Source organism: Elaeis guineensis, chromosome 2, assembly GCF_000442705.2.
Source record: "Elaeis guineensis isolate ETL-2024a chromosome 2, EG11, whole genome shotgun sequence".
Lineage (NCBI taxonomy): Eukaryota > Viridiplantae > Streptophyta > Magnoliopsida > Arecales > Arecaceae > Elaeis > Elaeis guineensis.
In genome coordinates this window covers 126,054,002-126,185,741 of record NC_025994.2, presented here as the reverse complement: position 1 = coordinate 126,185,741, position 131,740 = coordinate 126,054,002, and the positions used below count along the sequence as shown (strand labels likewise).

General features: G+C 35.9%; 7 protein-coding genes across 36 annotated transcripts; 2 read left to right on the top strand and 5 right to left on the bottom strand.

The window, feature by feature from the left end:
- Positions 1–5,104: 5,104 nt before the first annotated feature.
- Positions 5,105–15,861, bottom strand: LOC105059482 (fe-S cluster assembly factor HCF101, chloroplastic). 5 transcript variants are annotated; one of them, XR_012138290.1, is made up of 16 exons: positions 15,668–15,861; positions 15,439–15,585; positions 14,259–14,401; positions 14,110–14,160; positions 12,704–12,859; positions 11,691–11,834; positions 11,467–11,609; positions 10,498–10,567; positions 10,265–10,360; positions 9,800–9,889; positions 9,660–9,713; positions 8,813–8,936; positions 7,998–8,122; positions 7,158–7,280; positions 6,103–6,261; positions 5,105–5,509 (listed from the first exon to the last, which is right to left on the bottom strand). XR_012138290.1 is itself a non-coding variant. In XM_029262901.2 (15 exons), the coding sequence occupies exons 1-15, from the start codon at positions 15,729–15,731 to the stop codon at positions 6,178–6,180; spliced, it is 1,614 nt and encodes a 537-aa protein (XP_029118734.1). In that variant the 5' UTR covers positions 15,732–15,861; the 3' UTR covers positions 5,971–6,177. The 5 variants fall into 5 exon arrangements, 3 of the variants coding, with proteins under 3 accessions (XP_029118734.1, XP_029118745.1, XP_029118741.1); XR_003799989.2 differs by lacking the exon at positions 5,105–5,509 and adding an exon at positions 5,936–6,033; XM_029262901.2 differs by lacking the exon at positions 5,105–5,509 and having other exon boundaries at positions 5,971–6,261.
- A 2,060-nt stretch (positions 15,862–17,921) lies between these two features.
- LOC105058680 (uncharacterized) lies at positions 17,922–22,438 on the bottom strand. The gene is made up of 2 exons (XM_010942039.4): positions 21,909–22,438; positions 17,922–18,122 (listed from the first exon to the last, which is right to left on the bottom strand). Exon 1 carries the CDS (start codon positions 22,384–22,386, stop codon positions 21,910–21,912), a length of 477 nt encoding a protein of 158 aa, XP_010940341.1. The 5' UTR covers positions 22,387–22,438; the 3' UTR covers positions 17,922–18,122; position 21,909.
- A 4,216-nt stretch (positions 22,439–26,654) lies between these two features.
- LOC105057867 (heavy metal-associated isoprenylated plant protein 45) lies at positions 26,655–30,116 on the bottom strand. Of its 2 annotated transcripts, XR_002165350.3 has the most exons (4): positions 29,734–30,116; positions 29,468–29,543; positions 27,505–27,995; positions 26,669–26,994 (listed from the first exon to the last, which is right to left on the bottom strand). XR_002165350.3 is itself a non-coding variant. In XM_010940947.4 (3 exons), the coding sequence occupies exons 1-3, from the start codon at positions 29,932–29,934 to the stop codon at positions 27,811–27,813; spliced, it is 462 nt and encodes a 153-aa protein (XP_010939249.1). In that variant the 5' UTR covers positions 29,935–30,116; the 3' UTR covers positions 26,655–27,810. The 2 variants fall into 2 exon arrangements, 1 of the variants encoding a protein (XP_010939249.1); XM_010940947.4 differs by having other exon boundaries at positions 26,655–27,995.
- Positions 30,117–35,871: 5,755 nt separating this feature from the next.
- On the bottom strand, positions 35,872–46,192 carry LOC105055445 (protein MLN51 homolog). 6 transcript variants are annotated; one of them, XM_019854302.3, is made up of 12 exons: positions 45,231–46,192; positions 43,093–43,195; positions 42,751–42,965; positions 41,795–42,654; positions 41,382–41,496; positions 40,724–40,846; positions 37,854–37,906; positions 37,678–37,723; positions 37,414–37,487; positions 37,146–37,322; positions 36,313–36,445; positions 35,872–36,227 (listed from the first exon to the last, which is right to left on the bottom strand). In XM_019854302.3, the coding sequence occupies exons 1-9, from the start codon at positions 45,767–45,769 to the stop codon at positions 37,457–37,459; spliced, it is 2,085 nt and encodes a 694-aa protein (XP_019709861.1). In that variant the 5' UTR covers positions 45,770–46,192; the 3' UTR covers positions 35,872–36,227; positions 36,313–36,445; positions 37,146–37,322; positions 37,414–37,456. The 6 variants fall into 6 exon arrangements, with proteins under 6 accessions (XP_019709861.1, XP_010936660.1, XP_029118751.1 ...); XM_010938358.3 differs by having other exon boundaries at positions 36,313–36,395; XM_029262918.2 differs by having other exon boundaries at positions 37,244–37,322.
- Positions 46,193–53,267: 7,075 nt separating this feature from the next.
- On the top strand, positions 53,268–63,885 carry LOC105052384 (uncharacterized). Of its 7 annotated transcripts, none has more exons than XM_019854391.3 (14): positions 53,268–53,523; positions 53,793–53,909; positions 56,817–56,878; positions 57,227–57,314; positions 57,409–57,470; positions 57,546–57,639; positions 57,792–58,217; positions 59,995–60,450; positions 60,529–60,696; positions 60,772–60,876; positions 60,978–61,061; positions 61,681–61,828; positions 61,932–62,001; positions 62,509–63,162. In XM_019854391.3, exons 2-14 carry the CDS (start codon positions 53,811–53,813, stop codon positions 62,645–62,647), a joined length of 2,001 nt encoding a protein of 666 aa, XP_019709950.1. In that variant the 5' UTR covers positions 53,268–53,523; positions 53,793–53,810; the 3' UTR covers positions 62,648–63,162. The 7 variants fall into 7 exon arrangements, with proteins under 7 accessions (XP_019709950.1, XP_029118770.1, XP_010931848.1 ...); XM_029262937.2 differs by lacking the exon at positions 62,509–63,162 and adding an exon at positions 63,173–63,885 and having other exon boundaries at positions 53,301–53,523; positions 53,714–53,909; XM_010933546.4 differs by having other exon boundaries at positions 53,303–53,523; positions 53,786–53,909.
- A 611-nt stretch (positions 63,886–64,496) lies between these two features.
- Positions 64,497–75,426, top strand: LOC105051825 (pentatricopeptide repeat-containing protein At4g18520, chloroplastic). Of its 6 annotated transcripts, none has more exons than XM_073251018.1 (4): positions 64,497–65,162; positions 65,260–68,393; positions 68,493–68,560; positions 68,702–69,129. In XM_073251018.1, the coding sequence occupies exons 1-2, from the start codon at positions 65,021–65,023 to the stop codon at positions 67,674–67,676; spliced, it is 2,559 nt and encodes an 852-aa protein (XP_073107119.1). In that variant the 5' UTR covers positions 64,497–65,020; the 3' UTR covers positions 67,677–68,393; positions 68,493–68,560; positions 68,702–69,129. The 6 variants fall into 6 exon arrangements, with proteins under 6 accessions (XP_073107119.1, XP_019705907.1, XP_073107117.1 ...); XM_019850348.3 differs by adding an exon at positions 74,967–75,426 and having other exon boundaries at positions 64,498–68,393; positions 68,702–68,908; XM_073251016.1 differs by adding an exon at positions 70,901–71,121 and having other exon boundaries at positions 64,498–68,393; positions 68,702–68,908.
- Positions 75,427–99,506: 24,080 nt separating this feature from the next.
- LOC105044587 (coatomer subunit beta'-1) lies at positions 99,507–120,081 on the bottom strand. Of its 9 annotated transcripts, none has more exons than XR_012138287.1 (26): positions 119,817–120,081; positions 119,515–119,535; positions 119,314–119,375; positions 119,091–119,145; positions 117,805–117,841; positions 117,395–117,720; positions 117,148–117,279; positions 116,917–117,065; positions 112,555–112,623; positions 112,152–112,302; positions 112,011–112,076; positions 109,423–109,611; positions 108,223–108,363; positions 108,062–108,136; positions 107,793–107,969; positions 107,592–107,683; positions 107,391–107,507; positions 106,822–106,936; positions 106,640–106,711; positions 105,213–105,409; positions 104,991–105,084; positions 104,698–104,804; positions 103,416–103,548; positions 101,109–101,517; positions 100,483–100,534; positions 99,943–100,359 (listed from the first exon to the last, which is right to left on the bottom strand). XR_012138287.1 is itself a non-coding variant. In XM_073251011.1 (25 exons), the coding sequence occupies exons 1-24, from the start codon at positions 119,817–119,819 to the stop codon at positions 101,359–101,361; spliced, it is 2,739 nt and encodes a 912-aa protein (XP_073107112.1). In that variant the 5' UTR covers positions 119,820–120,081; the 3' UTR covers positions 99,507–99,928; positions 101,316–101,358. The 9 variants fall into 9 exon arrangements, 4 of the variants coding, with proteins under 4 accessions (XP_073107112.1, XP_073107113.1, XP_073107111.1 ...); XR_012138288.1 differs by having other exon boundaries at positions 99,943–100,355; XR_012138285.1 differs by having other exon boundaries at positions 101,316–101,517; positions 119,817–120,080.
- Positions 120,082–131,740: the final 11,659 nt, after the last annotated feature.

The following is a 131,740-nucleotide window of genomic DNA, read 5'->3' as shown; positions in this document are numbered from 1 at the left end:
TTTTATTTTTCCCTCCCCCTTGCAAATACTCCCTTCTAAAACCCCTTGGCATCTAATACCAAACTAGATTCTTCTATGCTGAAGGTAAGATGGTATGGTAAACCATCTCCCAAGTAATTTCAGGAATAAGCCGAGAATCTTTCGACTCTTCTTACCTCCGATATCTCTTTTGGAGGGGAATTATTGCTCTCTTTTTTTTCTTTTTTGTGGTAGAAAATTCCACATCCTTCTAGTATAAATATATCCAATAAAACTAGAGAACAAAATATCATGAAGCTTAATAGGAGTAGAAGAATAATCAGCCAACAGAACTCCTCCGAGTGCTCCATCACATAGGAGGCCACTTAGTCCATAGCTTTTATTTATCTTCTGATGAACACATCTAGCTCCTAAACACACTTTCAAAATATCCAAATATCATGCAGCAGTGGATGAGCAGAATACCCAGCAGGGAGTTACCATCTTCAACATATCATCTATATACTTTTCACACCATAAATTAGGTACCTTTATGATTTAAATGCTTGCCAACTCTCGTGAAGCAGTCATCCAGCACACCATCAAAGTGCACCAACTTTTAAAATATTAAATTAATAATAAATATTAATATTAAATTAATTTAAAATAAATATAAAATCAATATTAAATCAATTTAAAGCTTACAAATCGGAGGCGTGCAATGCACTATCCTAATACGATTGCTGATCCTCGTGCAGGAGTAGATTCGAAAAATCCACTCCAAGATACAACCGGAGACCTCTCTTACGGGCACGACTGCAGAGAAGATGACAGAGCTTTGACTAGCAGATAAACGATCAAAGGATCAAGAAAAGATTTTAAAGAAAAAAACACTAACAAAGAAGATGAAATGAGATCAAAAGAGAGGAAGAAGCAAGTATTTTCTACCCCTAATACCCTCCACCATTGGGCCATTTTATAGGCCCACGGACTAGCTAGTCCAACGATAATCTCGTAACCATCTAGTCTAAATGGACAGAAACAACTTAATAAATCTCAACGGACAAAACACAATGTTCGAATAGCAGGAAAAAAATTGGAGAAACAAAATATAGGCCCCACCCCACCGTAGATGCGGATGCAGCGCATTGCTTGCAGGCCAGGCCGTGCACGCAGGCATGTTCATAGGCCCAAGACAAGTCTTCAAAATAAACCCCTCTTCTTTTTTTCTTTTTCCAATGTGAGACTAAACTTGACGAAAGCTAGAGGTTTGGTTGGAAATAGATGAAAAAAATTTTGAGTTTTCAATTTTTCTCCAAAACCAACAATCCTCCTCAAAACTCAAAATTTTCAATATAATTAAAATTAATAGTTTTAAATAATTTTCTACTGGATATAAATATTGCGTAATAGGTGAAATATCTTTCAAGACTTAACTTCACTTAGTGTTAATAGTATCAATATGAAGGAAGCAGAGTGAACCAGATCTTGAACTATATTTTTTTGACTCATATTTCTACTATTACACACAATACAGAAGCTCATATCGTAGGTTGGCACATTAATGACCGTGTGCAGATATCTTAATTATTTCGTTAGAGTTTCTAGAGATTGCCTATGTCTCTAGCCGCGGTCAAATACGAATACTCTCACATAAGTGAACCTCTCCAGAGATATGTGTAGTGTCACATCTCGAAGAATATCTCTTGGATCTTAATTATTCGGAAATAAACTCTTCCTAAGCATTATATAGGAGCACTAATCACTATAAAGATGGGTTAGAGTCTATGACTCCTATATCAAATAAGTTATATGTGCTCTCTGACCAATCAATCAGCTTGTTATTACCATATTGAATCTCCTTCAAGATATTTTCTATCACAAAGGTTGGATTTCCACTACTGAAAAGTCTTTTATGGGCTAAGCCCCATCCTCCTTGATGTCTCTAAAATCTTAGTCCTATTTAAGTCTTTTGTAAGCCAATCTACTAAATTAAAATTAGTTGCAATATAATTTAAAAAAATTATTTAAAGTTTCTCTTTTTTATATATATTTTTATCTTAATTTAATATATCTATTTATTTTAGTATTCATAAGTTTCTTTTACAAAGATCTATTGCAGCTCTTGAATTACAATAAGCTGATATTAAAGGAATAGGAGAAGATACTAATTAAAAAAATCTCAGATAGAAATTCTTTTAGTCATTCAACTTCAGAACAGGTGGAATCAAAGGCAACAAATTTAGCTTCCATAATACTTCTAGCTAAAATTATTTGTTTGAAAAATTGTCAAGAAACAAAACTTCCTCTTAGAACAAACACATAGCCAGAAGTTGATTTAACATCTAATATATCAGAAATCTAATTTGAATCACTATAACCTTCAAGTACATTTAGATAATCTACAAAATATAAGACATAATCTGTAATATATTTAAATATCATAATACTCTCTCTAAAGTAGTCCAATGAATTAGACTAGGATTACTGATATATATGTTGAGTCTAAAAATAGCATAAGCAATATCAGGTTTAGTCTTATTAGATGGATACATTAATGAACCAATAATTTGAGCATATTTTTTTTGATTCACAAATTTTTCTATATTCTTCAAAAGATGGATGGATGGATCACAAAGAATAGATATAGAAATAGAATCAGAATATCCAAATTTATTAATAATCATTTGAGTATAGTGAGATTGAGATAAATAGATTGAATCAGAAATATGAATGATCTTCATACCAAAAATTATATCAGCTTCACCTAAATCTTTCATGTCAAAATGATGTGATAGAAAGTTCTTGATGCTATTGATTAAGTCAATACCAGGAGCAAAAATCAAAATATCATTAACATAGAGATAAAGAAGAATAAATCGATCATCAAATTATTTATAATAAAGATAATTATCTGATTCATTGATTTAAAATCTATAAGAAAAGATTATTTGATCAAACTTTTCATATTATTGCTTAGAAGCTTACTTTAATCCATAGAGAGATTGAACAAGTCTACAAACTTTATACTCCTGGCCTTATATAAAAAAAATCTTCAGACTACTGCATGTAAATCTCTTCTTCAAAATCTCCATGCAGAAAGATAGTCTTAATATCCATTTGACGAATAACAAGTTTATGGATAGAAGTTAAGGCAAGTAGGACTCGAATAGTAGTAATATGAGCTACAGACGAATACGTATCGAAAAAATCAATACCGACTTTTTATCCAAAACCTTTAGTAATAAGTCTTGTCTTATATTTTTCAATTATACCATCAATCCTCAATTTCTTTTTGAAGATCTACTTGCATCCTAAAGGTTTATTTTCAGAAGATAAATCAGTGAGAATCTAAGTATTGTTTTCAATAATAGATTCGATTTTACTATTTATTACCTCCTTCCAGAATGGAGTATTAGAAGAGTTCTTGACTTCTTGAAAAGAGATAAGGGTATCTTCTATCAAAAAAGCAAAGAAGCCATCATCAAAATATTTTTCAACCCTAGTTTTGCTTCTCCTAAGCTCAAGTTTGAAAATTAACTCTACTGGAGTAGAAGCATATGATGATAACGGTGGTAAATCTGAAGAGAATGGTTGATTAGTAATTGATCTAAAAATTCAAATTTTAAAAGGAAAGATATTTTCAAAAAATAATTACATCTTTAGATTCAATAATGATATTATCAGATATTGAAGATATTTCATAATTGATAACAAGAAACTTATATGTATTACTATCTAAAGAGTAGCCAATAAAAATAACATCAATAGTTTTAGGTCCTATCTTAACTCTTTTTGGTTCAGAAATTCCAACTTTAACCAAACATCCCTAAACTCAAAAGTAACTAAGCTTAGGAGGATATCTTTTTCAAAGTTCAAAGGGTGTCTTTTCTCTATCTTTAGGAGGAACTCTATTTATGATATAGTAGGATGATAGAAGAGCCTCTCCCCACAAGTTTTCAGGTACACCAGAATTTATAATCATGGTATTAACCATATTTAGTAGGATTCGATTCTTTCGCTCGACCATGTCATTCGATTGAGGAGAATAAGAAGTAGTGGCATTAACCATGTTTAGTAGGATTCGATTCTTTCGCTCAACCATGTCATTCGATTGAGGAGAATTAGTGACTTCATGAATTATCTTATTTCCTTCATAGAATAGAATCAATTCATTTGAAGTATATTCATCTCCTCGATCAGACCTTACGATTTTAATTTTTTTTTCAAATTAATTTTCAACTTCTGCTTTATAAACCTTAAACTTGTTTAAAACTTTATCTTTGATTTTTAAAAGATATATATAGCAAAATTTGAAAAAATCATCAATAAAAGTCACAAAATAATGACTATCTCTATTAATTAGATCTTTATTAAAATCACAGATATCACTATGAATAAATTTGAGAATTGGAGTATCTCTAAAAGCTAAAGACTTGAAAAATTTTCTAGACTGTTTGGCCTGAAGACAAACTTCATATTTTAAATTTTGATCAATATTAAATTTAGAAATCAAATTAAAATAAAATATTCTTTTGATTGATCTAAGATTGACATGACCTAATCTTTCATGTCACATTCCAGAAGATTCAAAATTTAGCACAAGCGATGAAGAAGAACTAACTGAACTTTCATTAATTTTAAAAGGAGAAAATATATTTAACTTGAACAACCCTTCAGATACACAATCCTTTCCAACATATACTTCTTTCTTAGAAATTATAATTTTATTGAACTCTAAAATAATCTTAAAAGCTAATTGAACAAATAGAGAACTGCTTAACAAATTTTTTCTTATGGTGGGTACAAGCTGCACATTTCAATGAGTTAATATTTTTTCTGAAGTAAATTTTGGATTCACTATTCCACTTTCAAGTAAATTTTGGATTAATATATATAATCACCTTGTATAGGAAGAAAAAAGAAATGCGTAAGAATATGAAATAAGAATGAGATGAACCGTACATACGAGATAATTTGACACACAGAAACATATGTCAGAGCATCGCAATTCAAAAAGAGGCATGGACTATATACATCACGATTCATGGAAGATGTACTTGTGCAGCTGGCGTAGCCTACACAGAATCCTTCAATCATCAACACCAACAATAACAGGCAAGCAAGCAAGCAAACAAACAAGCAATGACGAAATTCAGAAGTGTGTTGCAACAGGAAAGAATTCAAAGAGATTTTCCATGGCATCAGCTTAATTGGTGTCATCTGACAGCTATCAGATGGTACCTGATAACATCATTGAACCATGAAAGAGCTCGAGTCAGAATTCAGCAAGGCACATCAAGCGTTTAAATTGCATCATATTAACCTTCACACAATGGAAGCCAGCTGAAATTAAGCCCCCCTAGCTCCTAGGTTTCAGTCTTCTTTTCAACACCAATAATTAGCTTCAGGCTTCAGTCTGCCAACCTTTCAATATCGTGAGCTCTCACGCCGATCAAAAATCATTCTCCAAAGATGATAAGGCTTCAGAGTCTCGTCGTAGTCCACATATAGAGAAGCACGGAGGCAAGAGACGCGGGGTTTCTCTTGGCTGTACATATTTATTAGCAAAGACCGCCGAAGGAGGCATCACAGAGACTGTCAGTAATGATTGGCCAAGATTTCGAATGGCAAAGTTGAAAATTTAACCTGTCCTAGGAATAGACTTGGACAGCGAGATATTGGAAGAGAAGGCTCCAGACAAAGGGAGCCAAAGGGGGTTTGCAACCGAAGTTTGATGTGTCAGCAGTTAAAGCAAATGAATAACGATGCATTTGCAACCCTACTTTGACAAAAAGTAAAATTGGCGGCAAATGCATGTTCACAGCATTTTGGTTGTATAATGCCACTTGTATCCGACTACAGGCAATCCTTCTCATATTATATAAGGGAAAAGACATGCGATCCTTAAGGAAAGCTGAAGGTATGGTCTCGTAACATCACCATAAAATGGCATTCTAAATATTAAGATATTGCCTTAGAAAAACAACCTGTTTCTTCTTACGAAAAAAATTTGTCAATTACACATTAGAACAGTGACCTTTCATTTCGCTTCAATAGTCATTAATCTGCAATCTTTTACCATAAATTCCATTCAGAGCCAAACAATTTGACAATTATAATGGAGCGAGCATTTATGTTTACCTGAACCATTCTTTAGGATGTTCATCTTCTTCGTTCACATGTTTACACACCTCTACGATGATTTGATACAGTAAATCAAGAAGCATTTACTTTGGCAACTGTTGGTTCTGGAACATCAACTAGCCGCTCCAAAGTTTCCAACTGATCATAAGGTGCTATCTGTACAGAAACAGAAATTTTAGTAATTTATCCTCCAAACATGATTTGGGGAGCTCAAAAGTTCTTGGAGAGAGAAACTTCATGACTGAACTCTATCATGTTGGTGTTTGGACTTTAGATAAATAAATTCCAGAAAGGCAACATGAAATGAAGAGGTCTCAGAAACACCTTTAGCTCATATCTTAGGTTCTGCAGGTGTGGTGTTCTGTAACTTGCCAGCAAAGAATTTTATATGAAATGTTTAAGGCCTAGGCCCTGGCATGGCTAATGGTTACATGCATCCACTATGAGGAATGTTTCAGAGGAGAGAGCTCAAGGGTCAATTGCATTTAATAGTGGTGGCACATACGCATCCCTTATTCGTTCAACCATTAGAGGGCTTGACAGAGAGAAAATTTTCCATTGCAACAGAGCTTCCATATAGCAGAGCCATTTCAAAAATATTCCATTTTGTTAAGATATCCTCACTACATAAATAAGCCATCTTTGCCTATTGATTCACCAATAATCCATAAGTTTATTTTGGTAAGAACTATAAACAAGGAACACAAAGATAAATTATAGAAATCCAAGAATATAAATGAAAATTCTGCAAATTATCCAGATACATGGCATCTGTCCACTAAGACATTACCTAGATATACAGACAAATTTAGTCTAATTCCTTATAAGGAAGACAATAAAGTAAATATATTGTGTTAAAACATTATAAAAAAAGTTTAAATATATGCACGTACCATGAAACTATCTTATCTAAAAGCCAATGCCAATAAATCAAATAACATACTCTACCAGTGCGCATAGTGTGCATGCTAACATGAGTCTATAACTTTTGTATCAGCATCAGGAATTTGATGCACATTGCATGAAAGAAATAATATAAAGAACCAAACCACCTGGTTAAACCCATCAGGCCATGTTATTGAGACTGCATAATTTCCCATTGGCCGAATATCTTCAGGTTCAATATCTTCTGGGACATCACCATATTGTATCTTTTGCTCTCCAGTCCATTCATCCTGCATTAGTATATTAAAGATGGTGTTCCTTGAAGTTTGAGTTTGCAAAATATACTCACAAAAGTTGGAAGCACATCTAGCGCATGAAAATATCCAACTTCACAACTTAAGATGTAAAAATGCTCGAGGCTTTGGATAAAGCACTAGATGGCATAATTTTTGGATTCCTCAGAATTAGGGGGTCCTAGGTTCCCCATAATTGATGTTCTCAATCCTTTTGGTGCAGCTTCATGGGCTCTTGTTCCCTTGGATCAAAGTAAAATGGACAGAAAAGAAAGCCACATGCCAGATAGCCTATTAGATAACATATTGGTCATTCAATAAGTGTTATCCATAGCATTTATTGACAGCATTTTGTCATGAATGGGCATCTTCTAAACTGCACATAGTTACAACTTACAAGGATAATTTATTAATGATCTGTCTCAAGCATTGGCATATAGGTAAGCCAACAAGGTCAGATGTTTCTTTGATATTCTTACCTCCAGGTCTCAAGGGATTGAATTTTGAATTCTTCTTTTTTACAACTCTTACATGACCAATTCATGTGCTTATGAGCACTATTGAACTTCAAGTCATTTGCTAGGTCGTCCATTAGGGTCCAAGTTATTAAGTCCCTAGTGAAAGAAACAACCTCCAACAATGACAATATAAAAGAAAACCCATGCATAAATCGTGGGTAAAAGGGGAACACATATAGAGATATGCTTTACATACCACACTTTGGGCAGAGCGGTCATTCCGTCTAACTGTTGCAGGATGCAGTAAAAATTCATCATCTGAATCTGGCACTTTCACTCTGATAGCTTTGATAGATTTATCATAAGATACTGCTGTTGAAACTGGCAGAAGAAAAAAATTCTTATCACAACAAAGCCTAGTGGAATCAGATTTAGGAAGCCATATATAATCAATAAGCTTATTCTGATTGTGGATTTGGCTCTGTAGATCCTACTATGCTATGTATTTCTCTCACTTTTGTCAGAAATAATAGTTGTTTGTGATGCAAACAAATTGGGAATCAAGCATATAGTGAGAATTATGTTTTGCTTAAATGTAAAAAATTTGAAACCAGTCATCTAATTACCATTAAAAATTAATCTTATCCATCATTCTCATTTCTCAACAAAAGATTGCAAAGCCTTCATGGTATTGCTACCTCTACGTCCTTAGCCATAACATCTATTTGAGGTCCGAATAGAGGACCCACCTAGTGGATAAGCATTCAATCTTAATTTCAACAGCATGACTCCAATTATCAATCTTATGGAGATTTAGTTGAGTATAATCAGATCAGAAAACTACAGGGTTAAGAAGATGCTGAAAACATGTTATACTCCTGTCCTTCAACTTAATTCCAAGGTATGTATATGAAAGCTGGAAAAAAAAAACTCAATGCACGAATTTTCTACTTCTATATAGTCATGTCAGTAGCAATTCGGCCTCACAAAGCATCACAGAAGCTTGATGTATAGATGTAAGAAAAGCCTACTGATGAGGATATATGAAGGTGTCACTAGCAGACAGATTACCTTGTTGGCGAATTTTGGCACATTGCTGCACAACACAAACTCCAAGATCTTGGAATATCTTGGCTACATCACCTTGTGGGTCAGCCACCACTTCAGGCGTTCCACTATCTCCAGAAGCTGATAGCTGCCAGTTATTAAACACATGTTTTTTTTTTTAAGTAATAGAAAACCCTGTAACTATTTTACCTAGCAAAAAAATTTGATGTTCCCCATTGAGATTATAGATGCTAATTTGATGCGTGATATCAACTAGATGCTCAGAGACAATATAGAGAAATGTTTTATGAAATAAACCTCCTACATATTTTGAAGCAAGCAATGAAGATCGTATACTTCTTAAATTAAAAGTGAATAAATCTCTATAAGAGTCGAATTATTGCAAAAATAATCAGATAAGGAATGTACCACCATGAACTGATGATCTGATTGATGTGTGTATCTTAACATGATCAAGATGATATATGCTAGGAAGAACTTAGAGTCTATTTTGGTTCGTGATGTAGCAGAACACATAATGAAAACAAACCATGGTTCATCAACAATTCATCTGGGTGTACTTAGAGGTGTCTAATTTAGAACCACACATATCTATGATTCTATGCCAAGCTTGAAAATGTCTAACCAATGAATTTCACATCTTAAGATGATATGATCAATGGATTTCTTGAGTCTATTCTAAAAACTATTAAATCAAAACCTATGATGTGAATAATAGATGGGATAAGGATTATTGGTTAAAAAATAATATTATATAGTTTGTGTCTCAATTGTCTTTGATACACTTTTTAATGCTATAAAAACTTTAAAACATGTAAGTGCATCTCTAGGAAGTTAATGTCTCACATACAGTTGATCTGATGGGAAGATCAAAGAGATGTGGTATTCCAAATTGCTGGACAACCTGCAGAGAGTAGGTCAAATTTACATTGTGAAACTACAAAATCCTATCCAAAAAACACAACATTAAGCATTAGTTTAGGCACATGCCTGAGTACCAGAACCTTTACCAAAGGGGTAGTAGCGTTTTCCATCAGCATCAAAGTAGCACATGTTCTCAACTACCGCAACACATGGGACCTTCAAAGCAGACAGAGCAATAGTTCCCAAAAATTAAATATACATATAAAATATGCCTGCAGAAAATCAACTGGAGTACCGGACAGTTAAATACATCATCACAATATTTTCTTTTTCTTTTTTCAGAAAAATCTATGTAGTCTGATTCTATCTTCCTTTGAGAACTAATATGAAAATGATCATGAGAAAGCATGCTTAATTTCCTAACACACAATCAATATTCATCAAATTGATCAGCCTTATCCATTCAGAGTTGTTATTAGTGACCAACGGGCAAGTTATTATGTTATAGTCGCTTACCACCTCAGCGACAATAAATATTCAAGATGGAATAGTTAAGCCTGAATTTTATTTTTATAATATCAAAAAGCATACCTTAAGCTTTGAAAACATACGAACTCCTTTTGCAACATCAATGAATGCTAGTTTCTGAGGCGTAGTAACTATAACAGCTGCAGTTAGTGGAGCAACCTGGAAAATTTATCACATCTTAGTTCTAGAGAGAAGTGCCAAATAGCTTGGTGAATCAATAAGTTTACATGTGCATGCACGCATGCACACACATGATGCACATATGGTCTCCAGAAATATGACATCAGAGGCTACACCTGGCATAGTGTGAGCTGAATATCACCAGTTCCAGGAGGCATATCAATAATAAGGTAGTCTAGCTCTCCCCTGTATGATACAAGAGTCAGGACAACAGAATCTGTGTAATATCGAAAACAGCAAAGCAATATTCAACTCTAAAAACACAAGTACACTATATTTTTATGTAGACTAGATATTTAATGTAGAACAAAAAAATCAATATCACTTTCCCCCGTCAAACACAAGGTGAATCATCAAGAAAAGGTTCATCCAAAAAGAATACAGATAACATATCCTAATACAAGTACACATGAACATAAGTACAGCTAAATATACTGGAGGTAAAAAGGCTCTTCAAAATGCAGATATGGTTGGCAAGCAAGTCTAGTGATAATTGCTTAGGTCTGATATACATTGTTGACCCCTTCTCTAACAGCTTGAGCTTTTGGGTGGTAAGTTAACATCGTATAAGAACCCAAGGTCATGGCTTCAAATCACCATCCAGGCCAATTTTGCCCATTTTATTTCTATGGGTTCATATATTTTGAGTCTTCCTTGACGTGTTTATGTGTTCATGTGTATGGTCCAAGCTTCATGTAGGCGGTTGTTAAGGCCTTTGGGTTCTAGTGGTAAATTAACAAGAAGTCAATAATAGATCTCAATGGTCTACATCCCAATACATACACATGTACAGGCACATGTATGAACAAGATTGCAATATGAAAACTTACATATACAGAAATTAAATGTGCGGATAAGTGATGCCATAAAAGTCAGGAAAACATCTCATGAACACATGCATACTGGAATAGATCCAAGATAAGATGAAGTCACTGCATAAGCTAAATGATAAAAAGAGAAAATTTCTGCACCAGTAAATAGTTATATATGCTAATGTTTAAATCACTATAATTGCAGTTCATAAAGCATCATCAGATCTAGAAAGATTTTTTCCCTCTTTAGTTTAACTTCCAAAAATGGCATACCACTCAGCCGTAGTGAGTAGCTGATTGATGACTCCTGAAACCATTGGACCCCGCATTATCGCACGGCCTTGTCCAGTGAATCCAAAAGATACCAACTTGACACCCAGATACTCAGCTGGAAGTATGGTTCTTGTTTCTGGGTTCTAAGAAAAGCAGCTGTTTCATGATCATTAGTATAAACTTTTAGTCACATGCAAGTGATATCATTCAGCAGATGCAAGTACCATTTCTAACAAGCGATTTTCAGGGGAAACCATTGTTGGCAAACTTGGGCCATAAACATCAGCATCGAAAATGCCAACCCTAGCTCCCATACCAGCTAGCGTATAAGCAAGGTTTACAGCTATGGTAGACTTCCCTACACCTCCCTGCATGGTTTAGACATGTTGAATATTTGTGTATTAGAAAGAATTAAATTATAATTGAATGTGAGTGCTGACTCCCTGGTGCATGAATAGAAACTCGTAATGCAAAATCCTAAATTGTAATTCAATAAAAAAATCAGGGGGAGATAGATACTGTAAAGACAGTTTCAGCACCATGTCTAATAAAGGAATAGTAAACAAATGTATCTTCATCTTCTACTCCAGGGTTCTGGATTTTATTTGTTCAGGCTTCTGATGTTACGCCTTCTTATGATTGTGATTCTCATATTGGTACTCGGATAATGCCCTGGCATATTTCATTGTTGAGTACCCAGCTTACATTATGTCAACCAAAATCAATCTTGGTTTGGAAGTGTAGATCTAAATGGATTTGAATGGACTGATATATACTGTAAAGATATTTTTGCCACCATGTCTAGTAAAGGAACAGTAAACAAAAATAGCTTCATCTTCTATTTCAGAGTTCAGGTTTTTATTTTTTCAGGCTTCTGGTGATACAGCTTCTTACGATTGTGATTCTCATATTGGTACCTTTCAGTTAATGCCCTGACATATTTCATTGTTGAGTACCCAGCCTGTGATATGCAGACCAAAATCAATCTTTGTTTGATAGTGCAAATCTAAATGGAATTGAATACACCCTGTAAGCTCATACCTACATCCAAAAGTTAAATCCCGAAAAGATCAAAATATTGAATCCACACAATACTTTGGCCCACTGAAAAGTTTGCAGTTTTAGATGATTGAATTTCTAATTTCATTGATGAAGCATTTCCCTAAAATAATGATGTACAATTAATTGCATTTTATGTGCTCTAATGAAAATGAAATGAAAATTAGAGAAATTTTGCCTTGCAGCTTGAAACAGCTATAATATTTGAAATACTCTGTAATCCCTTGGGAAGTTCCCCTGCAAAAACTGGTTTTGCTGGTTGTGCTGACATTTTCACATTGACTTTTTTAACCCAAGGTAGTGCTGCAACAACCTCATTGGCCTTCTGTTCAAACTGGAGAAAAAAAAATCTGCTTAGAATATTACAAGGAATTATTGAAAAGAAAAAAAAAAAAGAGCCCTGCATGCATCTTAGCAACAAATATTTATAATTATATTCAAAATTCTTAGCAGATTGCCTAGTGACAGAAGAACAAGCTGCAGAACTGTGCCCTCTCTCTCTCTCTCTCTCTCTCTCTATCTATCTATCTATCTTAAACAGCAAAAGAGCAAAATTTCAACTAAAACAATTAATGCAACAGTGCCAATAGATGACAAATACCATAATAACTTAATACGACAACCAGGAAAAAAAATCAAAGAAAAAAGAACTTTTAGAGGCGCACTAGCAAAGTGTGAAAGTTATAATCTATGAAATATTTCAATATTTTACCTTTTAGGCAAGTAAGGAAAGCAAATTTTAGTAACATCGCCATGCATATGTATTTACACAATCTTAATTCTCCTTTGGTGATTCTCACTTCATTATTAAGATTGTAGGACCATCATGAAAAGTTAACACCATATATGTTACAAAAGAAAAATCATTTACATTTGAGCCTGGCTTGGTTCTTAAAAATTTCTACTATGAATAGAAGAAACAAGCAGTAAGCACATCATGATTTCTTCTTGACACTACACTCATATTTTCAGCATTATGCACACAGAAAATAAGTTTAGCAATGTAATATGGACTTGTCACAAGTTCCATGAAAGCACATAAAGATGATCCAGCTAGCTTATTCCAAAGCAGATACGAGCAATTAGGTGGGCAAGGGTGGGCAAGGATGCAAGGTATAAAGAGATGATGTTTGTTAAAGACTTCATAAAGACCGTGAAGTATCACATGCCACAACCATGCTAGTCAAGGTCTGACCAGTATTCTACCATCTCGTTACATGATGCGCCAGTCACATGCCAACTCTCATTTCTAAAAACATGGGTGGGTGCCAATCTATGCCAACCAGCATAGGGTGATGTTGATCAATAATTTGCACATGTAGCATGATAGCATAGAACCCTGGTATCATGGCTGCAACTAGACAATGCAATACATGTAACACATCAACAACTAATTCCTTCAGGAGACAAGGTGCTCAAGCATCAAAGTCACTTCTAAAATATTGATAGATAGATGAGATGTAGCTGTTCACATATTTTAATAGTTATGGCATGGCATACAATATGCGAGCAACTTCTTCAAGACAGACTAGAGTTCTTCAAGAGTGAACACAACTTAATTCAGAGCAGTCAGATTTTACTTACCATGTCCTTGATTGGGCATGCAGGTGTTGTGAGCTCCAACCTGAATGAAACCTGAAATACATGACAGCTTCTTTCTTATTGGAAAATTGAGGTCTAGGGTTAATAAGAAAAGGTATATTACATTAATCTGTATAATTTTACTAAATCACCTCTTTCAGTGTTTCATCAAAAGTCAAATCCTTTACAAAACCACATGAAACAATGTCCGTCCCAAAATCAGGATCAATGATTTGGGACAAGGCTTTCAGTACATCTTTCTTAGCCATGTCTGCAGATACTACTGAGGCACCAGCTGCGAGGAAAACGGTACAGGGTAATGGAAACACAAGGAAGTGAAATAAGACAGAAGGAGTGAAGGAGAACCGCGGGAGGAGGAGGGGGGACAGAAAGAGAGATGACAATGCCTTAATCAAAATAATAAATGGATTTATTTCATATGTTTTAGATACTGCAAAATGCTTCAATCATACAAGCATCTATAAATATATGTATTAGGCAGGGTTTTCCCTCCATACATGTTCTTAAAAAAGGGGGAAAATCCATTCTTATCTAGACACTTTGGTGTTGAGTATGACCGGAGTGCCAACACTAGTGAATTCTTCGAGATGGCATGATTTAACGGAACATTATTGGACACCCCAAGAATGGACAAGTTTCTAGTCTCCCATCTAAAGATACTACATTGTAAGTTTTAAAACCTTAAACTCTTGACCAATTCAAGTTCTAAAAAATATTAGCCTAACAGTTAGGCACTTCTATGATACTTTCTAGAATTTTAAGTCTAGAGCACTTCAAGAAACTTTGATGCTTGGACGTATGAAAGTCATTGAGATCTAAAAACAAACCTGACAAGTTAGAAGTTGATAAGTTTATAGTCCTTGGAGATACTCGTTTCATAACGATGCACTAAAAGTAGCAACCCCAGCTTCCACTTGCTTTAACAGGATATAGGGTTAGGAAGGCAGGCACGAGCTACTTTGATTTGCTGATTAGTGTTAGATCCACTGAATGAGTTTAATAGAGAATTCTGCCTCCAAAAATTGAATCCAAGCGAGGTATGAGGACGGAGATGATCAAAAAGAAAGAGAAAAAGAAAAAGAAAATCTTAATTGAAAACATTGTAGATTAGATTTTCCTCGATGCTCCAAACAAAAGATTAACTTGTTGGGGCCTGACACCCTATTCTGTTCCTTTTATGTATACGGTAAGCAAAGAATTATCCTTCTTTGAAGGAAAATCAAATGCAGACCCTTGTCAGAAAACAAGCTCACAACACTTCTTGATGAGAAGAATATGAAAAGAAGTCTCTGGGTAAAAAGGAACGATTACCTCTGGCTGGGGTAGCTCTTGTAATGATGGACCTAAGACCCTGGCGTGGCTGTGCGTTAGACAACCGAGCAAACCACTCATGACCTCGGGTTGTAGCTAACTGTGTGCTCGTGGGAAAAAGAAACGGGGCTTTTGGAGCAAGAAATCCTGCAACAATGCGAGACAACGTAGAAGACACCACTACGGTCAAAAAGAAATTGGAGAAAAGCGAAATGGACGGAGAAAGTACCTTCAATTGTCGGGATTCTTGATACGGGAAGAGGGAAATTGGGCGGAATCTGGAGGAGATGCATTCTTCTCCAAGGAAGGAGGAGGAACAAGCTGAGGAGTCGCAGAGATGAGTGGGGGAGGTGCGAGAGGTTCTCTGAACCTCAGGTTTCCATATCCACTTCCGGCTTGTTGTCGTTTTGTTACCGCTGAGTCCATGAAGCCCCCAAAGGAGTAGGCTGGATTGGGTAGAGACCATCTTTGTCCGGGCTGATCCCTTGGACTACCGGGTCCGGTTAAGTGGAAACTACTCCGGCCTGAGGCTCTCAGAATTCCGGTCAAGAAATTCTTTATGCACCGCGGTGCAGAAAATCTGCACCGTTACAAATTATTAGGCTATATAGTATTATTTTTAATATATATTTAATATTTATAATTTTATTTTTTTATTTAAAATTTTGAATAATAAAAATATATTTTTTTTAAATTATAACACTTCTTCACAAATATTATGATATCTTTTCTTTCCAAAAAAGTTAAGATATTCTGTACTAATATTATAGCATCCCATGTTGAAATTATGATTTTCTGCGTAGGATGTCATAATTTATTTACAAGATGTCATAATTTTTGTAAAAGAATATCATAATTTTTATAAAAAGATATTATAATTCTATGAAAAATATCATAATTTTTTCAAAAAAGAAAGAATGTCATGATTTTTTTAAGAAAAGATGTCATAATTTAAAAAAAAAATATTTTTATTATTTAAAATTTTAAATAAAAAAAAATTGAAACAATGTGCTCCATATCAGATTTTCTACATTGCGGGTGGTGCACAAAAAATTTCTCTAAACCTATATATGCTGAACCAAATTTAGAGGATTTTAAAAACCCTCCTTCCTTCCGAAATGGATTTTTCAGCTGATGAAAGCTACAGCCCACAGCAGTGCAGCAACAGTATAGTTTCACGCAAGAAACTATACATTCGTTCCCCTCCTCCGATGTGCTGCAAATGCATACAAGTCAGAGAAATTGAAATGGGAATGCATGAAAGCAAATGCACGCGCTACATGGGAGGCAGCGATATAATACCGCTTCCTCATTACGATAATTGTAAAAAAGGGTTGCAAAGCAGAGTGAGACAAGTTAGGGTGCATTTGGTTATATTTTTTAATTTTTAATTTTTAATTTTTAAAAAATATATTTTATATATTTTATATTTATTATTAAATAAAAATAAAAAAATAAAAAATATGTTTGATATCTATGTTATTATAAAGTAAAAAATAATATTTAAAAATGATAGGTGAAAAGCTCGACGAAGAAAAAAAATTCGAAAAGAAAGGAAGATGGAGGTGTCGAGGTGAAGAGCTCGACGAGGAAGAAGAATTCGAGCTCTTTATTTTTTGATTCAACGTTTTAGACGTAGGAAAGCAAAAAAAAAAAAAATAGAATAGCAAATTTTGAAAAGTAAAAAATTTTTGTTTTGCATATAAAATAATTATTTTATTTTTTTTAAAATTTTTATTTTTTACTTTTTCTTGATATTATCAAATATTATTTTTTAATTTTTATTTTTTAAAAAATAAAAAAAATATATTTTTTTAATCACTAACCAAACGCATCCTTGATTGCAAGATCAAAGTTACTTGTTTAGCTGCTAGAAAGTTCAGTTTCCACAACATGTCGTGGCATTGCAACCTTCAGCATAGGAATTTCTTTCCCACTCTCTAATTCCTGAGTGGAGCCTGGGGAACTTTGTTGCCGTACTGCTCTTTGGACAACGCTATTTTACTCGAATGACCGCTTGAAACCATGATTGTTTTAGCACAAGAAGCACACATCACGTCAGGAGGACATTCTTTTTTTGAAGAAATAATTCACGAGGCTATTCATTTTTCATCCCCTGCCTCAGCTTCTTTAGCATCAAGGTTAAAAGTGTTATAAAACATTTTGTCTGAGCATCTATAATCAATGACCAACTCAAGGAAACAGTGCTTCGTATAACCGCACTCCTGATCCTACCATCCAATGCAACAGCTGAAGCAAATATTACAGCTGCAACTCACGAGCAGCTCCATTTAGAGTCCCTACAGCATCACTCTCATCCATAAACTCTCTGCCGATAGCATGTAAATGCATCGCATGTCTTGGGTTGGAAATAATCTGGTCTGTTTAAATGCTAGTTTGGATAGTTGATGTGCTGGCCTGTACGTGAAGCATTCACAAAAGAAGCTCACTGAGGAGAAAGTGTTTACAAACTAACAGAAAGATTAGTAAACAGAGCCTGCTGTTATCGAGCCCAGCTAGTTTGGATTTGATGTCAAAGACATAAGATGGAATGAATATGTTTTTCAAGCACATGATGGAAACATCGACATTGCCCATCAAGGGCTTACAATGCATAAGAATGTATCAACCACATGAAGTTATCATCATAAAATACACATTTGAGGTGTAAAGCATTGGAGCTCCTGCAAAGCAACAAGAATGACATCAATTCACTCGAATCCAATACAAAAGATATAATCACGAAATTCTAATAATTGACATGATCTATCAGTCAAGTAACATCAAAAACCAAACGATTACTGCAGTCAAAAATAGCTAGTGAGGTTAAAAATCTTAAAGCTACGACAAGAGTGAGGAGGAACTCTGAATCAACTATCTTGAGGTATGGAGCCTCATTGCAGTTGATCACTGCACTTAGGTGGCTGCAACCGAGTAAATTTATTAAGCATGACAGCATACAAACTATGTTAAATGCATCTTACTGCTGATAGCAGATATCTGATACATGTTTACTCCAACTTGAGTCATCCAGAAAGGGTTTGATGCTTACCTGATGGCTTGACTTCAAATTAAGATGAATTCAGAGGGTTTCCGATACATTATTAAAAAATTTCTCTTTTCTTCATGGTATGAACCATGAAGAAAAGTATACCTTAAAGACACTTTAGAGTAATTCCTCACACAACACAGCTACATAATATGATGCAGAAACATTTCTAGTTTTTAAAGCTCCCAGTTCAGTGTCGGTACAGAAGATCACTATTCCAGAATCAGCAAAAACCTTGACATGCAAATTTCAAGCTTACCTATGCATCTGGGTCCGCCTTTGGGATCCAAGAAAACTAAAATCCAAGAGTAGATTGATCTGGTGAAAATATTTGAGTTTAGAGGAAAAAGGGGGGAAGAAAAGGTTTGTTGGATAGAGAAGGCAAAATTGCAATACTAAAGGTCTTTCGCCAAGGACCTAAAGAAAGCAAGTTCTGGTTTTCAGGTTTTGATTGATAGTGTTTGCTGAAGGACGCAAGCATATGAAATTATGTAAATGAGTTGAATGGCTAAGTACAAAATGCTTAAAAGTGGATTACGTGCATAACCTGACCTGACTTGACTGAATCTATTTCATCCACCTTTATTCAGAAAAAATCATGGCAGAAGCATGTCTTTTTTATGTTCTCATTATATTACTGCTCAAATTTTGCTACCATAAGCAGAGCTGATACAGATAATTGAAAGTATCAATATTCGATATTTGTAGACATTTTCATAAACTACTGTACAAAAATTAGAAAGGCAAATTAGATCCCTGTTTATAAGTCATGGACGAGGCCTGTTCTGTTCATTATCTTTTTATTTATCACTTTCCGTTCATCTGTTGGAAGTTGTCTTCTTATCTTTGGTCTTTTTATGAAATAATTGTTTCATAGGAAAAGGTCATTTCACATAAAAATGACTAAGATGTATGTATGGTAAACCCATAGAGGATTGAAAGTATCAATAGTCAATATTTGTAGAGATTTTCATAAACTAGCGTACAAAAATTAGAAAGGCAAATTAGAGCACTGTTTATAAGTCATGGACAAGGGCTGTTCTATTCGTTCTCTTTTTATTTATCACTTCCCGTTCATATGATGGAAGTTGTCTTCTTCTCTTTTGTCTTTTTATGATTGTTTCATAGGAAAAGGTCATTTCACATAAGAATTACTAAGATGTATGTATGGTAAACCCGCAGAGGATGGAAAGTATCAATAGTCGATATTTGTAGAGAATTTTATAAACTACTGTACAAAAATTAGAAAGGCAAAGTAGAGCCCTGTTTATAAGTCATGGACAAGGGCTGTTCTGTTCATTCTCTTTTTATTTATCACTTTCCGTTCATGTGTTGGAAGTTGTCTTCTTCTCTTTTGTCTTTTTATGAAATAGTTGTTTCATAGGAAAAGGCCATTTCACATAAGAATTACTAAGATGTGTGTATGGCAAACCCATCAAAACCATTTCCTGTGGTTATTTGGGCATTTATTTTGAGGCTGTCAAAGAAGATTGTGAAGGCCATTTACTTGTAGAATGCTAGTGCTGCAATGAACTTCTTTTGTCAGCCCAATATCCCTTAATTATTAAGCTTCCCCTGAAAAATAAGTGCACCAGTGATTAATTATAGAGGTTATTCGAGCCTCCATCATGACACCTGGTTTTCTACAGAAACCTGAATGAGGAAAAGTCACTTACACAATTACAGCACCCTCAATTAAACCAGAACTAGTTCCTTCAACGATGGAAGGAAAAATGATGGAACCAACAAAATTTTAAGTAAACACTCTATAAAATGTTTCAACAACAGATAAGCAGAAGAAGAAAATATAGAAACTTTGGTCAAGTATTATCCAAAAGAGGATATACTCAAAACTAGAGAAAAGAAAATGAGAGAAATTACGGGATTTAGTCTGCATTATCTAAAAGAGGACCAGGTAAAAAAGAAGAACAAACTTAAACTAAATGCACCATTTCGTTACAAATAATAGCATAAGTATAATAAAACTGAACCAAAATACTAGAAAAAACTTACATAACATGAGCCAAGGTGGAGACCATATCCCATCAAAAAGGATGAACTAAAAATTATTAAATCAACTAAAGTTTATCATGACCTTATAAAAATTCTTAAGAAGTATGCAAATTCCTCAAGTGCAAACCTCTGAACATATCCCACAAAATAAAACTATATCATCCACTAATAAATTCTTATATTCCTTATCCTACTCACATACTATATTCTCTTTATACACTGACAACACATAAAACATATATGATATATGTAATTCTTGAATTTATTGTACAGAGAATTATTAGTTGCAACTTAAAATATAAGTTGCACTATAGGACCTTGGTACAATATTCCACCAGCTTATTTATATGCAACTCATTATCTTAAAACTCAACAAGAACTTCACAGCTATTTCTTTAAGAAAATGGCACAACTTGAGCTTGCAGCATGCTTAGTGCAACTTAAAATGTAACTTTCTTATTTCATTGTTCAGTCTTACAAAAAGTCAATTTCTCCACTTCAAGTTCCACAAATTTCTTATTATCATTCATCTCAAGTAACTCTTATGGTCTCAGAACTTTGATTCTTGGACCAGAACATATGTAGTTTTGCAGAGAAGTACTATGGGGATGCCACCACGCAGGTTCAAACCTAAGACCTCTCCAATGTGGAGAAGGCGCCAGCTGGTTGAGCCATGCCCAGTTGGCTACCATCCATGCCGTTTCATTTGACTTTGTTCTAGCAAAATTTTACCGATTTTGCACGCAAATTCTCTTAGCGTTGTCCAAGAAAACAATGTAGACTATCGTACGCTCCTCGTGCATCCTATGTTCCTGACCCATTTTTCTCCTCAAAAACTCTTTCTTTCTTTTTTAAGTTTCATAATAAATACCTAAAATATGGAAAAAGTTTTCCGTATCTACTGGAAAATTCAAATTCTTTTCTAATTTGATGTAAGCTCATAAAATTAGCTTGTAGCATGATGAGATTTTCATTGGCAGCGATTAAGTAATTCAAATGCAAGCCATAATCTAACTAACTTAAATTCTTATTAACTCATCACTACGATGGGAAGAAATCATCAAAAAGCCTACTCGTTTATCACAAAAATAAATTTAAATTCTTCTTAACTCGTCACAACCGTGGCAGCTTTTGGGATAAAGTATTTCAAATCAAACGTACATTTCACCCAAGAACGGATGAAACGGTCACAATTGAACACCAAAAAGATGACCAAATAATTAAAGTTAGACATCCACGACATATGAAAACCCTAGCGTTCAGATCAGAGTCATCCAATTGCAACCAAAGGCTCAAGAAATGCAAGCCTTTCCAAAATTAAACATCAGGAAGAAACAGAGACAAAAGAAAAACTGTGAAAGAACAAGATGCATATTATCAAAATCCTAACCAAGAATAGCTAACCTACCTCAAGATGACGCCTTTCTTGGTCTCCTGCCCTCGCAGTCGGGGCTCTCGCCAAAATTCCGGGAAGGATACTTGGCGGAGGTGACGCCGACCTCGAACACGACATCGTCGCCGGAGGACCGGATGCCGGTGATGGACCACCACCGGAAGAAGGCTCGGACCCGGATCCCGTCGAGCTCGGAGATCCGGCGCTCGTTGAGCTTGCCGGTGATCCTGGGAGAGTAGGCAGCGAGGTAGTTGTCCGGGGGGAGCGTGATCCGACAGCGGTCGTCGAGGTCGACGGCGAAGACGCCAGAGCTGCGGTTGAGGGAGTAGCCGCGGACGTTGGTGGGGAGAAGCCCGATGGGAAAGCCTCGGTTCTTAAGCTCGTCATAGGCGGAGTTAGGATTTGTGTTAGGGTTAGGGTTTAGGGGACGGGAGAAGTGGGGGAAGGAGAGGAAGACGAAGGAGAGGAGGAAGAAAAGGGATCCGGGGGCCATCTTCCGTCAGCGGACGAAGGATCTTCGATCGATCTCTTCTATTATATCATAACATGAATGGAAAAGTGGTTAGTTATCCAAGGAAGGGAGGGGTTGATATATACACGCTCCTTTTCCCAAACATAATACCCTTAATTTGGACTTTGAGAAATTTTGTACATAAACCCACGTTAAAGTTTAAAATAAGAAACAAACCTCTCGTTTCCTTTATAATTCCTTTCATTCTAACTTTGTGTCCGTTCAGGCATTCACCAATAACCAAAAAAGATAAAGAAAAAAAAAGATGCGCTAAAATCTGTGTTTGGAATGATAAGTCTGAATGCGGGTTCAGATGGAAAAAAGTTTAATTTGGAGAAATTTAGTATAAAGAGAGTGCAGATATCAACTTCAATTTCCTATCTATGTATTTTTTTTTTTTTTGGCACCTCCAGCAAGCCCCAGCTCTCCACCCAACTCCCGGATGGCTGCCCGCCATGTCGCCAGTGCAAGGATCGATGAATCATTCAGTTTATGTTCAGGGTCAAGTTTTCTGGGTTCTTTGAGGGATCCAAATAGTACCAAGGATGATTAATAATTAATTGAGAAAACCGTTGGAGCTCATAATAGTTCAACACGTGGTATCATTAAACGAACAGGTGTCGCGCGCTGTTGCCTTTTAAAGCTTTGTGCGGATCGAATTCACGAGGTGCTGTTGACGGCCTTTTCTGCGTATCTGAGGCGACTCTCGCTTGAGATGACGTCCATTTTTTTTATAACATTGTGCTATCTTCCAATTTTAAGACGGTTATTAAAAAATATTATCTATATCCGTCCGCAATAGCTAACACATGACGTTAGCACTGAGGTCAGTATGATTCGGATCGATTTCATATTCAAACCTAAATCAAATCAGTTTTAAACAATTTAATATTTATAAAAATCAAAATAAATTAATAAAAAATTAAAATCAAATCAACATGATCTAAATAATTTGATTTGATTCGATTTATCGATTTATATTATTATTATTATTATTATTATTATTATTATTATTATTTTGTGATTTATGAAAATTTATTTTTTTTTCAGAGTACCATAAAAAAAAATTATTAAATAAAATGATTTAAATTGACATAAGATATTGTCACTCAATAAAATGAAATTCTTAAACAAACATCATTATTAAGGATTAAGATAAAATTTTTTAATATATTATAAAAAAAATAAACAATCCAGTAAGTAAGTCACTTATGATTTAAGACTAATTAACATAAAATCAAATTGATAAATAATATCATAAATTTAAAATTATTTTTTAATATATTAATACTTCAACATAAATAACACCCTAATCAAAATAACGTTGTTTTATTAAAACCGATCCGATTTAGTTTGAGAATGATTTTATTTACTGATAAATCTGAATCAATTCACATCTATTTTTTATATGTCAAAAATCAACCAAATTAAACCAAATAAAATTTTAAACCAAAGTCGATTTGGTTCAGTTTCATCGATTTGATTGGTTCAGATTCAATTTTTGCTCACCCCTAATTATCGCTCTCTTACTTTCTCAAGATGAGAAAGATTTTTTTTTAATGAAACAAAATTTATTATCAAAAATCTTAATGGCGCTCCATTAGTCCCGGATAGAATCAGAATTTTTGATGTTACATTTCCATTGCATTAAAAATCTTAGTGATGCTTTATCATCCTTGATAGATGCAAAATTTTTGATAATATAATTTCGATGGTAGAACAGTTTAGTGTATTAAGACGGTTGATTTATGTTATGCAAATATTGAAAATTTTTCATATTTTTTTATAAATTTTTTTTTTTATAGTTACCAAATAACTTTCAGATTCATCATCTGATGATAGGTCTTATTCCTTTCTAAAGGATTGCTGGCAAATAACGTGCATATTACTTTTTTTTTTTTAAGATATCACGAATCTACAAAAAAAACTAATAGTAAAATTGTGATTATGTAGCCAACTACACTAACATTATATTATGGAACTACACAACATATGTTCTTGCTCAATTTTTAGATATTGTGTTTTCTGATTTTCCAAGAACATGTCTATACTTGAATAGTCTAGTTTGTCCAATTTATCTAAAACAAGATAAAATTAAGAATTGATCAGGAATAAACACCAAAACTTTCTAGTAATAATATTAAAAACTAGATTGATGCCCTTTGTTTCTTGGCAGCACCCTCTAAATGATACTTTAGGTTGCTTTTTGTTGTTCCATTCAAGTATGGTTGCATTTTTCTTGTTTTGAGTTTTTTATATATAAGTTCATAAAATCTTTCATATTCATATCTAACTTTTACCTTTTATATTCCAACCTTTGAAAATATAGAACATGCTGTTCATAAATCTCTCTAGTGGAAGATAAAAAATGTTACTTTTATTTTTTAACTTATTAATTTCTTTTCTTTTTTTTTGGATGTTTTTGTTTCCCGTGCTTCGACTTAAGGGTGTTATGAAATCCCCTTTGACTTGGGTATGCAAATCTGTGATCTCTTAGGAAGCTCAACGTTTTCTTGTATCGAAGCAGGAGCTTCTGTGAAAGTTGTGAGAGAGAGAGAAAAAAAAAAAAAGGGAGCTCTGCTTTTATCTTCCTGCTAACATTTTTTCCTTTTTTATAATTAGTAAATATTTTCTGCCTGAATAAAAGCTGGGTGGTCTTCAGCCTCCCATATTCCTCAAAAAAAATTAAAAATAAAAATAAAAAATAAAAAAAATCTACGTGTGAACGTGGCTGCGCTCAAACAGGGCAACCTGCCCACGTTTGGCGACAAATATCTATTTTTTTAATTACTTTTATACATTTTATAAATCTCATGCGGCCATGTTAGCATGTAAAGCCGCATAAAAGATTGCCTATAAGCAACCACTTAATTAAAAACGAAAAATGACATTTTGTTAGCGTCTCTTCGTGGGAGAAGTAAAAATGAGAACTTTTAGGATTAGAGTATTAACTTAGGAAAATAAAGATAGTTTCACCATGTGATCTGTCTGGAAAAGAAATCAAAAAGTTTTGCATGCCGAACAAATGACAGATGAGAATATTTTATTTTCCAAATAAATACATTAGTATTTATTGCAGATAAAGACTTGATCCGTCATATGAGGTATTATCTGTTCTGGTCTATTGACCTCATAATTTTATCCTATTGGTATCCTCTACATTATTAGAACTACAACAAAATCTTCTTCACAAAATCCCTCAGTTAAGAAGAACTCCGATGTGTACAGTCCGAGGACCATTTGTATTGTCCACTCTGGTCTATAGGTTTCACAATTTTATCTTTTAAAATATGTCTCATATGGGAAAAAATTTTTCTTCCTTATAAGCACAAGTCTTTTTTGACTCACAACAGATATGAGACTATTAATACCATCCATATTATTAGAATCGTAACAATACTTATTTGGATAAAAAAAAAATTTTCTGTCCTTATCTTTTTTTTCTCTTTTCTATATCTTTTCTCTTTTAATTTTAGTTCTGTGGAAAGACGTAAATCAAGAGGTGGGACTAAGCTTCACATGCAGGGTTTGGCCATGCTTCTCTATCCTCCACGCTTACCTCTAACCCACACTGCATTGTTGCAGGGCTTGGTATCACTTTTAATTATCAACGGTGTTACTATTACTTTCTCAGATAAATATAATGGAGCCTAGTTTAACAGGACGTTATTTTGGAAGATGCTGGGGAGAAGGTCCCATGAACGCTAGACACAGATGCAATAGACAATCAACCATCATCATGCGTGACTCATATATGGGCGTGCACAAATCCTTATACATGACTTGCAAAGCTTTTTATTCTTATGCTTGGCTGCGATCATACCGACACTTATGCATTAGATCTCATCAGAGGGATTCTTATTTCTTTTTTGTTTGCACAGTACATACTAGGTTTGTATCCCTTTTGAAGGTCTGTTTGGATGCCTTTCATGGAATTGAAAACAGGATATTTTTTCTTCCTATGGGAATAGGCAGGAGAACATCCAATTAATGTAGGCCGACGTGAGCCTGCTATTCTTTAATGCTGGAAGAAATTCTACTCCTGCTATTCTTTTATGCTGGAAATCCTGTTTCCGATCTCATGGATTATCCAAATATGCCCTCAATAAGAAATCACCCCGAGCACTCTTACACAATGCTTACACCCGTGAAAATGAGAAAATTATTTGTATTGATTCAAATGTACAATGAAAGGGCCTAATTTATAGATAGAGCCTTTTGACACAAAAGAAATACAAGGCCTCTAACATAAAAGAAAATATAGAATTTTCTATATATAATTGTACAGAAAATCAATCAACCAAAATTAAGAAATGTAAAATTTTTTGTACATAATTATATAAAAAATCAACCATAAAATCTTTCATAATTTATACAAAATAAATCTAGATCAATATACAAGATATACAAATGAATCTAGACTAATATACAAGACATATACATTAAGAACACCAATTTGATTACAATTAATAAGGGAATCCCAATTATAAACATGAACCATAGCCCCCCATGAGAATAATGTTACACTTTGGAGTTTACTCATCCCCCTCATCAAAGCAATCGAAACTACTGCCAGCATCCATTTATTATCTGCTCAGAAACAAAGGGCAAATAAGCTGATGTATCCACAATTATGGAGGACAAATGCTTGAATATCAGAAAAATCTAACACCAAAATTACGTGGATGATGTGTGATTCCTCTCCTTGACATTGTTTACTCTGACAGTGTCATGATTTTAATTTAGAAGGAAAGGACAGTTATGCAACTGTGAAATTAAGAGATATTATATCTTATATCATGTGCATCATGTCACCTGTATACCACAAAAATAGTCCGAGCTTACGATGTGGTAAGGATGGCGACAATATGAGACAAGCCACATAGGACCCATTAGAATAGAAAATCTAAATGATGTAGTGCATGGATAATGTGATGCATGGAGTGTAGGATATAATTTATCATAAAAATTGATCTAATTTTTACTATTCTATAATCTATTTAATGTGAGAACTTTTATTTTTGGACTAGCTAGGCCTCTATGTGAAAACTTAGATGGTCCTAAGATTACATTTGAGAGGAGAAGTTATTATATCCCTACATGATAGATGGTATCCCCAAGATGCCTTGCAACGGCGATATGATCAGCTCCTATAACGCAACACATCAGACGACATTTACAGCCAAGAGGATGCCAAACAATTGTTTTCTGCTTGGAGTCATAATGTAGCAATATATATTTTTCCATTTCCCCACATGAAATATGGAGGGAAAATATGTGAAAAATTTAACTTCATCACCAGGGAAGGAAAGCCAGATGAAGCGAAACAACTGACGCGGGACAAGATATGTGGGACAACGACCAATTGCAATGTTTTGGAGAGGTGGTTACGGCTATTTGTATCCATCAGCGAGAGCTTGAAGACCGTGCGTTGGTGCCTTCATCAAATAATGCACTTTTTGATGACTCACGGGCGACCCATAGCTCTGCAAACTTGACCTTCGAGACACTCTCCAAGACCTCTAAAGGAGTGATGTCCCCCATCACAACCACCTTCTTGTTCTCCAAGTCCACCTCAAAGGAGGTCACTCCTAGAGAGAGAAAAAAGAGAGTTAGTGAGAGAGTGAGAGATATAATAATTTAGTTTTTCACTACTTTGCCTGATCATACACACGGATCTGTCATTGCCTTCTTTTAAGTTGTTGATAAAATTTAAAAAGTGTTTCCGAAGGAGTCACTCACTAGAAGTCCACAAGTTTATACTATTTGAGACTACAAGAAGTTAATATATATACTTCTCCCTTCCTGATGGTTTTGATTTCTCTCTAGCTTCTGTGAATTATCCCGGTATTCCAATAACTCCACGTGAAGCAATGTATTCTTGTTAAGACCCTTACAAGAATTTTCAATGTAGGAGCTGAAAATGGAATTGGATCCAAGGGATAATTATTTGGAATAAAAGAGGAAAAAAGAAAAGAAAGTGCTAGCATTTTAAATTTCTCATACTATTGGGTTTTTTGGATTCAAAAAATAATTCTAAGCTTGTAGGAAGCTGCAGATCTTGCATGTAAAAAGGGAAAAATAATCTTAACAAAGACAAGAGTGAATTGGTAAAAAGGCATGTTAGAGAATATACACACGTTCTGACTTATTTTGAGTAGATCGCTCTGAAATCATTAATTGGAGGAAAATCTAAATCTTAGCGCACGCGATGTAGGTCATACTTGACATTTACCCCGTGGGGTTCATTAGATAAATCCAGCACAATATGCGATAAATAAAAGCTTTTTATCCTTGCTCAGACAATGATTCTGATGAGTGCTTTCTTCTATCGATCTACCGAAAGATTGCCCAACTTTCCTTGGAAAAGTCAACTGGTAAAGCATTACCAGATCTGCAGACTACAACTAAAACTTGTAGGTATATTTAATTGGTCATCTGATGGCACAAGTTCATGAGAGTCCTGTATGTTTCACATGCTTTATGTTCAATAATTTTCTATATCACATTCTATATGTGGTAGTTGAATTAACTTCAGAACTACATGTACTCAAAAAGAGAATAAATTCATTTCACTAATGCAAGTAACTTTTTATTTACAATAAATTGTATAACAAATAATTCTTAAAAATTTATAATCAAAAGTAAGAAATTCAATCCGATGTGGCATTACTGTTTAACCCATTCTATCTGAGTTTCCACAGGGCTTTGATTCATTTAGATGCGAGCAGATTATGATGAAAGAAAGGAGAGACTTCTTTGAAAACCCTGATTTCCCAAAAACTTACCTAAAATTTTGGAGTGAAAAATATGAAAACCAAACAATAAATGCGTGCTGATCTTCCCATATTTACTTCAAATTTCATCTTTCCCCTCTCTAAGTAATCGTTCATGATAGCATAGCCTTCCTGCTAGTAGGTCAGTAGATGAAACAGTAGATCCATATGTTTGAGTTTATATTGCTCATATTTTAGAGATTGTAGATTATTATAATAGATATGAGCTTTCACTCCTTTCACAGTAAAAATAAAAATAAAAAAAAGCAGAAAAATCTTGCTCCTACCTTCCATCTTTGAGATGTGTTTCTTCACTTTTCTTGCACAGCCATGGCAATGCATGGACACTCTTAAAACTACGGTCTGCATAAATGAAATCAGTGAGAGACGAAAAGGTAGATGGAAAAAAATAAGTTTGCTTCATCTTCTTTGAAATATCTTTCACAAAGAGAACATTTTAAGAAGGAAACAGTATGAATACTGAAACTGATATAAATCTAAACATAATTAAGAATGTTTACCAAAAAGATATATAATTAAGAACAAAGATTACCTTGGGCTCGAGATGAAAAGCCAGTGTCTTGTTTCCATCAACAATATCTCCAATCTTTAACATATGCTCTACATGGCTTTTCATCAGAGCTTTTCTCTCAATATTGTCTTCTTCCTCCATGGGATTCATGCAAAGACAAGAATTTGGATAGTTTGAAGGAGAGAAAAAATCCAAAACCCTGTCAAAACCTAGTCTCCCCATTAGTCCTGGAACTGCCCTAAACTGCACTACAAAGTGCACAGACAGTCAAAAGAACCCAATACACTGACGCAAGAACCTCCCTGTTTTCCCCTGGACAGAACACCTTCAGAAGGGCCAAATCCAAGGAACCCCATGAAATACCAAACTTGCATGACCAAGGAAGTTAAATGAGAAGACACACACACACACACACACACACACACACACATATATATATGTATAGTCCCATCTAGTCAAATTGGCCAAATAAAACAATATCAAAGTGGTCCAACTAGTAAACCTCACTTGTGACTGAGTTTTCTTCATCTGACCAACCTCCAAGAAATAATTGCATGGGAACTTCCAGCAAAAGGATGCAGTGTCAAATTCTGGTTGCCAGCAGAGAAGTGGGTGCAACCCCCATGTGAGTAGGTGCCAAAGGAGCAACAAGAGTCAGATAATCCAGATATTTAATATTCAGGGGAGAATTAAACCTCTCCACTGAATAATAAACAAGCTATTTCATAGATTGATGTGGGAATCTATAGCTTGAGAGCATGTGAATGGTTAGCTAAAGATTGGAAGAAAGATATTTACAGGTGAGTTTGGTTAAGAATTCTTATGATAAAGATGGTGTTATCATATATGTTACGTATTGCATGTGCCATTATGTTTTTCTGAACGTTAGCTATTACGACCCTTGAAGGCTTAAATTATTGCCATAGAAGCACCAAATTATGTGTCACATCCAATTGCAATCAAGATAACTGGAAGTATGAATTGAGCTGCCAACCATTACACAAATTGACAAAGGAAAACACCAATAAATTTAGTCTTGATACGTACACAAATATGGCAGATATATTGCTGGTGAACATAATCTGCAGGTATGCCATACACAAGAATGGGTATATGGTCATCTTCATGGCTCTACATTTAAAATTAATCTCGGATTAATGTTCGACTTACATGAGAGCATAAGTGGTTCACCTACATCACCTGACCTACATTCTTTTCTCACTTGAAATCGTGGATAACGGTGTCCATTTACTTCTTAGGCATGACAGACTCCGGAAAAAGAATAGTCTAGCACCTCCTGGACGGTAAAGTAGTAGAATCATTCTGAACATTATGGGCCATCTCTGTCAGAGTTTTGGTACATTGCAGGCAAGAAAAACCACCAAGAGAGCTGATGGGTGGAGCATTCCTGTAGAAAAGTAAACAGACCATTCAAGGGAAACGTGACTAGAGCCACTTTGAGTACTGTGGCCAGCACACACAGCTTCACCCTTTGATGTGCAAACAGAAACATAGTGGGGTCATCCATTATTGAGAAGGCAATGTGGCATCTGAATTGTTTCAAATTTAAATTGATCGTGATCCCTTTTACTTTTCCTCTCTCTCGTTTAGATTTCTCCCTACCAATTAAGTCCAATTTCACGAAGGTTGGTGTACCAGCCTCTTGCATCTAATTGTTTCATGGAACCTGGCATTTTTTGTTATTTGTGGCAGAGGGGAATTGTTTTTGCGTTTAATTACTTAACAAACTTTGTCTATGTCATTTCCATGCAAATTGGACTTGATGTTGAATGCAGGGGATTAACTAACAAATTCAATTGCCTATTTATTTATCTATAGAGCTTAATGCAAGAACATTCGCTCTCATCTTCTGTCTACGTTTGGTGGATCCTCCTTTCTGACGGTCTCATGGGATGAAGGTTCTTGCGGTGGTCTTGGTGCTCGCGTGAGTCACATGCACCCCGCTCGGTGACACGAGAAGAGACGGGGGCACCCGGGACGTCTCATGCGCCCAAGCAAGGTGGCCGCTAGGCTAGATCTGCGGAGAAATAGAGAAATTATTGATTAAAACCATACTACCGTATGTGCCTTGAATCATTCAATAAAAAATTATAATATTATTTTAAAAAAATATAATTTTTTTCATTCAAAATAATAAAAATTATCAGCTAATTAATCATGGTTAATATTATTTTTTTTTTCATTCAAAATTTTCAACCAAATTTAGATGGTAATAGATCTTTTTCCAACAATGGATGACGTGATAATATTTTATTGAAAGATCCAAAATATATGTGGTAGAACAATGCTAATTAGTAATTTCTTTGAAAAATCTGCTATCCTGGTAAAAGGACATATTAATTAATCCACTCTCTAAGTTAAGCGAGCTGAAATAAATCAGAGATTAATGCCATTTTTCACCATCATTTGTATTCATGGGATCATCTAAAGAAACTCCTTAGAAATAAGCTAAGATAGGAGGAAACTCTTGGGTCCAAACTCTTTTGACTTGCTCTATGTTGGCCAGAAATCTGCTATTTGATTAAAATTAATCAAGGTAGAAATAAGTACTTTGATGTTTCTCATTGTGGGATGTTGTGTGCGCTCCATTCTATATTTTGATTCCGTCTTTTTTATCTGTCATATAAGGAAGCAGGTCCAGACATCATATGGCGAAGTGCTTCAGGTTGCACCATGACACCCACCGGACAACAACGTTACTCAAGCAGGGGCGGCCCTCCAATTTAACCTGACTTGGTTTTGCCTGAGCTTTAGCTTTTTCAGTCTGAGCTAGGTTTGAATCAAAATTGTGACTCAGATCCATATATAGGTTGGATATGGAGCAAATCTTTGACCTGATTCAATTCATGAGGTTAAGGTTTTGCTTGAACGAGGGTGAGACAAATCATGTTGTAATCATGGTACAAAGTTGTCAAGAACACTATCGATTGGGTTCACCTCAAAGCTGATTTGGATTTGTACAGGCTAAATCATGTGGATTTAATGTGCTTAGAATTGTTCAAGAAGTCTTCAACTAACGTCAGTTGAGTCAGTCGTTGACCTGATGCTCGTGAATCATCATCCACGCAGCACCCACACCATGAACCTCCAGACGAGACATTCAAACCGGGTACCCTGTTCATTGGCCCGCTTGTTCAGTGGTAATTCAATGCTTAGACTTACAGATCCGCTGAGAATAGGTTGAATATATAAATATATCAATATAAAATAATATATTTTTCTTATTGATTATGCATTTTATAGTATATTTTATTTTTGAGTTATCAAGATACGTAAATAATATAAATAGCACATTTTTAAGCTGAAGTTGGATGAGAAAATTTGTTGCTCAGAGAATTTAATTGAAGAAACGGTTTCATTGAACTTCTATTTTACACTTTTATTTTTCATATTGTACTACCCTATTGCAAATCGGTACATACCAAATCATATCCTATTCACAGTTTAGCAAATTATGTAACCATGACTCGAAGCTTTTCGGAGCTACATGCTGATCCAAACACCCGTTTAAGTGCGTATCCACCTTCAAATTGTTTGCAAGCTGTGGGCAAGCAGTGACCGGCAATAATGCTGGAAGGTGCCATTTGTCGGTTTTAAGAGTCTCTGGGCATTTCGACTAGGCTCTTGAGCCTTTTGAGTTAGGAGTTATTTGGCTGTTTATAACTCTGACCACTATACTGTTGTTACTTGACACATATCAAATGAAGATGCCCAGACGCCATTAGAACAATTGCTATTAGGATCATGGTCCGGCCATGGATTTCTACACCCATTTCGATCCTTAAAACTCTTTTCATTCTTAATAAACCCGTATACAACAAGAATTAGGTCAATATTGAAAACTAACAACGAGGTGAGAGATGGCATATAGAATGATGAATAAGGATTTATGTTATATGAATAGAGATGTATATATAACACTGATCAAGAGTCCGTTTGCACCGAGAGTTCCAATATATTATTTTTTAACCCGGATCTAGAGTCCACTCGCACCAAGAGTTCGAGCCCGGCGGCATTGGAAGGTAGCCCAGCGGCATTGGAAGGGAGCCACGGTGGCGACGGAGAAGATGCAGCAGTAGGAGAATAACACAGTAACTTGCAATAAAGTGATACCATTCCAAGCAGTCAGAATAATCCAATATAGGATACCCGCTCTAAGCCTCTTAAGTCTCCAGTCCAGCTTGACAGCAACTAATCTATTGTCAAGCTACCTCCGGGCAATCAATATGCACGTAATATGGCGGCTTAACTTCCTTAATCGTATACCGGCTCCACCAAATCCATGCCGTAGAAATGAAATTAATGAATACATCTTAATAATATAACTCCATTGAAGCTTGATGTCACGGGGCTGTATTGGCATGACAAGCAAATAAAATGACACGACAAATTTTTTACAATGGATCGCCATTAAGCAAAGAGCCAACATTCCAGGAGGGGACCAGTTTTTGGTCGTTAAAAAGCTGGGCCATATTATAAGCGAGGAGTTAATACCCGAGTCCATAACTTGTCCACAGCACAGAGGACACGAGGACATGATAGTTTAAGAAAGGAAAATTACACTAACATCCCCTTAACTTTGAATATATCCGATAGACTTCTCTTCAACTTTAAAAGATTTTGAATCGATCCTTCAACTTTCCGTCCCAAAATGATCGTCCAGCTCCCCAATTAGCCAACACCCTTGGCCTGCAATTGTTAGATTACCAAAATACCCTCACCCTCTCCAAAAATATATAAATACCTTTTGATTGTGAGAATGAATATAGTTCATGGTGCTTTGAAACCTATCCAACCAATAATCCTTGACCATAGGCCATATACTAAGAATGCTTTAAGATCCATCTAAGTGAATGATCAGAGTTCAAAGTGCTCCAACATCAATGCAATGGATAATCCTTAACTATAGATTAAACATTAAGAAGATTTTGAGATCTATATAGGAAGACGAACAAATGAGTTCCGAGTGCTTTAAAGCCTATGCAACCTAAGATCCTTAACTATAGGTCACATTGAAGAGTGTTTTGAGATCCATGTAGGTAGATGAATGAAGAAGATTCAAAATACTTTGTGATCCATACAGTAGGTGATCCTTAACTATGAGCCACATACTAAGGATGCTTTGATTTATGTAAGTGGATTAATTTTATTCTAAGTACTTTGAGATCTACATTACGACTTATCCTTAACCATAGGCCATATACTAAAGATACTTTGAGATCCATACAGATGAATGAATAAAGTTCAGGATGCTTTCAAATCCGCACAATGGATGACCCTTAACTATGGCTTATATATTAAGAATGTTTTGAAATCTATATAAATGAATGAATGAAGAGGTTCAAATGCTTTGATGTTTATACTATGGATGATCATTAACTATGAGCTATATACTGAGAGGACTTTGAGACCTATATAAATGAAAAAATAGAAAGGTTTAGAATGCCATAAGATTTATGCTGCACAGATGAATGAATGAAAAAGTTCATAGTGCTTTAAGACCTATACCGTGGATGACCCTTAACCATGCACCATACACCAAAGATGTTTTAAGATATGTACAGATAGATGAATGTAAGTGGTGCTTTGATTTATATGCGGTGGATGATCCTTGGCTATGAACCATCATATACTCTTAAGGATGCTTTAAGATCCATGCTGATGGATAAATGAAGGGATTCGAAGTGCTTTAAAATCTATGTGGTGGGCGATGTTTAACCATGTGGCATGTTGTAAAGGTGCTTTGAGAATGAAAAGATTCAAAGTGCTTTATGATCTACGTGGCAAATAATCTAGGCCATATACTGAGTTTTAAGATCTATGCAAACAAAATGAATGGAGATCAAAGTGCTTTGAAAGCTATGCAGTGTATGATCCTTGACTAAGAATCCTATATAAAGGATTCTTTGAGATTTATGTAGAGAGATGGAAAAAAGGATTGGAGTAAACTTATAATCTACGCAGCAGATAATCCTTGTATGCTTTGAGATCTATTTCACCCAAAAATCTTTTAAGACTTCACCCCATTCAATACATATTACAGATATTTTTACCATACAATCGCCTTATGCTATTATATGTTGATCTCGCCCAGATAAACAAAAAAGCTACTTTTGAACAATTCAAAAACTTGAAAGATCAGTTTGAAACTTTTTGTATTTTCCCTTTTATTTAAAGTGGCAACTCATCCGCCCCTCGAGTACAAGATTGATATTACAACAAACATCGGAACACGATGAGGCATACAGTAGAAGAATATAGATAGAGCACAATGTACCATAAACACCAGTCATATTAACTTAAAAAAAGGTATACAGTAGGTTAACAAGGTGCATTAGCCCATATGACAAGCAATTCTAGCCAACGAGACTTCACAGCAAAACATAGTAGAAATGAAGGTAAAACTAACCACCACTGCAATTTATTTTTCAACTCCACTCCTAACAGAAGCTTGCCACCATTCTCACAAGCTTCTATCAACAACTAAACAATACCTGCAAATTCATGATTCGAGCAATTAATGGCAGTTCAGCTCCATATCTTAAGCTTTCCCAAACAAAATAACTCTGAATACCTTACCAGAGCTCAAACGAGAGAATGCCACCCGCCCTGCTGCATAATGGTCTTCTCGCACAGTTACAGCAAGAACAGGCGTTATATAGCTGCAGAAGCCAACAAAGTAACGCACAGTAAGCACTCAACGCAGCCACACCTGCATGATAATGTACTTGCAAATCTATGATGGTGCCAGGAAACACAAGTTGAAACAGAGGCATTTCATAGAAGCTAATGATGCAGCCAAGGTTTAAAATCTTACAAAGACAAGTGCAGGTATTTAATATCTAGACCTCATCTTTCCAAAGCCCTTTTTTTAAAATTAGAAAAGCGAACACTGGGAAATAAAAGTCTAATGAGAACCGTGTCAAGAAAGTATCAGGCATCGCATGTGTATCTAATATGGACAGCATATACTTTAAAGTACTACATACAATTTTAAGTACCAATCTACCCTACGATCACCCAAGATTAGCATAAAGGCTATCTGCATAGTCATCTGCATTGAACTCACAAATGCTATACAAAATATATTAAAATTCAAAATGAAAGCATTAACACTTTTTGAGACTTATTACAGTATCGATCTTGTATAAAAATTCCCACTAAAATGTACAGAGTAAAAGATTACAAAGAAGAAAAGAACACAAAAAACTAGATACATGATTCTTCTTCCATGGTCATCCATCAATAAAGAGGAATTAAAATAAAGAATTAGTCAAAAAATGCCATGCTAGAACAAATCTAATATCATTAGTAAACAACTCTATAATATATTAAGCGGCAATAAATTAAATAATGATCAGACTGACAAGATATAAAATTGTGCCATTTATAGCATGAGTACATCAAAATACCTTTATTCTGCCTGTTTTTTTTTCCCGCTTTCCAATATCGAATATGAGAGCTTAAATTTGTATGATTATGATAGCCAAATGCCAAAAAGAGCACAAACCTAGCGTTTCAAGAGACACCAGGCAACCCAAAGTGCTCCAGATAAGAAGCTGAAGATCACAGAGGGCTAGGAAATGGGTCTGCAGGAATGAACAAAAACAGAACTGAGAAAACAACAAAAGGTAGATTAAAAAAAAGCATCTTGCAGCTACAGATATCTAGGTTACTAACCTTAAGCTGCTTATTCAAACACACTCAATCTTAAGTATGTATTTCACTGGCCAAAGTTCATCTCTGAATATCTGCTAATACATCAATACAAAACTAAATAAACAAAATATTACATACATATATACACGCATACATACATGCTATATATATATATATATATATTTGACACATTCAAAAAGCAATAGCAAAGCTAATGGGAGAAATTGCGACTATTTCACAAATTCAAAAGTACTCAGATTGAGATCAGACATGTATTTAACTAACCTACGAGGCTTGTTCTGGCGTTGCCCAAATTCATCATTCACTATCTCTGCAAAATAGGTGAGTGAACTCAAGAAACTTACTATAATAAAAGGATTAAAAAATTTTTTGGTGAAGATAAATTTTGTGACCAGTCATTTTACAAGTGCAATAAAAGAAGGCATGTATTAGTACTCTACCAGGTCTCTCTGGAGGTTTCCAGGAATTAGCAGGTTTAGCTGTACCAGTTTCCCTGCAGCATAGGAAATCAGTGATATTCAAGATTTTATACAAAGCTTAAGAAAACAGTGTATTTTCTTTTTTTTTTTTTTTGGGTACTTTTTTTTTGGTTTTTTTTTTGGGGAGGGGGGGGGGGTCGAATTTAAGTAAAAAATTTGCAAATATGTCACTGAAAAGGCACAGCAACACATCAATGCAGGAATTAAAACATCACACTGGAATCAAACTTTGATCACCAAAAGTAATGCTTTATGAGATCAGATTACATGAAATTTCAACTCATACACTCCTATATATCCAAGCATAACAAAGAAGTAATTCCTCCACCCAAGAAGAAAACAGAAGCAGCAGCAGCAATTCACTCTCCTACCATAAACTAGCAATCATGTCACATAATTACCTTTTTTACTGTATATATACAAAAGGGAGGTATATAAACTACATGTACAACTTATTGGCCAAAAGAGAAAGGAGCAAAATAAGACAAAGCAACAAGCAACTATCTGGATGTGAAGTAAATGTCAGGCAGAAAATCCGATAGGAGTCATAATTGATCACAAAACAAGAGTTAATTCTCAGATATTAGTCTAAGAATATCAATAATGTGTCTGTGCCAAATTTAAGGTGAAAAATTAAGATCCACACAACTAGTGCATCTTAATGCCTGGTTTCTTTTCTTCTGATATCTTAGCCATTATGTGCAGTCAGGACAATCACTACTAGATAATGTTAAATTAAAGAAACAAAACTATACATTAAAAAAACTAATTACATACCAAGATTGCCTTGCACTAAAGACAGAGTCCCTCTAACATAAAGAGTATTAACATGTGTTTCTTCTCGCAGAAGCCCAAGCATAAGCGACCAGCACCTTTGTTTATTCATTCTTATTGACAGAAAGGCATCAAAGAAAGTTCTCAGAAATTAAATTTACTGTTTTAGAATAAATTAAGAAATAGAAATTGGAATGTGTTTGATGTAAACTCATTGCAATCTCTTTATTAAAAAAAAGGGCCTTCCAGTAAATGGGCTCCTGCCACTGTGGGTCTGGGGAGGGATGGCTGCACGCAGCTTTACCCCCATGTGCAGCAGACTGATTCCATGTTTTGAACCCATGACACCCAAGTCCATATGGATAAAACTTACTGTTGTGCCATGGCCCAACCTCTGCAATCTAATTATTACACAGAGGTATTTTAAGGGGAAAAAACCCAAAAAGAAAGAAAAACTATCTTTTCTTTCCCATGTAGCTTCATGTTGACAAATTCCTCTGGAATCTAGATAAATGCTCTTAACTGTACTGAGGGAAAAAGCTATAAGAGCTATAGTTAAGCTACTTTAGTCAGTGGTAGACCATTTGCATTGTTTGTTGAGCCCCACCTCATGGGACTGGTTAATTCTTAGGTCTCCCCCAAAGTCAGTATTTGAACATTGAAAAAGTTCGCCGCAGAAATAGGCAATCCATGGGCCAACCTACTGGTCAGGCACAAGTTACATAGACCTGCTAAGATCCCCTTCCATGAATGGTGCAGTTTCAATGTGGATGAAGGATAACCTTTGGGGGAAAAAGAGCATGAGTGATGTCTTAAATGGTGCATCCACCGAGTGACAAATGATGTTCTTGGATGTGTAACCCTCAAGTTATGGAAACCCATAAACCCGCGCCCCCCTCCCCCCAACCCACCTTTTTTATTTTCAATCCAAGGTAAAAAATAAAAATAAAAAACCTTTAAAGCAAAGAAAATTGCTTTTCCTCTTGTCTAGTTTTTACTAGAATTAATCACAGGCTAGGTGCCCCACCCAACCCAAAATTTAGTGGGCTTAGGCACTAAAATATAGCCTGTTGAGGGGCCTCGGGCAAAAACAGTAGGCCTAATCTGAAAATCGGGCCAGGCATGGGAAATATGAATATATATATATATATATAGACACACATATATAGTTAATTATATTAACTAATAATCAATACATTTAAGCCTTACATGTAGTGATTATTGCTATATTGCAATAGGTTGAGGGACTTAAATTATATTGTCTGGCTAAAATGCACTGTTTAGATGCTATTTTTCACTATAAAATTATATTACACTTAGCCTATAATAGTAGGGGGAAAAGGAAATCGGGACTGGTGGGCAAGCTTAGAATTGGCTCTTCAAGATTGGGCTGGGCCTAGGCAATAATGTAAGCCCGATGTTTGAGCTGGACAAAGCCTAGGCATAGGCATCGGGCCTAACTTCTACTGTAGAGCCTGGCCTGCCCAGTGTTTGATTAGCTCTAGTTTTCACTAGATTATCCTATGGATTCTTCATTAATCTAGCAGAAAATTATAACAGTCCCAAATTCCTGTGCTAAAATTATAGCCTACTTCTATTACATTATATTCCTTACCTATAAACTCTGCCTGGCAAAACAAAGGTATCAGGCTTTTAAGTTTAGATCGTATAATCAGACACCTTAGGCCACGATTACTTAAAATATTCTACAGAAGAAGTGCCTCTAGCATTTGGCAGTTGAATCACCAGGTAATCCTGGACACAGTTGATCATATTACTGCCCAGATCAAAGTTCCTAAGAATGCAAATCTAGGTGTCATCCACTTGCATGTACAGATAGCAACAAATATAAATTTAAACAACATATGAACTCCAAAACAGAGAAAAAAACTAAAAAAATGTACAGATAGTAACAAATATAAATTTAAACAACATATGAAGTCCAAAACAGAGAACAAAACTAAAAGGTAGCTGAAAGTAACTAAAAAAACTACAAGAAGAGATGAAAAGCGGAAAGGATATTCCTATAGACTAAAAATTGATTAAAAAAAACTTACCTCGAGGAAACTGATGAAGACATCTGTCCTGAAGGACGGGCATAATAACTACCATCAATTGCTATATAGGGTGAGCAATACGATGCCCCTAAAGCCCCAGCAGCACCAGCTAATACCGGCACCCTAATACTCAAATTAGGAAGAAAAAGGTTGACAATTAATTAATGGAAAATGAGAAGAATTAGCTTATACATCAAAGCAAGTCTGTTGCATGTTTCTTTCCAAGATAAATCTTTTATCAGGTTGGTTTTTGGGGGAAACATATATGCCAATAGCATGCAACTAACTGACCGAAATACCAAAAAAAACATACATCACCAACCTACCAGTCCCAATCTAGACATTTAATATATAAGCAAGTTACCATTAATTTCTGCATCCATTTCTAATACATAGCAGCTAATTATAATTGAAACCACCATAACAAACATGCAAATTGATTGGCGACTAATTTAACACCATAACTAACCAACATCTACTTTAGATCTAGAATGGCCTTGCAGGAAAATACAAGTAAAATGCAAAAAAAAAAAAGAAAGAAAGAAAAAAAAGGTCCAAACATGTCATAGAAGGTATCTACAATTCCCAGTTTGGTAAAAGCACATGATCAATTATTCAGCCTAGTTGAACATGATAAATAATGTGCATATTACTTTACCAAGTCATTTCAGAATTCCCAAAGCCAAGCTGTGGCTGAGCCACGTATCCTGGCAGAGCCATACCAACAGCAGGAACCCCAAGACCACCAGGATGCTGACCCCCAAATTGCATAACTGTGTAAAAGAAAAAGGGGAAAAAGGCATAATGAATGCTACAGAAATTAAGCAAAAAATAAAATTTTCTTTTTGCTAATATTCTAGGAAAAAATTTATGAATGCAGAACACCATATTTAAAATAAAATGAACAGGGCACAACCAATCGGCAGTCAATGCTACTTGATGGGGGTAAAAATTTAGCAGTGGAAAGATCACCACAATGCTTCTTGTGCAGCGTCAAAGCTAATATGATTGTCTAATGTGGTAGAGAAGTCCTCATGCAATTCAAAATGAAGAAAGCAAAATTGAACACACCTGGCAACAGTGCTGGAGTGCCAGGAAAGTTCTGGTCACAATGGGCAAGGCCCATAGACCCAGTCGCTCCAATAACTTGAGCTCCACTGTACAGAAAACCACCCCTTGCAGCTCCTTGATTACTAGTTTTCCCCTTTCCAACCAATGCTGTCCTGGATTTACTTGAGCCTGGAGGTGAATCAGTCTCTCCAACCTCAGATGAATTTGCCGATTGAGGTTGAGGTGGAGATGAGGCTTGATTTCCACTGCCAGGCCGCTGACCCAACTGTTGAGTGGGAATTCGTAATGCAGGTTGATTTGGAGTTTGAACTGGTCTCTGTTGAGCTGTTGGGGGCTGGGTCTGAGCAGGAATTCTGGCAGCTTGATTAAGTGATGCAGCAGATGGACTATTTGCCAGTCCACTAATGCTTAAACCCCTCCCATGAACTCTGGAATTAGAAGATTGACCAGCATTGGTCGACAATAAAGAAAATCCAGATGACTGCAATGGAGAACTAGCCATGGTTTTGCCAGCAACTTGTCGGAGAGAATCATCAACATATAACCGATCTTGAGAAACCGAATCAACAACCATTTTTCCTCTCAATAATGAACTAGATTGTGATGGTGGAAAATTATCCTCCATCTGCACCGAAGATGACAATGTCTTATTGGCACTTCCAGTTTGTGCATTGCCTTTCTGAATCATGGAGATTTCTTGATTGGATGACCCAGAAGGGTAAAATGGAGGAGAAGCAGAACTTAAACTCGAAGCAAAAACGTGCTTCCTAGGAATTACTTGTTCGGGTTGCATGCTTGAAGTTTGAGAAGAGGTTCTCCCTGCATTAACATTGGGTGTTGCTTCTTGAGGTTTGACAGATCTGAAAATGCAAGTGAATACCACCATAAGCAAAAAAGCCCAGAAAAGGGGAAATTACATTTGTTGCAGAACAAAGGGGAAAGGATTCAATACTTACTGCTTGTTCTGAGTTGCAGGAGACCCACTGTTGCTTTTGGGGATAGGTTCATAGCGCCTTGGCCCTCTCCCTCTCACCGATTTTGAAGCACGGTTTTGGTTGCCACCATCATCATAGTAAGCACGAGATCTGCTACCCCTAGCATACCCACGATCACCACCACGGCTTTTGCTGCCACCACGCCCTCTAAATCGACCTTTGGATCTTCTTCTCTCCTAGAATACAAATAGACTATGCACCTCTTAGAAAATTGCATGTCGTTTCAAGACAATATGGAACAAATGAAGTTGAACACATGAAGAAAATGATAAAATGCGAACACATTCAACGACAAGACCTCACCTCATCATAACGTGTATCTTTCAAATTCATCTCTTCAAACCTGTCATGCACCCAGGCATGGTCATCTTTTGGGTCCCACAATTTCCGCCCACCAAACATTCGCCTAGATGCAATGATAAAAGTAAAACCACATCATTTGAGGAATTCAATGCAAAAACACAAGGTAACTAAAGTTACTTATTTAAGCTAGGAAAAAAATAATTAAAAATGCAGTAAACGCATCATCTAATAATTATTCTCTATTACATATCAAGGCAACATGCATCAAAGTTCATATTGTCACAGTAAAACTAACTATCATTTTCAACCTTCTATGGCTATAAGTTGCTGCATCAATTATTATCATGTAGCAAGCAAGGAAAAGAAAATTGAAATAAACCTAAAACATGGTCATCCTTGATACTTTCAGAAAGACTGCAACTTGATTGAGTTAAATAGATAATACACATGGTGGGGCAGGAAAACAGAAAAGGAAAAACAGCTACTGTTTGAAGAGCTATGCAGACAGAGTCAGTTTCATTACCAGAACCAAAAAAAAAAAAAAAAGCCAATATTTTGTATAGAAAACAGAAGAACTTGAACAAGTACCACCACCATAAAACAAGCAGCCAATGCTTACTTAAACCACCACAAACAACCTGACCAGCAGAATGTCAATAAAGCTACATGCTATTACAAAATAGCCCAACCAATAAGGCCAGGAATAGTGCGAAGACTGCAATACAAATATTGCAGAACCAGCAACACACTGCAACTGCTTCAAGATAATACCCATGACACAACTGTAACTCAAGCCCTATTTGGTCCCCAAATAGCCAACTGGGGGTTTTCACCATTGGTAACCACCCATTAATCAAATAACAATGGGTTATTTCGCTGCTTGGTTGACAGATGAGGGTTAGTGGGATAAGTTGTTGAAAAAAGTGAAGGAGAAAGGAGAGAGTTCCAGTGGTTAAATCTATTTCACCTCCATCTGCAAAGCCATTTTCAATGGGCATTGACCCAATAAAGATAACACACAATGTTCTGCAGTTGTTTGCCAGTTAAGAGGATAACAGCCACTTAACTGGCATTCAAATAAGGACTCTCATTTTCTTTGACTGAAATTGACATGATAAGAGTGTGTTTAGTAAAGTGAAGTAGTGGATCAGCAAAATCAAGCGAAATAAAGAACTGACATCACAATAAATTCTAATATACTCAGCATGTGCTAGAACAATGCTGACTGTCATTAAGCAAATCCATGAAGGAGTTATCAAGCAAAGAAAAGAAAAGAAAACACAAACACCACAAGTAAAGATGATTAAAGACTTGCAGAGAAACAAGGCATGAGCTGAATAAACCTACATTTTGAAATCGTAGCATATACAACTAAAATCCTCAGTTCACTTTGGGAAAGAAAATGCTAAACGACAATGCTCTATTCACACCTAGTGGCAGCCAACAGATGCTGGCATGGTGCTCACAGACAACCCCAGGGCCCACCTCACATCACCTACCCTTATGTCCTGCACCAATATCCAACGGCTACATAGGACAAGGACCTATGCAGTGAATGGAGCAGCTCTCTACAGCAGTGCTCTCTATGAAACAAGTCTTTATGATTAAAGCCCCTACCATGGCTTCTAAAATAAGCTTAACGTGATCATACATCATTTGTCTATGTTTAGGAAGTGTCAGCAAGGATTTCTATGGATTTCAATGGAATTTTCTCGAGGAAAACAATAACCTACAAAAACTGAATCTGATAAAATCACAAGTGAAATTCTGGAAGGTACTCTGATGTGTCCTGAGTTTGCCCAATTCGATATTCAGAGTCCAAATTGACAGCAGTATTTGATGATGAAACATAGACCAAGTGCAGAATGAAAAATAATTCATGTATTTAAATCAAAAAGAAAAATAGTTCACTTATTCAAGATGCTACATATTCTACATGACCAACATCAACCAAATCAAACCTAGAAAAAAATATTTATATAAAATTTTAAAAGAGCGAACATTTGTTTCCTCATAACTCCTATAAACATTATGAAAAATATTGACGATACAGTGAAAAACATAAAGTAGAAGAACGGATATGCTTCAAAAATCAGTGACAGGGGGCACTTAGCAAACCAAAGGCCAAAGAACAGCACCTGTGGCGACCTCGGCCATTTTCCTGGAACCGATCATCATGCATGTAGAAAGCCCCAGCGGTCGGCACAGCGTACGGCTCGTTCTCCTTCTTCTCCTCTTCTACTTGACTCTTGCCCCGATATCCCACTGGTTCCCCACCAGATCTCCGGCCATCTCCAGCGAGCTCTGCTGGGGAACCCCCCTCGCCAGGGCTTTCAGCCTTCCCTGCAGAACCATGATGCCCTCCCTCTTCACCAATCAACTCTTCGAGATGCACCCCTTCCTCTTCAAGTTCTTCCTCCACTTCTTCCTCGGCCTCAAATTCCTCCACATATTCCTCCGCCCCGAATTCCTCATCATCTTCGTACACATGGGCTCCGCCCTGACCGTCCAACTCGACATCAGATCCAATCCCCAGCCTTGGATCCCTCCTCGCCGGCTTGCCTCCTCCATCCGAACCATCCTCGTCGTCGCTAGCCTCCCTCCGCCGCATCGAAGGCAGCGGCGCATCCTCGGGATCGCTCTCGTACTCCTCCACCTCCTCCCCACCCGTCGCCATCGATCCTTTCCCAAACCCTAACCCCCCGGCAAACCACAAAAAACCTCAAGAAATCAAATCAAGAAAGCGAAAAACCATAACCCTGGTCGAATCGACGAATTCTCCAACACCCTCCTCCGATTCCGCGGATCGAGAGCGAGCAGAGGCGACGAAGATCGCGAAGAGAGGAATTAGGGCTTTAATAAAGCACGATCGGGGGCTTCGAAAGGAACAAGGAGAGAGATCTCGGAATCAAGGGATGGGGGATATTGCAAGAGAGGAACCTTTTTCTACAGCGTCAAGAGAGGAGATTAGGGAAAAATAGGGAGAAATCGTGCGAATATGGGAATAGAAGAAGGGGAACGGAATCTTTAATCTCCGAAGCGGTTTCCGACTCCCAGTCGGACTTTCCCCTCCTATTCCCCAGAAAATAAGGGGCATTTGAAGTAGAAGGTAAAAAATCTAAATCTCGAAATAACTATAAAATAACCTAAATGGCGACGCTTAGAAGAAACCGTGCACGTGGCTCTTGCGGGGTCCACAACCATTTTGGTTGGGTCACTGGTGCGTGCGTGACTTCGACGGTGTGATTATGTGGAGACGGGTGACAGTTTATGGTGTGATGGATGGAGGATTATAAACATGTACCACCAGAGCGGGCCACGTGAGCGGAAGTCGCAGGACCGGTCTGAGTTAGGACTTCACGGCCTATGATTGGATAAATATGGTGTCCGGTGTTGTGCATTTGTACTTGTTGTGGATCCGGATGGAATCGCAACCGTCACTGGAAGGGATATTGGTCGGACGGGGACGTGATCGGCAGTTTTTTTTTTTTTTGCTCCAAAATGAGATTATTATGTACATAGATTCCACAAAATCAAAAAACAGGAAGAACGCGAAAAACAATAGGTGCCGCCGCCACCTCCGTTCACAGCACGTGATCACAAGACAGGTGCATCTGGATATCACGAAGAGAGAGAGACACGTTAAATCCGTAACCAAGAATCGATTCCATCAACCAGCGATGAGGCGGTTATGGAATGATCATAGGCCATGACGGGCCGTTCGTTTATGCACTGTGTGAAAATGGGCTAACGGAAATCTTAGTAGCCCATCGGGCCATTTTAACGGCCTACAGAACATGCAAAACGATTACCAGTTCTCTGAGGCAGATTTCATGAGAAATTCTTTGTGCACCGTGCGATGCGAACGCATGTACCGCATGCAGTGATTGGTTCATGCACTGGATCAGACAGCATGTGGAAAAAAAAAAAAAAAAAATTCATCGGGCTCGCGCGTGAGCTAATCACCGCGCGGTGCATAAAGAATTTCTCCAGATTCATTTACAGTCACGAGGCCCAAGCGTGGGCAAAGGAACAACCGGATGTGATAGAGCAGATGATAAAACTATCATCTTCAATCCTTGTGCCAGTTTTCTGGATTGGCTACAATAAAAGAACTGGAACTTGACGTTATTGATGCGGGGACGCTGGAGGAGAGCAATCGGTTTGTCGAGATAATGATATACTAGCATTCGACTCCCTGCTTTATGCGTCATTTATTTCGCATTATACTAACACTAGTTCCATCTCAAGATTACCATCTTATACCTTCTCGCGTGCATCACTGCATCAAAAGTGCGGGCTATAATTGGATCTCCCGGTATTTACTAATTACTAATTGTGCCTGGACTATTTGATGAATCGGAAAATAATAATAATAATAATAAAATAAAAAGAAGAGGCAAGGTGCTATTTGTTGGAGGCGAATGCGAGTGAGAGATTAAGTAATGTCAGATTTGTAAATTTAATTAGAATTTGAGTCATCATTTACGGCAATATCAAAATTGCCTAAGTAATAGAGATCGGGATCTAGGCATATATGGTATTCATAAAGAGAATTATGGAGATGTTTTTAGTGCATGACGTGGCCTAGAAAAACATCCTTTTTTTTTGGTGGACTTATTTTATAAAGTTTGGATTCTCTCCATACATTGGCTATACATTCTAGATTAGAAGAACTCCATGCATGGTCCCTGCAAACTTAGATGACTTCCGGGTTCCGAGGCAAAATTCTGTGAAGGTTCGAGCTTGAATGGTTGGGCAGTGAGGTGCCTATCAAACCTGGTTGCTCGTCCAAATAAGCGGGGCAAAGGAGGTGTGGCCCGGCTCTTTTCTTTATAAGGGGGTAGATAAGTGACATGTAGACGGGCATTTGAGAATGGATGTGCATGCTAGACCAAACTTATTTGCTAGATGGCGCTTCACAATGTTTGGTTTGGTTGGATCTGCTCATGATATGGATTGCAACTGATCAGGTACAAGATGGGTAGACCATTATGTATTATCCATCCGTACTTCTCTTAAGATGAAGCAGGTCAAGTAGGCTTGGGATTGAGTGGGGCAGGTAGAGTTAGAATGGATAGTTGGATAAATTGGATCAGGTAAAGCTACAAATTTTTTTTTTTTTTTTGGATACAAATCATTTTTTTTTATCTTGAGGAGAAGATTTCTGAAGAGTTACATGCATTTGGAATGAGTTCATGGCATATTTTACTATTACTTGTGCATGTGTTGGATCCGTAGTAGGTCAAATAAAATCTATCTTATTAGAAATAAGTTACATTAGATATCCAGTGGAATGAAGTAAACTTCAAGCTCAAAGATTAAGTATGAATTATCTATTTGACTCTTCCTTTCTCCTTATTAATATGACTATTCCTTTAAAGTTTTTTGTTCTTTGATGTTTTGACAATGTTTTCTTCTTCTTCTTCTTCTTTTCTTTTGGAGTATGATTTGTCAAAACTCTATTACGAAAAAATAGACATATGTGGAGACAAGCATTGAGCAGACAAGCTTTAAGGTGAGCCATAGATTGGACAAATTGAGGTGATGGGCTAGTTACTAGATAACACACAATGGTAACATGCATATTTTGATATTTAGAGCTTGTTTGATTCATGAAAAAATAAATTTTATTAAAATATTTTTTTAAAAAATTGATTTTTAAAAATTTAATACTTGAAAAAATAATTTTGACATATTTGATTGTCTATGAAAAAAATGATATATTTCAATGTACCTTATGTTTGATTAAATATCTATTTTATTGAAAAAATTATGTAAAATAATTATTTTATCTTTAATAAAGAAAAAGATCTTGTCCCATTCTAATCATAACTTTAAAGGTATTTTTGAAGAAAAATGGATCCCAATTTCCTTCCTATAGAAAAATCAAAAACTTATGTCCTATCTAAATTTTTTTTTCATAAAATACGAAAAATTTATTTTCATTGTAATGCCACTTTTCAATTTCTTTTTTTTTGAATTCTCCAAACAAATAAGAAATTTTTGTTTTATTTTCTTATTGGCCATACTTTTGCCCTCTTATTCCCATCAACAAAATGAGTCCCTTGCTAATTATTAAGCTGCAGGTTTTGTAACAGACTATCGTGGCCAGCTTATTTATGCATATGGGAATAAATTGCTGCACGGGTTGGACTTGCAACTATTCTGCTTTATTTTCAGGCTTCTTACATTTATTAATTGGATCGCTGTAGGCTCTTCTAGTAGGTTTGCCTCCAACCCATTTATGCGAGATATTATTGCATGAAAACAATCTCTCACAGTCATGCAAGTCTCACATATATTTCGTGAGGACAATCAACTGTAGATTGGATGGTTGGATATTCCATGTATTTTGATAGTCAGGCTCCAGTTCCGAAGAAGGCGGGCCAAATTTTGATGGCTGATACTATATTTGTATTGTATACTAGACCATAACTTTTACAGAGGCTTTGCAACTTTTTATGTACCTAAAAAAAAAAAAAAAGGAAATATAACTCTTCAAAATTCTCATGTAAACTGAAAGTTTTTAATGCAGGACTATATTTTAAAAAAAAAAATCAAAAAAAAAATCTATCAAAAAATAAAACAAAACCATATGATTGTATGATGCCTGAGTGGTAACTAAATTTAAAAACTATGGTGCATATGTTGAAGCTTTTATAGTTAAGCATTGAGTGGGGAAAAAAAAAAACACACATGGCATACATACATGCATACATATATGAGGATGTATATGTGTGTGTATAAAGGTGGCTAATAGGAGCATGGTATGTAATCGAAATCGGAACTGAAAATGAGGATGGGAATGAGAATCGAAATGGTCAAATATCCTAACATATTAATGGTCGGTGGTCAAAATCAAAATAGAATTTGAATCTCGGAAGAGTAGAGCACGAGTTTTGAGAGATTTTGGTCTTTTCATTTTCTTTTAGATCCGAATGAAATTTTGTCCAATAAAATCATTGGAATAGGAATCACTTATTTCCATTCTCATATCGGAGTATAACTCCGTCCAATCAAATATGTTTTAAATTCTTATCGCTGCTGAGATTGTCAGGATTAGATGTGTATAACATTATCCTCAAATATATTCTAGATTTTTTTGGTGTTTCAAATCTAGTACCCAAATTATAATGGAGTAATCTTATTATCACATAAACACATCCTCTATACAAATACATATATGTAATTTATCTAACATTGGTGCATGTATTTCTTCTCGCATTCAATCTCAGCCATGCGACTTCCCTCGAAAGATCTCAAGCAGGAAAAAACGAATATAGACATGGCCCATGCTACATTCAGGTCCCGCTATCTTCATCCTTCTCTTATTTATCCAGTGTAAAGGAATATCTATCACCCTCCCCTTCTCGCATGGACGAGGATAAATTATTGCCATCATTAATTCAGCAGGAAGTGTAGTTTATATCAAACTACGGACTCGAAGAGACCATTAATCCTGTCCACATTTAGAGGTCCTCCAGAAGCCAGCCTGATGACTTATACAATATTCGCTTTAGTCTTGGAAATCCAGTAGGCAACAGTAAGTGAAACAACTGGTTAAACTTCTTCGAGTTAGATCCAAGAGACGGCTGATACGAGTCATATAGCAGAGTCCTTTCCAATCAGCACAGAGCTCTGCCATGTGACACGCGAGGAATATGAATATATTGGTAGGACAAGTGGATTTTGCGCATTCCAAAATAGGCATCCTTATTAAAGATTTTTGCTTCAAGTATTATTAGCGAAAGATTATCGCTTTGAATACCATAAAAAAGTGATTATTGGTTTAGATGAATTGCAACCTTATAAAAATTTTGAGTTGAGAAATGGAGATCCAACATGATTTGAATTATTAAATATGATTTATTATATTTAATTTATTTATCAAAAATTATATTATTTAGAGATTTATAGAACATGTATCAAAGAGTCAAAATAATTAAGTAATACATAGGTTAAAAATTTTTAAATTATATAATTTATATTTAGAGATGATACATCACATCTAATTACTCGTATTATCGTTGTTAAACCTATATCATCAAATTTAGAAAGAAAAAGTTGACTCAAAAAAAAGTTACTCCTTTTTTTTTTTTGTATTTCATACAATCTTATCTATATGCAAATACCAAAATAAAATCCATATTTTAATTTTAGAAAATCAAGAAGTTACACCTAATAATAACATAACAATAAATAGAAACTAGCTTCCAATAAAATATGAAAAAAGAAAAAAAATCTAAAACAAATAAAAATCATACCAACTATGAACAATAAGAAAAAAATAGTAAAACATTTTCGCTTAGGCAAGATCATACTAAAAAAAATCTATTTTCTAATTTTATCATTGTTTTGTAAAAATAATCAAAGTCGTGTTGGAAATAAAAAGAGAAAATATCAATAATAAAAAATTATGAACGCGCACAAATTAAAAAATATCAGCTACATAGGTGGATAAGGAAATATTCGATTACGATTTTTTTGAAAGTTGATAAAAGTATATAAAGGTACCGCAAAAAATTTGATTTTATGAATCATGTATATTATAACTTAGGTTTTTACATTTTTTTTTTTCCATTGCGCGCGATAAATCTTATCCCGAAGCCAATCCTGTATCAGAAACGCATGATGAGATCCTTCTCAAAAGATTACTCAGTTCGATTCTCCCAGGGAAAAAGAAAGGAAAAAGAACAAGACCGTGAAGGAATCGAGGAAAGAGAATCCCGCCGTGGCCTCCGTTTTCCGGAGAATCTCGGCGGAATATTTCTGATCCGGCGAATTTTGGAGGAGGCGGAGAAATGGAGAAAGGCGAAAGGGTGAGGGGGCGTTAGATCGGAACCGAGGTTGAGAAAAGCTGTCAGTGGGAAGAGCGGAGAACCGTGTGCATCTCGAGAGGAAGGGCTTGGATAGGTGAAACGAAAATAATATTTCTTTTCTCCAAAGATTAGTTTGCCACGTAGCCGTTTCGAGATTAGCTAAACTAATCCAGAGGCGAATTTTACCATAATTTTTCATTCGGGTTGCGGAAATGGGAAGCTGTATCTAGAAGGACGAATTGTAAAAGAAAAAAGACCAAGAAGTCCTGCTCATAATTTCTGACTAGTACGGATCATGTGGAATCTCCAGCACACCCACGCCGACAAAGCACCCATCCTTTCCCGTATTCCCAAGAATGCCCCGTATCGAATCGTTGGAGCTCCGAAATTACCCTATTATAATTTCCTACCTCCCTTTTCTTTATATAAAAAAATAAAATCTCTTGGGCATGAAAATTATTTTATTATTAAAAAGATACATTAATTTTTAGATATTTCTATTATAATCAATGTATTGCAAACAATTAGATAGAGAACTAAAATTCTAAATTTTAAGTGTATTATGCTCATTATATATTTTTTAAGCAATATTCAGAATTTAAATTTGGCAAACTCTTAGGGATAAGATGCAATTAATTATTCTAGTTGATTATTGTAGGCTGATGTTATGCATATAATTTATGAAATATCTTAATTTGAATATATTATGATAGGATGCATATTAATAACATATTATAATTATAATTTATTTTTATAACTCACTACAATGTTGATATATGAGAATTGTTGGAGATTTGGGATATGATCGTTTTTAATATTATTATTTTAAAAATTATTTTTTAAAATAAAATTAATGAAAATGATGTGGATGTTGGGTGAATTTATATGATCTTATCAATTAAGTTTGTTTAAAGTAATTTGATAAATCCTTATTTGCATTGATGTATTTTTTTTATTTTATTAAAAAATAATATATATATATTAATAATTAAAGTAAATTTTTTTGATGATGTACGGAGGACCGCTCAAGAGTTTATATATTTGTATCTATATCTAGTGTACGGGACAAAATTTAGTAGGACTTGATTATAAAAGATTACAAATAAAATTATTAATATATTAATAATATTTTTGATATAATAAATTAATAAAATTATTAGATCAACATTTTAACTATAATAAATTTATTTTCTTATTTATTATATATTTTATATAATAAAATAATAGTTTAGAGATCCAACTACAGGAAGAAAGTAAATTGATACTCTTTCCAAGGGCACTCAAATAATCCAAGAACCCCCTTGGAGGGCATTTCCGTAAACTGGCCGTAGCATACGGGCAAAACACCGTCGTCACCGGCTAAACCGGCTTGACCGGAGAGAGAAGCGAAAAGAAAAGCAAGGTCATCTACTTCTCCTTCCCCCTTCTCTCTCTTTCTCTCTCTACCTCACCTCGTTAGGGAAAGCGGCAGATCCTCCAAACCCTAGAGAGAAGTAGAGAGGAAACCCCCGATCTCTCCAATCCTATGCTGCTTTTAGATCTCAACCTCCTTGGGCCGCCGGAACTTCTCAGCATCAGTTAGGCTCCGCGCGCCCAATTCTCGAAACAGGTCCTTTTCGTTCTTCACTCTTTTCGCCGTCAGATCCTTCGAGGGCTTCTTTTTTCTTTTTTGTTTTAGAGGAATTATGTTTCAGATCTCGACGATTCGTTGTTCTACTTGTCGAGTTGCATCAATCCATGATTCTTTTATGACTTTTCTCTTGTTTTCTCGATGATCTGCTCTGATTTCATGGATGCAGTTTGGTTTCTTGGTTATTATGCTACGCTTTTCTTCTGAGTTGGGATCTTTACGGTGATTGGGATTGTTAAAGGAAACAGGGGGATCCTCAGGAGAAAATGGCAAATCGGATGAAGGAGGATGAAAAGAACGAGAAAATAATACGAGGGCTTCTGAAGCTTCCTGCGAATAAGCGATGCATCAATTGCAACAGTCTGGTAAGCTTTTTCTTTTCAATCTTTTTTTGTGATCTGCGAATTATGGTTGACTGCACTCTTTGATCACACAAGAATATCTGGAATCATGTGGAAGAACCAATATTTAGTTTCGCATGCGCCTATGCTGATAAATTATGATGTTATCTGTTGAAGATGCTTGAATTCTACTTTTGAAATGCATGATTTAATGGGAGGTGGGTTTTCTCGTGAAATATGGCGAGCTAGTGTGAAAAAAATCGTGACCAGGAACCTAAAGTCAAGTTTCTTTTTCTCTTTCCAAATGTTTCACGGTATTCAGAAATCTGTAGACTCTCTCTGGCTTTGGTTGGTCTAATTTTGGCCTGACTACTGCATCGTTCCACTATATTAGCTCATATGTTTTAAAATGGTTCATTTTAGTGGGCATTGGTGTCATCAACGGTATGTAGAACTAGAAGGATTTTTGTGTCGCTGAAAGTGTATCACACTGGATGTATATGGAGACCTCCTTGATGTAGTGTTTCTAAATTATAACAATCTTTTAAGGAAGTAGTATTCTGTATTGATGACTTATACTCCTGTTTTTAATGTATATTTGCTGTGTAGCTCTGTGATGTACTGTTATAAGCATCTCATCTGAAAGTAATGTTGACTGCTGAGATTTCAGGATTTCTCCTTTAAATTTGCTGCCTTAACTTTGTTCTGTTTTTCTGTCTCAGTTAACCATTCATCCATAAATAGAACTGATATTATGTTTCAGTTCTGGAATTCATATTGATGGTGCAGAATGTTGCCTCATTACACGATCTAAATCTTTAGCTGTTTTAGTCATATGATTTCATAAGTGCAATCTTGGTACGTAGGGATAAGGCTTTTGGTAAAATGATCACGACTAATGACTTGTATGTGAGCTAGTGCAAACACATGACTATAATTACAAAAAAAGAAGTATCATCATGCCTATGGACAAATGGGAAGGGAAAAAAAAAGATGTGGAATAATACTAGAAAACTCTTGGTATGTAAAGTATAATTTAGTAATATGACACTTCAAATCATGTTACGTGGTAGTATAGTTGATGCAGGTAAGTGATCCAAGAGGATTACTAGACTTGATGTAGACTGCTTTGGCTACTATGGGCAGGCCTTGTCAAGGTCTGGGAGCCACATTGAAAGCAAAATTTTGCATCTAAAATTTCAAGGGCCATAAACCTGTACAATGTTTTATTGAGCTTTAGTTTTGTTGATTTTGGGTAACATTTTGAGATCTATGATGTTACCTTGACTCCCTAATGGGTTTGATCATTTGTTGCACAAAGCAGCCGGGGGTAAAATCTCCTTGTTTGGACTTTGAAAATGTGTTGGTCAAAGTAAAAGTTCCTTTTTGGAAAACATTCTGATGGGTATAACTCAAATCTGAAAAGAATTAGATGAAGCGGCTAAAGATGTTGAAGTTGAGAGCTAGTTGCAGGAGGTTCTTTTTTAGCTTTTCGTGATTATTTTTGCCAGTTATGTGTATTTTAGAAAAATTATGACTTCTTCTAAGTAAAAGAAAAATCTAACTTGGATTTTGTCCAGACAAACCTCATTGGCATAAACAGAGGCATTGTAAACAAGTTTATCATAGAATTAATGAAAGAAAGGAGGACTTTGAACCCTGCTTCCACCAAGTCTCTTGAGAGGTCTGTGGTTGAGTGGGTTGAAGAAATTTTCTTTTTTCTTTGATCGGATCAGTAAGGATGGAGGACTATCTTTTCTTACATGCATGTAGTAAGAGCGGTGCATAGAATGTAGTATTAACCACAAATAGTAATAAAATAAAGGAATTGCTTAAGTGGAAGTAAGAAAGAGGGTAAAAGGGTTTAAAAGATTTTCCCTCTTGGTGTACAAGAGGTAAATGATACCTTATTGTTTGCTGGAAGCTCGGTCTCAACCTCTAGCTTCACAAACTTTGGTTATTGTGCATTAAAATCTTAGAGGTCAATTAAAGCTGTTAGTGTCTCACCAAGCTCTTCATCTTGAAATTAACCATAGCCTTGCACTGTGAGCCTCTTAGACCGCACAAGAATATAAAGAGAAAATTTCTCAAATTTTATTACCTCAGCTCTGTATGCAAAAGATTATAGGACATGGACATTATTGAAAGCCCGTAAACTCCTAGGTTGCCTAATTCATATATGACTCAGATATAATGAGGAAAAAACCGTTTCTAATCCTAATATGAACTCTTGCTTGGCTTACAACCTTTTTCAGTAGAGAAAGGTAAGAAAAACAGGCCAAAAAGCAGTCTAAATTTGAACTAAAGTCAAACTAGCCATGAATGGCAAAATCATAATTGTTGCAACTTTTCATAAAAAAATAATTTTTGCAACTTTGTTAGTGACTCCCAACTGGGCAACCCTCTTGTAAAATGGACGTAACTTTCTCATTTAACCTAAAGTTGTCTGGGTATTGAATATGATGGAAGTGGCTTGAAATTCAAGTTCCTTGTATTCTAATTATAGTGAGGCTTTCTTTGGGCTACTGTACCTCTCAGGGTTAGCCTTGACTTTAGCATCTTGACTATAACTCAAAGTTCTGAAGTGTCCTCCAAGCATGGTGTCAAGTTACTTTGGGGCCTAGATAACATGATAAAGTGACATGTTACCTCAGCCTATGTTAGTTCTCTTCGTACCAGTTTTTTTGTATAATGATGATGAGAGATCATCTTGACTTTTACCCTGATGAAAGGACGATTATTTTACAAATGAGATCCCAATTTTATAAATTACTGATATTTACTGGCTTGTCCTTTTATGTTGTTTTTTCTGGTAAGCATGCTTGTCATCTAACTTTATTGAAATTCTGTAATTATATACAGAGAAAGCATTCTTGATATGCAGATATGCACCTTACAAAAGATTATTTCCTAATGTGCTTCTTTGAACAGGGACCACAATATGTATGCACAAATTTCTGGACTTTCATCTGCACAAATTGTAGTGGATTACAGTAAGTATTGATTGGCATCCTGTTTTTGCTTTTTCTTTTTTATTTGCCTTTAACATTTATTGTTTCTTGTGTACATGTTTACAGTATGTGATACATGGTACATGGTATATTTTATTGTGATTGACATTCAATTGACTTAGGTTCCTGATTCCCTTAGATGATGGATTTTTGAGTATGATATGATCAGAATGACTGGTAAAATTAAGTCCTCTGATTGTATGCTGACTTCACGATGTTCTTTTTTTTTTTTAATATATATATATATATATATATATATATATATATATATATATATATATATATATATATATATATATATATATGTATATATGTATATAAATTTTGAAGTCGAGAGTTCACCCACCGTGTTAAATCAATATCGATGGCCAAATTTACTCCGCAAGAAGTTCGTGCCCTTCAAGAAGGAGGGAATGAGGTAATGTGCATTTGCACCACCATGTTCAACCTGTGCTTCTATATTATTTAGTGATTTTTCTTACTATCTTTTCCTTTTTTTAATAAAAAAACAGCGTGCTAAGGAAATTTATTTCAAAGAATGGGATCCACAGCGACACTATGTTCCTGACAGCAGGTTTATTGCTGATCCAAGGTTTGCCATCTTGAAATTTGAATAACTGGTAAATCTGATCCTTTCTTTTGGTTTCAGTAATCCTGATAAGCTCAGAGATTTCATTAAGCATGTTTATGTGGATCGGAGATACACCGGGGAAAGGAGCATTGACAGGCCTCCAAAGGTGAAGGTGGTTTTTGAATACTTTGAGTAAGATCTTAAATGTTTACTTCTATATTATCACTGGTAGTTATCAGCAGAAGCCTTCTTAGGGGTCTTCTACAGTTTTTGGTATGATAGGTACCCCCATTGTTGAAACAAGATCGCATATGTATGATGCAGGGTGATAGGGAAGATACTTATGAGAACAGAAGGGAAGATTCCTATCGGGGTGGCTCAAGAAGCCCACCTTATGAGGACACCTATGAACGCCGTTATGGTGAACGACCTGGTTCTGGAAGTCCTGGATACGATCAAGGTGATTACAAGAGAAGTCCTGGCTCCCTCAAGGTGGTAGATTTGAAGCATCGTGATGATAAAACTGGGAATGGAAGCCAAAACCGGAAGTTCGAAGATCGCTGGTCTCCAGATGGAAATCCAAGGCCAGAGGGGAGGTCGCCAAGCCATCAGAAAGATGTTAATGTACCCAGCCCCCCCATGGTACGACCTGTCAGAGATATTCTAGGTGGTGATATTCCATCGATTCAGATTAATGAGCCACCTAAATTAAATGCAATCCAGGCCGCTGTTAGTTCTGCACCAGCACAGGTAAAATTCCCTGGTGATTTATAAAAGATTCATGACTCGTGTATCTGTGATGGTAGAAATAATTTCTGGATGATTTTGCTCATTTCTTGCTTTTTTTCATTAAAAACCTATGCTGAGCTAAAAGCAATTACTGTAATGAATAGCTGCATACTGGTTTTCTAACACTCAAGGATTGCTACTGCACAAGCTCTATACTTGGTTTCAGCATCCATGGTCATATGTATGTACTTTGCATGAAATGTTAGTGTTCCAGATGGATGCTTGATTCATTTAATAAAACGAAAACACGATCTATCTATGGATATGTCAAGGACACTGAAAATGTATTAGGACAGATTTCTTATCAATCTATATTGATTTGGGTAGCTTATGATGCTGGGCTCTGTTCAGGAGCTTTATAGCTAAATACTTGATATTTTAGACACATTGTCCTCTTAGATTCTACTGTCATTTCTGATAATTCTTATTGAAGATGCACATCCTACATCAGAACAACTCCAGTCTGAAAGTAGTTTCAAAATACACTGTGATGGATGTACGGCTTTCAAAAAAATCATTTTAGAAACTGGAATCCTATGAATGTTTGACTGTTTTGATGCATATTACATGGGGCATGTATGATAATGTGTGTGCATGGGGACCTTTCTCAAAAAGAGTGGTTAAAACAATATGAAGCTATTCTAGGTTGGTGTATGTTAATACATAACTTTTCCCATCGCCCCAAAGAAAAAGTGAATGCATTTTGTGATTTTGGTTAACTGTATTATGCTGATGAACCTGTGGATAAGGTTGTATCTTAGATGGATGAACTGCTACATTAATTAATGATTTTCTTTGACTTTATTTTATCACCGAAGGCATGATATGAAAAGGTTGATCTGTTATAATATGTCTTTGTAAGTTTACTTTGTCATTAATCATAATCCTTTGTCAACAAAGTCTATCTCCTGTTATTCTAATACAAATCTGTGTTCTTTTAGGTTTCCTCATCCTCTTTACCTATTAATTGTCACAAATTGAGGTCTTTGCCTAGCTGGGTTCTTGTCTGGTCTTTGTTGTAAGAGATGCACACTATCTCACTCAGTCTTACAATGCACTGTTGCATTCTTCAAAAAACTTTTTCTCAAATTACATGGTATTGGGGCTAAAAATTTCTTTGAGACAAATTATAAAGGGTGTTCATGGGTCCAACAGTAAGGTTCCTCTATTTTGGCCTGGGTGTCTATGGGTTTGAAACATAGAAATAGCCTCTCCATGCATGGGGGTAAGGCTGCATACATTTGACCCTTGTTAGATCCTATTGTGGCAGGAGCCTTGTGCACTGAGATGCCCGTTTATAAATTATCACCATATGACTCACCAAGATACCATGAGAAACTGATTATCCAATGCTAATTGCATCTCTTGTGTTAAACAACGTAGGCACCTGATCCATAATTGTACCTTCATCAGCAGGTCATACCAGGTTGTTGGGAAATCCGTTAACCTGTACACAGGTAACCTCAGAAAATGTTTTGTAGTTGTACCATACTGCAAACTGTGGATTGATTTTCTTCAAGTTTGGGGTGTTAGCTGATTTGAAAATTTGTCTTATTTCATTTTACCCCTTCTTAATTAATGTTCAAAAATCAAGTTCTTCATCTTTGGCTAATTTTTCACTTATTTTCATCAACTGCTGGGAGAAACTGTGCTCTCTGGATGTTGAAGCTTGTGTTGTTTTGGTTACTTCTGGGTAGTCAATATATGAGAGACTTACTCTTTCTAAGGTTTGTCACAGACGACTGCACCTTCAAGCAGCAGGGGATCCAGTGTTGGAAATTCTGTGGAGTTGAAGAGGGTGAACTCTGGTAGTTTGATTGATTTTAGCACAGATCCTGAACCTCCTCCTGCTGGAGCATCGCAACAATCTACGCATCAGGAAACTGCCTCTCCACCTGTTAATGGTGGAGGTTGGGCATCTTTTGATGTTGTTGCCCCTCAAAAGGCACCTCAGGCAGCTTCAAGTGCAAGTCCTCTTGAATCTGTGCTGGCTGAATTGTCAGCTCCTGTACCTGCCCCTGTAGCCAACTTCTCAACTTCGCCTGTTGCAGGAGTTGATTCCTTTCTAAAAACCAATAGTGGAGGGCAGTGGCCAACTGCAAACCAGCAACAACTTTCTGTATTCTCAGCTGCTGATGTTAAGTCTATTAATCCATCGTATAATGCACCTCCCATGGGAGCTCCAAACAATCAGGTTTCTGTCTAAGCTATAAATATTGTAATTATATTGATGCGATAATCTATTTAGTTGCTCTTCTGTGAATGGTCCTAGCAGTTTTGGGGTTCATCACTTCCATCAAACTTGCAAGGTCCAATGGCTGCTCCAACTGGGCAATCTTCCCAAGCTGTAACGATACCACCTCATGAAACCAGTTCTGGAATTTCATTACAACCTCCTTCCTTAGAGACTAAGCCTAGTGGGAGAAAAGAACTTCCAGAGGTAATCATTTTGATCTAAATTCTTGTTCTTGCCCTCATGCTCTTAGCATTTCTTCTGGTATGAAATCATCTGCAGGATCTTTTTACCGCACGTTACCCGCCAGCACCTGCACCAGTTCCAGGTTGGCAGACAGGTCCACATCTTGGCATGGTGTATGTCATGCAGTATCCAAATGCAGCAGTATGCACTTCAGCTCCTTGTCATCTTGGTTGATCAGTAATTTCTGCTTCAAATATGTCTAGTTTCTGATGGTGGCTTGTGTATGGTCTTTTCTGCTGCAGCCATTGCCAGTGTATCCTCATTCATCACAATCTACGAATCCATTTGATCTCATGAATGAGCCAAAACTACCTCATGCTTCCACAGTATGTAAATTTCATTTTTGCGATATATTTGTCATTATAATGCGGCATTATGGAGAAAATGTTCAATGCATCATTAAGTTTTCAGTCACTTTGTGGTATTAGGTTCTATTTGAGCACCTGTTAGTGATGGTCTTATTGTCAGGAACAGGCCTTTGTTTAATATCAGAAGTTTGATTCTACTGGAAATCCTCAGGATGCCTTTCAGTGGAAATGGGCTTGTTTCACCAGACATCTTGATTTTTCTGGAATGAACTGAATTTTTAAATGCAAACTCCTATTCTCATTTTCAGTGGCCAATATTACCAGGATCATACTCTTGTTGTCCTCCTATTCTTGATGCCATTAAATAGATGACTTGTGTTTTTGCAACATTATTTGGTCTTGTGATTATATCATTGGATCTATCGATCTGGAAGTCGTGACCTTCTCTGTTCCTTGGGCATAGTTAACATATTTATGCTATAAATTCAAAATGCATGGTGGCAGACCAAATCTAAATAATGAAGATTCTTTAATATGATTGGTTACTTGGCTATTATTTTCTCACTCGAGGCTTTGAAGCCTGCTTTGGTGAATTTTTCACAATGTTGAATTGCGGGTTGCTCTTTTTCTGGTGTAGTTCCCTTCTTTGACCTCCTTGCAAGGAGCATTACCAAACATGACCATGAATAACACCTCGGCCTTGTTGCGCACGTCCAGCTTGGGGTCCCCCTCCCCACAATGGGTGCCCCCACAACGACCATCTTATCCATCAGCTGTGCCACCAAGTAAGATTATATTGTGGTCTTTCAGTTTTCTTTGTTGATACAGCTTACTTGAGTTGCCTAATACTCTCTTTTGATGCTGCTGATGAGTTGGTTTAACTGACAGGTTCCTACATGATGCAGCAGACTGTGAACAACATGCCCCATCAAGTACCTAATAATGCATTTCCTGTGGTGTAAGTCCTATGATGTGATCTGTTTTTTCATTGTTTTATTTCTCCAGTGATCAATTGGATGTGCCAAAATGTCATCACAGTTACCAAGCTAACCGTTCATTCAGATTGCAATGATATAGTGATAGATCTTGTCTTGATCAAAATCATTACAATGCAAAGTACATTCCACAATATATTTCTTCAAATGATATTCATTTTTCAAATTCTTCTTGTTTTAAAAAATAAAAAATCTGTCACAATTGGTACTGAATTGCATATTTTTGCCTTATATTATAGGGGTCAAACATTCGTCCTATAGCTCCTTGTATAGATAAATGCTGGAAATAGATGTCAGATTGAGGAAACGTTATCTTGACTACATGCTGTGTCTCCAGACTTAAAATAAGCTGGACCTAGGTTGCTAACATGCAGAAAATTCAACTTAAGATTGTGTGAAATATGTCTCCTTTTTTGGTTGGGAGGAAACATGCTTATGTTCACCCTGAATGTGCATGTACATGATTGCAGGCCTCAAAGAATTGGAGGTTTGGGCACTGAGGGTGCTGCATTTGGCTTTTCAGGCATGGATCCACATTCAGCTGCTAGAAGCTACCAACCAGGCACTCCAAATTCTTTTGCTCCTGTTGGAGGAAATCCTTTTGGATAGTTGCAATAATGCGTAGTTGTATTTGTTATTTATAAAAAATGTGCCGTTCCATACAATGCCTGTTAGCATTGGAAGTCTGGGTAGATTTTCTTGGGTTTGAATTTTTCAAAGAAAGCAGCTCAAGTAGCATATCTTCAGTCCGTTGCCCCTGGTGAGACCGAACACAGAGTCATCATGTAAACCTAGCATGAGAGAGGCTAGAACACTGAGGAAGTGTCATGCCATCGCAGGGGTTTCAAGGCATTTTCAATACCTTCTAATGTATTATAAAGTTTTAGTGAACGCCGCGACACTGCTGTGCATGTTGAAGGTTCCAGTATGTCCTGTAGAAGTTCATTGTAATCTTTCCTTTGTTTTATCTCTGGTATCAGTTTTGGGGTGCATAATATTTTTGTTAGGGTTTTGCTGTTTTGTTAATTCATTGACCATTATGTGGTTACCATTTGGGTTTGTGAATGAAACTTCTGTAAAACTATGTCAGTTGACTGAATTCAATGAGAAAATGTGCTTGAATATTTGTACCAGGGGTCATGTCTATTGAGCAGAAGGCAGTTTGTGCGAGGCAGGATGGCGGTGGAGGAATTGGTTCGCCAAGCAATTTGCCAGGCAATCATGTATCTGAAAAAACAATCTAGGAATTCAGTGCTCGGGCTTCAGGTCGGGCTTTAAAGGCTAGCTTGGCAAGTGCTGCAGCCGGACAATGTCGAGTTCGACACTGATGTTTCAACCGCACAACGTCTGTGATTCCCCTTGAAGAGCTCCTGGGGAGATGAAGGCGGAATGTTCAGTTGTTAGCTGGGGCTGTGCGGGAGGCGCGTTACTGTTTTGGAGGATGGGTAGCTTAAGGTTGGTTAAGTTTGGGGATGGGTAGCTGGAGGATGATTAATTCGGGACGGCTCTGCTTGGTCTTAGGCTTGTCCCTCGACTCCAGCATTCTGGCTCAGAATGCAAAAGATGTTGATAAGGGAAGACCCATCCAATCTCTTGCAGGTTTAAGCTGGACGGATCCCGCCAACCGATTTGCATTCTCTTGCTACGCCTAGAAATTCCAGACAATCACCAAAAACTCCTCGATATTGGGAAGCTTAGTCATTCTCGAGGGTCAGCTCAATGGTTTTGAAGTTCCAGTAAATTTTAGATAGTCATTTGATGTCTATATATAGCAATTCACAGATTGTTCGAAACAGATTCAACTTTATGGGCAGATAAAAAGAGAAATCCGGTCTGATTTTGTGTAATTTATTCCTGACTTGATTGAAATTTAAGACAGGGTCTTGGACTCACAATTAGCCTGCAGGTGTAAATTATTGTTTGAAATGAACAAAATCCTCTTTAGGCTGGTGAAGGTCAACCGGTCTACTTGCAGCCTTGCAGGTTGGCACCTGGCTCGGGATATATACTATAGAGGGTCTGGTTTTTTATGCATCCTATTAAAAGCATCTAGGAGGTATTTGGTTGGAGGGAGTGGGGGTCTGAAATCAGAATGGGTGATTTTCATTTTAATCGGTTGGTTGGGAGAAGTTCTATTCTGATTCTGATTTCAGGATGGAATGAGAATGTCTTAATCTATATAGAACTCAATTCTTACTCTTTTTTATGGATTCAAATTTTCATTTCGATTTCGGTCACGAATCAAATGCTTCAGAGAATTTGGTCATTTTAATTTCGATTCCAAGCCATCTCGATTCTCATTCCTATTTCGATTTCGATTATGAATTAAACATCTCCTACTTTCATTAGCATGCTAAATATGGTGCAGCCGTAAAATATCATATTGATCTAATTGCCACCGATGATTCTCAATATAAAATACCTTGTCAAAACTAATTACTTAAGCTTTAATGCCCTACAACTATCTCCACTTTAGAAATCAAAGTCATCCTTTGCTCCTTCGAATCTTCCTCTTTTCCTTCTTTCTATTTTAAGTTAAAATTGGAAGAACAACAGAAGCAACAAAAATAAGCAGGAGAAATTCGTTAAAATTTCAAATTAACGTGAGAGCATGATGGAGAACATAGTTGAGAGTTTATGCTCAAGCTTCTTTGGAGACCATTACAATTTGCAGCCGTACTCCTTATCATTGCTCTTTTTCTTTTTTGATGAATATTCCAATTTATAACAGTAGTTACGTTGATTTATGTTCCTTTACTTTTTGATGGGGTCCGAGAGGTTTGAAAATCGCGCGCCCTAAGAAACGACCCTGGGTTCTCTCCATCTTCCGACCATGCCCCATCACTAATTTCAGCACCACACACCACCACCGCACCCAAATCCCACCTCCAATCTTATGTTAAGGTCCATCTTCCATGCCTCCCTCGCAGGCTTCGTCACCACCCCATCTCTCCACCGCCTGAAGCCCACCCAAATTAACCCATGTGGGACCTTCTCTTCCTCCCATCTCAACAAACTAATCACTCACGATCACAGAGGACCCCTTCGCACCAGCGGAACCATGAGCGATGTCTTAGAGATCTTAGGTCCATTCGACCACATCTTCCCCCCCTCCGACGCCCAGGTATACACTAATTTGCTCAGAAAATGCATCAGATCTAAGAATTTCCTTCTGGGAGATTCAGTTCACGCTCATCTGATCAAATTGGGATTCGAATCAGATCTCCTGGTTTCGAACGTGTTGTTGGATATGTACTCAAAAACTGGGATGCTCGATAGCTGTGCAAAGCTGTTTGATGGAATGCCCGAGAGAGACCATATATCTTGGTGCACTTTGATTTCAGGCTATGTTGCCCACGGTTTCGATCTCGAGGCATATGGGCTGTTCAGGAAAATGTACCAAAGCCGCTTAAAGCCCAATCACTTTTTGATATCATCAGCATTAAAGGGGTGTTCGATGTCTGGGATTCTTGATTTGGGCGTGTTGATTCATGGACTGGTGATTAAAAGTGGATTGGGATTTGATAGATTTGTAGAGATTGGGCTTGTGGATATGTATGCAAAATGTGGGAGTTTGGATGACGCACTGAAGATGTTCTATGAAATTCCTGTGAAGATCCCGGTTGCTTGGAATGCTATGATTTCTGGTTATGTAATGAATGGCCTCTTCATAGAAGCTGTGGAGCTTTGCCGGGAGATGTGTCGAGTAGGGTTTCTTATGGACTTGGTGACTTTGAGAATAATTGCCAGTGCTGCTTCAGTTTTGGAGATGTTTGATTTTTGTAAATGCCTTCATGTCTACTCTATTAAGATCGGATTGGATGCTGACAGCTACGTGGTTGCTGAGTTTGTCAGATTGCTAACCAAGCTCGGAGAAGCGGACTATATGGGCAAGCTCTTTAGTGCAGTTAAGAAGCCTGATGCATTCTTATACTCGCTACTTATTTCAGGATATCAATTTCATGGTCACAGAGTGGAAGCTGTGAAGCTTGCTGAAGAACTTCTTGTTTTGGACAGGAGTCCAAAGCAGGGAGCTTTGGTTACCATTCTAAATTTGTGCCTTTGTCTGGTTGAGGGTAGGCAAATCCACAGTTATATCCTGAAAACTGGACACTTCTCTTTACTTTTAGTTGGCAATGCTTTGATTTCAATGTACATTAGGTTTGGAGAGATGGTGGATGCAAATTCAGTCTTTCATAGGATGCCAGAATGTGATGTAGTTTCATGGACGGCAATTATGGCTGGTCTTGTTCATAATCTTCAGTTCGAGGAAGCATTTGAGACTTTTCATGCTTTCAGGAAAACTGGCATACAATTGGACCAGCATTCTGTAGTCACAGCAGCAACTGCTTGCACTGGTCTTCTTGACATAGATAAAGGCAAGCAGATCCATGCTTTGGCTGTGAAACTTGGGTGCGAATCTTCTGATTTTATGAATGCATCTATGCTTCACATGTATGCGAAGTGCGGCTACATCGGCAGTGCTTCTAGGCTGTTTTCTTACTCAATTCTTTTCCAAAATCTGATCTTCACTAATATCATGCTTGCTGGGTATTGCTGGAATTCTCAACCAGTGAAAGCTCTTGAACTTTTTGCCAAGGAGTATCACTCTGGGTTGATCCCTGATGAATTTAGCTATTCTACTGTCCTTGGTGCTTGTGCTGATATAAAATCAAAGGGGGTGGGTGAGCAGATTCATTGTCATATTGTCAAAAGCGGTTTTGAGTTTTCAGATGTTATAGTCGGAAATGCAGTCATAAGCCTCTATGTCAGATGTGGATGCATATCCACTGCTTGCAAATTCTTTCACAGCATGAAAAGGTGTAATACGGATTCGTATGCAACATTGATGTTGGGCTATATGCAGAATAGAGGAAGCAGCGAAGCTCTTAGACTGTTCTATCAGATGCAACAAAATGGTTTACGTGCTAACCCGGTTATCTTTGCTAGAATACTTAGAGGCTGTGCTGATATAGCTGCAATTGATCTTGGGAAACAAATTCATGCTTCCATCATAAAGATGGGTTTAGTTTCAGATGTCTACATTGACAATGCATTGGTGGGCATGTATATGAAGTCTAGAGATGTGGACAGAGAAAGGGAAACTCTTGATCAGATGTCAATTAGAGAAAATGAGATGTGCAATTCCATGATTGCTGGTTTTTCACAGGTTGGAGATAGAAAGAGGAATGTTAAAACTATTACATTATTCAACTTGGATGGAGTAAAAGAAGATCACCATGGTTATGTGGATATCATGAACTTTTACACAAGTGCTGCTTCGCAGTTGCGTGAAACATCTTTCCATTCTTGCATGGTTCAAAATGGTCTTAGGTTTGATGTGTCACTAAAGAACTCAAGGGCTCTAGACAATTCACAGGACGGACTTAACAAGAAATTAGCAAGAGACATGCTTATGTGGAACTCTATCTATTCTGAGTCTGTCAAAAATGAATGTCAATTTGTTGAGTTGCTGGAGTCAATGAAGGTGGAGGGAATAATTCCGGACCATGTAATTGTAATTATTTTCTTAGGTAACTGCAATTTGCATATATTGGATGAGAGAACCAGCTACTTCAAGTCTTTCAGAAGATCGTGGATTGGTGGCAATGCAAATGCACTATGCTTTCCTGGCTGACAAGCGAGTCAGCTTGGCAGCTGAAAGAAAACCATGAGTGGGTAGCACAGGTGCCTGAGTGGCTGAACTATCTTAGACCTTTGCAAAGCCATGGGGATGCCAAGTTTGTGCAAAATAAGGCATGGAATGTACATGATGAGGAGGGGAAGTTACTTGGCCATTCTTGATTTTTTTTCATAAGTTCATGCTTTGCAAGGAGATGATCTGATATGGAAATCTTCTTGAATAATATGAGAGGTTACAAGAGAAAGGAGTTTCTCTGTAGTTGGGTTTGGAGAAAAGAGGCACTTTGCAGGGAAAATACAATGATCTGGAACCCCTCCAAGTTTTCTTTTTTTCAGATGTTCTCACTTGCATTGTTTTTCATCTAACAAGATTGGGAAAGCATGTTACATCATAACATACAAAAAATTGTTGGAAGTGGCATATATGAGGGCCTGTTTGGTTGCTGGTAATTGAACTCTGCTGGATGGAGTTGTGTGGAGCTGGAAGAACAGCAACTCCACTTACATCCAAGTGTCTCTGAAAAATACCACCATCTGCTTTGAGCTGCCAAAGCTCAGCCTATAATTACTGTACATGCTGATGTTACATCGTACAAAGCAAAAGGAAAACCAAAAACTTGCCAATCAATGTTTCCAACTTGTGGGTCATTCAGTTACATGGAACCAAACACATGCTAATTTATGTCCTGATTATTTTCAAACAGTAAATCAGGTTGGTAATGTTCCAGAGTAGGAGGGCTTAATTTAGTTGTTTTTGGATTGTAATTCTACATAGAAAAAATAACAATTCTTCTGCCTTTCTCGGTTGCAGGTCAAAAACAAGAAAGCATTTACTGTAAGACCAGGCAAAACATGCAGGGCCATCAAAAATTTCTGAAGGTACAATTAGAAGATATCTATTTAATATCCATAGTTCTTTATTTATATCCATTTTGACCTTGCACTAATTTCTTCAATGCTCTGCTAGAGGCTAAATTTATGTTAAAGGTATTTGCTGATATTTGAATAATTGATCAACAGGATGCACATCTGTTGCTTGTATTGACACTCGTGATTAGAAGAATCATATTGATTAGGGGGAACGTAAGATATTATTTTCTTGGATTAATTCCAGCTCATAAAGAAATACAGTAACTTGGTGGCTATCGTTTATTTATCCAAAATAAAGAGATTGTGTTTCAAAAGGCCAAAAATCAACCAAAAAGCAAAACGGCATCAGAATTGAAGGTATGCGATGTTCTGCCATATGATTTGTTTGTATACAAATAGAGGAAAAAGAAAAAGGAATAAAGCACAGTTTAAATTTACAGTTTGTCTTGTGGTGTCTAATATGGACATGGACTTGTGTATAAATTTCATGCCAAGTGATCAAAAGTGGACTTTGATATTTATTCCTCTACTTGTACCACAAAATGGGTATTTATTGCATAATGGAAGGTATTATGGGATGATGGAAGGTAAACAAATAATAATGGTGAGATTCCTTGGGCTCTTTTTTATGTCTATAACTCCACAATAATCATGCCCAGGTGCAATTGTAAACTCTATGGGTTGGATATGGGTGTCTGCTTTGGAAAATATGCAGAGTTCAGGTTGAGTTTAGGTTCAAAATTGCTCGACGTATTTAGCTATTAACATGTCTTATGAGTTCTGAAAGTTATTACTCCTAGGTTCATGCCATATAAAAGTGGGAAAACCAAGGACAAATTCTTCTGGGATGGAAATCTTTCTGTTGCTTGTGCAAGGCTGACTGACTTGTCATTCTAGACCCGAGCCAAAACCCACCTGAGGAATTCCCAATGGGTTAAATCAAGTGAAGTTTGGGGTCTTTGGAAGAAAAATCATGTTTCTCCCTTTCCTCATTCCTGTCCTGACAGTTTGTAAGAATAATCATGTTGGACTGACTCAGCCAACAACCTCATATTTTCAGAAACATCATGCTGTTTGAGCTACCACCCTCTTTTACACTCTCAACCATCTGGCATCCTCTCACCCTCAGTTTTAACCAAAATCAACCACCGGCTGCTGGCATCATCTCCATCCATCTAGCATCCTCTTGTTTCCCCCAGAGTTTATGATTGCTGAATTTGGCGATCTTCTAAAGCAGCAGTTACATATGGACACGGCAAAATGAGCGCCAGAAAAGCACCTGTCAACATTATTAGACTGGTAAATTGTCTAGTTACATGCAACCAACGGCACCTTAAACAAGGTCCCGAATATATTAAATGGTCGATCAGGGTAATTATGTTCTAGAGCGTGATGATTCGGTTGGATTTATTACTGGACTTCCATTTGACACAAAAGAAAATCTCATCTTCTGTTTTGTTAGATGGAGATCAAATGCAACAAGCATTTACTTGGGCATTTAGGCATGGGCATCAGAAATTTCTGAAAGTGCAAGAGTAGTCCTTTATATATTCCATTGTAAGCTTTCAATTATTTGTCTGGAGCTTCTGAGATCTCGAATTGATGTCAAAGGAAGTTTCTGATATTTGCACATGAGATTAGCAGGGTCTGATATACCTTGTCTTGTATAGCCACTCAAGGTTTGAAGAGGTTTGTTAGAGGCACATGAGGTGTTCTTTTTTAAAAATTAATTCCAGCTTCTTGTGTCATGTGGTAGCTCAATGATCGTTATTTGTATACATCGAGATAAAGAGATTCGGTCTCAAATGATCTATAGGCAAAAGCAAATCACATCAGAATTCAAGGTATGTTATGTTCTACTCAGCTTCTTTGCTTTAAATTAAACTGAAATCACAAACTGAGGCATGCATGCACACGTATAAAAGGAAAATGAAGTACGTCATGATTTATATGAACAGAAAATATTGTGATATCAAAATGGAATAGGATTCGTACGTCTACTTTCATCCAATTGCTCAAAAGTGGAATTTTCTTGGTATCTGTTCCCCTTCTTATGCTATGGCAGGAGGTCGATAGGTATGACCAGCATGATGGCTGGTTAATATCTGACAACAGTAACCATCACAGAGTCCTCAGGACCCACTCTAAGACTATAAAGCTACATAATTGTCGTCTTCATAGGCAAATGTAAACTCTAAGGTCACGTATGGAAGTTAAATTTAGGTGCATGGTATCATCAAAGTTTTTGCCATTACTGTCTTGGGAATTTCTTGTTTGAATTTAGGTGCATGGTTTGTTGATAGTTTTGGTTATATCTTCTGAGTTTTGAAACTTACAACTCTTTCTTAGGTTCAAGGTCATCGTACGAGGGAAAAGAGAGGATAGATTTTCCTAAGATGGAAATATGTGTTTGGTATGCGCAAACCAACCCCCACATGAAGTATACCTAGTGGGTTGAACTAAATAATGAGGTTTGTGTGATAACCCAGCCCACTAAGCCCAGTAAAAATCTGGCCCACTAAGCCAGTAAACAAAAAAAAAAAAAAATCTCTCTCCAAGAAATCCTATGAATCCCTTATTAGGCTATCTTCTCCACTCCTAGGGACCTAAGGACCTATGACCTTAGATCGGTTAAGAGCCGAAAGAAGAGATTTAATGGATTGATCATCAAATCGGTCATTTCTTTATATTGTAATTTTATTAAATATATAAAATTTATTGATGATTTAATATTTTAAATAGGGCTGTCCGATTCTTTTAAGGAAGATTAAAAGGTCCCGGACGATCGAGGTAAGTAGATTTTATGCTCCTTATTTATTTTTAAAGGATCATGCTTTTATGTAAAGAATTACTATTGATGAAATCATAATTTTTCATAAAATAAGGATCGGCATATGTGATATGAAAAAGCATGTTTTATTATGAGTATTGATTTCATGAATATGTCATATAAAAATAGCATGATTATGAAGCATGAATTTTATTATTTTTCTATTTATGTATATGTATGTTTTAAGAAAAAGATAAAATGATTTCAAAGGCTCTCAGATAGCTATGAATGAATTCTTTCGGGAAGGTCGACATCCGGAGCTAGCATCCACACGAAACATGGTCCTGCCAGCGGGTATAAAGTTGGCACATGAATTAAGAACTCTGTCGATTAAGAAATATGGTCCTGTCACGGGTATAATAGTGACCTTAGCACGAATGTCTGTGAGCAATGTTTTAAAACATGACATGAATACATGATGAAAATGATTTATGATCCATGATTGTGAAATATGCATGATTTATGCATGCATGATGAGTTTATAACTTATTTTGTTATATGCTCTATGAAATACTTTATTTTGTATTATCTGTTATTTTCTAAATATTATATTATCATGAAAAATTTATGCTTGATCCGATAAGGAAGCGCAAGTTCTACTTACTGGGCTAGTGTAGCTCATATTCTTTTTATTTTCTTTTTGTTTGAACAGAGAAATAAGATTAAAATCGGCAAAAGGAATCCAAGCTTTAAGATCGGTATAGCAAGCTGAAAAATTTGACAACAGAAGTTTAATTTATTTTATAATCATGGATTTGTAGTTATTTATGAATGTTGAGATTCGGATTAGTACTTGCTTTTGGATTTAGATGCTCTGAACCCATATTGGTTCGATTATTTGATGAATAATAGAATTGAATCTTTTTATTTGATGGATTTTAGATGATTATGATGGATTGGCTTCGTGTTATCGCGGACTCCATCCCTCGGTAGCTTGGCCGTGTTATGTCTCGGATTTGGGGCGTGACATTTTATGGTATCAGAGCTTAGGTTATAATCATTGGGGATTATGATATAAATGATATAAATGATTAAGATATAATAGAATAATATCAGAGCTTAGGTTTAAGATCATTGAGATTATAAAGTGATATCAAAACTTTATGTATGATCAATAGGATGTGACCGAGTGGAGTATAATGGATAATATCAGAGCTTAAGATTATGATCATTAAGGACGTGATAGAATGATATAAAGTTTAGGTTATGATCACTAAAAAATATGACTTAAGTGGTATTTGAGCTTAAGGTTATCATTATTCGAGATTGTGATTTTAGTGATATTTGAACTTGAGGCTAAGATCATGAGGAACATGATAGATATAAAAGAAAGGATTCAATAATTTGATTTCGAATCAATAGGTATTATGATGAAATTTATGCATAAGTGGCATATGATGTCTATAATAGAATTGACGAGTTATATCTTAGATTTCAATCAGCAAGGTTGACCTGAGTATGAGAAGTGTTGATCCTAGAATGAAGTGAGAGGTATTGATATATTATGTTAGGTATATTTAATGACATTGGAATACTAAATCTATACGGATAAAGGACATGATAACTTTGCTGATTTTGATGTTAATTTCTTTGCAAAGAAAAGTTGGTTTGGAAGTTGTCTAAATGATTATAAGGTAAATCGAAGGTTAACTCAAATTAATTCTAGACATATGGGATTCTTGAGGGGTGGTGAAGCTTATGTAATAAGTTCAAACATAGAAGATGGATGAAGATTTAATTTTAATGTGCTATGCCTAAGAATAGTAATGACAAGGAAATCTTAAATTTTATCCTAAATTGTATATGAAATCTGAAAGTTGGATCTATCTTTGATTGATTTAACATACAAAGATATTTTTGATAGACTTAGATAATTTGGTAAGTTGAGAACAGAGTGCGCAGTAAAAGCGTGATGGTCTGAATTGATTAAAAATATTAATTCTTTAAATCAAAAGATATTATGAAATACGTTAGTTGTAAATAAGAAAGGATTTTACTGATAATAGATGGATGCTAGAGAGAAAATCTATCTGATCAAGGAAAGACTCAAAGCAACACAGGATAGACAGAAGAGTTGGGCAGATAGAAAAAGAAGAGAATTGAAATTTCACTTCAGTGATCATGTTTCTCTAAAAGTATCACCTACTAAGGGTGTCATGAGGTTTGGGAGACATGGCAAGCTGAGCCCGCGATTTATTAGACCTTTTGAAATTTTGAACCGAGTAGGAGATGTTGCTTACGAACTAGCTTTACCACCAGAATTATCTAAAGTGCACAATGTCTTTCATATTTCACCACTAAGAAAATTTGTACCTGATCCGAATAACGTAATAAAGTATGAGCCATTGCAAGTTCATGAAGATCTAACTTATGAAGAATTTTCACTCTGAATTATTGAATCGAAAAGAGCAAGTTCTAAGACGGCGCATCATTCCGTATGTAAAGATTTATTGGAGTAATCATGAAGAGAGAGAGGCCACATGGGAGCTTGAAGATGATATGAAGACGAGATATCCACACTTATTTGTGAATGAAGGTATGTTAAATTTCGAGGATGAAATTTTTTTTTAAAGGGGAGTAGAATGTGATAACCCAGCCCACTAAGCCCAGTAAAAATCCGGCCCACTAAGCCAGTAAAAAAAAAAAAAATTCTCTCTCCAAGAAATCCTATGAATCCCTTATTAGGCTATCTTCTCCACTCTTAGGGATCTAGGGACCAATGACCTTAGATCGGTTTAGAGCCGAAAGAAGAGATTTAGTGGACTGATCACCAAATCGGTCATTTCTTTATATTATAATTTTATTAAATATATAAAATTTATTGATGATTTAATATTTTATATAGAACTGTCCGATTCTTTTAAGGAAGATTAAAAGGTCCCGGACGATCGAGGTAAGTGGATTTTATGCTCCTTATTTATTTTTAAAGGATCATGCTTTTATGTAAAGAATTACTATTGATGAAATCATAATTTTTCATAAAATAAGGATCGGCATATGTGATATGAAAAAGCATGTTTTATTATGAGCATTGATTTCATGAACATGTTATATAAAAATAGCATGATTATGAAGCATGAATTTTATTGTTTTTCTATTTATGTATATGTATGTTTTAAAAAAAAGATAAAATGATTTCAAAGGCTCTCAGATAGCTATGAATGAATTCTTTCGGGAAGGTCGACATCCGGAGCTAGCATCCACACGAAACATGGCCCTGCCAGCGGGTATAAAGTTGGCACATGAATTAAGAACTCTGTCGATTAAGAAACATGGCCATGTCACGGATATAATAGTGACCTTAGCACGAATGTCTGTGAGCAATGTTTTGAAACATGACATGAATACATGATGAAAATGATTTACAATCCATGATTGTGAAATATACATGATTTATACATGCATAATGAGTTTATAACTTATTTTGTTATATACTCTATGAAATACTTTATTTTGTATTAACTGTTATTTTCTAAATATTGCATTATCATGAAAAACTTATGCTTGATCCGATAAGGAAGCGCAAGTTCTACTTACTGGGCTAGTGTAGCTCATATTCTTTTTGTTTTCTTTTTGTTTGAACAGAGAAATAAGGTTAGGATCGGCAAAAGGAATCAAAACTTGAAGATCGATATAGCAAGCTGAAAAATTTGACAATAGAAGTTTAATTTATTTTATAATCATGGATTTGTAGTTATTTATGAATGTTGAGATTCGGATTAGTACTTGTTTTTGGATTTAGATGCTCTGAACCCATATTGGTTCGATTATTTGATGAATAATAGAATTGAATCTTTTTATTTGACGGATTTTAGATGATTATGATGGATTGGCTTCGTGTTATCGTGGACTCCATCCCTCGGTAGCATGACCGTGTTATGTCTCGGATTTGGGGCGTGACAGTTTGAGTTTGAAAAATTACACACGGCTTAGGTGTGGGTTTAGTGATCGGAAACTATGAGTCCTTAAAAATTATTCCCTTGCTCCGCTGCCAAATTGGCACCTCAGAATACTCATGCTAGACCCATTTGGCCAACAACCTCGTATTTCCGGAGAGCATCATGCAGTTCGAACCACCACCCTCTTTAGGCATCCTTGCTGCAAGTCTGAGGCAGGGATCCGAGAAGAGCAGCTCAATACCAGTTTACACTACAAAAGAGTCCATCAAGGTAAATGCACATATATGTGTGATTAAGATTACTAAATTTATCAAGGGGGTCTAACATTTAGCCTGAGCAGACCCTCTTCAAAGTGTTATAGTTTATGTGAGTTGTCTAGCGCACGCCCAGACACCGAAGTGATTCCTCATATTCCAATCACAGGACATGGACCTGCATCATGAAAGCATTGTTATATCTTAAATCAACTATCTTTTTAAATTCAAATCTAACAACCAACAAATAATCGATGTACTTAAACATTGTTTTAAGCGCAGTACACGGTGATGGTACGAGCACTTATTGTTGAGCTCGTGTATGATTGCATATATATTTGTGCTTGTCCATGTTTCTAAGCATGGTTACTTCATTTAGCATGATTTCCTTTATATAAACAATGCTTTGAGGTCACTCTGCGGCGAGAGAGAGAGAGAGATTTCTCTACGGTTTCTCTACTGAACATGATGTGGCCGAAGCTTTAGCTGATAGTTTCCTTCTCAAGATCGTCTCAGTGGTGCCAATTAATCTGTTCTAGTGCTATATTCAATGAGAAATTACTGATGAAGAAACTAAAGCCCAGAGGTTTGATGAAGATGCACTATTTGTTGAAACATCAGCGGATAATACTCCCCAACTCTATGTTACTTAGCCACTTTATTAGTCCCTTGAAGCTCTTGAAGTCAGAAGGCTCTCAATTTCAAGCTTGGATGTTCTTTGTTCCTATGCTCCCCAATTTCACGCTTATGGTGTGTGGATGTCAGCTTTTATCAAAGTGGAGAGTCTTCAGTATTTCTACAGCATCCTTGACTAGAGACGATCAGTTTTTATTTTGGACTTTGCACCGTTCCTGTAATCGCTATGATATGAGTTTAAGGTATAACTTCTGTGGCTTGAATGCTGTGTATTTAAGACTGTATTATCCTTTCTACTATGTTATAACGAAGCTTTGCTCCTTTTACCCAAAAAAAAAAAAAAAAAATAGAAGAAATTCTAAAGAACATGGGTCCTTTATAATGCGCCAAAGGGTACAGTACATCCTTATCAAAGAAGAAGAAGAAGGAGAAGAAAAAAATACAATGCATGCCCCACCATCCATCATATGATGGATGATAGTATATGGATGTGGGCTGTGCAATGCATGCTGTGTGCAGCCATGTATCGTGTGAAAAATATTTCAAAAATATCTCTAATGAATTATCTGTTGTCTGATACAGATAAATCGATCGATAAAGGGACACCAAATCTGCTGTATTTGTTTGTTAAATTTTTTTATTGTTATTTAAAAAATATTATATTATGATAATGTAATACTATAATATTTTAAAGGATATAAATGTATAAGAATATAAGAATAATTTTAGTTAAAATAAATAGTTGTTTTTAATTTATATCTGAAATAGATAGGTATTTTTACATAAAATTTATTTGAAAAATTATTTTTAAGTTAAAAATATAATTAAAAATTTATTTTTTATTTTTTATATCTCTAATTAATTATCCATTATCTAACGTAGGCAAGCGGGATGGTGAGAAGATATCCGATTGGCTGGTCATGTCTTTGTTAATTGATTTTTTTATTATTATTTTTATATCTCTAATTAATTATCCGTTCTCTCTGATACAGGCAGGTGGATTGATGAAGGGGTACCCAATCGGCTGGTCATATCTTTGTTTATTGATTTCTTTCTTTTATTGTTATTTTTTATATTCTTAATTAATTACCTGCTCTCTAATACAGGCAAGCGGATCAATAAAGGGATGCCCAATCGGCTGATCACGTGTTTGTTCATTGATTTCTTTCTTTTAGTATTATTTTTTAGACAGACGTTACTTTTTTTATTTTTTCATGCAAACCAATACGAGAAGTATTGCGGTCAATCTCCTGTTGAGCCTGTTATCGAAGAAGAGTATTTATAAAATAAAGTCCACACTGATCGAAATTATGTCCGACGAAGATCCTTCGATGCTTAAGTCAATGAGGAATGATGAACAACAGATAGAAAATTGAAAGTGGCAGAGTATCAGTCCAGAATTGTCTTATCAAGTGCTGTTCATTTACTTCCTTTTATAGACGAATAGCTGGTAACCGTTTGTAACGATTAGACATGTGGATCCCACAAGTTCGGCATTATATGATCGTGGGATGGATGGTTATACCCGCCACTGATCATGTTTTGATCCTTATGTGTTTTCTACACTGACAGTTTCAGGTAAGCCGACTAACAATGGTATGTCGATCATATGTCGATAGTCGAGGAGATCCGAATGAGCATCAATCGATAACTCTGATATGCCGATGGTCATCGGTCTGAGATTAATCGAGTTATCGTAGTTGTTTGTCGATGGCTGAGGATGGTCGACTGTAGATCGGCCAACTGATTGTTAGTCGGTATTTTATGTTCATGAGGTCGATTTAGAGTCAAAATTGAGGATCTGTTGAATTGTCCCAACAATTGCCTCCCACTCCCAAGTTCAAAATAGTTCGACATGCGTGTTGTCACGTGGTTTGTCACGTTGAACAAAGAAAGTTTGTCACATATTGTCTCGAGCTCCAATTCGGCTGCAGGCATTAATGATTTTTTGAAATACGAGAGATCTCTAGCTATTTTATCATTTCGATAACTGTGAGATCATCATTGAGATATCGTTTCGGGAAGATAATTCGACGTCCAGAGAATCCGAACAATTTGATTCTGACTAGTAGATTTTGGCCATGTATCTGGATGTCATTGGCTCTGTACTGTTCATGCGAATAATGGTGAGGTGGCATGATCTGGGAGTAGGTGCATTGAACCGTCCGATCAATGGTCAATCTTGATGTAGCCAAGTGTCGACATCTGAGGAGATCCTAATTTGAGTGACTTCATCCGGATCATTGAAGGGTCATATATATATATAAAGTCGTTTTCATTTAGATTTTTTACTTTTGTATTCGTTACTCTCCCCTGCGATAGAAGGTTCTGCCCCAGTGTTAGGAGGGTTCCGAGTTTTCTTCTTCCTTATGTCATCTTTATCTCCAGGTCGAGTTCCCCTTTCCTTCTCTTAGGGTTTTCTTTTTTTTTTTGATTCTCATTTTCAATGGCAAGTAAAAAGGCTTCATCTTCTTGAGATAGTCGGTCAGAAAATCCGACCGACAATTTTCCTTCGGGTTCGGAGATGGAAGTCTCTTCCTTATCTGGGTCCAATGTTGAACGGCTTCGAAAACAGTACTGTATCCTAGAGTAACATCAGCTTTCTGCTTTTGGTACAGATAGTTGGGTGAACTCTCCTCTTCCGGACCAGATTACGTTCTATTTCGAGGACCTTCGGGCCGGTCTTCGATTTCTGATTTTGGAGTTCATTCAGAATCTTCTTGACTATTGCGGTATTTGTCCTGCTCAGCTGGCTTCGAACTCTATCTAGCTGATTATTAGTTTTGCTTTGTTATGTCGTCTTATCCCGACTGATCCTCATCCTTCTTTATTTCGGGCTTTCTTTGTTCTCCATCCTCACCCTAAGGCCAAAGGTTGGTGGTTTTTCAACTCGAAGAAAGGTCTTTCTTTTATATCGGATCTTTCATCATCCATGAATGGATGGAAGAACCAATTTTTCTTTGCTCCTTCTTCATCTCTTTGGGGCTTTCCTTCGTATTGGAGTGATCCGAGAACCAACCCCAACGAGAATAGTCGGGTGGATTCTATTGATCGAGAAGACTTTCTCCGACTGAAAGATATGGAAGTTTCACCATAGCGAGAGCTGATGACCGAACAGGCTCTCTATGATACCAGACTTAGTTCGGTAACTTCTTTTGGTATAACATAGTCTGTCACTTCATTTTTTCTTTTGTTTGTTTCTGGATTCTGTACTGATCTTTCTTTTGATTGCAGCTATTCGGATGAGGGCACGAGTTTCGACTGCCGACATCCGTCTGCATACTGCCAAGAAGAGGACAGCGATCGATACTGGATCTTTTCGACTGTCGAGAAAGAGTCGGGTTGACACCCCATCGATACCGGCAAAAGAATCCGACATTCCATCAGAGATAGCTCTCGAGTTGGTCCTAGCATTGTTAACCTCGACAACGCTTTCTGCAACTGATGCGTTGTCCGCTGGAGTTAGGATGGCGAGAGATGAAGGGACTGCGACAGAACCATCAACGGCTCTATCAATGAGGATTCAGACTGAATCAGCAGTCACGATCGAACCCGAATAATCTACTGCTGCGCAAGCTGTTCCTCCAGTAGAGCGATCTCGGGTGCAGTCAAGCAATGACTTCATGGCGGTCTCAAGCACGTGATCGTCGATTGGAGATCGGGGGAAGGTGCCGACAACCTCTGTCGACGATGGTCGTCCACGGGCCTTCCCACCTTCTTCGACATCCAAATCCCCACTGGTGAGTTAGCTCTGGCTAATCCATTATTGGCTAGACGACTCATCGAAGCTGCTCTTCTCTCGACTGATAGGAAGAACAGGAAGAATCGGATGGTGTCCGAGATATTTTTTTTCTTTTATCCGATGATACTTAGGATAATTTTCTGACAATTCTTCTTCTCTTTTTTTTTATCTGACTTGATTTATTTATTTTTTTCAGTGGGTACACGATATGCACACTTTAGAGAGTGGATATCAAAAAATTACCGACTTTCATCAGTCATGGATGGATAAGGTGGCGACCGTCAACGTCGAAAAGACTGCTGCAGTTGAACAACTTCAGGCGGTAATTAAACGAGAGAAGAAGCTTCAGGAAGAGATCTCCCATATGACAACCGACCTACAGTCCTCTAGAGCCGAGCTTGAGTCAGCTCATCAGAACATCACATCTCTAGAATCTCGAATTAGAAGCAAGAAGCACTCCATCAGTCGGCTTCGGAGAGAGAGAGATGGATGTATTGAGGAGCTGGAAGCAAAGCGCGGAAGGCATCGGGCCACCATGGAGAGGTTGGCACTGGTCAATGCTGAATCGGCCTTCACGAAGGCTGAAGCTGAGTCGGCGAAAGGTACTCTGAGTCTGGCTATTGAGAACTTCAAGGATTCAGAAGAATTAAAGTAGGAGATTCTTAAAGGCATATTTGCCTCTTACTGTGTCGGATATGAGGACGACCGAGATACGGTCGAAAAATTATATCTGCACTTGGGCTTGAGCAGCATCGTTTCTCCTAGTTTGGGAGAAGAGGCTACTGAAGAGGATGTCGCACTGGCTAAAGGAGATGCACCGACTGTACCAGGATCTGATCCAACTATCGAGGTTGTACCAGAGCAAGATGATGAAGAAACTGACAGGTGATCGATGTAATATTTTTCTTTCTCCTTTTTGTAATCAGACAAATTTTATAATCAGACCTTGGGTCTAATTTTGTAATCTTCTCTTCAATGAATGAAAAAAAAATTTATATGTACAAACTCTCTTTTCATATTTGTACTTTCAATATTGCGGAATCATAGTCGGACAACCGATTACCCATTTATGAATCGGACGTTCAATAATAATTGTAGCAGCATTTGTCCATTAGTCAAGTGTCAGTTGATATACCTTATACGCCTTTTAGGCATTTAGATAGACGGTGATAAGCCGAATATCCTTTGACTGACCGTAGTCAAATCGGTATGTTTAGATATTTGATAGACGGTGGTAAGTCGAATATCCTTTGACTGATCGTAGTCAAGTCAGTATATTTAGATATTTGATAGACGGTGGTAAGTCGAATATCCTTCGACTAATCATAGTCAAGTCGGTGTATTTTCGATTCGATCGGAGTTGAATCGGCATCATATTCTGCTTAGTTAAAACTAAGTCGGCATAAATAGTTATTCGACTAGAGTCGGTTTTTACAATGAAAAATTAAAATATAGTCGGCATGTTGATTTTTATAGTAGAAAATCGAGATGTGGTTGGTAAAAATTGATCGATTATTTATCAGCCTAATGTCATTTTGTAGATGTAGTTGATTGAAGCTTTCACGATTCTAAATTCTAATATTTCATTCTGAATATTGTACATGTGAACAATTTTATTGATAATATATCTTCAAATTATCGATATTTCAAGTTCGAAAAATAATTATTCCATCAAGAGTTTCTAGTCGATATGCATCTGGTCGAAGTATCTCGGTTATTCTGTAGAGTTCTTCCTAATTTAGAGATAATTTTTTCTGATCCAAAGGTTTTGAAACTTCTACTTTTCTTAAAATCAGGTCTCCTGGATGGATAGAAGACCTTCGACTTAACTTTTATATTATAATATCGGGCTACTTTTTATCGATATGCTGCTATTCGAACTTGAGCTTGCTGTCGGACTTTTGGAAGTAAGTCTAGATCAACTTTCTGACATTCTAAATTGCTCGGCTCATTATACTATTCTACCCTTACCGATGGCAATCCGATCTCAAGTGGAATCATCGTCTCTATTCCATAGGCCAGGTTGAATGACAATTCTTCCATTGGTATGCGAAGAGTTATCCGATATGTCCATAAGATCGGATATAGTTCTTCTACTCAGAGGCCTTTAGCTTCATTCAGTCTGATCTTGAGATCATATAAAATTGTTCGGTTGGTTACCTCCACCTTACCATTAGATTGTGGATGGCCGACTGATATGAGTTTGTGCGTAATATAAAATTTCGCACGAAACTCTTTCTGATTGTCGAATTATCGACCACTGTCAATGATGATGGTATGTGGTAGACCAAATCTGCATACGATTGACTTCTGAATAAAGTCTTCTATCTTACTTTCGGTGATTTATGCCAAAGATTCAGCTTCTACCCATTTGGTGAAGTAATCAATGGTAATTACTATGAATTTTCTCTGACCAGATGCTGGAGGAAAAGGACCGAGTATGTTAATTCTCCATTGTGCGAAGGGTCATGGTGCAACAATTGACGTCAGCTGACTAGTCGATTAATGTTGTATATTTGCATACTTTTGACATGGTTCACATCTTCGAACGAGTTTAGCTGCATCTTTCTTCATGGTGGGTCAATAATATCCTTGTCGTAAAACTTTATAAGTCAAAGATTTATCCTCCAAGTGATTTTCACAAATCCTTTCGTGAGCTCTTTGGAGTGCATAGTCGGCATCTGCTGGTCTCAAACACTTCAGAAAGAAAAGAGAGAATGATCTTTTACAAAGTTATCTATTCATTAAAATATATTATGAGGCCATCCATCTAGTCATCTGGCTTATGAAGGGTCTGTAGGTAGAGTTCCATCAGTCAAGTACTGGATGATTGGGTCCATCCAGCTTGATTCATCGTTGAGTTGTAGCACTTCTTTGACTTTATCAATACTCAGTTATTTAAGGCATTCGATGAATGTCCGACCCAGTGAGTTGAATGAAGTTGTTGCAAGTCGAGAAAATACGTCAGCTCGAGCATTCTCCGTTCTTGAAATGTGAGAGATCTCAAAATATTTTAGAGTTGATTTAAGATTTTTCACTTTCTGAAAATACTTTATCATAATGGGGTCTCGAACTTCAAACTCATCCTTGACTTATCCGGTAATCAACTGTGAGTTGGTGAAGACCTTCAGGTTCTCTATGTCAAGTTCTTTGATAATTTTCAAACCGGCTAGGAGAGCTTCATACTCAGCTTGATTATTTGAAGCTTTAAAATTAAATCGAAAGATATATTCGGTTACAATCCCTTCGAAATTGGTGAGGATGAAATCGGCTCCACTGCCTTATGCGTTGGATGCTCCATCAATATGTAGCACCCACACTAATGTTAAGTCGGGCTTGAGAGTTTCAACTTGCTTTATTTTATTGTTGGATTCTGTCCAGTATGGTACATTCGGCGATGACATCGATCAAAATTTATACCTTCATCAATGGACGTGGATGATATTGAATATCAAATTTACTGAGTTTTATTGCCTACTTTGCCATTCGACCTGAAGTATCAGGTCGGTATAAAATCATTTTCAACAGCTGATCCGTCAAGACAATAATAGGATGTGCTTGAAAGTATGGATGAAGTCGCTGTGATGATATGATTAGAGCGTAGATCATCTTTTCTGTCTTTGAATATCTTATTTTGACATTATGAAGCACCTTGCTGGTGTAGTAAATAAGTCATTGAATTCGATTTTCATCCTTTTGGACGAGCACCGAACTAACTGCCTCCGTCGAAGTTGCCAGATAGAGATATAAAATTTCTCCCACCTTCAATTTTGTAAGTAGTGACAGAGATGTCAGATATTGTTTTAGATCTTCGAAGGATTGTCGGCACTCGTCCGACCATGAGAAGTCTTTTGCTTGTCTCAGGATGTTGAAGAAGGACAAACATCTTTTTGCCGATCTTAAGATAAATCGGCTAAATGCGGTGATCTTTTCATTAAGTTGTTATATCTCTTTCTTAGAGCTTGGGTACTTCATATTGATGATAACCTTTATTTTCTTGAGATTGACTTCAATTCTTCATTGTGACACAAAAAATTTAAAGAATTTTTCGAAAGTTATTCCGAATGCACACTTAGTCGGATTCAATTTTATTTGATGTCGTCGGAGTGTGCCGAAAGCTTCCTCCAAATTTTGAACTTGATCAAAAATTTAGGAGCTTTTCACCCGCATATCTTCTACGTAGACTTTCATATTTCGTCCAATTTGTACTTTGAATATTTTGTTGACTAGCCGTTGATAAATTGCTCTGATATTTTTTAAATCAAACGGCATTACTTTGTAACAGTAGATACCTTTATCGGTTATGAAGATAGTATGCTCCTCATCTTTGGGTGCCATCTGAATCTGATTATAGCCTGCAAAGATATCCATGAAGCTTTAGAGTCAGTGTTCTAAAGTTGCATCAACTAGTTGATCAATCTTTGATAAAAAAAAAAACTGTCTTTCGGACAAGCTTCATTTAGATTTGTATAGTCGATGCAAATTCTCTATTTTTTATTGGCTTTTCTTACCATCACTACATTGGTGAGCCAATCAGAATAATTAGTTTCTCTGATGAAACTAGCTGCGAGGAGCTTGTCGATTTTTTCGTCGATGATCTTCTATCTTTTAGGAGCAAAAAGTTTTTTCTTTTATCTCACCGATCTAACTTTAGGATCAATGTTCAGCCGGTGGGTTATTACTTCTGAAAAAATTTTTGGCATATCCATTACCGACCAAACAAAAATATCGATATTTTCTTTTAGTAGATTTATCAGTTGTTGTCGTTCTGGATCAGACAACTGCGATCTAATTTGGATCGTCTTCTCAGGATATTCTTCTTTTAATGAGATAAAAATTAGTTGCTCGACTGGCTCACCCCTTTCTTCATTTTCTTTTTGGTCCAATTATCAATGGACAAAGAGTCTTCAGATTGATTATTCTTTATGGAGATCAGGAAGTAACGTTGAGCAAGTTGTTGATCTCCACGCATTTCTCCGACTCTATTTTTTATTGAGAATCGGATTAGTAAATGGTATGTTAAAACTACTGCTCTTAAGGCATTAAGTCCAGACCGTCCAAGTATAGTATTGTAAGCAGACGGAACTCGGATGATTGTGAATGTCAAGAGAACAATACTTTGTTATGGATCCATTCCTGTGGTTAAAGGAAGCGTAATTTCTTCTTCCACGATAACTACATCTCCAGTGAAACCGACTAATGATGTCGAAATTTTTTTGAGTCGGTCAGTCGGTAGTCGCATTTGAAAAAAAATCGAGTAAAAAAGAACATCAGTTGAGCTTTTATTATCAACTAAAATTTTTTTTACATCATAATTTACTATCGTCATCAAGACAACAACAGCATTATCATGGAAAGTTTGTATTTTTCGAGCATCATCTTTCAAAAAAAAATTACATTATTAAGTCGTCATTTTTTCACCGACTCTTCTTCAAAAGTTATCCCCCAATCCTTCGGTTGCCCGAAGATCATATTAATTACTTCCGTCGTTGATCGATTGTTGATTATTTTCTCAGCTTGTGGCTGAGACTGTTGGTCGATGAGAGGTTGAGTCGGACGATCTCGTCGAAAATTTTCAAGATAGCCTCATCGAATCAAAGCCTCTATTTTGTTCTTGAGTTGGATGCACTGTTCGGTATCATGTCCATGATCACGATGAAACCGACAGTACTTCTTCCTGTCATGACTCCTCGATGGTGCTTTCATTGGTGGGGGGTGTCAAAAATATTCTTCTCCTTCGATCTCTATCAAAATCTATGCACGGAGAGTAGAAAGAGGAATATAGGAGTCATACCTGCTATAGCTGTTCGATTTTGGACTCCGTCGTCGAGGTGAAGCTCACTTATTGGTGATTGATCGACTTGATTCGATCGGATCTCTACTTTTCTTCTCCTTCCTTTTTTAATATTTTTCTTCTGTCTGGTGCCGGTCAGAAGCATCCTTATCCATGCAAATATACTTGTATGCGCGCTTCAAAAGTTTAGTATAGGTCCGGAGGAGAGTCTTATCAAGAGAATAGGTGAATCTGGATCCCTTATAACTCCTCTTCATGATCAATATGGTCATATTTTCATTGAGATCCCTGACCTCAAGTGTGATCGTGTTGAAGCGAGCCACAAAATCTCTCAACGTCTTTGTTTCACCTTGCTTGATAGAGAAGAAATTGTCTGAGGTCCGTGACACTTTTTGGCTAGTACTAAAATGGGCCACGAAAGAATATTTAAGCTACTCGAAGGAGTTTATGCTCTTCGACTGCAGCCCAGAGTACCAAGCTCGAGCAGCCTTTCAAATAGTCATCGAAAAGCTAATGCATAGGAGGGCATCGGTTGTCTCCTGGATCATCATGAGAGCCTTGTAGCCTCTAGATGATCAATTAGATCGGTGGAGCCATCATATAGCTTCATCTACGACATCTTGAATCGAGACAGAATCGGCACGTCCAGGATGCACCGAGAGAGAGGTTGGGCAGTGTGAAAGTCGTAGTCGCTGGAAGATTTCTGACTTTCCACCTGAAATCAGGCAAGTCGGTGATCGATCTCTTTAAATTTTCACTCGTAGTCATTGAGTCATCATTGCTGAGATAAACCAGAAGTAGAGTCCCCTGAAGAATTTGAGGATGGAGAAGGAGAAGATTCATGCGGCCTTTTCCCCTTCTTGATACTATATACATGGCAAGGAGAAGGAGATCGTCGCGAAGGATGGGCGGTGTGGTGAGAATGTCGAGAATATGGTTGCTCGACTCGGTAAGAATACTGAGACGGCCGTCGTTTTGGAAATGAGGGTGAACGCCGTGAAGGACGGTGGCTGTGCCTAGACGGCACTGTATGAGCCACCGGCTCCTCCATCGATGGTCGCTGCTGCTGTTATGTTTGTTGCTGTTGGAGGCTGTGAACTGCCTCCGTTAACATCTTTATTTGTTGTATCAAGGTAGCAATTTGTGCGTTCGTAGTGACTACAGGACGCGAAGAGCTGGGCTCTACCAATGGAGGAGGAGAATATTTGTTAGATCAGCCACCGATCCCAACTTCTCTTCCTCAGTCAATCGCGGCGCTAGATCTCTTAAGCAGCTTTTCCTCCTTTCTTCTGAGCTTCTTCATCTGTTTCTCGCCTCTCTTCAGAAATTAGGGTATATATATTTTTGGTTTTGGATTAGACCTTTTTTTTACTATGATTTGATAATACACTTTGGACTAGGCTTTCTTTGGTTATAAAGTGATTTCATCAGGCCTTTGGATTTTACAGACATCACTGTTAAGATGGAATACTAGTTGCATAGGATTTTAGCCAGAACACTTCTCAGATAAACTAACCTACACATTCTGCCACAAATGATATTTCCAGATATAATTTTGCACCTTCTTTTTTCTTTTTGTTTAGTATCTTTATTCTATCCTTTTATATGCTAGACTGAGATTGAAAGGTTACAATGTTGGTTACTCTTATAACAGACTGTAGATTTTTGTGGGATGAGGTTTCAAACATGTGTGGTAATATTCAAATGCATACATCTAATGTTTCATTGATGCTCTTTTGTCATGCCAGGATAGATGGTGATTTAGTTTTTTGATTATAATCTTGCGTCTATCGTCGGAGAATAGCACTTGTAAAATGAAGTTCATACTGACCGAAATTATGTTCGATGAAGATCCTCCGATACTTAAATCAGTGGAGAGTGATGAACAGCAGATAGAATATTGAAAGTGACAGAGTATCAGTCCAGAATTACCTTATCAAGTGCTGTTCATTTACCTCTTTTTATAGACGAATAGCTGATAACCGTTTGTAACGGTTAGACACGTAGATCCCGCATGTTTCGGTATTATGTGATCATGGGATGGGTGGTTATATCCATCACTGATCATGTTTTGACCATCATGCGCTTTCTGCGCTCGCAGTTTCAGATAAGCCGACTATATGTCGGTAACAATGGTATGTCGATCGTATGTTGGTAGTCGAGGAGATCCGAATGAGTATCAGTCGGTAACTCTGATATATCGATGGTCATCAGTCTGAGATTAACCGAGTTGTCGTCGATGATTGAGGATGGCCGATTGTAGATTGGCCAACTGATTGTTAGTCGGCATTTTGTATCAATAAAATCGATTTAGAGTCGGAATTAGAGGTCGGTTGAATTGTTCCAACAAGAAAAAATTATGCTGTCATGCCCACCAAAAAGCGCACTTCTTGAATGAAAATAAATAGCAAATTCCAGCGTTCTTAGAATTCTATTGACATTGCGGAGTAAATTCTTAGGATGCTTGCTGTATATTTCTATCTTTATGTCCATTATCATGATAAGCAATTATACCAAAACATTATAAAAGAATACATAGACCCAAAACAGGTTGAAAGAAAGAATTTCTTCGCAGCTTCCGTTTCGTGATGGAATCCAAAGGTGTCAGAGCCACTTTGGTAATAAGTTCTATGCTAATCTTGTTGGTGGGACTGGGCTCAGCATCCTATGAACATTGCTTTACGAATTGTTGGCGCCAGTGCATGAGTGCTGGAGAAGATCATTGTCATGATTTTTGCGACGCATTTTGTCATGGTTCTGCGTCCATGTCACAGCTTGATCCCAGCTGCAGCCTTCCATGCATCACATCCTCATGCCGCGATCTGCGGCCAGGTACGTCATTATATCGAATTCTCACCTACTACCTCTCAGCAATCAGCAGTACTAAGAACACCAACATCACAAGCTATGTGATCGTTAAATAGGCCGATTTGAAGCATTTCTTCATGTGAAAAAATTATTGTCAAAATATCCTCTAATAGCATGTTTTTATGCTAAGTTGTTATATTTTATGTATCGATGCAGAGAAGAAGGGTATGGAAAGTTGTGTGGGTATCTGCTTCAAGAAATGCGCCAGACAGATGACTCCTTGAGTCCGAGGAGATTTTGGAAGAAAAGAATAAACTAGGCTCTTCTCTGTAAAAAAAAAAAAAAGAGAGAGGAAAAAAAAAAAAAAAAACTTCTCTTGTGCCAATGCATTAAAATCAAATGGGATGATAATGCAAGACGTGCAAGCGTAGTAATAATAAGTTAATATGAGGATATCCTCATACTAGTAATAAATCAGACGCATCAATTGGTCCTCTCCGTTAGATGTATCAAAGTTCCGTAGGAAGTGTCGTCTAATTGTTTTGGTAATACATGAGGGCTATGCCAGAGTGCCGTCGAGCCCGCCAACTATCTCTTATTCTCCGTCTTGCTTGCTCAGCCAGTGGACGGTGCAAGGCCATCTCCTGTTTCACCGCTGCCCACCGACCCCTCCCCTCTTTCTTCCTCTTCGAGCGGCTTCGATGGACCCCAAGTGAGTCGCTTTGAGCAGCCTCGATTTTCCCTCCTGCCATGGTCGGACATAGTTGCCGTGTGATCAGGGTTTGGCTTTTGCCCTAAACCCCATATTAGGGGGCCTAACCTTCCTTGGGTAGGTTGGACTCCCACTTGATTAGGAAGAGCAATTGAACATCCTAAATTCAACCTTTTATACCTCTTTAATGGTATCTCGGATGTCAACTAATGCAATTAGAAATATTTTTTTGGCAACGTTTAATGTTGTCGATTAACAATTATTTCTTAATATATATATCAAATTCCGACTGATTCATTAATTTTGGGGTTTTCATATGGTTTCTTGGAACTACCTCTACCTCTTTTGTTAATGGGATAGTGAGCACGGCTGCAAAGGAATTAATGAGCAAAAGTAGTGTATTTTTAGAAACATTAACCCTTTATTTGGTATGAATAATAGATTGAAAGGAAAGATGAATAGAAAAAGAAAAATGAATATCGGAGAAGACTTTTTATTCATCCTCCTATATATTTGATGAAATATGGAAGGATGGTTAGAAATGATTTATGATATAGTAAAGTAATATATAAACTTACAATATTTATAATTTATAATTATATAAAAATCATATAAATATATAATTTTAATTTAATTTAATAAATTATTTAATAAATTTATTATATATAAATTGATTTATTGATATATATTTATTATATAAATAACTAACTAACTTATAATGTAATTTAATAATTGATCAATCTTATACAAATACTTTATTAGAAATAGTAACTATTAATAGAAAACAATTCTAACTATTTACTTATAATTATGAAAATAATTATGTATCAAAATTAAAATAATTAATAATAAAATTTAATAGTATAATATAAATAGTATAGATAAATTAAAAATATAAATAAATAAATTATATAATTTAGAGGGATTGGGAATTAAAAAAATAATTATAGTCGGTTGACGGTGTGTTAGAAAGTTGGTCGGTAAATATGTTTTATTAGAACCTGATACGCAACGGGACGAGTCATTAAATCCGCCACCCTCCCAGACAATAAAAAGCCATTCCAACCCAAAACTTATATCATGAATAACATGGATGGACGAAATAATAGAAGTAGCTTTGCTTGTGCGATTGCATCTAGGAGTAAATGAAATAATTTTACGTCTAAAACTATCAGCCATCTCACGTCAAGCATAAAATGGACTCAAGCTTGGCAAGGTTGCTTCTATGTGAGAAGAGACTTAGATCGGCTAGTGACCCCATCTATGATGATAGGTGGAATTGCCAATTATGCGCAGGTTCACATTCACATGTCTCCACATGTGCTTGGCCCGTGTACAATGGTCATGTATTTAGAATGATTCACTCCCATTAACAAAATAATGTATCGGGCCTCTATTTTCATGTGGAGTGAGATCTTTTTATCTGTTGCTTCTCAAAGAAAGGTAATAGAATCAAGAGAAATTCTTTGTGCACTACAGGTGGTGTACAAAATCTGATGTCGAGTGCATCATCTCGTTCGATTGGTTCACGTAGTTATCATTTTTCAACATGCATTTAATACCTGCAGATCGATTTTTTCATTTAAAAATTTTGTATGATGAAAATATATTTGTCTTTTGAAAAAAAAATTATAACATCCTGTGACGTAATATAATCCAGAATATCATAATATGGCCTAAGATATCATAACGTGAGAGGAGCATTTTTGTCTAACTATTTTTCAATGCATATTTAATACATGCAAGTCAATTTTTTCGTTTGAAAACTTTGAACGATGAAAATACTCCTATTTTTTAGAAAAAAATTACGACATCCCGTGTATATTATGAACGCAGGATATCATAATATGAATATATAATGTCATAATTATTTAAAAGATAGAAATATTTTTGCCATACAAAATTTTTAAACAAAAAAATTGATCTGCAGATATTAAATATGTATTGAAAAATAATGACTACGTAGATTAATCGGATGAGATAGTACATTTCATGATGGATTTTCTACACTGTTTGCAGTGCACGAACAATTTCACTAGGTATCAGAGCCAATTGTAGCCAGAAGTTCTATGGTTGGGTGATGTTGTTGGTTGGGCTGAGCTCAGCAACATACTGGAAAGTCCGACCCCCATTGTTCGAACAACTAAAGTTAGAATTTGCTGGAAAAGTTGTGGTCCTCCCTCCCATACACTTCAAATTGTGATCTCAAATGAAACTTTCCATGTGACACGTCGTCGTGCTGCTGTCAGGACCTACATATATCATAATCTTAAATCCTAACTCGCACACTAGCTTTCAGCTTGAATTCTCCTTAGATCGCCAGCATCATATGTTATGCAATGGTTGATGAGCCAGATGAAGCATTTGTTTGTGTGGAAAGGCTCGTACTCGAGAATATTATTTTTCACACGGGAAGAAATTATGCTGTAATTCCCGCCAAAAAGCGTAATTCGAAAAAACACTATAAAATAAATCTAGAATTTAGGACACATATGTCATCAAGGGGCTATTAAAGCATATTTTTTGGGGGGATATTTATGGAATCTGTTAAATCTCCGAGTACATTCTTAAAATCAGTGTATTTTATATTGGTATCTTTGTATCTGTTACCATGGTAAGCAGTACGTTGCACAGAAACGCTATAAAAGAACATACACAGACCCAAAATGGATCGAAAGGAAGAATATTTTCGCCGCTTGAGTGTTGTGATGGAGTCCAAAAGTATCAGAGCCGCTTTGGTGAAAAGTAGTATACTAATCTTGCTGCTCGGACTGGGCTCGGCAGACGAGTGCTACGATGAATGTTTCCGCGTATGCACGCGTGATGGAGGGTCTCCATGGATTTGCAAGTACTCTTGCGAGGCGTTGTGTAATTCTAAGTCCGTGTCACAGGTTGATCCCAGTTGCAGCCTTCCATGCGTCACATCCTCATGCCGCGATCTGCAGCCAGGTACATCATTATGTCGATTTCTTACCCTCTCCCTCTCAGCATTCAACTGGACTAAGAACGGCATCACAAGTTATGCGATGGTTAAATGGGCTAATTAATTTGGAGCATTTGTTCATGTGAAAAATATTATTATGGTAAAAAAAATATCCTCAAATAGCGTGTTCTTCTGATGGATTTTTTATTTTGTGTATCAATGCAGAGGAGGAGGGAATGGAAGCTTGCGTGGGTACCTGCTTCAAGAAATGCGCCAGACAGACTCCTTGAATGCGAGGAGATTTCGGAAGAAAACAATAAACAAAGCTTTTCTTTGTAAAACCCCCCAAAAAAAAGCTTTTCTCGTGCCCGATGCTGACGCTGCTAGAAGTGTAATAAGATAATATGAGGATATACTAATACTATTAATAAATAAGACGTATCAACTGGTCCTCTTTGTGAGATGTATCAGAGTTCAGTAGGTGGCATCAGTTTCTCTTTTTTTTTTTTTTTTTTTTTTTTTTTTTGGGCTAATACATAAGGGCTATGCAAGAACTGAAAGATGTGCAATGCGTTGCACTAGAAAAGCTTTAAAAACTCAGCCGGAAGGCTGCTGTTTGCTGAAAGCTGGATTCCTTTTCCACCCCTTTTCACCTCCCCCGCTGTCGGTACCATGAAAGCCGTCACCTCGAGGGACGAGGAGGAAGGACAAGAGAGGGGTTCCCTCCGCGGGGTGACAAGAGAAGGGACACATGCCCTGCTTGGTGAGCGTGCGGAACTCCAGATCTCACCGTTCGATGAAAATCCACCGTGCATCGAGCCCAAGCAATGGGCCACCGTATCGCCGATAGCCCTGAGCTCGCTTGCTCCCCTTTCCTTTTTCTTCCTCTTCGAGCAGCTTCGACGGACCTCACGTAAACCACTCCGATCGGCCTCGGTCGCACATCTCCTCTCCTCTTCTCCGTGGTTGTCGTGTGATGAGGGCTACGTTTTGCCCTAACCCTCTCATATTAGCCCGCGAAACTTTGGTTGCGTAGGTGGGACTCCCAACTGCTTGGGACAACAATCGACTGCTCCAATTGTTTTTTTCTTGTTTTAAATCCTTTTAATGATAGTTGAATGTCGACAAATGCAATTAGTTCTTTTTTTGCTTAGCTAAGACTATAGTCAATGGGTTTATATTTTTTAGTTAACCTACCTACCAAGTATTGGATTTGGCATTATCTAACCTTCCTCAATAATCACTGCATGGCAGTATTTCAGAAAAATAGTTTACTCTCATGGATATGTACAGTCATGATGCATTCATTAATGTGAGGAGGGTGGTGCTAATTTTTTCTTATATTATAGCCGATGAATTGCTTTAACAGAGAATTTGAAAATTATTTTTCAAGATATACATATGAATGCATATATTTGTAAGTGTACACATATAAATTTATGTATCTATGCATATTGACTTATTAATATGAGACAGATGGTCCTAATTTTGTTAATAGACTCAATTTTAATCTTGTAAGATATTGTAGTTAATTTATTCCCATAATAGAGTACATGAAAACTTTTTTTTAGGTGTATATATGAATTTATATTTTTTTGGTACAGGTATACGTGTCTACTTTATCTATGTTTCATTCTAGTGCATCATCAATGGTTTAGACAAATTCAGATGTCCATGTTTAGATGACCTAATAAATGCATCAATTAAGAAATACATCTGATTCTAACCAATTTTGTGCAAAAAATACTATTGGTGTTGTTTAAAAACATATCCGTTATTGTTTGACGTTTATAATTTAGGGTATCTTTATTCATTGATATTTATAATTTAATTAGAATTTAAAGGTGTTGTTTTGCAGTACTCTTCCCAGGCAAGGTTTGAGAAAATCAAATGGAAGTTTTTTGCATGCAAAAAAATATGTCAATTGTAGTTCTACTTTTGCAAGAAAAAGCAATTTTGGTATGTAGATACCATATATATCTAGATATACAGCAATTTTTTCAGAAAATGATCATCCTAAATAAATTTATCATCATTTTGTGCATCATCTAATTAATATTCAATACAACTATAACTTTTCTCGGTAAAACAAAAAAAAAAAAGTGATTTTCTTGTGCCAACGCATTAAAATCAAAAGGGATAATGGTGGCACACACTGCCAGCATTGTAATAAGATTATATGAGGATATCATCGTGCTATTACTAAGACATATCTACGTGTTCTCTTTGTTAGGTGTATCATAGTTATATTATACATAGTCACGCATTTGGGGTGAGCTGCCCCTATGAGACGGTCCACAGAGCCTATCCTTTGCTTTTCTTGTGCTAATGCATTAACATCAAATGGGTAATTGTGGCAGCACACACTGCCAGCATTTTAATAAAATAAGATGAGGATTTCCTCGTGCTATTAGCGAGACGTATCTACCTGTTCTCTTTGTTAGGTGTGTCATGGTTATATTCCACATGGTCATGCATTTGGGATGAGTTGCGAGTTGCTCCTATAAGAGTCCACAAAGCTTATCCTTTTCTTTGGAGGGAGAGGGGGGATAAAAGAAAAAAAATATTTGATTAATAAAAAATATTATTATTTGATTGATAATAAATTATTATTATTTGATTAATAATAAAATATTATAATTTGATTGGTAATAAAATATTATTATTTTATTAATAAAAATATTATTATTTGATTGATAATAAAATATTATTATTTGATTGATAATATAATATTATTATTTGATATATGAAAATATGGGAGCATTGGCTTGTGATACTTGCAATATGTGGCCGTCAATCTTGAGCTCCGACATTGTGGTGGAAAAAAGGTAATGTATTAGTCGTAGTTGGGATTATCGATCTATCGTTGATTCACACTCCTCTGACGCTGTATTGTATCATTTTTATTATTAATAAAATAATAATATTTATTATTAATAAAATAATAATATTTTATTATTAATCAAAATTTTTTTTCTTCATTTCTTCCTTCCCCCCTAACACTCCCATCCTCCGACGATCCTCTACCTTCTTCTATCCATGGTCGATCCGCATCCACCTCCCTCCGACGCACCACTCGTGGCACCACCGCCCGCTTGATCGTGCCGCAACCCCCGACCCCTGCGCCCTCAGCCTACACCCCCTGCGATGCATCCCACGTCCCTCGCCACTCGACGCTCCCACCACCCCTCCCCTTCGGCTCTGACGAAGGTCGCACCCTGTGCGAACATAAGCACCCCCCCCCCCCCCAATTGCCCGGTGCCATCCCCCTTTCCTTGACCTCGACCGAGCCAACATCATGCCCCCCGCTTGTCCCTTGGTACAAAGTCAGAAATGGAAAGAAAAAAAAAAAATACGCTCCTCCATATGAAGTGAGAATGGAAAAGAAAAAAAAAGATATGGAATCGTATCTTGAAGGTACGATTTCATTAAATTTTACAATTAAAATCGAATATTCAATATATATTTTTAATTTTAAATTTAATATTAATTTTAAATTTTAAATTTTTTAACATGATAGATCACGTTATTTAAAATTATATGTTGAACATGTGATTTTAAATCTAAAATAGCATATTCAATGTGCAATTTTGCTGCATCGAGTTCAGCTAGTCTAAATATTATATTTTTAAAAATAGGATAGAAATAGGAATGGGAATGGGTTTGAAAATAAGTATTTTAAAAATATTATTTTTAAAAAAAATCCCCGACTCCAAAGTCATGGAGATTATGGAGGCGACTGGGTTTGTTTTGTTTGTTTGTTAATCGTACGTGTCAGAATCACAGAGGTCGGTTGGAGGAATACGGCTGCTGGATATTTTTAAAATGACTGCAATGCCCATCGATGTGGATAGCCGTTTTAAGTTCAAAGGATGGCAATGCGTTGGGGCCTATCACGAAAGCAAACAGAAGAGACCTAAATTTTGATTTTAAAAAAAATTCATAAAACAAAAGAGAGAGAGAGAGAGAGAGAGAGAGAGAGAGAGAGATAAGGAGCCGAGTATGAAGTGTAATAAATGAGTGAAAGTTCAAAAAATATGATGTGGAGGATGGAGATCAGAGATAGAATTAAGAGAACTCACAGTTCTATAAAAAAAATAGATTTTAATTCATATGAAATCAATCTCTAGAGAAGATATATGAAATAAGTGTTTACTTACCTAGAAGATCCTAAGAAGTTGAGTTTTATAAACGAAGGTAGGCACCTGTCGTCTTCGAGAACGTGTGCCATTCGCTAGAGAATAGAGGTCATGGTGACATAATCTGGCTGTTAGGGAGTAACGGCTTATATGTTGTTAAGTTTATTCAGATTTTGGATTTCACTGAGTGGAAGAAGAAATGGAGCAGCAAGATGACTGACTGCTCATCATTTTATAGATAGAAGACTCTGAAGCTCCTCCAACACGATCGTAAAAGATTAGGTGGTAGAGGCTGGGCAGTCGCTTCATCACTTTCCATTGAGAATATATGTTGGGCTGCCATTGGGTCGCCAGTGCAATAGTGGATGATTCATCTTTGGGCAAATTATTTATCTCCACTTCCAAGATTGAAATATTTTTTTGGCTTGGATGAAGGAAGTAGAGAGTATTCCTACATTCGTTGTGGCATTGGTGGTCAGGATGGATACTGAAGCTTCGGGCTTCAGGTCTCTGATGTTGATGCTAATATGAGTCTTCAGGACAAGGTTATGTCGAGTCATGGCTCGACTGAAATGCTGGATGAGGTAAAGAGTCCTGATGTCATACGTCGCCGTGGCTATCTCTTTGGGAGGTCATAACTTAGGTAGATGATTGGACGTGCACATTTATGGGAGACATGTGCTTGCCTCCCTTTTTCAAAAGGACATCATGGCGTGCGGACTTTTCGATGCATTGATTGGACATTTAATAATGTTGGTCTGAACGGTGTTTTGGTGTCCAACAGAATGCCGACACATATAAGCTAATCAAACCATTCATTTGAATCACCATTATTATCGGACTATGCTATAAGTGGCATAAGAAGAGGCAAGCGCCACTACGACTGAGCGTGAGTCGAATTCGGTCAGATTAAAAAAAAAAATTCATCCGACTGATCGAGTTGAAGAAAATTCAACCCACTGCTGATCATTTATCATGTATAAGTCATTTGAAACCAAAGTGAACAGTTTGCAGCGAGTTCGGATGGGTTGTATCGGTTTGGACTTCAATATTAATCCAATATTGATTTTAAGTCCAATGTTGGCCCACTTAAGCTTATTTACTTTTTTTTATCAATTTAATGCAAAAAAAGTCTAAACCTTATGAGTTACAAATTTTAAATTTATTTTTAATTTTTTTATAAAATAAAGCAGGAAAAGAAAAGATTTACTGATCTGAAAGCAATTACATTTGAAAATTTTCATTTTAGAATTGTCTCAAATTGATGTGCTTCCATCAATAATTTAATATTAATATTTTTATGAATCCAAATAGATGACAAAGTATTTTTTAGAATGAAGTATTGAAGTCCAAACGATGACGTCTCAAAATGAAAGTAAGTTTGTGAAATACTACATCCATCGGATTCAATTTCATATGAGTTAAAAGTATAGGAACCGAATCGACCGTAGATAATTGATTTTTTTATAAACCTCAATCCGATTCTATCCGATTTATATTTGTCAACTGATTGAAACCGATGTTTATTGAGTCGGATTTGATGGATTTCTTCGTGTTTCGATTGTTTGCTCAGCCCTAGGCACCATTCACCTTATCCTTTGCTCACAAACATAGACAAAAGTACTATGGTAGCCGTTGTTGTCTTCTTCTTGGCCTAAGATCTCTGATGGGTTTGTCTTCTTTGTTGTCTTTTCTTTTCTTTTCATTTGTCTCCATAGCTTCTCCCCTAAAAAAAACTAGTAGGATAAGAACCCGCTAATCTGGGGTTTTCTGCTTGAGCTTGCGAGGGTTCTGCCATAGAGACAACTGAGAATTATCAAACTTTGGACACTATTAAGTCTGTCTTGGAGGATGATGATCTCAAAAGGATTCATAGAGAGTTTGGGATTCCAAAAAGCATAACCTTAAAATAGCCAGCTTCTTTGGCAAAATGACTTCTTCTCGAGAGAATTGAATAATTTTGTATGAGAAAGCACTAAGGGCGAGCCTTAGGCCCTCAATTTTTGAGATTTTTGCCGAATTGCTCGTGATATCAGCTTTGCCCTGCTCTTTTGTATGAGAAAGCACTAAGGGTGGGCCTTAGACTCTCAATTTTTGAGATTTTTGCTGAATTGCTCGCTTTAGCCTGTTCAACTCGTCCCCAATGTTTGATAGATGATAATTACATTTTTTTATTTCTTTTTACTCCATGGGATACCTCTTCACATTAAGATGTTCCGAGCATTCTTCCATATGAAGTTGTATCTTCAAAATAGAGATTGGTGATATATTTCTCTTTGAAAAGATATCACCCACTTCCCTTTCAGCCGTTCCTCCATTCATAAGTGGAAGGACCAATTCTTCTTTGCATTCTCCCACCCAAATAAGTCCTTGCTCCTTGATACTAGTTTACATGCATCATATGTGATGCGCTACCATTCAGGGGATGCCAATAAGAGAGCGAGCGAATGATAGATACTCTGCCCGTTGGACCATCCACTACGACCACAACATTAGATGGTTGTCATTGCTGCCAATCATTACAACATGTGATCACACTATTCTATAACCAAGTACACTATATCAGATAAAAATTAAAAATTAAAAATTAAAAAAAAATAAAACAGCAAAAGCAGCATTCCAAACATCATCTTAAGTGACTGGAGAAATTATCGGTTAGAACCCTCCTACCACATACAATTTATACCATCCAATAAAAAATTATCACATCATAAAAAAAATAATTTTTTTAATTTAAATTAAAAATTATCAGCTAATAATTAAAATAAATCTTTTCTCATCCACCAAGTTTGAATAATAGAGAATCTTTTTTCAATAATGAATAATATGATAATTATTATTGAATGATTCTAAATACATGTGGTAGAATGATTTTAACAATAATTTCTCAAGTGATTAATGTGATATGATGTAGGCCCTTGTGCCCCCTTACCAAAGAGAGGCCAAGCTACACCCATCCATTCCCCAGAAATCGAACCCTCTAATGATTTTTTTAAAAAATCCCAAACACAATAAAATCGGTACATTCATTGTTAGCTTTTTTTTGCTTCTCTGAATTTTATTTTTTTTAAAAAAAATTTGAAACAATGAAACTGGCAATAAAAAAATAAATCCACAATAAAAATGTCTAAATTAGTGATAAATAAAATTTTAATGCCAATACCTTGGTTCTCCGAAGTGAGATGCCAAAAGATCTTGATTCATCCAAGAATGTGCTCTTTTCAAAACTCAAGCTTATGTTAACATTGTTTGTCCACCCAAATTACTAATATCTCAAGAATGTGCCAATTGCATAATTGAGTGACTTGGTGTAAAGAATTATGCTTTGCATTTTCTAACCACTTTCTGAAAAAAAGAGAGGAAAAAAAAAAAAAACTCCGCTTTTACAAACCCTAAAATACTGAGCATGACAGATCAGCTCTTGACAATCCAGATGTGCCACAAACAGTTTTCCGCATCTAGGGCAACTCCTACCTTCCTAACAATGTCAGTAGTTCCGTGGAAGATGCAACTGGATTTGTTTGCAATAAGAACTGTGAAGTTCTTCAAAGCAATAGCCCCCATAAGCTGCTGCTATGAATTGTACAGTCAATGGAAGCCGCACACAAGTAAAAACCTTTCAGTTTCCCACATCCACAAGCTGGGGAACAAAAAGAAACATTAAATAGGCCTAGTTTTAATGCTTCATCATAGATAATCAACCAGTTCAGACTGAATAAACGTCTGTGTAGAAGCTAAACCAACATATACATAGCAACTTAATTTGACCTCTTATCCGTGAGCAAAAATGGTCTGTAATTACGGAGTTTGAACAACCAAAAGTCACCTATGCATTCAATTTTACCCCTTCCACCAAAGAATAAAAAAATCCAATGGAAAATGTGCTGCCCCTAACTCTCATTATATTTCTAGCTTTTCAACGGTACATGTAGAACCTTTTGACAATACACCAACAGCAAAAGAACTATCTGTACCGACCAGAAGTATATTTCCATTTACCCCTGCACTTTAGAGAATGATGAGAGACGGTTAAAGGATCTTCACCAACATGGTTTCCCCTTAGCAACCTGACTAGAAGGAGAGAAAGTAAAAGCTAAGACTATATACATAAGATTTTAGCAGCAATCAATGAATCCGGAGGGCATAAAAATACCAAAAAAAAAAAAAAAATCATGAATACGGTAGTTGACTCACGAGGAAAAAACAACCGGTCATCTTGTAAGCTCCCTACAAAATGGAGTAAGAACTGCCAATTCAGCAAATGATACAGGGTCAGGCTGGAAAGGTAGGTATTCACCAGAACAAAACATTTCACAAGAAAATATATGCAAGACATTTATAAGAATACGTCTTTGATTATAAAAAAAATAAAATAAAGTGGTACCACAACGACATGACATCCTTTAAAACAAATTCATCTTATCGCACCACTCACAAGTACACACTACTTAGATTATTCTGAAAATGTAGGGGAAAAGCCGACCATAAGTAGTTGAAAAACGCTGGATGATTATGAATATGGATTTATCATGTACGGAAAAATAATCCAGTTAATATCTGACAATATACTGTCGTGCTCCACTAATATAAATCAGATGCAACAGTGGAAGTTTAATATGCTCCCTACACTAACACAGCAAAATGAAAACATATGCTCCTAACCTTTACAAGCGCATAGAAAACATGATTATTTAGGTGAAAAGAAAGCTAGATGAGAGCACAAAACACATGCTGCAAAGCTACTTGTTGGCAACAACTTGAGACTACCAACAAATAATAAGAGAGACCAAATATGACCATGCCATGTCACACGTCACCACCTGAATATTTTCAAAGAAGTGGCAGGTTTGGGTCCCTCGTAGGAGTCTTCTGTTATCCACTTTCAGCTTTGAGAACAGGCCCCAATTCAGCCTTATCATGGACCCAAACCTTATTCCTTGATATTGCCAGCACTATAACTGGTAGTCACCACGCACTAGATGGACTAGATAGAAAAAGAGCACATTTAAAGAAGATTGATTGATCACCAGATAACAAAATTTGGATTTTACACTTGTCGAGTGAACTGCTTCAGGCCAACGGAGTCCCTTCATTATTTGTAACTAATTCATCATCACCCTCATTCCCATTAATGAAGATTGCACTGTCTGTAGAATCGTCAGCATCAGCTTCCACAGCTTCTACATGGCCATCCTCTTCTACATTCTCATCCATTACCTGTACATAAATCTAAATAAACTACAACATAAAGAAAGAATAGAATCTGGTGGGAGCTAAAAAAAAGGCATTAAGCACATAAAAAGTGAAAAAAAAGCATGAGCAGAACAAAATGTCTCAGATAGCAACTTGTCTCGGGTCTAGATCATCAAGCAGCTGGTCCCAACCATCAGGTCAGTTGGTCATGCACAATTTGTATTTAAAATATATCTAAAAAAAATCAAAAATATAAAAAGGCATGTACAGAATATTAACAAATTTTCTATATCAAAAATCAATCTGCAATCACATGGGTTTACATTCCGAACTACTTTATAGCTGCAGTAAAAATAGAAAATAATCAAATGGCATCTAATTTTTCCAATAAACTTGTAAGAAAAGTCACATATAACATAAACAAAAATTATAAGATATTTATACTTTTAATTATTTAAAATAATAAAGTTTTGAAAATATCAAAAAGAACAAAATAAAGTATATTCATTTTTTCCCCTTAAACTATCATCATTTTTTAAGATAAGAAAAAAGATTTAGTATAGAAATGTCATAATATATTTCACATCACTCCAATATGTACCTAAATAAGCACAATGAATCATCCCAACTCTCAGTCATCATTCACTGGCTTAAAGTTATTTGGTTGTACAGCAGTTCAGGGGTTGGAATCCAGCTTCAAGTGCAATTTTGAAACATGGTTCCTTTTTTTCTCCAAAAACTGGTTCACTTGTCTCCACCAGTCCTATTATGAAACTGAAGCATAGAGGATGCCGGTTCAACAGTTTTCCCATCTGACTGGCCAGTCCAGTCCGGGTTTCATAACTATGGTCATAATATAACAGGCCCAATGACAACTATTGTGTTGGATTTTTATGGATCCCTGAAGTGTCATTCATTTTGAAATATAAAAGATAGTTATTGTTTATTTTCTTATCTTAAGCTGAAGCTCTGGCTATACTCAGTTTTAATGCCAATTAGTTATTCCCCAGAATTTTAGAACTTCCCCATAAAGCAAAATGAAAACCTTTCATGTTCTTCATAGGCAAGATACCCAGAGTCTTGCCCATCTTCTCTGATACAATGAGGACGCACCCAGAAGTGTTCAAATCAGTTGAAACCGACAACCAACATCTGATCCACACGCACATGCGCACACAAGAAAAAAAATTGTCGGTCTTGAATGAAAATGCATTATTTGTAGAATGCAATCATGCTATAAATCTTGGCAATATAAATGCTGAGATCGAGAAAATTCAATGTTGGAAGAGTTTCATAAAGCAACCAAATATAACATATTGGCAATGCTAATCTTTCTATGATATAGCACAGAAGAGAGAGAGATATTAAAAAGATTAGATAAGATTTAAAGTTCTAGAAACTAGGGTTCCAGAATCCCTGAATGCAGGGAATTCTAGAGATAGAGAACATGGATTTGGTAACTCGCACTCCATCTCTTTTTTTCATCTTAATTTTATTTGTTTCTACTCATGTGCATTGCACATGCCTTTTGTTTGCACTGTTCTAGTGAATTTGCGCATCTCCCAAAGTAATAGCAACTAGTTCTTTAACCATCCAACCATGACTTTTTATGCTAGATAAATTAGTTTTTTTTTTAAAAAGTCATCTCTTAGTATTGACATTCTTGACACTCATATTGTTTTGGTAATTAACAGATATTTTTGTGGCAGAAATTCCAGCAATATCCTATCTTAGATGCAAACCGTGCATCAAACTCACTGAGCAACAACTAATGCATTAACCATGCAGTGATTATCATTTTAGAAGGACCTTGTTATAAGAATTTTCATTGATAAGAATTATTTTCTCAAAAAAAACTTATTATAAGAATGTTTGACAAGACAAGTGCAATATGCTGAGAATGGTGGCAGGGGATTCTGTAAGCACAACCATACCTCATGGCTAGAATCTCCATTTTCGAGTGGCAAATTCTCTTCACCAACTCGCATGCATTTGAATGCTTCCACTAGACTGATATTTGACTTTTCAGAGCAGCTTAGATATTCATTAGCAGGAGGATAATTACCCCTGTGGTAATGACAGAATATTTAATCAATACCAAGCAACAGACAAATTCTCATTAATTTTCAGAAATAGGACATCTCCTTAAAAATTAATTTGCACCAACTACCTACATGTTAAAAAGAAATTGAAAGAATTGTAGTCCTCAAATGGTTCAATTTGATTTTTAATTAAAACCCATACAAGTATTACGTATTCTGCTTGCAACTGACAACTCCAAGTGAAAAAATGGACAAGCATGTAACAGTATAGCTTTTGAAATTCTAATTACAGAAACACCCATACATACACAGCAGTTTGTCACATGAAATTAATGGTACTAAAGAATTTGCCAACTATCCCATCTAATTCTTGGTTATGCTTCAGGGAGGATCCAGCACAGTTTTATAGGGATACTACCATACATGCTTGGATGCCAGAAAGCTTTGTAATCTCTCTACAGATTAAACCATAAAGTGACAACTTGCTTGTAAGTACTTTGCCCTGACTGATCTATCCTCATAGCATGAATCATCATTCCCTCAACTAATAGGAACCTCAGCAAACAGCTAATAGATGAGCCACAGAATTTGGGTTGTACAAGAATAGCCCTAGAATGAAAAACAGGAAAAGAAACTATGATGTTGAAATAACCTACCTGAAACAGAATGTCAATGGTGTAGAAAGTGATGTTCCTAAAGTTTGCAAACAAATTATTGAGATAAAAATTCTGGATCCCAACTATGCCATCTTAAATGCAGAGTTGTCCTAATTTCCCTTGCATATGAAATAACTTGTGTTTCTAAGATAAGATAATAGAACTCCAAATAAACTGAATAAAATGCAACTACAGTAACAAAGAGGCCTATATTCTTAGAAAAATCTTCTTCCATAATTGTAGTTTTATGAGAAACTATGTTTACTGGTCCCGTACATAAATGTTTTGATCTGTCAGATAAAGGAATCAAGTGATGTAAATTGCTACTGACGCAAAATACATTAAAGCATGGAACCGCTTGTCACTATAATTGGTCATACTAATCTTTAGATGCAAAAGAATGCCTATGAAAGGAAATATTACAAAACAAAAACATGTACACTAAAATTGAACAAGTTAAAGAAAGAAATGAGGAGAAAAACAAAGAAAAGAACAAGCAATGATCAGGTTAGGGACACCTTTTCTGGGCAAGATTAGACTCAACAGCAAGAGCAACCTGCCAATCCTCAAATAGATTTGGATACTCTTCAGGATCCGCCAAAGACTCAGCCGCTTTAGGATTGACCTTCAGAGAAATAATGATAATCACAATCAAGAAAACAAATTGTGGCAGGTTAAACCTATGCAAACTAAATTCATGTATCAAATAAAGAGTGACAAAAATATTTATTTTTCTGAACCAACATGCAGTTTCAGGAATCCATTGGATTGAATCACCAATCACAACTTGAAAAAGTAAAAAAGAGGGAACCTTGTTAAGATCATTTTTCCAAATTGCAACAATCTCAGAGACTTTGCTGGGCAGGTAGGACCGTGCCATCAATGCTGCTTCAGGGGTACGATTGCTGTAAAAGAATTTAATTATATCATTATGTAATGAATACACTTTCATTAAATGCCCGAAATATTATATTATAGAGAACAATGAGATGAGGAACTGATAATTGAAATACAGAATATAATGCAGCATTACCTCTCCACCAATAGCTGAAGGCAGTCTTCCAACCTACCTAGCAAAAACAGACAAAGAAATGCAACATTGTTTTTCCCTTGCTCTTTAGCAAGAGATGCAAGTTTAGTTATTCCCTCAGCATCGCCAAGAGCAGAGTAAAGAAGCAATAAACCACTCAAATCCATTGCATGCGACAAACATTCCTCAGCCAGCTCTAACTGCAAGAAAAAAAGAGGGAATCACTTAAGAATGGAAAACACAAAATATCATTTCTATACCTTCTCAGCTTGAATAACTATTTCCTCCATAAGGACATGTAGCACCTAAGTAGCAACAACTCCAGCCTAAGTCAAGATGAAAACTCCAGATGATAACAATCTAAGTCATAAAATTCAAAATTTTATCCCCAAAAGGCATTGTTTTATCATCACAAGACAGAATATACAGGACCAACAAGTTCCATTTCATGATTGGCACTGAGAAGTAATATGGTTTTATGATGTCGAAATACCAGTTTGATCTATTAATTTTGACTGAAAGCCAATATATGTATAAGATAAATAAAGTCAGCTAACCTAAAAATACATCCATTTCCTACTGATACAACATATCAACTGGATGTTCAAAAATGATAGAAAAGCACTATGCTATAGTCTTCCATATCAACCATGTTACCAGTGTTATTTTTCCCATATGTGATAACTTTGAATGTTGTGAAGGAAAAACTGCCTCCAATTGAGTAGCAGTGCTAACATAAGCTTATGCACACTACAAGTGCCTCCTGTAAAACAACGACACTACCTCGTACAAGGGCATGCTGCCACCCATGATTGAATACACATATCCGTAACTTTCAGAGGATCATAAATATGACAGATTCACTGTCATTATAGGTGGGGTCCCTTCATGTATTTTGGCCCATGCATGTGAATAACAGCATGCCATTTTACCACAGGACAACCAAATCTATTCTATGCCTCCAGCTAACCCAGATTAGCAAGAAACATTGTGATTTCTGTTTTGATGGCCAATGTAGAAGGGCTAGTGTAAGGTGTGCACATGTCACTCTGCATCCTGATATCTGCTACACTGCCTCTAGGTCATTAGAGTAAAGATACAGTATTTCTTTTTCTTTTTTCTGAATTCATGGCTAATACAAAATTTCTAATAGTTGCCAAATTATTGATTTTTTAATTTATAAAATATTCACTTCATTTCTAGATGAATCTTATTAAATTACTACATTCTACAATACATTCAAATACTTGTGTTGTTGAACATGTCTTTAGCAGCATCCAAACTTCAACAAAAAATACATACCAAAATAGATTAAATTCATGTAGCGCCAAAACCCATCAAAACTGAAAGAGACACCAACAAATCATATAGAAACCTAATTTAGCAGCAAAAGTCAACACCACGTAAGAAAATCTCTACAGTTAGTGTACCTTTCCAGTAGACATAGCTAATTCTCCCAACTGTTTCCATTTAGATTCACTTTGCACTTCAAGGGCTATTGCCTGCAAAGCATATTTGTCATCAACTGAAAAAAAGGATTGCAAGATGGCTTGCTCATGTGTTGAACCATGAAATTATCTATGATGTAGACATTCAACATACTATTACATACCTTCGCAACTTCTAACCTCCCAAGCTGAATAGCCAGATCAAATTTGTAATTTGGATCAGTAGCTACTTCCAAAGCAGCCTCTAGCATGCCCCGAGACTCCAAGAAATGAGCTACACTGGCAATATAAATGTTCCAATTGAAGCATAGTTTAGAACAAGTTTACAAAAACTAGAAGATTAAGGCATTAGCAGGAGAAGAAAAGTTGTAAATTCAGGATGATAAAACTGACCGCAAAATGGCCAACCGACATTCATGCTATGCCAGAATAAAAGTCCATATTAAATTATCAAGATATGTTCAAAAGACTAATAGAACCGCTATCTGGCTATCTTTTGATTTCATATAAGGACCAGGCATTACATTCACAAACATCCCAATAGCCCCTTTGCAGAATAACAAAAATAACTCTTTTACATTTCATGCAGCGAGAAAAGAGTACTATGCTTAAGCATAAATTCAATAATGTAAACAGCCCTTTTTCAAAAAAAAGAAAAAAAAACACTATGTTCTGGTTGATTTCTAGTCTAAAGTAAGTAAACCTAAGATATTATACAAAAATATGGATATACCTATTGTGATGTTCCTTGGGAATTGATGGTAAAATTTCATTTGCATGCTCGAAGTCCCCACGCATCACAAGTGTTTTATATTCAATCAAACTGAGGAGTAAGGTGTACCCCATGACACTGCAAAAGAAAAGATTCATGAATCACAGCAATTCATTGCTATAAAGGACAGAAGACTCAACAAAAAGTGTCCAGTAAATTTACTTAAACTCCTTGTCAATAAGATACACCCGACTTTGACTAGCAAGATAACCAAGCAAGTACATAGGGCGGTCCAAGTGGAACATAGTGGTGACCTATAATTAACATAACAGGCAGCAACAGAACAATGAGTTATAAAACAATGTAGATACCAAATTTTATATTTTACATATACATCAAGACAAAGAACTTATCAGAATATACCTCACCACCAACACAATAGTTTAATCTCCAAGATGAATTATTGTAGATGAAACAGTCTCCAACCCATAGACCTGTCCGGACCCGCTCATTTGTTTCATGAAGAAGCTCAAATGCATCCTCAACACCTTGCTCATCCACTGCCTTTCCACTTTCCAGACAAGAAGAAACAGTATCTCTCTGCAGGAAAAACCTATGCTTGCATCAACCCATCCATGACATGAATGAATATACATGTGAGTATAAGAAAGTTTTTAAGCCAACAAACTTACATTATACTTTAGAATGTAAAATGATGTATCACTAGCAATTGTAACTAGGTCACCACTATCAGCCCAATAAAGATTCTGGAACAATCAATCATGAATATAATGAGTACCAGAATTGATGCAGTTGGAAAACACAAAGCTTACTTCGTAAAGTTTAAACTTACTTTGACATTCACATCAATCCGTCGAATTAATCTGCATTCAGCCCAATCATAAAAGCAAATAAAGTCATTGGAGCACATAGCCAGTAGAGTTCCCCCAAAAATACGTTCTGCTGAGAACGTAGGCCGTATACTTTTCTTTTCCTGAAATATGAAAAATTTCAATCTCAATTCCAATATTGATAAAACAGAATATAACACTGCTGCTTGCAATTCATGATCATATTGTTTACAATTATGATGATAAGCAGACATCTGTGCAAGCATACACTTGTCAGTGTCATAAACACCATACAGACCATGAAGCACCTAATTGATGAAGGGTATCTCTATCTTGAATTATTCGGAAGTACTTGATAGATGAGGCAAAACATCCTATCAGAACTTCATTCAAAAAATAATTTAAAAAAAAAAATTATCAGAACACAGATTCGTGGGACCAGGAGTACAAAACTATGAGGTAATACAAATCACAATCTGGACATTATGCCAGTTAAGCATTCACCTGCATCCAGAAATGATACTAATATTCTAAATAGTAAATATAGTGATGATATGTGTGTGTGTGCATGAGTGAAGACACTGAAGTAAAAATGAAATAATATAAGTGCCATAGGCAGCAGATCCCAAGAAATAAATAAAGACCTAAAAAAACAGATCATATCCATGGAGGCAGACATGCAGAAAACAACCACTAAACAAGATAAACGAATTTAAATTTTTAATTCTTGATTATTCAAAGAAACTGGAAGAGATAACATACAAACTTTGGTGTCATCAATACCTCTACAACAATGCTTTTGCACTATATTTTACATGAAAATATAGATGTTGCCTTATGTCTCCGATAAATGGTGTTTCCTTTAAATAGGACTTCCTGACCATCAAATAGCAATGGGATTGACCAATCTCCACCACCCACCCTCAAAAAAACGAAAAAAAAGAAAAAGAAAAATGATAATACTGATAAAACTAATTCTTGAACTTCAAGAGAAATAACAGTAGTGTAATATTTAGTGGGAAGGAGAATCTGAGGCTCATCAAAACACAATATGACAGGTTTAGAAACAAAGTTCAGCTATGTTTAAGCAAGACCTTGCAGTAAAAATAGATAAATGGAACAAAATTGCTACAGAAGCCAGATAATTTGGCGCTATGCAACATTTCCTCATTATGGGAGAAGAGGCTACATCTAAGCCAAACCTGAAAGTTCTTGCTGAATATCTTAATTCTTGAAGTACTTTCCCTAACTGCATACTCTCCATCAGATGACCAGACAAATTCCAGAGCAGAGCCAAACGATCTATTTCTCCATGCCAAAGCAGTATATATAATGTATTCTCCATCTCCACAGACAACAACAAATCTTCCATTCGGATTGTGCTTCAGGCTCTGAATAAAATAAATTCAGTAAAAAGTACACATATGTATATCGAATAAAAATCAGAGCATCCAAAGTTCTAGAGACAGGAACTATGCACACATTATCTGTTATATACTGAATCAGCAGTACAGAAAAATCAGCAAGTAAACTTTCTGGTCAAAAACAAATATTTCCTAGTTTCCAAAAAATAACCATATTCATTTCAACAGTTAAAGCTAATATCTATTGCTATCTCATGGTAGGTGGTGGACCTAATAAAGAGCCTTATGCTAGCCAAAACTATTTGCAAAATAGGCATGGACGAGAAGTAAGCTATTCAATCAAACCATCTTATGCCCATTTTCTGGCATAGGCTATTCTATCTCTATCTTGGAATAGGCTTATGCTCATTCTTTATGTCCATTTCACCATAGGTTGCACCTCTGAAATTAATTTTATATTATCCATTACGTTATATATATTATATATAGCATTACTAGCCTGTTATATGCAATAATACAATGTAATATAACATATATTATATAGAGTATCACTAGCATAAAATACTGTTATTCCTTTTGTAATGTAATAAAATATTATGATAATATACAATCATAATACAATATTATAATATTATATTATAATGTATAATATTATATTATAATATATAATATCTAAACATAACTTACTATTATAATATAATCATGTTCAATGATTCATATTAAAGTTTTAAATTAAATTAGCGAATAACAATGTCATAACATTATATTATTACAATATATGATATATATAATATATAATGTTATACTTTAATATTGATATTATATTTAAAATATTAATATTATTATATAATCTAATATAATATAGCAGGCCAAGGGTAGTTCTGTCATTTCAAAAAATTGATACTTTATTCCAATTTTCACCTTAATCTAAAAATTTTGACAACCAAACAGTATCTGGCACAAACACTTGGCATAACTATGCCACCAGGCATGGCTTTCATTATTCCCATTTTCCTTGTGCTCCTACCAAATGCCACCAGAGTTTTTCTAACTAAAGTGTACAAGGCTATCGATTGTCTTCACACTGTTATTTGAAATTTAATGCCAATTATAAAAACTTTATTTAAAATGCAACATTACTTATAAATATCTAGACTCACCGAAAGACTTCATACACAAAGTCAACATCTCATGGGGATGTACTGTGAACTTGGGACACACAATATAGGCACTCACAGTAAGTGCCTACATCAAGTCTGCTTGCCCATTGAAGCCCCATCCACACCATTCCCTCCATTCAAGCTTTTAGGATGCGTTGTACAACATTTGCAACTAGGGTACAATTTATGTGCCAAAGGTCTAGCTAGCAATTGAAAATAAACCATATCATATGTACCCAAAACAGAAGGAAAAAAGACACATCATGCACGAACACTCAAAGCGCAGCAAAGAAAACTACGGAGAAGATAACAGAGTATAATGCTAAGACTTCTAGAGTTGCCAATAGTATGTTGGACGCTAGATCCCAAACTACGTTACATTTCTAAAAGAGAAACTCCTACAAACTCATTCAGTTGAAAACTTTAGTGTTATACTCAATCTCCTATCTAGATATTTGGCAGATAAAATTTTGATATAGAGCACCATAATGATCACCTTATATGGTAGATTATACAAATGTCTTAAACCCTTTAATTAACAAAAAATGTCACATTATAGTTCAGGCATCTTCTCTGAAGCTAAATGGCTAATATAACAAATAAGTACTTCAGATATTTGCTGCCTATTGAATTTCTAATGAAATCTTAATTTACTTGGAGTCCAACTGCAAAGTCCACTAAAATAACAGATAAAACTTCTGTCTCACAGAAGGGTTTCTCTGTTCTGCAAAAAAAAAGTACAATAGTAAGTGACAAACAAGGACTTAAAATGTCATACCATTTAACAAGTCATTTCTATAGCTCCAATAAGCACAGAGCTTAAGCAGTTGTCGGCTTGTCGCAAAAATTACAATGCAATGTTTTATAGACAAAAAGAAGTCGTGAGGTCAGATGTTTATAGAGAGGCTTATAACAAAGCTTTCTCTGTTCAGAACTAGCAATATTATATTATTATTCCACATGAACGTCAAATGAGGTAATTTAAATTGGTTATTGCCACTCTGTCTTTCCAATAAAATATTTTTTTTTCTTAAGTGATCTTCTTCTTTGGGGTTAAGCAAAGAGGCGCTGAAGCCACCCAGGTTACAATCTTTTGAGGTAGACGCCTTGAGAGTCTGCCTCAGCAAGGCCTAACAGGCTCCATGGAAATTAGAAGACCAGAGCATCAATCACCATACCCATTTTCTGACTAGTTTAAAGGTCACGGAAAGAAAATTCAACAATGAAAAGTGGCACATGCAACTGAATACTGTAAAGCAGGCATACTTGTGGATAAAGATCACAACTCCCCAACTCCTTCACAGCCAAAGGCAATCTTTCTCCATCCGTCACCTGAAAGAGTTGATCCTACATCTCAGCCAACTCCCATAGGATATAGAGCAGATTCTATATAAATATCATGCTAACCTCAAAGTCTGCACCAATTGTTTTTATGTTTACAGTTTGAATCTCATTATGCTTAGCCCATATGATTTTCCCACTGCTGTCCATACTAGCAACAGGCACTTCACGGCCAATTTTTATCATAATGGTTCCTTCATCATAACCAATTACGACCCTGCAATTACAATCATCAGTGCATTTAAACGAGAAAATGACAATAAAGTCACATCAGTAAAGAAAAACTACTAGGTTTTCAAAACCAATGGAAGGACAGAAATTTCACCACATACAGATTTAAAACAGATGTAGAAAAACTACAATATATGATGATCCAGGCCAAACCTAAATGATTATAATGCCTTCACAAGCCACTCATACCATAAGCATAACAATCAAAAAAGAAAGAATTGAGCTTTGATACATTTACCTCCTTGATCCTTTTATGTATCCCACTGCCCAAACTCGTTCAAGTCCATAATTTAGTGTGTTCTCGAGGCTGAAAAATGACCGGAATCAGAACGAAACCAAGGAGGAAAACAACATCAATCAGATACCTTAGTTCCTCAACCAAAAAGCAAGACTAGCGTAGCGCACCATAATCAGGTCCTTAGAGAAAAAACATAAACATAAAAATGAATATATCTAATGTCATTACCAACAATATTTCATCTGTATCTACGTTATCAAATCATTCTCAACTTGAAATATAATGATGAATGCTACAAATGCTTTTGATCAATATAAAGGTGAAAAGAAAAAAGTAGCAAAAATTATTCACAGCTGAAGTCCCTCAAATGCAGAGGTAAGCTATGGTTTGAACACCCATAAACATTTGGAACAATGAAGAAACCAGTGGACACTAGGTTCAGCAGTACCAGCCATCTCACCAGGTCAACTTAAAAACTCAAAATCCAGTGAACATATTACCAGGAAGTGGCAGGCACTAAAAAGAATGCTGATGCAAGAATGCAGTGAAAGACAGGTTCCTACTGGTACCTGATGATCTGCCAACAACATATAGTCAAGACCTTCAAGGGCATGATTATGTTATCATTGACATGGTTAACTTGTCATTTATTTTCTTCCTTTTCATTTTCAAAATAGATTGCAACATCAGCAAATCAACTTATCTTTGTAGAATAATCATTTCATGGATCACCAGTTGCCGGTTTCTCCAAGTAGTATTTTGTGAACAATTTTTACTGGGTGACAGTATTAACTTGCAAGAAGATTTAAGATCCTAAGTATTTATCCTTTGCTATAAAAATTGAAACAGTGGGATGGCAATGGGCAGGGTACCCATAGAATTTGTCCTACCCGTATCCAAACCCGTTTAAAATCTTCCTACCTGAATGCCTCCCAAACCTGATTACAAACTTAACCAAAAAAAAATCTCCAACCCATCCCATTTAAAACTGGTATACCCGACGGGTACCCGAACCCACACGATTATCCTTTATTCGGGTCGGGTCACTCAGGTACCCAAACCTGCCTGGCCAAAATATCATGAGAACATAACTCCATAAATTGAAAATTTTGCAGCCAAAGAAGAATCCTTTCGATCAAAAATCCCCAAACCCCAAATATCATGCTTCTACCAAGATTAAGCTCTCAAAATCTCAAGGAACTAACTCACACCGCCACAACTCGCACAAAATCCCCAATGCTTGAGAAAAAAAACCCAACTGAAACCTAAGAAATCGCTCCAATCTCCCTCAGGTGCTCTACTTCCTCAAAGATCTCAAAAAAGATAATGAAATGAAAAGAAAAAGAAGCAAAAAGACAACCAAAAAAAATCAATCTATGTTTTAATAATTTTTTCCGTCTATCCATTGATCTCGTGGATTTTTCCTATGTCTTCCCTAGTATTTCCTCTGGCTTTACGTCCTCAAGAGCCTCAATTGCTTAGGAGGCTTGGAGCAGAGGCAATTTTGCAGCCAAAGAAGGATCCTTTCGATCAAAAATCCCCAAACCCACAAAATATCATGATTCTACCAAGATTAAGCTCTCAAAACCTCAAGGGACTAACACACACCACCACAACTCGCACAAAATCCCAAATGCTTGAGAAAGAAACCCAATTGAACCTAAGAAATCCCTCCAATCTCCCTCAGATGATCCCCTTCCCCATAGATCTCCAAAAAAGAGAATGAAATGAAAAGACAAGGAAGCAGAAAGACAAAAAAACAAAAAAGCTCAATCTAACAGTGGGAAAAGTTCTTACCTTTTAATTTTTTTTCCATCTTTCCTTTGATTTCGTGAATTTTTCCGATGCTTTCCCCTGTATTTCCTCTATTTTTTTCCATCCTCAAGAGTCTCAATCAGGTGGGAGGCTTGGAGCGGCGGCCAAATAGGGAAGCTAGACGACGGCTATGGTTTTGTGTTGGTATTTATATATAAACAGGTTCAGATAGAGGGTACCAGAGAGGTAAAATCCAAACCCATCCGGGTTTTCATTTTAAATCCCAAACCCATCCCAATCCCTATAGGATATTGCTAAACTGGTCCCACTGGGGTTTGGGATGAATCAGGTACCAGGAAAACCCGCCCAATTGCCATCCCTGGCCTCAAACATATTCCTATATTATATTCAATAAAAGCATAAACTTCCACTTTCCATCCTATGACAACTATAATTGACCTATCAATCAGCAACTACATTCTTGATTTCCTTCCAAAGCCATCCTTCTTGCTTCCATTAGTGCATGATATACTGATCAATGGTACAGTTTGTATTGTTTGGTTCTGATAGGCTTAACTTTAACAAGCTTGACCCCTTATGTAATTTGATAGAGATATTCAACTATCAGTACACCACTATTGATTACCATCACATTTATCTTTCAAAAGGTTTCATCTTCATATGCATGATTTCCCCATGCATAAGTTATCAAATAATAGCATTCCACCCAACCTTTGCTATCACTCTACATGGCTAATATATCCCCAGTTTGCATCCCAGTTATCTCAATCATTCATATTGATAATATATACATGTTTTTTGAGATATAAAGTGTGTGTGTGTGTGTGTGTGTGTGTGAGAGAGAGAGAGAGAGAGAGAGAGAGAGAATAGGAGGGGCAGATGCAGAGCCCTAAACACAGTAAACAATGTGAGGAAGCTCCAGGATCTAAAAGATCCATCACACAACCACATTCTAATAGCAATAACTAATGCATGAGAAAAGAATAAAAGCAAAAAAAAATAGATCTATGTGGCACCACAATTGATGCTATCGCCAAGGTTGAAGAGATATGAGAGTACTCATTAAAATAAACATAAAGGGTGAGATGGAAATCCCAAGGATAGACAAAATATACTAGAAGATGACTGACTCAACAGGTGCCTAAGCATATACAGCATTTCGCCAAATTATACCAGCCAAATATTACTCAAATGGGATTCACTAGCTCATTACTTTGATATGGTGTGAAATAAGTCTGATTTTCAACACCTTTTTTACTAAAGAGCATTTCCCATTCATTTAAAGGCTTGTCCTAGAATGGAAGAGACACATCAAGACCAATAGCAGATATAATATTGTCCTCAACATACAGCATATCATACCAAAGCGGACAGGCATACCGTACCATACCAATTCGATACTGATACATGGTACATAGGGTGTACAGGCACTTGGTAGGCCAAACCAGCCCCCACATCAAGCATGCCAGTACAATAACAGGATGGCACCATTATAGAGCCAGACACTAAGACGGCAAACCTTGGTTGTCGTCTAAATGCCACAATAGCAACTACAAGCCTCATTCTTCCTCCATCTAATTTTGTCCATAATATGTTTACTCACTCCAGCTCCCAAGTTGTCCTTCACATATAAAACCATTGGTGATTCTTAGGTTTTGTTCATTTCCAAAAGGCCTCTGCCAAAGGCCACCATTTCAATCCCAAAATGAAGAAAGTAATGATTAGGCATCAGTTCACCAACAAGCTGAAAACACAGGGCGATCGATCCTAGTCTGGTATAGAGAAATAAAGCATTCAGCCTTCTGGAAGCAACAGTTCTACCAAACGAACTTAGAAAATGCAAAGTAGAGACTGGTATTTTTTAATAAAAAATATGAAGGGAATAAATGAACGTATAGAAATAAGAAAATACATCTGCAGCACACTTCCTTTACAGACTTTCAACTTAACAATACTAAAGATAAGGATTTTAGTAAAACACCATTAGCAATATACTAAGTAAAAAATTAGCAGATTATAATAAAAATAAAGAATATATGTTACATATGCCTTGCACAAGGCTCAAGTTCTATGCATGTCATACATCACTTGTGTAGACAAAAGTTTGATGACTGTTTTTCAGGTTCAATCTTGGACTTATTGTCCAAGCCTTGGATACACATCCAATTCCCTATTCAGATGTTAAAAACTTGTCTCCCCTTTGAATAGATTCATTCCATCTAAGGAATCTTGGAGGTTCACTAGCATGAGCTGGAATGAAATAATTGATAATATAGGGTGTTCCTATCCACCAACTAGCCTACTACATTTCATGGCAGGTCTCATTCTTGTATACCACTAATAATAAAAGTGGTCATGTCAATTTGAGAGTGAGCCTTAAATATCGACTCATTGAAGAAATCATATAGATGGAATAAGGCTTGTCATCAAAGAAATAGGCTATACAAACAATGTAATGTGTGACATGAATAATCTCTTTTACAGAGACTATATTGAAGTTAGCATAAAGCACAACAATACTTTCACGATAAGAATGCATAGGTATCAAGAAGAGAATGATCATCGTTCAGGTAATAAAGAACTTACCGATAGGTAGTTGCATGCCATATCCTAACAGTTCCATCTTCAGAACCCGTTATTATAATTGGCAGCTCAGGGTGAAAACAGACAGCTGAAACATTGTGTGTATGGCCTTCCAGCGTTTGAACACAACTCTTGGTTTGGTAATCCCAGACCTGATAGCATAAAATCTATCATCAGGAATGTGTCAAAGTAAACTAAAGACATAGCCCAGCAATGCAGAATTATGTAGCAGACCTTTGCAGTATGGTCATCAGAACCAGTAATCAGATATGGCCTATCACCACCAGTAAAGTAATCAACACAATTTACTCCTTTGGAATGGGCATCTAATGTAAAATTTGGGTCTGGTGAACCAAGATTCCAAATCTGGAATATAAATTTGGTAGAAAGCTTAAGTAAAGTGAAATACGATGTTAAATGATGGCCAAAACATAATATTGACTTCACCAATGTAGAAAAAAATAAATAAATGAAGTGAGACCTTTATCGTACGATCAAGGGAGGCACTTGCGAAAGTATTGGTGTCTTTTGGATTAAAAGTGACTTGCATCACATAGTGAGAATGTCCTTCAAAAATCTGAGTACACATCCAACCTTTCTCCCAGTCCCAAAGCTTTATCAACATGTCATCAGATGATGACAGCACATATGGTAGTGTTGGGTGGACAGCCACACACCTAATGTAATCTGTGTGTGCTTCAAAAACTTTAACTTTGTCCATTGTATTATAATTGTACACCCGAATGAACATATCATCTGCTCCAGCAACAACCCACTGTTTGCGTGCTATAAATTTTGCTGATCGCACTGCAAAGTTAACATGTAAACTTTTAAGCAGACTGTACTTTTAAAAAAAAAAAAAAAGTTATGTAAATGAGAAGATCAACATACCAGGTAATTCAGTCATCTCAAAAGAGTTCACAATAGTCTGTAATAAAAACAAAAAGTTTAAATCAACTTAATCAAAAAGAATAGCAACAAATGACAACTGTCTAATGACTCTTTTAAAAGCAATTTTCTAATAGTTGATAATGTAAATTTTAATGCAAAAAAAAAAAGCACTAAATTGGTAAAAACAGCAGAACTCTGAAGGTGGCAATCATATGTATGTGAAACCTTTTCTTCTTGTGTTAAAAGTGTGGGGGTGGGAAGGGGCTCTAGAGAAAGAGGGTGGACAGGACAGTGAGAGCAACAAATGTCAGGATGTTAGAGAATAAGAGAATTTAACAAGTCACTACAATATGGAAAGGAAATGTGAAGGACAAACAGGAGGGTGTTCCGTGGAGTTGGATGTTAAAATTTTGTAATATTTGCTTCTATTCTTGGGGCAGACTGATTCTAAATTTAGAAAACAACATAAGCGACACATTAGCTAACTTATTGACTCCTTTAAATCCCTCTGTCTTTTTTTGAGAAATTAATGAAGCGTCTCTTGCACACGTGTGGAAATTCATTTTAATCAGAGAAGAAGCCACTATCAGGACAAGTAATTTTTACCCAGAGAGTCGGCTAAAAATGTACAAAGAGCTCCAACCACCAGACATCAAGGACAAGAATTAACTAACAAGCTGATCCTAAACCTATCCTACAGATATTGAGTCAAGCAATTCCTTTCTGTCTTCATGAATTATTGGTGAACCAATCCAAGTGAATTTGATATAGGAACATGTCAATCCAAGAACCACATAAGAAGAGTGAGATGATGACTGTATCAATGGTTATATAATTTAGCAAACACATTGCTATATACATACACATACATACATATATATACATGCATACAAATATATAGATTCGGCACCTAACCAATGACATGATTTAGTATGATGTTAAATCTGATAACAGAGGACCAACATGTCTCATCTTCATATAATTATTTTAATGCACAAAAGTATTGGAGTTGCATTATTAATAATATTTTTAAAAATGATGATGACAATTTGTTCAGTAATAAAGAAGCATAATATTCAGCATCAGATCATTATCATGCAGTATGTTCCTTAAGTGATCAAAATTGGTTTTAGAATAGGAAGCAAAACATAGCTGTTATTAAGTGTTTGTCTCATCAAGAGTAGCAGCAAATCCTGCCATTATGCATCCACCATCTCATGAAATTAGAAGATGGAGGTTACATGAGAGAAGCTAATGGAAAAGGAAGAATTAGAAAAGTTACTTGCCTGTGTTTGGTAGTTCCAGATGCAGACACTTCCAGAATAAAGACTTGCAAGAACCCTGCAGTAAGAATTATAAACAAGCAGGATTATCAGTTACGAAAACCTATAAACAGTTTGCTTAGATTTACAAAGAATGCAAAACAAGCTATGTAAGTATAAGAACACCAAAATTAGATGCAAATGTACAAAATAATCATCAAGCACAATTACTGAGACATCCGATTACCATGGCTCTGTTGGATGCAGATCCACAGATTTTACTCTTTCTGACCTTTGAGCAAGTTTCCTCTGATTCATAGATCATCATAAGCAGCTTTAGTATAAGAAATTCAAGAACTAGAAATTAAAGATCCAACTAAAGGACAAAGAAATGCATAAGATCCAAATGATTTATTTTAAAATATTCACAAGAATCGATAAGAAGTACCTTGATTTCTAGTCTGAGAGGCTGCAACAATCGCCAAGGCCACAAACAAATCAAGAAAAGAGAACAAAGAAAAGAAAATTCGTCAGCTATCACTGGAATCCTAGATCTCAAGAAAACCCAAAGTCATACCAGATCCAAACCCATAAATCGGTACAAGAACTACAAATGAATGAAAATTCGAAGAATTTAAACATGATTCAAACAGCTCCTCGACAGTTCCTAAATCGAAGAGATTTGGACCAGATCTAACCTTTCATCAAGCAAGAGAGGTGATTCAAGAGACGCCAGTTGAGAGAACTTACCATCTTGGCCTCCGAAGCCGCGACGCGATCGAGAGGCGCGGGGCCACGGGCAAATCCAAGCGGATCAAGAAACCAAAAACCCTAGAAATCTAGGGTTTGGGAAGGCCGAGAACAGGAGGGAAGAGGGGGAAAGCTGAGGATCGCCGAATCTTCTTCGATGACGAATAAGAAAGGAAAGATCGAGGAGGAGGTAGAAAGAGAGATGCTTCCGCTTCGGGAGCAATGAGAGCAACGAGGGACGGGAGGGACTGTTCGCAAGATTGGTAACCGAGAACAACGGGGAGAATAAAAGAAAGGACATGGAATTTGATAAAATTACGGAATCACCGGTCTTACAACTAATTCTCATTACCCACTCCCCGTGCGGTAAACTTTAATGCTTGAAAGGGATTTTATTGAATTACAGCATGTGCAGCAGACGTGTCCACGCGTTTATATGTGTTTTTTTTTATATACATACTTACATACGTGTGTGTGTGTGTGTGTATAGACACACACACACTTCTACATATATAAAATTATATAAATAATCTCCTAAAGTTTGTTATTTACATATAAATCTTCTTAAAATATTATTCTTCTAAATATATAAAATTATATAAATATTCTTCTAAAATTGTTAATTTACATATAAATCTTTTTAAAATATTTATTTTGTATGTATATATTTTTTTATTTTGCACATATGTACCTATAGTATCTAATATAATTAAAAAATAAATAAAATATCCTTACCAGTAGATATATAAAAAGAAAAGTTTACAAAGATACATATACAAATAGCAACCACTACAAGAAAATGATCTTTTTGCGATGATTTTTTTTGCGACGGAAATTGTTTCGTCGCCAATAAGCCTATTTGCGATGTATCAAAATTTTCATCAATAAAAAAAATATATTTACAATGCTTTAATAATTTCATCATCAATAAAGAATATTAGCGACAAAAAATAAAATTTCATCGTAAATAAAAATTATTTTTGATAATTTTTTATTATAAATAATAAATTATTATTTAAATTTTAAATATTCAAATATTAATGATGAAAATATTTTCATCATAAATAATTCAAATTTTTACGAAGAAAAATATTTTTCCGTCACAAATAACTATTATTTATGACTAAAAATTTTTATCACTAATATTTAAAGAAAAATAAAAAATATCAAATATCAAATATTATAGATTATTTATGACGTAAGTTTTCAGCCATAAATAATTTAATTATTTATGATAAAAATTTTAGTTCTGTCGCAAATAAAACTTATTAACGATGAAAATTTCATCGTTAATATTTAAAAAAGTTAAAAAATTTAAAATTTAAAAATTAAAGATTATTTATGATAAAAAAAACATGTCGTAGATAATCAAAATATTTATGATGGAAAATAAAAATTCTATCATAAATAATAGATTATTTATGATGAAAATTTTTTATCATAAATAATGAAAAAAAACTAAAAATTTAAAAATTATAGAATATTTATGATTAAAAAGTTACATCGTAAATAATCTATTTTTTATGATAGAATATTTATTTTTTATCAAAAAATTACTGATTATTTATGATGAATATTTTTTATTGCTAATATGTAAAAAATAAAAAAATTTAATTTTCAAAAATGATACTATTAGCGATGTAAAAAAATTTTATCGTAAATCATCAAGCATATTTGCAACGAAAGCAGATTTTTCTATCGCTAATAAACCTATTTTAAAAATTTAAAAATAAAAAATAATTTGTGATGAAATTTTTTTATCTTAAATAATCCACTATTTGTGACGCTAAGTCGATTATCTATCGCAAAATCGTTGCTTATTTACGATGAATACTTTTCATCGTCGATATTTAAAAAATAAAAGAATTTAAAATTTCAAAAACTAGATTATTAGCAATAAAAAATATGAACTCTCTCATTAATGCTTTTTCTTATGATGAAAAATTTCGTCACTAATATTTAAAAAATTTTAAAAATTTTAAAAAACTTTTTTTTGAAAGATATTTAGATATATTATAATAAATTTTTTTATATTTATAAAAATAAATATTAGATAGTTTTTAAAAAATAATATGTGCACAAAAAAAGTATGTAGAATATTAAGATGAATATGTAGTAATATAAGAAAAAAATAGAACTAAAATAAAGTTGTTTATAAAAAAATAAAGATAACATGATAAAGTTTAGAGAACAATAATTTTAGATACTTCAGATATATAGAATACAGGCCAAAGTATATATGCATCCATACAAATCAGTGATTTATATATAAAAATATGGAGGTACATCAAACAACATATAGATGGAGTGGTAAGAAAAGAATTGATATTTAATATCTCTAAACTAAGTAAAATGAAGAAAAAAGATTTATATACTCGATCCTAATGAGTTTGGAATCATAGCTTAGTTGAGTTAAAGTAAGGTGAGTTGTATATTTATAAAAATAAACATGATGTTACTTCTCTATAAAAAAAATAAATATTAATATAGTACAACGAGAAGAGTTTTTTATATTGTTAAATTTTTTGATATAATAACGTGAATTGAACCCTTTACGATTCTTATCAATAATTGACTTAAATTATGATTTATTTTAAATTGAGTATTTTATCTCTAGCGATAGAGTTATTTGTACTAAAAATATTTCAATAATTGCATGCAACTTTTAGTAGATTAGTAATTTATAATAAATTTATAAACAAAGCTAAACCTTTTGTAGGAACAGTAATGATTGTGCATCTACTTTAATAAATAAATTAATTATTTTTTATAATACCACAATAGCCATGCACTTATATTTATATATAATATATATAAATATATCTACACATCAATTTAGCAGGACCTGATAAGTCTTTTGAAAGAGATTCTAAATTATTATATATATTATATAAAATTTTAAATATATATATTTAAATATATTATATATATATGTATATATATTATTTTTCTATGGAAGCATCACATTGCTCATACTTTTTTTCATCATAATTTTTTAAAAAATGAGAATTTTTTTCAGTAATTATTAGTGAAGAAACAACTTTTCTATTGCTAATAAATTAGTTGATGATGAAAAATTTTTATCGTAAATAATTTTTTTATTGAAAATTTTTTTTTATTGAAAAATATTTTGGTAGAAACTGTTAGTGTCGAAAAATTTTCGTCGTTAAAAAATTATTAGTGACAAAATTTTTGCTTTCATCGCAAATAATATTTTTGGGAGGAAAATATTTTTTTCAGCGAGAATTTTTTTTTTTGGCGAGAACTATTAGTGACAAAAATTATTTCAGTCGTTAATAATGTTATTAGCAATAAAAAAATTTTATTTCAATATAAATTATTTTTTTTAATTATTAGTGATGAAAATTTGTTATTAGTAATGAAAATAAAAATTTATTATTAGTGACGAAAATTTTCGTCGCTAATATATCGCGTCCCGTCAAGTCCCATCTGATGCCCCCCCACTCTGATTTCGCGTGCTCCCCCCGGCATCCCCCTCTCTGCTCTGCCCCCTCTCCCAACTGCTGCGTTCGCCGTCGTTGCCATCCTCCCTCGCCGTCCGCCGATAAGGTAAGTTGTTTTTCTTTTGGTGTGTTCTTAGGCCACTGGTGGGCCATCGGGGATGGGGGAGATGCCGATGGGGATGGTGTCGGGTCGAGCCGTATTCGGGGATGGGGCCGGGCCGACGGCACCTGCGTCCACTGTCGGTAATTATTTTTATTTTTTTTTATCTTTTGTCTGGCCATCGAGTTGGCGTGGATGGTGTTGGGGCCGGGTCGGGCCGGCATGGACGGGTGGGTCGGATCAGGCCGGCATGGATGGGGTCGAGGCCGACGACGACGGGGATGGGGATGGGGTCAGGCCGGTGTGGACAGGGTCGGGCCGGCTCAGGTCCGGACCGGGGCCTGCGGGGATGGGTCCGGGCCGTAGTCGATGGGGATGGGGCTAGGCCGGTGTGGACGGGGTCAGGGCCGGCGAGGACGGGGACGGGGCCGGCTGGGCCGGGCCAAATCGGGCTGGCATGGAAGGGGCCGACGGGGATGGGGATGGGGCCGGGCTGGTCTGACAGGTCGGGCTGGGTCAGGCCGGGTCGGGTCGGGTTTGGGTGGGGTCGGGTCAGGTCAGGTCAGGTTCGGGCCGAGTCGGGTCAGGGTCAGGCCGGGTTCGGGCCGAGTCGGTTTTGGGTCGGGGCCTACAGGGATGGGTTCGGGTCGGGTCGCGGCCGACGGGGATGGGGTCGGGCCGAGCCGACGGGGTTAGGGCCAGGGCCGACGGGAATGGTGTCAGGCTGAGCCGATGGGGATGGGGTCGGGGCTGGCGGGGATGAGGCCGGGTCAGGCCGGAAGGGGCCGGGCCGAGACTTGATTGATGATGAGGCCGAGGCCGATAGGGATGGGGCTGGGCCAGCGGGGATGGGGCCAGGTTGGGCCGGAAGGGGTCGGGCCGAGACTTGATGGGGCTGGGGCCGGCAGGGATGGGGCTGGGGCCGACAGGGATGGGGCCGAGCTGGGCCGAGATGGTGGGGATGGGGTCGGGGCCGACGGGGATGAGGTCGGGTCGGGCTGGGCCGGGGCCGGTGGGGATGAGGCCGGGTCAGGCCGACCGACGGTGCAGGCCGGAGCCCGCGGGGATGGCATTATGAGCAGCGGGGATGGAGAGATGCATATTATTTGATTAATTTATTTATTACATATTATTTTTTAATATTACTGTTGAAACTATTTAATTATTTGATTAATTATTTTTTTCACTAATACAATGCACATTGCTGTTACTTATTACAATTTAATTATTTTATGTGCTGTTTTGTATACTGCTGAAATTATAAATATAAAAAATATTTATATTTTAGAAAAAAATTTATTAAAATTTTTGATGAAAAAATTTCAATACGAAGTTATTCTTTTTTGATAAATTAAAAATTCATCTTCGAATGTATGTTCAAAGATAGTAGTTAAATTGTATTGAGCTGTAGATTCCCATTCAAGAGTCGATCTTCATCGAGATCGAATCTTGGATATCCCGTATTCAGATTTTTTGAAAAAATAATAATATTATTATTATTATTAGTTGATATTTTATTTCATTATGTGGTATTCAGTAGTTATCTATCCATTATTCTTCGGATATATGGTGGATAGGGTGCGTAGGCACCATATTCACATCGTATACTTGGAGAACCATGGAGAGATACTGTCAAAATTTTTACAAAGATAAGATAAAATATCCACTAATAACAATAATAAGATTATTATTTTTCTGAAAGGGATAGGGCCACACCTGTTAGTAATAATTTGAAATGGATAGGATCGTGTATTTTTATTTCATTAAATTGATGGAAGGATATTTTCTGTGTTACTGTTCAGTCTGTGTTTTTTAATGTGTTGTTTTATATAAAGTGATTTGGATTTAGATCCAGATAGAAATTTTGGCTAGAATTCGGATTGCGATTCAGTCAGAAATTTGGATTGGGATACAGAATATCACTGAACTTTTTTTGGTTGTTAATGATTTTGTGTTTGTTGTTAGATGGATATCAACAAAAATTGGATGAATACTAAAGGTATTTTTTATCTGAATATCAAAAAGGAGTTCGAGATTTTATTAAGTTTGCACGGTATAAGGCTGACAGTACTAGTCGGATAAAGTGTCAATGTAAGAGATGTGTCAATATGGTATATCGTCACATAACACTTATTGAGGAGTATCTGCTACAATATGGTATGGATAAAAAGTATACTTGTTGGGTATAGCATGAGGAGTGTGATCTGAATGAAGTAGTGCATGATGATGACAATACTGAAGATGATAGTGATACTGCTGGACCTGTCGAACATAGTGGTATAGGAGAATTATTAAATGATTTACATCAAGGTGCTTGTTCAAAGTATGCATGAGTACTACTGCATCTGAAAGTAATTCTAATCAAAAATATAATATTCGACTGGAGATAGAAGGAACTTCTGAACAGTTTGCAAAGCTTGTAAGAGATGCACGAGAGTCACTCTATCCAAATTGTACAAAATTTTTTAAGTTAGAGTTTTTGATAAAGTTACTTCATATTAAAACTATAAATCAATGGAGTCAGAAGTTATTTGATCAAATTTTAACATTGATTAAAGTAGCTCTTTCCGATAGAAAGAGACTTTCAAAATCATATTCTAAAGCAAAAATATACATGTGAAAAATGAGACTTGGCTATATTCCTATACATGCCTGCAAAAATGACTGTATATTATTTTATAAGGATAACGAACAAGCAACTGAATATTCGAAATATGGTGAGTCTAGATACAAAATCGATAATAGGAAAGCAAAGAAGATGCTTCAAAAGATTTTGAGATATTTTTCATTGATTTCAAGACTTCAAAGGTTGTATATATCCACAAAGACAGCTGAAAAAATGAGATGGCATTATGAGCAGCGAATTTCGAAGGAAAATATATTTAGCCATCCGACCGACTCTTTAGTGTGGAAAGACTTCGATGCAAAGCATCCGCACTTTACGAGTGACCCGTGCAATATCTGGCTTGGTCTAGCGATAGATGGATTTAATTTCTTTGATAATTTGAGTACCTCTTACAGTATGTGGTTTGTGATGCTAGTTGTATATATAATGTGTCATCTTGGAAGTGTATGAAAGAATCATTTATTTTTATGTCACTGTTGATTCCAGATCCGAAAGCACTAGGTAATGAAATTGATGTATATCTACGACCTTTAATCGATGATCTAAAGGAGCTATGAAAAAATAGGGTACAGACATATAATTCTGTGAGTTGAAATAATTTTAAGTTGCATGCTTCGATTCTATGGACCATAAATAATTTTTCTACATATAAAAATTTATCTGGATGGAGCACCAAAGGATATCTTGCATGTCCAATATGTAATAGGGATGCATCCTCCTTACATTTAAAGCACGAACGAAAAATAAGTTTCATGGGTCATCAACGGTTTCTTCCTGCTAATCATTCTTGGAAGATCCGTTATAACCTATATTTTGATGGTAAGTCTGATCGGTGTCTGCCACCTAAGGAGTTAAGTAGAGCAAAAATTTTAGAATAACTTGAAGTCATTGAAAACGTCCAATTTGAAAAAACATCGAAACTCGCAAGCGGAAGCGTACTGAAGCTGAGCTGAATTGGATAAAGTGAAGTATCTTTTTCGAACTACCATATTAGAAGTAGCTACTATTTCGTCATAATCTGGATGTAATGCATATTGAAAAGAATATTCATCATAATATCATCGGTACTGTATTGAACATCTCAGAAAAAATAAAAAATGGTACAAAAGCTCGTCTTGATTTGCAGAAAATGGGAATCCAACCAGAGTTGCATTTAGTTCGTCGAGGTGAGAGATTTTTTATACCACCTGCATGTTATTCGCTGTTTGATGAGGAAAAGAAGAATTTCTGTGGATGGTTCAAAATCGTAAAGTTTCTTGATGCATACGTTTCAAACGTATCGTAGTGTGTTGGAAACAACGATAGTAATATCTCTGGCATGAAAAGTCATGACTCTCATATGATGATGCAACGTTTGCTTTCTGTAGTCATACGTGGTTATTTGGATAGCAATGTTCAAACTGCATTGATTGAGCTTGGAGTGTTCTTCCGAGAACTGTGTTGTCGAAAATTGAAGATTAACTTATTTGAGAGATTAAAAAAGAATATCATATTCATTCTTTGTAAGTTAGAAAAAATATTTTTACCATCATTTTTTGATGTTAAGTGCATCTGGCTCTTCATCTTTCAAAAGAAGCTCTTTTGGTCGGACCGGTATATTATCGATGGATGTGTCCTATTAAAAGGTAAAAAAAATATACGTACTTTATCATATCAATTATAAGATATAAATATATTTTTAAAATTTAAATTTATTTTTATTTATATATTTTTATGTACCTTAAAAAAGAATATGCGTAATAAAGCAAGACCTGAAGGGTCTATAGCAGAAGCATATGTAGCTACCGAGTATGTCACATTCTGCTCGATGTATCTTGACGATATCGAAATAAGATTCAATCGTACAGATCGTAATGCAGACCGTGAATGAGGTGACAATGAATCGATATTGTCTATATTTAAACAAACGGTTCGATCTATTGGTGCAAGGAGATATAAATTTATCGACGTGAACGAGCTATCCAAGACACACTTTTACATTCTAAATAATTATGAAGAAATTAAAAATTTTATTGAGTAAGTACCATCTTATCATACTGTTTAATATTTTAAGTAAATTTTTTATGTCGATGTTAAATTAAAAATTATAATTTCTTGCAGTGAGCACAAGAGTATACTATGTAGAGAGAATAATACGGATATCGATGATCGATATAGGAAAAAATTTATAAAATAGTTTGGTGATCTTGTAAGTTGCATTAATGAATGTTATTTATTTACTTATAAATAATATTATTTGAACTAACATAATTTTTTATGTTATGATGCAGATGAAACATAAGTATTTCAATAAAGAAATAGGTGCGATCGATGAGTTGCACGATTTAGCATATGGTTTCGATTGAAGGATTAATCACTACGCATCCTGTATCATTGGAGGAATGAGATTTCACACAAGAGAGCTTGAGATGCAACGACAGATCTAGAATAGTGGGATTGCGACAACAAGATATTAAGGAGAAGAAGAGATTGATTATTATGGTGTAATGGTAGATATCATAGAACTAAAGTATGGGTCTAGTAATTCTGTATTTTATTTTAGTGTGAATGGTGGGATATTAGTAATAAAAAGATTGATATTCATATCGATTCACAATTTATCAGTATAAATTTTGCACGAACATGGTATCAAAATGAGCTGTATATATTAGCAACTCAAGCGAAACAAGTAATATATTTGAAGGATCTAAAGTATCGAGGTAATTGATATATTGTATAAAAAATAATACTTAAAGATGTATATGACATACCAACCTGATTAGAGATGGATGAAAATTCAAATTTACATGAAAAAAAAATTTTTCAGCAAAAAGAATAAATATTAGCCGAGCTTTTGGTTGATGAAGAACTTGTAACGGCACCTTTGAATAGGGCTAATCTACCGTCCAACGAAGTTGAAGCTGATTTTATATTTAATCTTGATGAGTCGGAGGGCGACGATCAGTTCATAAATAACGATGAGATAGAAGACGACACATATATCGATTACTATGATTCGAAGGAGGATCTACATATCGAGAAAGATACAAATATTGATGAATAGATCTATATTATTCGTTCAATCTTCTCTTGCAATAATAGTATGCGATATAATTGTATCCATTAGAATGTTATTTGATTTCTATTATTATTATTTAATATTATATTTATTTATATCTAAATTATTGTAGATATGGCATTAGGAGACAGACGATGACGTTCGCATTTACAATCTATCTCAGAGATTGAGGTGCCTTCACCGATCTTCGTTGCCGCACTGACTCTAGTGTCAGAGGGTCCTACACTGGCAGGTCCCAGTGAGGTGGGTCCCAGTGAGGTGGATCTCAGTGAGATGGGTCTCAGTGATATTATTATATTTTTTATATAATAAAATTTGATTATTTTATTTACATCATACTAATAATTTATTTATTATTGTTTCAGGTCAGTTTTCATCGATAGTGAGGTGAGAGCGAGGTCTATCGAAGAATCTAGCTCTACAGCATTAGAGACGCGAGCATCCAAGACAGCATCTTCGGATCGAGATACCAGCCGGCTACACCAGACCCATTAGGGGATGGTGCGAGCCATGACAGACTGAGCTGGGCATCATATGTCACAATTATGCCCCTGCGACGCTCTTCGATTGGCGTCACGTTCTACCGGCTCAGAGAGAGATTTTCTACACCCACTTACAGGTAAAATAAATTATATTATGAATATTTAATTTGCATGGTATTCTTCTAATATTTGTTTTTGACAGGTTGTATTTGACATCATTGATTTTGAGAAAGATCGTGTGAGACGAGCCGTCAACACTCATCTATCTTTGCATTTCAAAGATTATCACCATCACATGCATCAGCATTAGTACCAGATGGTGCAGGATCATGGGGAGGAGACAACGCGGCAGCAGCCCTATGACAGCATCACCATAGACGATTGGACTGCCATATGCCGGCATTACGAGGATCCGACGTATCAGGTTACACATCTAAATTTTTTTTAAAGTTTAATGACTGAATCATTTATTTTTAAATTAAATTTGTTATCTACTAATTTGATTGATAATTTTACAGAGACGATGTGCCCATAATGCGGCGAATCGAGCGAGACAGACCGTGCCGTATTGTGGAGGTTCGAGATCGTTCGCTCGTCACATGGAGCACATGATAGGTAAGTTTTAATTTTTAATTAGTATATAATTCTCTAGTTATTTAAATTTTTTTAATTAATTTTTAAATTGCAAAGAGATGCTGAGAGTGACGAGCTTTCTGATAGGATCGATATCTACCAGCGGACCCACCGACGATGGTCGGGGGAGTAGACGATGGGGAGCCAGGAGCTCTTTGTAAGTTTTTTCAATTATTTTTTCATTCGCAATCTAATTTTTATTAGAAAATTAAAATAACTCTAATTTTAATTTTCAAGATCGTATGACAGACATGAGATCTCAGCCTATCCTAAGGGCTCGACTGCACTCACAGATGATAAGATCTGTGATCGGATGCTCGATACGAGATCCTGTTATGTTGAGAGTCTAGGATATGAGATTATTGCTCCCTCATCCTCACACTTATCTAGGACTGATATCCATTCTGCGTGCGAGGCTCGGCTGACGGAGGTACAGAGATAAGTTATTGAGGATCGACAGCAGGCTGAGCAGCGAGCTCAGGAGTTGGCTGTACGCATCGACGAGTATCAGCAGCTCCAGATCCAGATGATGGAGTGAATGACGCAGATAGAGCAGACGATACAGCTGATGAGGCAGCAACAGGTCGGTTTGAGCTCCGTCGAGCGCTCCCTGTCTCCAGCTCATTCTCCACATGTCGATATTTAACGACTTATTGATGTACCTTTTTTTTCAAATCTCTTATAATTTTAATTTAATATAATAAAATAATAAAATTTATTTATCAATTTATTATGTAAATTTTTTATTTTTATTTTTTTAATTTATAAAAAATATTATACATACATATAAATTAAAAATATATATTCATAATTTTTTTTTAAAATGACTAAATTATTAGTGACGAAATTATTTTCAATGAAAGATTCATCGTCAAAAATATTTTACTAACATAATTTAATTTTTTAATAAATATATAATTAACAGTGATAAATTTTTTTTTATCATAAATAATTATTAGTGACATAAATTTTCATCAAAAATTGAAATATTTACAACGTAACTTTTCATCGCTTATATTATTTAATTTTATTTCATAAATTTTTTTTATTAAATTATATTTTTTGCGATGTAAGCTTTTAATCGCTAAAATTTTTAGAATTAATAGCGATGAAAATTTTTTCATCGCTATTATTTTTTTTATTTATTAGCAATGGTATAATTCATAATAAATATCTTTTTTTTATAATTAAATTTTTTATCTTTTATTTTTAATGATGAAAAATATTCATCGTAAATATCTTTTATTAGCAATAAATTTTTTTTTCATCGTACAATATTATCAACGATGCGATTATTGATGACTAAATATTAATGATGAAATTTTCATTGCTAATATCTATTAGCGACAAAAATATTTCATCACTAATAACCTGTTTTATTGTAGTGAATTTTGTGAAGGTGTTTATATAATTTTATAAAATATTCAAAAAAATTAATTAAAAATGATCAAAATTTACCTGAGACTTACCAAATCTTATTGTCTTAGTTAAGTTGATAAATAAAAAAAAAAGTGACATTGCCAATTTTTACTTGTTTAAGATCTAACTTGATCTAAGTTAT

Coding starts and splice junctions, on each gene's coding strand:
- LOC105059482 (XM_029262901.2), bottom strand. CDS start 15,731: ATGCATCTCCTCCAGATTCCGCCCAATTTCCCTCTTCCCGTATCAAGA. Junction 11,835..12,703: donor TAGCTGTTTCAAGCTGCAAG/GCAAAATTTCTC, acceptor TAAACCATGCAG/GGAGGTGTAGGGAAGTCTAC. Junction 9,890..10,264: donor GTATGTTTTCAAAGCTTAAG/GTATGCTTTTTG, acceptor TCTGCTTTGAAG/GTCCCATGTGTTGCGGTAGT.
- LOC105058680 (XM_010942039.4), bottom strand. CDS start 22,386: ATGGCCCCCGGATCCCTTTTCTTCCTCCTCTCCTTCGTCTTCCTCTCC.
- LOC105057867 (XM_010940947.4), bottom strand. CDS start 29,934: ATGGGGAGACTAGGTTTTGACAGGGTTTTGGATTTTTTCTCTCCTTCA. Junction 29,544..29,733: donor CTTTTCATCTCGAGCCCAAG/GTAATCTTTGTT, acceptor TCATTTATGCAG/ACCGTAGTTTTAAGAGTGTC. Junction 27,996..29,467: donor ACACATCTCAAAGATGGAAG/GTAGGAGCAAGA, acceptor TTCTCTCTCTAG/GAGTGACCTCCTTTGAGGTG.
- LOC105055445 (XM_019854302.3), bottom strand. CDS start 45,769: ATGGCGACGGGTGGGGAGGAGGTGGAGGAGTACGAGAGCGATCCCGAG. Junction 37,724..37,853: donor GAAACCTCCAGAGAGACCTG/GTAGAGTACTAA, acceptor CCTATTTTGCAG/AGATAGTGAATGATGAATTT. Junction 37,488..37,677: donor CGCCAGAACAAGCCTCGTAG/GTTAGTTAAATA, acceptor TTGATGTATTAG/CAGATATTCAGAGATGAACT.
- LOC105052384 (XM_019854391.3), top strand. CDS start 53,811: ATGGCAAATCGGATGAAGGAGGATGAAAAGAACGAGAAAATAATACGA. Junction 53,910..56,816: donor GCATCAATTGCAACAGTCTG/GTAAGCTTTTTC, acceptor TTCTTTGAACAG/GGACCACAATATGTATGCAC. Junction 61,829..61,931: donor TCCATCAGCTGTGCCACCAA/GTAAGATTATAT, acceptor TTTAACTGACAG/GTTCCTACATGATGCAGCAG.
- LOC105051825 (XM_019850348.3), top strand. CDS start 64,935: ATGTTAAGGTCCATCTTCCATGCCTCCCTCGCAGGCTTCGTCACCACC.
- LOC105044587 (XM_073251011.1), bottom strand. Junction 117,842..119,090: donor TCTGGAACTACCAAACACAG/GCAAGTAACTTT, acceptor TTTTTATTACAG/ACTATTGTGAACTCTTTTGA. Junction 107,970..108,061: donor TTTACATTCTAAAGTATAAT/GTAAGTTTGTTG, acceptor TTTTTCCTGCAG/AGAGATACTGTTTCTTCTTG.